Source organism: Balaenoptera borealis (genome assembly GCF_965194805.1).
Source record: "Balaenoptera borealis genome assembly, chromosome: 2".
Classification (NCBI taxonomy): Eukaryota; Metazoa; Chordata; class Mammalia; order Artiodactyla; family Balaenopteridae; genus Balaenoptera; species Balaenoptera borealis.
Window position 1 is genome coordinate 5,958,548 of NC_138867.1, and position 121,896 is coordinate 6,080,443.

Here is a 121,896-nt window from a genome sequence, read left to right on the forward strand (position 1 = left end):
CAGAGCAGATTCTCATTAGAAACTCGCAAATGTGATCTGTTCTCTTCCCCATGTAGTGTGTGTATCATTTATCTTCTTCTGGAAAGGGATACATTGATCTTTGCAGAACTTTGCTTACAAAGAACAGAAAATAGCCCCAAACTCTCCCTCTGCACAGAAAAGGAAACTGGGTTCCTCCCTTCTATGGCAGACTCCCGCAGGATCACCCCCAGGAGGGAAAGAAGGCTGCGTTCGGCGTTCATGGCATCTACTTAGCTTCTTCCCCACGACTCAGCTCCTGGACATTCTTCATCTTAAACAGTGCCTCTCAAACTCCATGACACCTGCAGGACAGGTGTGTAGCTTTTTGGAGTATAGGATGGTTAATTTTAAGTGTCAAGTTGACTTGGCCATGGGGTGCCCAGATATTTGGTCAAAAATTATTCTGTGCATGTCTGTGAGGGTGTTATGGATGATATTTACATTGAAACTGCTAGAATAAATAAAGCAGATTGCCCTCCCTAATGTGGGTGGGACTTATCCAATCAGCTGTAGTCCTGAATAGAACAGAAGTGCTGACCATCCCCGGAGTGAGAGAGAATTCTTCCTGCTTGAGGACCATAGAGCTGGGACATCAATTTTTTCCTGCCTTAGGATTCAACCCCAAACATTGGCTCTTCCTAAGTCTCCAGCCTGATGACTTACCCCGCAGATCATAGGGCTTGCCTGCCTTTATAATCATGCGGCCGATTCCCTGTAATAAATCTATCTCTCTGTCCATATCCTAGTGGTTCTGTTTCTCTGGAGAACTCGGACTAGTAGAGAACATTAACAATTTCTTTGTTTCCTGGCTTCAGGAAAGATCAGGTGAGTTCACATCGGCCTCTGAGAGCACCAGGAATGGGGTAAGGACAGCTGCACCACCTCCTACTTCTTGATGGTCACCTTTCTGGACCTCAGGGCATACATCACTAACAGGAAGAGGTGAGAATAATAATCTTTTGTCTCTTCATTTCTAACTTTTTCTCTTAATGTCATGAAGGTTGGGCTCTGGTCTGTGTGTCCACTGCTCATTACCAAGTGTCTGGCAGAATATCTGGGGCATATAGGTGGTGCTTCGGGAGGAGTTGTTGGATGGATGCATGTGGGGGGGGGGGTGGATGAATAAAGGGATGATGGAGGGATGGAGGGATGGATGGATGGATAAAGGGACGTATGGATGCATGCATGAATGGAAGGGTGGTTGGATGGGTGGATGGATGGCGTGACAGTTAATTTTATGTGTCAGCCTAACTGCCTTACCAGTATCTGGTTGAACATTATTTCTTGATGTGTCTGTGAGAGATTCCAGAAGAGATTAGCATTTGAATCTGGAGCGTTTGTGGTATAGTAGATTGCCCCTCCCAATATTAATGTGCATCATCTAATCCTTTGAAAGCCTGAATAAAACAAAAAAAGTGGCTCGAGGAAGGATTCACTGGCTCTCAGCCTGGCTGAGTTGGGACATCGACCTTCTCCTGCCCTGGGCGCTCCTGGTTCGCAGGCCCTCAGACTCAGACTGGAGTCTACACTATCAGCTCTCTGGCTCTCAGGGTTTTGAACTACGCCACTGGCTTTCCTGGGTCTCCAGCTTGCAGAGGGCAGATCACGAAACTTCTCCACCTCCATAATCATGTTAACCAACACCTTATAATAAATCTCTCCCCAGATAGATAGATACATAGATAGATACATAGATGATGGATAGATGTGTGGGTGGCTCGTGAATCCAGTCACTCTGGACCCTTTTTCTTTTCTCCATACTCATACTCTGGTCATCCAAATCAGTGCCGGAATCTTCAGTAGATCTTGCTGGGACCTGCCAAGCACGGCAGAGATTGGCATGCGTCTGTGCTGCTGTGCACCTGTGCAAGTGTACGGCTCTGTAACACAGGCAGGGAACAGGGAGACAGGGGAACAGAGACTGGACATGGGCTATGTTCTGGTGTAGACGCAGTCCTAACCCAGTAAACACCGAATTCAGGACCCATTGATGTAGATCTTCTGAGTCAGTCTGACTGAGAAAAGCGATTGCCAGCAGCTGAGTTTTCCTGGGACAATGCTGGCCCACCTGCCCCTCAGGGGGTCATGAGGGAATCCAGTCTTCGGCTCCTCTGGTAACAGGAACACTGGCCAGGCCAACCTTAGACTTATCCTGCTACACCAGCCCTTGAGCTCACCTGCCATGACCCTTTATTTTCCAGCATCATTGCAGGTTGAGCTGAGACACAGAAGTGGTTTCCCAGGCCAAAAAAAAAAAAAATCTTAAATAATGTTTAGACAGAACTCTAAGGGATTTAGACGTGCCTGATGTAAGCACTAATACATGGGTACTCACAGCCACACCCTTGAAGGGAGATTTCTGACCCTGGTTACACATGGTGGTGATTGAGCGTGAGCTCTAGGAAGGCCGGTTGCCCTGACACCAGCCACATCCCACCGTCCAGTGAGGTGGTGGTGTGCAGGGCAGTTGCCCTGGGAACACAGGTGGCCGCAACTTTTTGAGTTCTTGGTCTGCTTCGGATGATTTGGGGATCTCGTGTCGTATCGCAGCTTTGGGTCTGAATCCACCTCCTCTGCCCCATTCTTATTTTCTGCATCCAGCCTGTGGCAGCCTGGAAAAGCAGCTTGCAACATTAATTGGAAATTTACCAAAAGTGAAAGTCACAAACAGGCTCTGAGTAAAAGCTGCGTGGACTCTTCCACGTTAAAAATACACATACGCGTAAATACGCAGCAGCAGGCAACCATCGTTAGCGGCGGCAGCATCCACAAGATCAATGTTACCGTCGTCGTCAATATCAGCAGCATCATCAACATCAGCATCATCATCAACATCAGCAGCATCATCAACATCAGCATCATCATCAACATCAGCAGCAGCATCAACATCAGCATCACAGCATCATCGTCAGCATCAGCCTAAACAGCATCAGCATCCACACAATATCATCAGCATCGTCATTATCAACAGCAGCAGCATCATCAACATCAGCAGCATCATCAACATCAGCAGCAGCATCAACATCAGCAGCAGCATCAACATCAGCATCACAGTATCATCGTCAGCATCAGCCTGAACAGCATCAGTATCCACACAATATCATCAGCATCGTCATTATCAACAGCAGCAGCAACAGTGTTCTTAACTAGCTCAGGGCCAGGCATCCCTGGTCGTGCCTCTGCCCACCCGCATCGGAGAGTGGAAAGAGATTACTCTTCCTATAACAGAACGAGTTGTTTTGTGTGTCTTCCTGCGATCCTGGGCATGTTTGTTCACCTCTGAGGCCCTGCCCCACTGCTGAGCCATGAGACCTTCCTGCTCCAGGCCTGTTTCATCCCTGGCACATTCCTGCTGCCATGTCTGTTCTGCTCTTTTCTCTTCCTGAAACTCCTCTCCTTCCTGCCTCACCCATACAGGTCTGCCCACCTTCTCCCAGAAGCCTTGTGCTCCCCTTGCCTTCGCTCACCCCAATTCTCCACCTTGGCCTGTACCTCCCACCTTGGGAATTAGTTGCTACTGTGGCCTCCCAGCTGGTGATTCCCACTGTGTAAAGCTGGCAGGTCTTTCTTTGTGGCCTCCACGTACTGCCTCCGCCTCAGGTCTGGAGCCACAGGGGTTCAGCTGGGGGCCCGAGACAGGGAGCAGGGTTAGGGTGGCCGTATCGCAGCTGCCAGCCTTGATATGACCCCTTTTCCCAGGGGTCTTGCCTTTTCCCTCACCCATATCCCTTTTCCCAGGAATTATTTAATTTAGTCAAGTTAAATTAGTTACTGAGTTACCTGGTGCTGTTATTCACTATAGGTAGTTTATCATGTATTATTGACTCAGTTTTATTTGTATTTCCTTTTCGTGGCTGTAATCGAATTGTTCAGAAAGTGTGCCCGTGACCAAGCTCTCCAATTTACTCTCAGGGACGGGGAGGGTGACGGGTGTCTGATCTTGCATGCCCCCCCGAGGCCTTGGGCAGCCGTCTGGGGAACTGAGTTGTACAACTAACTTACAGACCCTAAGGTCTGCCACAGAATGCCGGCGCAGGGGTGTGGTGCCCGGTCCAGGTGGTCCCTGAATAGATGGTGGTTCACTGAGCAGGTGAAGGTGAGAAGATGCTCTTTAACGGAGCGGAAGCCTCCAGGATCTCAGCGAGTCTCAACCCTGCCCTTGCAGGTGGGCAACGGGCCTGGCAGGTTCACCCCTACCTCCTAGGCAGTTTCCTCATCCTCTTGTGTCCCGGGAGGATTGGCAGGATTGGTGGTGCTGGTGGTGTAGACAGAAACCCGAGGAATGTCACTGAGCTGCAGAGACGGCTCAGGACCCGAGACGGCCATTGTTTTCATTTTTTAACATTTACTGAGATATACTTCTCATATCACACGATCCACCCACTTGCAGTCTACAACTTGATGGTCTCTGGTGTATTCACGGGTATATGCAATCATCAGTGCAGTCCATTCTGGAGCATTTTCATCATCTCAGAAGAAAAGCTTGTGCTCTTTTTCTCCAGCCCCTCAGACCCGACCCCGATTCCCACTAAACTACCCTCCGCCTCCATAGACCTGCCCGTTCTAGGTGTGTCACGTAGAAGGAATCATTCCATACATAACCCTTTGTGTCTGACTTCCCTCGTGGGGCACAATGCTTTCAAGGTTCTTCCACGTTGTATCAGGATTTCTGCCCTTTTTATAGCTGAATGATATTCCATTGTGCGGATAGACCACGTTTTATTCGTCCGTTTGCCCACTGATGGTCCGTGGACACTTGGGTGGCTCCCACCTTCAGGCTGTTATGAACAATGGTGCTGCGAACATTGTGTATTGCTTCTTGTTTCGGCTGCTTTGTTGCTTTCTAGAAGAAAGTGAAATACGAAACAGTTTTTCCCATGGCTCCAGGCCCGTACCCCCGGAGCACATGCTCAGAAGCACCCCTGCCAGGCATGGGCTGATTCAGGGCCCAGCGACAAAGCGAACCCTCAGCTGTGGGAGGGAACCACTTGGCCCCCAAGCTGGGGGAAAGGGGCGTAGTTTAAGGACAGTGTCCTGTGGGGACCAGCGTGGCCCGTCTTCCCCGGCAGACCCCTGAGCACCCCCAGCCTCCTGGATCAAAAGCGGTGCCGAGCTCTCCCCAGGTGCCTCAGGGTTAGCCAGGGGAGGGGCCCTGGCCTGGTCCTGGGAGAGAGGCTCAGGATTTGGATGGGAAAAGCATCGTGTACCTTTTGGGCATCAGTAAGTGAAGCAGAACTTATGGACTCCTAAGGTCGGAGCGGAGGAGGGCCCGGGGGAAGGCCATGTGGCAGGACAGTCTCTGCTTCGTTCACAGCCCTGAGCTTCCAAAGCTGGGGGAGGAGGGCAGGGGACTGGGGCACTGGGTGCTGGGGGCAGGGCGGGGTTTGGCTGGAGTCCTGCTGGGCTGCCTGGAGTTTTGCAGATCCAGCTGGGAGTGCCACTCTGCCCCTTGAAGGGGGCAGCTGTTCAGAGCGAGACCCACTCCCCTCTGCTCCTGTTCCTGCTGTTTGAGGGGCTGGCTTTCGCCACAGTGACCCTGCCAGGCCTGCTCAAGTTACCATCCCTCCCTCCTTCCCTCCCATGGCCCTTCCTGCAGAATGAGTCACTGAGCCCAGAAGGGCTGGAGGGTTCCGTCTCTCTCCCCTCAGATTTTTGGTGAGTCTTCTGGAATAACTGTTTTCTTTCTCCTAAGCTGTCAGCGCTTGGTGGGGGAAGAGCAGACCTGCTGGGGTCTCTGGGCCGCTGACACAGGGGTTACACCCGTGGCCCCCTCAGGGCTGGCCCTGTAACTCTGCAGGGTTTCCTCCTTTCTGGCAGGGATGAGTTTCCCGGGGAGGTGATAATCGGGCTCAGGGCTGTGGCAGGGGATGAACTGACACCCTGCTGGGCCCTCGGAGGCCCTGTGTGTCACGTTCGCCTTCCCAGCCCTGGCCCCAGCAAGGGGCTCCGCTCGAAAGAGACAGCTGACCAATATTTGTTGAATAAACAAGTTTATTGATGTTTCTCCCTTGCCAAACAAGATCAGCTATTCGGGGAACCCTTTTATTTTTCCAGATAGAAAATTTAGAATAGGGACTTCTCTGGCGGTCCAGTGGTTAAGACTTCACCTTCCAGCACAGGGGTTGCGGGTTCGATCCCTGGTTGGGGAGCTAAGATCCCACATGCCTCAGGGCCAAAAAACCAAAAAACATAAAATAGAAGCAAAATTGTAACAAATTTAATAAACACTTTAAAAATGGTCCACATCAAACAATCTTTAGAAAAGAAAAAAAGAGAAAATTTAGAACAGCGTCCAACTGTGGCACTGGAGGAGCCCTAGGGCTCATCTGGCCCATGGTTCCAGACCCCGGCTGATATGCTGATGCCCAGGCCTTTGCCAGGCCATGAAGTAAGGTGCTCTGGGGGCGGGGGGATGCTTTAAAGGCTCCTCGGTGGCTCTAACATGCGGTGCGAACACCAGCCTTTGCACAGATGGAGAAAGCAAGGCTCAGGCAGGGTGAGAACTTGATGGGCGGCTGGGACCAGGTCCCTGGTCCTGACTCCCGGTCCACGGCTCCTCCTGGCATGGTTTGCACACCCTGACCTTGCAGGGACAAGGGGACTTTCTAGACACCACCCCACGGGGCAGCGACCACGATCTGCCTTCCCAGTCAACCTCCATGGCTTCTGCACTCAGGATGCCCGTGTGCCCAGGAGGCAGGTACCAACACGCTGAAACCTTGGTCCCCATAGCCACAGCGCCTCTGCAAAGAGCCACCACGCAGCCATGAAAGGTAAAACCCCGTGGACCTCAGCATCAGAGCCTCGGGTGGACACAGCCCTCGGCAGTGCTGGACAGGACAGGTCTGGGCATTTACAGAGCTTCTGTCTCCTGTCTTACCTGCAGCCTGGGGACAGGGGCCAGCGTGTACAGGGGCATCGCTCTTGCAGGACAGCAAGGCAAGAGTGTCAGACAGTAAAGGTGTCTGCCAGCCTCACCTGCAGAATGTCTGTTTGTAACCAATGACTAAAGGAAAAAGCATCGCAGATGCAGAGCTGGAAACTGACCCAAGCGCCTAATGCACAGCCGCATGACGCCGTCTGAGACCAACATGAGGACCAGGTAGCTTCCGGAGTCTTTGCTACTTTTTATGCTTTGATCAAGGAGTTCATGAACAAGGACAGGTGGCAGAAGTGAAGTGGGGAGGAGGGAGCAGAGCAAGACGCGCCCACTGTCTCCTTGCTGTGTGACCTGCTCAAGTGTCTGCGCCTCTCTGTGCCTCAGTTCCCTTATTTGTAAGAACCAGCTGAGATGAGCACTACCTAGGGCCACCACGTATGTTACATAAGTTAATCCGTGTAAGCTCTGGCATAAAGCAGTGCCACGTGCCTGGTGTCCAGCAGGTATGAGCTGCGGCTGTGAGCGCCCTGGCCTTTCTCAGCCCTTACCTGCTCCACCCACTCTTCCTTCAAGGAGTCAAATCACTGCAGCTGTTGGTGCAGTGAGGGGTGGGTGTCCTTCACAGAATCATTCATTGTCCCACGAGCACGGACTTGACTCTGCCCTGTGCAAGTGCAGGAGATGCTGTGGGTCCGAGGGTGGGCAGGACACATGGATGGACCGGCCCGGCTCCCAGGGGAGAGTTAGCACGTGTCCTGAGCTCCTGCAGGGCATAGACAGTGAGCTGCGATTCCTCACCGTGTGACCCGAGCTAAGCCTGAGGTCACGCCGGGCCTCAGCCCCACAGGAAATACAAGAGGGTCAAACTTGGATCTGAGCCCCTGCCACCCCACCCCACTATTGGAGGGTCTTTCAAATCAGCTACTGGTTGTTTTACTAGCTTCTGACGTGTGCTATCTGGGGCTCTTCCATATGACATTTAGTTCATTTGGGTGTAATTTGGTGAAATCCAACTCAGTAAATATGAATTACGTACAGACTTACCATATTCACTTTGCATCACCATGACAGGAGGAAAGTTTCCACAAGACACAGTCTTTACTGCAAGAGGGTTATTATGGGATACAGGAGACCAAAAACTATTTCAGCGCCAACAGGCATGATGTGGGGAGTGTGAGGATGGGCTAGAGGTGAAGGTTGGGGCTGGGGAAGAGGAAAGTTGGGGAGGGAAGCTTTGGGGGTGAACTTGGCCTAGATTCTAGAGACTCATGATTGGCTGGCTGGTCACCATTTTACCCAATGGGGTCAAATGCTGGAGCGTGCAGAGGCAGGAGAAGCTCTGCTGGGAGAAGACCCCTGCAGAGCCTGGACCACAGGGGGACGCTGAACCCAGGACAGCAGAGCCCTAGAACAATCCTCAGGTCATGAGGTTGGAGGACTGTGACTCAGATATTGGCAAAGAGAATGAGTATTTGGTGTGATTAAGAGTCACTTCATGGAGAAAGCGGAGCCCCCGGACAGTGCTGGGCAAAATGGAAAATGGTGCACCCACTTTGGAAAACCATCTGGTAGCTGTTTAAATGATTGAACATAGAGCTACCCTACAACCCAGCAATTCCGCTCCTAAGTATATGCCCAAGAGAAATGAAAACGTGTCCATGCAAATACATGTACATGAATATTCACTGCAGCACTCTTCACAATAGCCAAGACGGGGAAACAACCCAAATGTCTACCAGCTGATGAATGTACAAACAAAATGTGTTCTGTCCATACAATGGCAGACTATCTGGCCATAAAAAGGAAGGAAGTACTGATACAGGCTACAACATGGAGGAACCTTGAAAACATTATGCCAAGTGCAATAAGCTCTTACCAGAGGACAAATATTGTATAACTCTATTTATATGAAATGTCCAGAATAGGGACATCTATAGAGACAAAAGCCAATTAGTGGTTGCTCAGGGCAGGGGGGATGGAGGGGCAGGAAGTTGAGAGCTGAAGGGTATGGGGCTCCTTTCTGAGGCTGTGAAATGAGGTAACCGTGATTGTGGTGGCATACATCTGGATACGCGAAAACTATTGAATTTTACGCTTTCAGGGCTGAATTGTGTAGTATGTGAATTCTATCTCAATAAAGCTGTTTTAAAAAGTCGTTTCAATGGAAGCATTGGCAGACTCATATGAAAGACCGGATATGGGAGATAAAAAAGAGGGAAGGGGAGTCCCACTGGTCACAGGAGTTGCCCTGTTCATGTCTCAACTCTTGCCTCTTCCCAGGGGGTTCTGTAGGCCCCCTGGGCTCCTCAGTAAATAACAGGGGAGAAGAGAGAGAGCAAGGAACAGCCCGGGCCCAGGCAGCATTAGTGAGTCCACAGTGCACGCACATAATGACGCACCGCTGTCGGTAACAGGGAGACTAAGGCTCTGAAAGCAGAATTCAAGCATCTTGAAAGCTAGAGGGAGAAGAAATTCCCTGTGGCCTCTGAGTGTTCAGTGCATGCATCTCAAGACCTCCCCATTAGTCTGAGGTGTTTTCCAGATTCAGCAGAAAAGCACTTTGAAAGCTGCAGGTGGATTAAGAGCCCAGGAGGGACAGAGCCCCAGTGCCACTGTCACCGCTCATTCTGCAACGTGGGACAAGCCGCCCCATCCTCCACCCCAGCCTTCTCAGCTGTGCATCACAGGTCACAGACCCAGATTTTCAGAAACATGTTTGCACTAAGAATGCGATAAAAAAAGATATTGTAAACCATTTGTATCTGTCAAGACTTTGAAAAATGTTAATAAAATGGCCGTGTCCAAGTTACGCTGGGCCCGCTCCAATTTTCAGAGCAGCAGAAGAGGAAAGGAGAGAAAACTTTTATTAAAAACTGAACAATTGGAACAGGTAGGAAATTTTTCCTCAGCATCTTCCAAATTGCATATTTTTCCTTTTCTGTTGGAGCTATGAACACAGCTTAGTTAGTCAAGTGAAGAACATTTCTTCCTGGGGAGACGGCTGTCTTTAGATGTTATCTTATTATTTCTGTAATGCCCCACTTTGACATGGGTGGAGGGGAAGGGCCCAGCAGTAATCAATATCTTCAGAACCCCCTCTATGGAGAGAAACACCGCAGGAAACAGAAAAGCGGATGCTTTCATCTTTCTACCTTGTTTTCTCCTCACGTATCTAGGAAAAGGGACCCACTAGTCTGGGGCACATCGACAGCGTCTGCTCTACGCCATGCCTGAAGGCCAGCTCCCCATCTACGTCCTATGGGACAGAGGAGAACAGAGAGAGAGAAGCAAGATGCAAGAAAGGATGCAGGTGAGGGTGTGGAGTAAAAGGTGTGTGCCCTGGGGTCTGCAGGGAGATGTGTGCGGATCAGCCGGGGCCTTGCAAACTGCAGGGCTGGGGTGGTCTCCTGACAGCGGGCGTTTCTAACAGGTCTCAGGTGAGGCCGACACTGCTGGGGCAGGGACCCCACTTCAGCAGCGGGGGTGGAGGGCTACAGCGGAGATGCGGTGAGCAGCGCTGACACGAGCTTCCCAGGGACTGAGAGGAGAGGGGAAGGGGAGCAGGGGTCTGCAGGGTCCTCACGGTGCCCCCGCCTCCCTGCCATCCTGCACCAGTGCAACGGGGAGGGGGGAGAGCAGAGGAGCCCAGGCGAGGCGATGCCCTCAAGGGTTTTAGGTGGAGAAAGAAGGGGAGCGGGAGCTTCAGAGCACAGGTGGGGGAGACAGAAGGTCTTGCTGGTGGCCCGTGAGGGCCTGGGCTCAGGGAGGGGCTTGGAAAAGCCAGGAGAATGAGGAGCCAGCAGCGCTCGGGCAGGTGACCAGCCTCTCCGGACTCGGATGCTTGTCTGTACAGAGCCGACCGGCACTGGTGCAGGGATATCCAACCCAGTGCCCTGAACACCCCAGACCGGCAGCAGCGGGAACAGGGCAGCAGGTGCCTCGGGGTACGGGAGTGAGAACCAGTCAGACAGGACTTGTGCTGGCCGGGGACCTGCACAGACGCTTATGGCTGGTGTGACCGTCCCCGTGGGCGCCAAAGGCTCCACGTCCCCCAAGGTTTTCCCAATTCTCGTGTTACTTGTCCTTCTGATGAAGGCTGTTGAAGATGGTAATTAAAACTGCAATGACATCTCAGAGTGTGTGCTCCTTTCCTGGGGAGGTTGAAACAAATTCACACCCATTGTGTGGCTTGAAAACAACCAAGATTTATTGTCTCAGAGTTCTGGAGACCAGGAGACTGAACTCAGATGTCTGCAGTCCCTGTGAAGGCTCTGGAGGAGGGAACTTCCTGCCTCTTCCAGCTTCTGGTGTTGCTGGCAGTCATGGGCGGTCCTTGGCTTGTGGCTGCATCACTCCCATCTCTGCTCTGTCTTCACGTGGCTTCCCCCCTGGGTATCTGTGCCCAGATGGCTCTCTCCTGACAAAGACACCAGTCATTGGATTAGGGCCACCCTAATCATCCAGCGTGACACCTTCACTTGAGGACCTCTGCAAAGACCCTATTTCCAAATAAGGTCACCGGCACAGGTGGGAGGGGTTAGGACTTCTCCACATCTTTGTGGGGACTCAGTGAAACCCACACCAGAGGAGGAAGCGCATGAAATAACCGCTAGTCATTAACGCTTTTGTTCACCTTTGTTTCTGCCCCCATTAGCCTGCTGGTCACTGAGAGACCAGAAGTGGAGGCCCACGCTGATGTGCTGCACAGCTGGTGGCCCAGGCGGCTCGGCTGTGTCTGGGGCAAGAGGGGCCAGGGAAGGAGAAGCAGTGGGGTGGGTGCTGGGGTCAGGGTTGGGGTCAGGGACTAAATGAGGGGAAATTTCATGGCCCAGGAAGGGGGCAATGGTTCTAAATGCCCCCCTGCACACTCCATCCTGGACGGCCTTTGGCCCTAGTAGTGTCTCTGGATCCAAGATCTCCAGGGTCGCTCAGAACACACCACCCTTTTAGGTTCTGAGGGGCAGCGAGTGGACACACCTCAGAATTGAGAAGATAATTCCCAGGGCTTGAAGCCTGAGAACTGCTACTTCATAGATTTACGGGAGCTCAGATTTGAGCCATTATAAAGGTCACTGAAATCTTCTCTCCCGTCCAAACGGAATCCCTGGTTTTCATAAAACACTGACGAGGTTGTCCTGCAGGGAGGGGAGGATCACCCAGCTTAGCGTCACCTGCCCTAGAAAAAAGCTCAAACCCTTTGCAAGCTTGGAACTTTTCTTCATTGTGGAAGAAACTTAAGTTCATTGGGAAGAAATATTTTGTACAAAAGACGCATAAGGAGAGAAAGTATACCTCTCCCGACCCTCGCCTCCACTCCAGGAAGGTACCTGCCCTTAAATGTCTGATGTGTGTCCTCCTTTCATCCACGTGCGAATGCACATCACCTTAGAGTAAGAACGTGGTCCCGTGGGTGTCACGGGCCCCCCAGGCACTCTGTGCTACACGGGCTCCTGTCACACAGCCACACACGCCCCTCCTCTTACAGGGGCTTACAGCCTGATGAGAGGGCCAGGCATCCTAGGGTCTCTGGTCAGGACCCCCCTGTCCCGCTGGCCACTCCAGCGCCCCTCTGTCCTTCCTCATCTGCGTCTGCAACATCGCTGCTGTCTCTGTCGGCTTTGTGCCAACAAGCAGTCTGCTCCCCGCCCCCCGAGACTCCACGGCCATCTGGACCTGGCTCTCTGCTCAGCGGCCTCCGAGTGGGACATTGTCTGTCTCCTTTACACATCCAGCCACCTGGACATTTGGCCTCTTGTCACTTGGAGATTAACATGGACACCCGTGGGGTTCATGGGGTAAAATTTAAACACGTCATTGGATTGGTTATATGCTTCCCCCACCTTTCTTTTTCATTTTTAGATTATTTTGATGTTTGTGTTTCTGGCAGTTTTGTTCCAGGTAAATGTAACAAATGATCGAATTAGCTCAATGCAGATAAGGGTGTTTTGTGATTGAAATGATGCCTTTTTGGCCCAAATCTAGACCCCTGTGCCTGCAGGAAGTGCAAGACGGGGTGATGGGTCCCCCTTTGAAATCAGGGGGTGCAGCAGGTCAGGGAGAGGTCAGACAGAGCTGGAGCAGGGCAGGAGCATGTGTGCATGGACACATAGAAGTTTCTAAACCGGGACCAGGGTCACAGCTGAGCCTCTCCGACCGGCTGGCTGCACACCCTGTTGTCAAGGCTCTAAAACCCTTCCCTTCACCTGGAGCTGCCCCAGGGCTGCTTATAGCCCAGCAGTGGGTATAGTTAGAGCTTCTGCGTTCAACTAATTCGGTTACCTTGGGTATAAAGAAGAAGGGTCAGCGTCCCTGGTTTCCTCGGGCTGGTTTTCGGGGCTGCTATAATAAATACCACACTTAATGGTGGCTTAATAAAGGAGAAATTTATTCTCTCAATGCTCTAGAGGCCAAAAGTCCAAAGTCAAGGTGTCAGCAGGGCTGGGCTCCCCCTGACTCTGGGTAGAATTCTTCCTCGCCTCTTCCAGCCTCCGGTGGTGCCCACATCCCCATGCCCCTAATCTCTGCTCCAGTCTCTGCCCCATCTCACACGTTGTCCTGTGCACGTCTGCGTCTCTTGTCCTCTTGTTATAACCACACCAGGTACATCGGATGAGGGGCCACTCACGGTGGTGTCGCTCACCATAACTTATAATTACAACCGCCATGACCTTATTTCCAAATCTGTTCACATTCTGAGCTTCCAGGGGTGAGGATTTCAATGTACCTTTTTGGGGAACATGATTCAGTCCATAACACCCCTCTCTTCTCTCAGTGACAAGATGGCAGCATTGCCAACCACGACCTGCTTATACGTCGACAATACCTCCCAGAACCCCTTGACGTGGCGGACGTTATCAGCGGGCTCTTCCGCGGAGCAAATTTAAGTCACATAATTATGTGTAACACTGTGACCGTTCCCATCTCTTTTGGAACGAAAAAGTCAATTTTTTCAGCCTGTAGCTCAGGGCAAAAAGGTAGTTGTGCCCCTCGATGCGCCCTCTGACTGATTTCTGTGCTTGCAGCGTGAAGAGAGGATTTCCAATTTGGAAGTGAGAACCTGAATGGAGAGAGAGGCTCCCCCCATTGCTGGCCGAAGTGCTGCCCTGCTGGGACATGGGAGCCTCCCCCACCTCCCCCCAGGGACCTCCCCAGATCCGCAGGCTCCAGGCCACTGGCATAGAAGTGGTGGGGCTGGTGCTGAGGGGCAGGGCGCCTCCTATGGGTCACTATGAGAGAAGCATCCCTCGCGTGGACTGAATGTGTCCCCCCAAATTCCTACATTGAAGCCCTAATCACCAATGTGATTGTATTTGACAACGGAGACTTTAGGGAGGTAATTAGGCTAAATGAGGTCGTAAAGGTGGGACCCTAATCCTACAGAACTAGTGCCACCATAAGAAGAGGAGACTAGGACACAGGCATGCACAGAGGGAAGGCCATGGGAGGACACAGCAAGAACGTGGCCATCTACACCGCAAGGAGAGAGGCCTGAGGAGGAACCAGCCCTGCCAACACCTTGATCTCGGACTTCCAGCCTCCAGAGCTGCAAGAAATGAAAGTCTGTTGTTGAAGCCGTCCGGGCCGTGGTCCAGTGTCACAGCGGCCCGAGCTGCTCATGGCCGTCCCCATCCAGATGCGAGGTCCGGAGCAGGGCTGGGAGGGGTTCAGGTGTGTGGCTCTGGCAGTGGGGGGACAAGGCTGTGGCTGAAGGGACTAAGAGGCCAGGTGCCTTCGGTGTTAGCTCAGGCCGCCGTAACGGAACGCCTCGGACGGGGCAGCTTAAACAAGGGAGTTTTACTGCGCACGGTTCTGGAAGCTGGAAGTTTGACACCAAGGTACCAGTACAGGCAGGACCCGGTGAGGGCCCTGTCCCTGACTTGCAGACGGCCGGCTTCTGTCCTCACCTGGCTGAGGGAGGAAGCTCTGCGCTCTCTTTCTCTGCTGATAAGGATCCTAATCCCATCGTGGAGGCCCCGTCCTCAGGACCTCATCGAAACCTGGCCACCTTCCAAAGGTCCCAGCTCCCAATACCCATCCCACTGGGGCCGGGGCTTTAGCCTTTAAATGTTGATGGCGCACAAACATTGAGTCCACAGCACCAAGCCAGGCGTGAATGGGAAGGAGGCTGCGGAGGGTGAAGCCGTGTGGATGGCTCAGGGGTACAGGGAGGGACCTGCTTGCATGCGGGGCAGGGGGTGCCACACTTTCTGGGGCGGGGCGTCGCTGACACGGCAGCGGGAGCTGGAAGGTGGTGACATCGGCCTCAGGCAGGGCTTCCATCCAGGGAGAGAGTGAGGGAAGAGCCAGGCCCCCTGCTGAAGTGAGACCCAGGGAGAGCCAGGGAGAAGAGGCCCAAGGGCCCTCCTGCTTGTCACCGAGGATGCTGACTCCCATTTGGGGCCTTCCTCTCCCCCAGGACCCCTGCCCTCCCGGCCCCTCGGAGGTGAGGTCCCTCCACCTGTGCCTCTCCCGGCTGCGCTCCTCCGATGGCACCGGGATGTCCTTGTGGCTCTGCACGACCTCTTGCCCGTCTGCCCCGGCTCCACCAGGCCGCTGAACTCCCGGGAGATGACACCCCGTTGCTCCCATTCCCGGGCCTGCCTCTTCCACAACTCACCTCCCGCACCCAGCAGGGGCCCGTCACGGGGGCCACCCTTCCTCACCCTCCCCAGCAGAGCCGGGCGCCCCCTCCTCACCCATGCCCAGTTGGTCTCTCCTCCGGCCACCCAGACCCTCAGGCAGTAACAGAACTCGGGGTCTCCTCCATTCCCCGCAAACCATCCCCACCAGGGTAAATGCCGCAACAGCTGTGCTCGTTTACAACCATCACTCTGCTTCTCCCCCTCCCCTCCCCCAAGACCCTGGACTCCTGGGGGCAGAGGTCAGGCCTGGACCACTTTGAACCCCGGCAGTCGGGGCATCTAGCAAGCCGTCTGGTACGTGAGAGAGGCTTGCCAGTTAGTTTTTAGGAAATAATGAATAAATCCCTGAGAGAAGCTACAGTTCATTACTTCTAGACAAGTCTGAAAACTGTACGTTAGCATTACGTTTAATACTAACATTTTAATGGTTACGTAAATAAAATATTTAATGCTTTGTGTCTGGGACACTTTCACATTGTTCAAGAAAACTCATTTCTAAGTGAGCCTTTTCACATTTCATGGCGTCCCTACTCAACTCTGTGTTCTGTGACAGGAGGAATATAAGAAAGGATGAACAAGACTGACTCTCCTTCCTGTTCTAGAACTTTCCAGCCGCTCCTGCAGCCCCTCCCAGCTCAGTCTGGAGGCCGAGGACCGTGGTGGCCACCTCTCCTGGGAGCACACCAGAGGCTGGGGGTGGAAGGGGCCACTGCTCAGGGGAGCCTGCCTGGACCACACGCGCCTCCCCGCAGTTCTGCAGGCAGCTGACCACGGGCGCAAGGCCATGCGGCGGAGACCTGTCCCAGCTGCGAGTCGGCCTTCCACCCACAGGTGGCCCTCTGCCCACGGGTGGCCCTCGGACAACAAGAGTGGGGCCTCTTGTCCCAACCCTGCAAACAGCCTCACTGAGGTAGCTCTGCGTCTTGCTTGGGACATTGTGGAAGGCCTCAGGAATGGGTCAGCCCCAGAAAGAGGGAATGGGGTCTTGTGGGCAAAGCTCCTTCCCCACTTCCCCGCAGGCCAAAGCGAAGCAGCCTCCCACTGGGGCCTTCCTTGTAGGGTCACGGAGTGACCTCAGCTGAGTGCAGCACAGGGCAGCAGACCCCAGGACCCACTCCCGCCTTCTCGGCTGTCTGTCTCCCAGCCCCACAGAATGACCGCTTCCTACTCGTGCCCCTTCCTTGAGGAGCCAGCCTCCAGACCCTGGGGGCTCCTGGAAATGCCGGTTCTGGCTGAACCCAAAATAAGCCTCCGTGTCCAGAAGCTTCCCATTAACGTCGGGGGTCAGACCTCTCCCCTGCTGAGCCAGCGTCCGGCAGAGATGGATGCGGGACACCACCTCCCTGGAGAAGAGGCGGCCCACCAGGACGCCCTTCCCGCCTGGGAGGGTTCGGGGTGAATCAGCACCGAGGGCAGCTCCCTGACCCAAAGCTCTCTGCCACCGCCTTGGTTCTGTTTGATGCAGGTCCTGCGTCTTGGCAACCCAAGAGTCTAGATGCCAGGGCTTGGCCAGGAAGAGCTGTTTTTCTAAAAGAGCTTGTGACATTCTTGGCAGAGATGAAAGAGAACGGCCTTCCTGCCGCCCAGCCTGGCTGGTAACGCTCTGAAGGGCGATGGGTGCTGAAACTCGCTTGCAAGGTCTCCCTCCAGCAAAGCCTATGGATGCGCGGTTTCCCTGGGACTCACGCCTTGGCTCACAGCCCAAGACGGCAACAATACGAGGAGGTGAAACCCGACCAGATGCCAGACTCCCGCAGGGACCCCGTCGCCTCCCTCCACGAATGGTGGATGCGAATATTGGCAGAGGGGCCGCTGCCTCGGCCCTGGGCTGAAACCCGTGCCAGCTGAGAGCTCAGGCTCGACACCTGGTGGCACTTGGTGAAGGAACCCAGGGGTCCTCGCTTCTTCTCCCCGGGGCTGTGCATGGGGTGGTCACATCCCTCCCACCTTAGCTGAAAGGGGCTCTGGAAACTGATTTTTTTCAAAGGATGTAATGTTGTCTTGGATGACATGGGGTTTCCCTTGGTAAGGAAGGCAGAGGTGAACACGGGACGGGCAAACAGCAGCTCTGCCCCAAACACAGAGAAGGCCCTTCAGAAGGAAATGGGGGCCCAGCGACCCTGCTGCAGGGATGGGGCAGTGGATCCCGGGAAGGGTGGGCAGTGGGTCAGGCCATGTCCTCAGGTCGCAGAGAATAGGACAGAAAGAGCAGTACCTCGAGGGCCAGGAAGGGCTGTTTGCCTTCTTGGGACAGTAAGAGTGAGGGTCACACTGAGCTGGGGGAGGAGCTTGCTGGGGAAGGGGCCCCGTAAGCCAGACATGCTCTTGCACAGGCATGAATTCCCCACCCAGGCACCCCGCTCAGAGGCCTCTCACTGGGGACCTTATCTAGGGCTCTGGTCTCCCCTGCGACTCAACACCGCTCCATTCCTGGCCCTTCCGCCCTCCCTCCCACGGCCCCCCAGCCCTCTAGGTTTGGAGTTCTTGGCAGTGGGATGATGTTACCAGGCTGGGCTGATCTTCCTGACCCCCACGTGGTGCCATCTGTCCAGGGAGCACGTGAAACATGAGAGCCGATGCCTTTCCCCTGCCCCTCACACTCCTCATGAGTCAATAACCAGACCTCGGTTGTCACTTTCAGGTTGGCACGTTGATCTAACTGACCACCTGGACACCCGATTGTTCAACAGTCTCTAGTTTCTAGCGTGGATCTGGGGCCCCAGCCTCCTAACAGGGGTGGAGATGCCAGGAGACCAGCTGAGGAGGAGCCAGCCTCAGAAGGCAGCACCGGGACCTCAGCTGATGACCCTGCAGGCTGAGCCCCGGTCAAGGTCCCCCTGGAAATGTTGGCCCCTGCCGCCAACCCCGGAGCCCCCTGCACACTTCTCCCAGCAAGGATACGGGGATGCAGAAGTGTCCTCTCACTCACTGGCCACTGAGGGCCACAGGCCCAGCTCCCCGCTCCATCACCGCTGCTTTCTGCCCCCGGCACAGGGCCTGGTGGACACGTTCACCAAATATTCCCCGAGGTGGGGAGGGAGGGAGCGAGGGAGTGAATGAATAATGAAAAAATGGCGCCCTAAACTCGCTGAAGAGCTGAAGCCAGAACCACTTGCTGCAGGGCTCCTGTTTCCCCTCCCCAAGCACCAGGCCAGCATTCAAGTTACTCAGCAGGCAGAAGCAGGGTCTCCCTTTTACTGCTGATTTTGGAGCCCTTGGGCATCCCAGCCTCAGTGGACCTGTCTCCATGGACCACACCTGTCTCCTCACTCCTGAGTTCACATCCTGTCCACAGAGCTGGTGTGACCCTAGTGCCTGTCTCCAAGGCCAGGCCTCAAGGGAGAGGAAGCTTCCACATCCTGTACCTTGGGGCTTGATGTCGCCCAGCCATCATGCTGGGAGGAAACCCAGGCCACATGGGCATGTCCTGGCCGACAGCCTCACTGAGGTCCCAGCTGACAACCAGCAATGGCCACCGGACATGTATGAGGATGGTTTTGAGATGACGGCTGGATGCAATCCTGCAAGAGACTCTGGTCAGCTCCTTAAAGGAGGAGCCGGAGGAGCAATAATATGAATTTAAAAGTAATAAAATTATTGTCTTTGCTTTAAGCCACTACATTTTAGGCTGATTGGAGATTCAGCAGTAAAAACTGGAAGAAATGGTCAACTAATAAGTGTTGCTAAAATTGAAGTAATAGCTCCTTCCCTGCCCATCTTAGAATCAGCCTTCTGAGCTGTTAAATTCCATACAAATGAGTCATAACTCTTCTTAGGAAAACTGCAGAACGCTCTTTTTATCACTTTGAATCTCTTTTGAGAAATATCACCTGCATTGTGTGCCAGATCTTTAAATTTTAAAATGTCGATTTGCAACGTGGGCCCTAAAGGCTACTCATAAAAAAGGCCTCAGAGAAGCAACTCCTTTTGTTCATTAAGAAAGTATTTTCTGCCTGGCTCTGTCTCTGAGCAGCATAAAACTCTTTGCTCAAGGAGCCAATATTTGAGCAGGAACAGGTTGCTTTAATAATTGATAATTAGATAACTTTAATATAGAATATAAGGTAGAATGAAACACAAGGTAAATGCATGCATAAAAGTGAATGGGGTTCCCAGCGCTCCCAGCACAGCGGCAGCGGTGGTGGAGATGACGGCCCAGGCAGACAACGATCTTGCGAGCACACGGAGCCAAGGTGTTACCGTCCTCCTCTGAGCGTCTGCAGTTCTACCCTATTGAACTTGACCTTGAACCTATCCTACTTTATACCATGTTCTTTCTAGTTTTCCTGGGTGTGGTCCACTCATCCAGGCCCAGCGAGCCTCTCAAGGGTGAGGAGCTGTCTGGGGGCCCACTCAGTCATGAGAGACTGCCATTTGTTGAATTAATGCATCAAAAGCCATCTTGTCTGGAGATTGGTTCAAGATGGTGGAGTAGAAGGACATGCGCTCACTTCCTCTTGCGAGAACACCAGAATCACAACTAACAATCATCGACAGGAAGACACTGGAACTCACCAAAAAAGATACCCTACATTCAAAGACAAAGGAGAAGCCCCATTGAGATGGTAGGAGGGGCACAATCACAATAAAATAATATCCCATAACCACTGGTTGGGTGACTCACAAACTGGAGAACAGTTATACCACAGAAGTCCACCCACAGGAGTGAAGATTTTGACCCCCATGTCAGGCTTCCCAACCTGGGGGTCCGGCAATGGGAGGAGGAATTCCCAGAGACTCAGACTTTGAAGGCTATCAGGATTTAATTGCAGGACTTCGACAGGACTGGGAGAAACAGAGACTCCACTCTTGGAGGGTACACACAAAGTAGTGTGTGCATCAAGACCCAAGGGTAAGGAGCAGTGACCCCATAGGAGATTGAACCAGACCTACCTGCCAGTGTTGGAGGGTCTCCTGCAGAGGTGGGGGTGGCTGTGGCTCACCGCAGGGACAAGGACACTGGCAGCAGAAGTTCTGGAAAGTACTCCTTGGCGTGAGTCCTCCCAGAGTCCACCATTAGCCCCACCAAAGAGCCCGGGTAGGCTCCAGTGTTGGGTCACGTCAGGCCAAACAACCAACAGGGAGGGAACCCGACCCCACCCATCAGCAGACAAGCGGATTAAAGTTTTACTGAGCTCTGCCCACCAGAGCAACACCCAGTTCTACCCACCACCAGTCCCTCCCCTCAGGAAGCTTGCACAAGCCTCTTAGATAGCCTCATCCACCAGAGGGCAGACAGCAGAAGCAAGAAAAACTACAATCCTGCAGCCTCTGGAATGAAAACCACATTCACAGAAAGAGAGACAAAATGAAAAGGCAGAGGACTATGTACCAGATGAAGGAACAAGATAAAACCCCAGAAAAACAACTAAATGAAGGGGAGATAGGCAACCTTCCCGAAAAAGAATTCAGAATAATGATAGTGAAGATGATCCCAGACCTCGGAAAAAGAATGGAGGCAAAGATCGTGAAGATGCAAGAAATGTTTAACAAAGACCTAGAAGAATTAAAGAACAAACACCTAGAAGAATTAAAGATCGAACAGAGATGAACAGTACAATAACTGAAATGAAAAATACACTAGAAGGAATCAATAACAGAATAACTGAAGCAGAAGAACGGATAAATGACCTGGAAGACAGAATGGTGGAATTCACTGCTGTGGAACAGAATAAAGAAAAAAGAATGAAAAGAAATGAAGACAGCCTAAGAGACCTCTGGGACAACATTAAACACACCAACATTCGCATAATAGGGGTCCCAGAAGGAGAAGAGAGAGAGAATGGACCCGAGAAAATATTTGAAGAGATTATAGTCAAAAACTTCCCTAACATGGGAAAGGAAATAGCCACCCAAGTCCAGGAAGCGGAGAGAGTCCCATGCAGGATAAACCCAAGGAGAAACACGCTGAGACACATAGTAATCACATTGACAAAACTGAAAGACAAAGAAAAATTATTAAAAGCAACAAAGGAAAAACGACAAATAACATACAAGGGAAGTCCCATAAGGTTAACAGCTGATTTCTCAGCAGAAACTCTACAAGCAAGAAGGGAGTGGCACGATATATTTAAAGTGATGAAGGGAAGAACCTACAACCAAGATTACTCTACCTGGCAAGAATCTCATTCAGATTCGATGGAGAAATCAAAAGCTTTACAGACAAGCAAAAGCTAGGAGAATTCAGCACCACAAAACCAGCTCTACAACAAATGCTAAAGGAACTTCTCTAAGTGGGAAACACAAGAGAAGAAAAGGATCTACAAAAACAAACCCAAAACAATTAAGAAAATGGTAATAGGAACATACATGTTGATAATTACCTTAAATGTGGATAGATTAAATACTCCAACCAAAAGACACAGGCTTGCTGAATGGATACAAAAGCAAGACCCATATATATGCTGTCTACAAGATACCCACTTCAGACCTAGGGACACACACAGACTGAAAGTGAGGGGATGGAAAAAGATATCCCATGCAAATGGAAATCAAAAGAAAGCTGGAGTAGCAATACTCATATCAGATAAAATAGATTTTAAAATAAAGAATGTTACAAGAGACAAGGAAGGACACTACATAATGATCAAGGGATCAATCCAAGAAGAAGATATAACAATTATAAACATATATGCACCTAACATAAGAGCACCTCAATACATAAGGCAAATGCTAACATCTGTAAGAGAGGAAATTGACAGTAACACAGTAATAGAGGGGGACTTTAACACCTTACTTACACAAATGGACAGATCATCCAGACAGAAAATTAATAAGGAAATACAAGCTTTAAATGACACTATAGACCAGATAGATTTAATTGATATTTATAAGACATTCCATCTGAAAACAGCAGATAACACTTTCTTCTCAAGTGCACACAGAACATTCTCCAGGATAGATCACATCTTGGTCACAAATCAAGCCTCGGTAAATTTAAGAAAATTGAAATCATATCAAGCATTTTTTCCAAGCACAATGCTATGAGATTAGAAATAAATTACAGGAAAAAATCTGTAAAAAATACAGACACATGGAGGCTAAACAATACGTTACTAAATAACCAAGAGATCACTGAAGAAATCAAAGAGGAAATCAGAAAATACCTAGAGACAAATGACAATGAAAACACGATGGTCCAAAACCTATGGGATGCAGCAAAAGCAGTTCTAAGAGAGAAGTTTATAACAATACAATCCTACCTCAAGAAATAAGAAAAATCTCAAATAAACAATCTAAACTTTCACCTAAAGGAACTAGAGAAGGAAGAACAAACAAAAACCAAAGTTAGCAGAAGGAAAGAAATCATAAAGATCAGAGCAGAAATAAATGAAACAGAAACAAAGAAAACAATAGCAAAGACCAACAAAACTAAAAGCTGGGTCTTTGAGAAGATAAACAAAATTGATAAAGCTTTAGGCAGACTCATCAAAAAAAAGAGGGAGAGGACTCAAATCAATAAAATTAGAAATGAAAAAGGAGAAGTTACAACGGGCACTGCAGAAATACAAAGCATTATAAGAGACTACTACAAGAAATTCTATGCCAATAAAGTGGACAAACTAGAAGAAATGGACAAATTCTTAGAAAGGTATAACCTTCCAAGACTGAACCAGGAAGAAATAGAAAATATGAACAGACCAATCACAAGTAATGAAATTGAAACTATGATTAAAAATCTTCCAACAAACAAAGGTCAAGGACCAGATGGCTTCACAGGTGAATTTTATCAAACACTTAGAGAAGAGCTAACACCTATCCTTCTCAAACTCTTCTAAAAAATTGCAGAGGAAGGAACAATCCCAAACTCATTCTACGAGGCCACAATCCTCCTGATACCAAAAACAAAGATACTACAAAAAAAGAAAATTACAGACCAATATCACTGATGAATATAGATGTAAAAATCCTCAACAAAATACTAGCAAACAGAATCCAACAACATATTAAAAGGATCATACACCATGATCAAGTGGGATTTATCCCAGGGATGCAAGGATTCTTCAATATACGCAAATCAATCAAGGTGATACACCATATTAACAAACTGAAGAATAAAAACCATATGATCATCTCAGCAGATGCAGAAAAAGCTTCTGACAAAATTCAACAGCAATTTACGATAAAATCTCTCCAGAAAGTGGGCATAGAGGGAACCTACCTCAACATAATAAAGGCCATATACAACAAACCCACAGCAAACATCATTCTCAATGGTGAAAAACTGAAAGCATTTCCTCTAAGATCAGGAACAAGACAAGGATGTCCACTCTCGCCACTATTATTCAACATAGTTTTGGAAGTCCTAGCCACAGCAATCAGAGAAGAAAAAGAAATAAAAGGAATATAAATTGGAAAAGAAGTAAAACTGTCACTGTTTACAGATGACATGATATTATACATAGAGAATCGTAAAGATGCCACCAGAAAACTACTAGAGCTAATCAATGAATTTGGTAAAGTTGCAGGATACAAAATTAATGCACAGAAATCTCTTGCATTCCTATACACTAACAGCGACAGGTCAGAAAGAGAAATTAAGGAAACAATCCCATTCACCATTGCAACAAAAAGAATAAAATACCTAGGAATAAACCTACCTAAGGAGGTAAAAGACCTGTACTCAGAAAACTAAAAGACACTGATGAAAGAAATCAAAGATGACACAAACAGATGGAGAGATATACCATGTTCTTGGATTTGAAGAATCAATATTGTGAAAATGACTATACTACCCAAAGCAATCTACAGATTCAATGTAATCCCTATCAAATTACCAGTGGCATTTTTTACAGAACTAGAACAAAAAATCTTAAAATTTGTATGGAGACACAAAAGACCCCAAATAGCCAAAGCAATCTTGAGGGAGAAAAGCAGACCTGGAGGAACCAGACTCCATGACTTCATACTATACTACAAAGCTACAGTAATCAAGACAATATGGTACTGGCACAAAAGCAGAAATACAGATCAATGGAACAGGATAGAAAGCCCAGAGATAAACCCATGCACCTATGGTCAACTAGTCTATGACAAAGGAGGCAAGAATATACAATGGAGAAACGACAGTCTCTTCAATAAGTGGTGCTCGGAAAACTGAACAGCTACATGTAAAAGAATGAAATTAAAACACTCCCTAACACCATACACAAAAATAAACTCAAAATGGATTAAAGACCTAAATGTGAGACTGGACACTATAGAACTCTTAGAGGAAAACATAGGAAGAACACTCTTCGACATAAATCACAGCAAGATCTTTTTTGACCCACCTCCTAGAGTAATGGAAATAAAAACAAAAATAAACAAGTGAGACCTAATGAAACATAAAAGCTTTTGCACAGCAAAGGAATTATAAACAAGACGAAAAGACAACCCTCAGAGTGGGAGAAAATATTTGCAAATGAATCAATGGACAAAGGATTAATCTCCAAAATATATAAATAGCTCATGCAGCTCAATATTAAAAAAACAAACGATCCAATTAAAAAATGGGCAGAAGACTTAAATAGACATTTCTCCAAAGATACAGATGGCCAAGATGCACATGAAAACCTGCTCAACATCACTAATTATTAGAGAAATGCAAATCAAAACTACAATGAGGCATCACCTCACACCAGTTAGAATGGGCCTACAAACAACAAATGCTGGAGAGAATGTGGAGAAAAGGGAACCTCTTGCACTGTTGGTGGGAATGTAAATTGATACAGCCACTATGGAGAACAGTATAGAGGTTCCTTTAAAAACTAAAAATAGAATTACCATATGACCCAGCAATCCCACTACCGGGCATATACCCAGAGAAAACCATAATTCAAAAAGAGTCATGTACCCCAATGTTCATTGCAGCTCTATTTACAATAGCCAGGACATGGAAGCAACCTAAGTGTCCATCAACAGATGAATGGATAAGGAAGATGTGGCACATATATACAATGGAATATTACTCAGCCATAAAAAAGAATGAAATTGTGTCATTTGTAGAGACGTGGTTGGACCTATAGTCTGTCATACATAGTGAAGTAAGTCAGAAAGAGAAAAACAAATATCATGTATTAACGAATATGTGTGGAATCTAGAAAAATGGTACAGATGAACCAGTTTGCAAGGCAGAAATAAAGACACAGATGTAGAGAACAAACATATGGACACCAAAGGGGGAAAGCGAGAGGGGTCGGGGTGATGGTGGTGGGGTGAATTGGGAGATTGGGATTGACATATATACACTAATATGTATAAAATAGATAACTAATAAGAACCTGCTGTATAAAAAATAAATTTGAAAAAAAAACATGTAAAGCGCAGGGAACACTACTCAATACTCTGTAATGACCTACATGGGAAAAGAATCTAAAAAAGAGTGGATATATGTATATGTATAACTGATTCACTTTACTGTACAGCAGAAACTAACACAACATTGCAAATCAACTAGACTCCAATAAAATTTAATTTAAAAAATAAAAGTGAGTGAGATTAATAGCGTCATTGTAGAAAATGCCTCCTACTGCCCAGCAGGTCAGTGTTTGCTTGACAAGAAAAATCAGTCACCTCAGACTCCTTCAAGAGGGTCAGAGAGTGTCAGCCAAGAGCAGGGAAGATTCAAGGGCAGTTTACTGCCTGGGAAGGAAGTTCTTTGCATGTCATCAGGGACTTGTTCAAACGGTGAGTCTTTACAGAGCACAGGCTTTGGCTTCATCTACAAGAAGCCTTGGGGACACAATGCTACTTTTGGTGCTAGAAGGACCAAACCAAGACAGTTTCAAGGCAGTTGTTGACAGGCGCGTGATGTCTCCATGCAGACTCTACACCTGGGTTCTAGAGCAGCACGGAACAGAAGGTGCATTTGCTTGGGGTGGAGGTAATCAGGACCAACGGGAAGACTTTTGCAGCCTTACAGCCCCTTTCAATCTTTCCCAATACACCCCTGAGCCGAGAGTGTCTGTCAGTCTTGGAAGATGGATTTGGAAATTGAAGCCAAACCACAAGATTTATAAACAGTTCACTTGTTCCTGGTCTTCTTGACATGTGGTAGCTCAACTAAAGTAAGGTTTCTGTTTCCTCTTTTTTTAAAAAAAAAATTGGACCTCAGAGGTGCAGAATTGGGGTCTGTGCATAATCCTAGATTCAGGTTATAATACAACCATTGGTCCATGTATGGCTGTCTTTGTTAGGTACGCATGTCTATCTGTCTGTATATGATAAACACCCTGAACTCACCAGCCAGCTCAAGCATGAGAACACTGCAGATAACTAATACCTTCATATGTGCTCTTTTCCCATCATCACTTTGCTTCTTTCCTCAGAGGCAACTACTGTCTTGAATTTGGGATTCATCATTACTTTGCTTTAAAGAAAACTATTATGACATACACATGTAGGCCTACATATTTTGTGTAGCTGTGCATTTTTAAAACTATATTAAAAGGCTCTCATACTATATGAAGTCTTCTGGGACTTGCTTTTTCATGCAACCTTATGATGCTAGGAAGCATTGTGTTTTTAATCTGGCTGTAGTTCGCTCACTATCACCCATGTATAGTAGTCTATGTGTGCGTGGACTCCGTTTATATAGGAAGCTGGGATTCTTCCAGTTTTTTCCAGTGCTATTGGAAACAGCACTGCTATGTGCATTCTTATTCGAGATTTCTTTTTTTAATTTTTGAATTTTATTTTATTTATTTCTTATACAGCAGGTTCTTATTAGTTATCCATTTTATACATATTAGTGTATATATGTCAATCCCAACCTCACAATTCATCCCACCATCACCACCCCACCCCACTTTCCCCCCTTGGTGTCCATACGTTTGTTCTCTACATCTGTGTCTTGTTCGAGACTTCTTATACACGACTGTAAGCATCTCTCTTCATGGTTTCTAGGACTGGAATTGCCAGATTGTTGGGTAGGCTAATGTTCTAATTTACAATGTTCAAAGATTGATTTCCAGAGTAGTTTTAACAACTTACGCTCCCACAGCAATGTGTAAAGTATACTCTTGATCTGCTTCCTCTCCAGTACTTGGTACTGCCGGGCTTCATAATTTTGCCAAACATAGGTGTGCAATGGTATTCATTATGTCATGGGCATGTCCCTGATTTCTAATGAAGTTTATTATAGTTTACTGGGCCCCTGTATTTCCTCTTCTCTGAAAGGCCTGTTCATATCTTTCACCCATTTTTCACATCAATTGTCTTTTTCTTATTAATTTCTAGAAGTTTGTTTTATAGTCTGTGTCAGTTACATGTGCTGCTAATACTATCTTTATTCTAGCTTGCCAAATTCATCAGTTTCATAGTGCGGGCTTTTGGTGTATTGTTTAAGAAAGCTTTTTCTACCCCAAGGTCAGAAAAATAATTAATCACCTATATTTTCTCATTAAAAATTTTAAAGTTTTGTTTTGATGTTCCTACATGTAAAGTTGACCTTTGTGTCTGATGTGAGGCAGGGATTCCATTTTACTTTCTTCTGTATGGACGAAGAAAAACCACTTTTCTAGTTCCATTTACTGAACAATCTCCTTTCAACCAGCAATGTCCCATCATCACCTCAGTCGTGTATCAAGTGGTTCTGCTTGTGGGTTCTCTGTTGTGCCCCACTGGCTCATTTGTTATCCTTAGCCCAACACCACACTGTCTTAATTGCTATAACTTCATGATAATACTTGACATCTGCTAGGCAAATCCTCCTCCTCCTTATTTTTGTTTAGAATACACATGGCTCTTTCTCAGTCCTTTGATCTTCACTACACGTGTTAGAAATCAGGTGTCAAGTTCATGAAAACCCTGTTGTGATTCTGAATGGAGCTGCCTTAAATCTAGAGATCTATTTAGAGAGAATTTGTATTTTTGAGCCGTTTTGTTTTCCTATTCACGAACATAGGATATCCAGCCATGTCTCTGGTCCTTCTTTAATGTCATAGTCTGTACAGATTTCCTGTGTAAGGGTTTTACAAATAATTTCTCAGATTTGTTCTAAGAAACTTGCAGATTTTTTTCTGCTACAATGTTTTTTGATATTCACTTTTCTTTTTCTTTTTTTTTTTTTTTTTTGGCTGCATTGGGTCATCGTTGCTGCGTGCCGGCTTTCTCTAGTTGCAACAAGCGGGGGCTACTCTTCGTTGAGGTGCACGAGCTTCTCATTGCGGCGGCTTCTCTCGTTGTGGAGCACAGGCTATAGGCACGCAGCCTTCAGTAGTTGTGGCATGTGAGCTCAGTAGTTGTGGCTCATGGGCTCTAGAGTGCAGGCTCAGTAGCTGTGGTGCACAGGCTCAGTTGTTCCATGGCATGTGGGATCTTCCCGGACCAGGGATCGAACCCATGTCCCCTGCACTGGCAGGTGGATTCTTAACCACTGCGCCACCAGGGGAGTCCACTATTCACTTTTGAAAATCAATGTTTCATCTAGCCACCTTGCTGAACACCCAATTTTTCTAATAATTTATAGACTTTTGTGTTATCACTGTAGATAATCATATCTACAAATAATGATTTGTAGATATTAATATTTGCACATCTGCAAATAATGACAAGTGTTTCTCTTTTTCATCCTATGCTATTAATTCCTTTTTATATGTAATGTCAAGAAGAAGCATAGAGATATGGGACAGCTTTGCCCTGTTGTTGATTTTAAAGTGGATGCTTCCATGTTTCATCATTAGAATGATTCATTGTGTATATTTTAGGTACCCTTTATTAGGTGAAGAACATGTACTATTACTCCTAGTTTAATAAGAAATTTTTATTTTTCATCATGAATGGTTAATTTTATGAGGCTTTTTCAACTTCTACTGAGATGATTTTCTCTCTCAATACAATGACATTTTCAGATTTTCTAACATTAAATCTTCCTTGAACTTGTAGGCAATTCTTAGGTATTGGTTATTGTCATTTTCATACACTCTGGGATTCAGTTTGCTAATATTTTGTTAGGGATATGTCTTCGTAAGTGAGATGGGCCAACAATTTGGCTTTCTTATACTATCCTTGGTTTCAAGGTCATACCTCGCTTATAAAATGAGCAAAAGCCAGTTCTCTCAAATAAATTAATTTTCTGTCTCTCCTTGTTGACATTTTCAAGTTAACGGGGCCAGCTCAGTAAGCAAGATGGGAAGGAGTTCAAAAAGAGACAAGAGGGGCATTTTAACAAGTTATTAGGATACGAACAAGAACATGCTTTATAAAGACAGCCTATTTCAGTGTTTCTCAACCCTGGCTGCAAAATAGGATCACCTGGAGAGCTTTTAAAAAACATGCCTATGACAGGCACACCCAGGCCAATTAGACTAGACTTTCTGGGGTCGGGACCAGACATTGCATTTTTTAAAAGCCCTCTTGAGTGGATCTAACCTGTAGCCAGGATTGGAAATGCTGGCACATAAGAATCTGGATTTTCCTTTCCGTGAAGCAGTATCACAGATCTTCATCTTATTAATAGAGTGTTTGCTGGCATATTTCTGAGTGGTAACAATGGTGCTGATCACAGCACAAACAACAGAGACACTCATACTTGACAACTCGTGATTGAATAAACTATGGTTCTTTTATTCAATGAAATCTATGTAGCCACCCAAAGAAAGTTCTACAGAGACGTTAGTGATCTAGAGTTCATGCAGATTATAAACCAGTAGGTACTGACCATGACATTTCATAAAACATTTAGAGAGAGGAAAAATCGCATGGATAAGCAACAAATAACCTCGTTAATCGCTCTGTGTTGCGAGTAGGAATTGTTTTAGCTTGCTTTTATGGGGTTTTTTTCCCGTAGCCTGTTTGAAATGCATAGGAAGTTCTTAGGCAAAAGATAAAATAAAATGAGACAGTTACATAATATCTTACTTTATTTAAGACAGTTTTGTTACAAGGACAAATCCACTCATGTCAGCTCCAGCTTCCGTATGCAGCACACACACACTCAAGATGACGTCAAGCTGGCGTAGAACCAGGACCCGAAAGTTCAGGTGCAGCCTCTTCTCCGAACTCCTGTCTCTCTCCCTCTCTGAGAACCTGCTCCTGCTTCCGTCTCCCCGGACGTCCCGTTTGCCCAAGTCTGTAGCTTGCCGTGGAGGGCCTCGGACTTAGTCATAACCACACAATCTTTGAATCCAGTGCCATCCCTTTGGGCAAGTTGCTAAACCTCCTCAAGGCTTAGTTGGTCATTTATAAACAGAGACATAATGGGACAACCTCACATATTTCTAGCAAAGTACCTGTTGCCTTAAAAACATTCAGCCCATGTTCACTATAAAACATCAAGGGTGATTATTACTTGTTGAAGATGTGCAATTAAACCTCAGCATTGGGGCTTCCCTGGTGGCGCAGTGGTTGAGAGTCTGCCTGCCAATGCAGGGGACACGGGTTCAAGCCCTGGTCTGGGAAGATCCCACATGCCGCGGAGCAACTGGGCCCGTGAGCCACAATTACTGAGCCTGCGCGTCTGGAGCCTGTGCTCCGCAACGGGAGAGGCCGCGACAGTGAGAGGCCCGCACACCACGATGAAGAGTGGCCCCCACTTGCCACAGCTAGAGAAAGCCCTCGCACAGAAACGAAGACCCAACACAGCCATAAATAAATAAATAAATAAATAAAAACACAAAGTTAAAAAAAAAACCTCAGCATTGCCCAGGGGGACAGAGGGCAACAAGGACATTCTGGGGCTTGGGGGAACAACAGCATGGACCAACCTCAGCATCCAGCAGAGCCAGGAGGAGGGAGGCTGATGTGTGAAGGGGAGACGGTGCCCGGAAGGATGGGCTCCTGGCAAGTCAGATGGATGGCCTGCTCTGGAAGGACCAGGACCCAGAGCCCTTCCTGCTTCCGGAGACTGAGGCTGGAAGGGGGGCAGCCTCCCCTGACCTTTGCCATCACCATGAGCCTGGACCTAACTGTCCCAGCCAGCACGGCCCGAGGAGACAGAGAGGCTGGACACGTCGACATAAACAAGGATGGGCGCCCACAGGAGAGACAAGATTTTCTCCAACTTTCTGCGGACTCTAATCCCACTATTCTGTGCAGGCTGTTCACTGAGCGCTCGCCGGAGCCCAGGCACCAGGGCCGTGGCACTTGCTGACCTGCTAAGTTCTCTGACCCACCCAGGCCACTGCTGTGGCCTCAGATGCGGGGCATGAGGCACAGAGGTTGGAGGCACCTATCAGCCCCCTCCCCAGGGCACAGCCCAGCCTCTCCCCTCAAGCCCGTGCTCCCCGGGATCCACGAGGGGTGTCACTACCCCCACTCCACTGCCTGCACCCCTTTCGATCTGTCCCCCTCCGAAGCCACCGCCCAGGTCTCTTCTGAATGACGGTGCTGACCTCTGAGATGCCGGGACTGCCTCAGGCCCACGTCATCCGTACGACCGTGGAGACCTTTCCCAACCGCCCACCTGACAGTGTGGGCCCTGCTCAGAGCCCCTCCCCTTGCTCCCCATCACCAGCCACCAGGTGTCCCAGGGTCGTAGAACGTTATCCTAGGAGATGCTCTTTGCCAAGTGCCTTGGGGGAAATGCATTTGGAGAGGGCAGCGCCCCGTCTGCCCTTCCTGGGATCCACGGACACAGGAGCAGGTTCAAGGCTCTGAACTGAGCCCAGAAAGAGGCAGAATTTACTGTCCTAGAGATAGAAAGTGGAGCAAAGGTAACTGCGCAGGGGGAGGGAGGAGTGGGGAGTTAGTGTTTAATGGGCACAGAGTTTCAGTGTGGGATGGCAAAAAATTTCTGGAAGTAGTGGTGATGGTTGCACAGCATTGGGAATGTACCCTATGCCACTGAACTGTATACTTAAAGATGATTAAAATGGTAATTTTTATATGATGTATATTTTACAATAAATAAACCTAAACAAACAAACAAAACCCCTAAGTTTATCTCATGGTTTCCATGGCGCTCGAGCACATGTCAGCTGGGTCCTCGATTTCCAGGCTGAAATCAAGCTGTCAGCCAACTGTGTCCTTATCTGGAGGCTCAGGTGAGAAATAATCACCTTCCATGGCCCTCAGGTTGGTGGTGGAACGTATTTCCTTGCAGTCGTAGGAGAACTGGGGTTCCCATTGTCCTGCTAGCTGTTAGCCGGGGATGACCCTCAGCTTCTAGAGGTCACCCTCAGCCCCTTGCCATGTGGCCTCCTCCATGGGCCCCTCAAACTTCCAACCTCTTGCTCCAGGAAGGGCTCAGTTCCTTGAAGGGCTCACCTGATTAGGCCAGGCCCCCCGGGATCCTCTGCCTTTTGATTAACTCAAGGTCGACTGATGAGTAACCTGCTTACAGGCATGATATCCCATCAGAGTCACAGCCTCTGCCTGCAATCCAGGGGGCAGATTATAAAGGGCATGCCCACCAGGAGATGGGCATCTTAGGGTCATCTTAGAGTTCTGCTACCACACCTGCCCATGTATATTAGAAGTCCCACTAAATCGGATTTAACCTACAATAACCAGCTGGTTCACTGAGGTTCTCCGCTTGGCTTGTAGAGCCTGCTGGGAAAGAAGGTTTAACTGTGAGACATAGAAGGAATGAAAAATTAGTCTTTACCCTTCCGCAGGGCCAGCCCGCTTTGAAGACCTCAGGAGCAGCATTTGCAAGACACAGGCAGCTGGAACGGTTAGTGTGAGTCGCTCCGTCTCTCTGCAAAAGAGAACCCCTTGTGGGTTGTCAATTAGCTGTGCTTGCTGGCTTAACAGTCTGTTGCCCGGACTTGAAGGTAAAAAAACTGGGTCAAACGAAATGATTTCGGGCCTGCGAAAGAGTTATGTCTGCTGACCACCCTGTCTGTGCTCTGGACACTGTCAGTGCTTGGAGGGGCGTGGACAATGGTCTCCAGCCAGGCTGCCCATGAGAGCCCCTGGGGACCCTTAAGAAACGGGTGCCTGGGTCCTACCCACCCAGACTGATCACATCACGTTCTCCTGTGTATTCGCAGCTCTGCTCAGGTGGCGCTAACGGGAGGCCCAGGCAGAGAACCACTAGATTGGATAATCATTTGGGGAACAAGTCCTAATATGATAACAATTAGAAACCAAGCTGATTTCGTTGAAAGCGTATCCAGCTTATTAGAGCAAGAACTGGAGCCCTGTAGGGAGTGGGGATACAGCTTAGAAAGAACTTGGTTTCGTGCAATGGGGGAGGGATGGCTTGTTTCCAGGATGTCCAGAGTCAGAGGAGGATTCACGGGGCCAGAGACGCAGCCCACTGTGCACAAGTTCAGCACGGCCCTCATGGAGCTGTGGTCTCCTGGGCACGTACAGCAGCAACACGATGTGTCCCAAAAGCTGCCCAGATCCTGGCTGGTTTTGTGTGTGTGTGTGTGTGTGTGTGTGTGTGTGTTTAACTGGAGCACAACAGGATTCAACTCTGTGATCTTGCACTTTTTAGGTGAGATAATTGTATCATGGTGTGCTAAGACAAGGCACATCTTCTTCTGGAAATTTATGAATGAGATCATAGACTGTCTTGGATTTGCTTTAAAATCATCTAGGGCAGGTGTGTGTGTGTGTGTGTGTGTGTGTGCATGTGTGTGTGTCAGGGGGCGGGGTCTGTAGACATAACAATATAAGCCCCAATGTGACTTGTCAGAGTTGAGCGATGGTTGCATAGGGAGGGTTCATTGTACCATTCTCCCCACTTCTGTGCATTTGAAATTTTCCATAATAAAAAGTTAACAAAATTAATCTGATGAACCAAGAGACAAAAGAATAACACATCAATTAAAACTTTAAAAGTTACCTTAAGAAGAAACAGCTGAGTTCAAAGCGGCACGGAGCTCTGCTGCTGCACGAGAAGATCCTCACAGCCCTGAACCTGGAAACCACGTGCATTATGACCTGACACAAACGTGAGATCCGGCGTTGGGCTGGGACCTGCCCCTGCCTTGGCCGTGGGCTCCTGACAGAGAGAGAGAGACAGCGCTCTGGCTAGGACCCCCTCCACCAAGATCTCCGGGACAGCAGGGCCAGGTCTGCATCTCTTTGCACCCTCAGAGCCTGGAACAGCCTGTGGTGCAGAGAAGTGCCTGAAAAATCGCTGGGCGTTTACAGAACCAAAATAAACCAACTGATTTCTTCTTCTCCTTCCAGGTCTGGTCAGGCCCTTGCAGAAGATGCTTCCATCTGGGGATCCCCGTTTCCCAAGGATGTAAACAATGGAGAGGGTGGAGATGTTGAGACAGAAGGGCCTTAGCAGGGGGAGCAAAGGCAAACAGCAGACGTGCAAGGTCTGGACCAGGATGGGACTGGCCGTTTCTCCATGTGGCACCCAAAGGAGACGAGAGGTTTCTATTCTGGATCAGGGGTGAGCCGCGTGAGAGACGCTGAAGAGCTTGCTGAGCCGTCATCCCACGGGGCAGAGGTCATGGCTATTCTCTCACCAGCCATCCTGAGCACACGTCATGGCGCTGGGCACGTAAGGGTGCACTGTTGAAGGAAGGAAGGAAGGAGGGGGAAGGAGGGAGGGAGGGAGAGGGGGATAGAGGGGAGGGGAGGAGGAGGGCAGGAGGGAGAAGCTCATTATATCAATAGGAAGTTACGGCATATTCCACACTGGAGACCTTTTAAAGGAGAAAGAAACCATTTGGGGATTTGGACTGCTGAATTGCAATACTGAAAATGCAGGGCTCAAACCAGTCCAGGAGAACTGAACCTTGAAGGGGGAGGTGGAAGAAACACACAGGACTTATAAAAATGGAACTCTGGCCCACGGTCTGCAGTAACCAGCACGGGAAGCAGCCTCTTATCTGCAGTAACCAGCCCAGGACGCTGCCTGCAGTATTTAGTGACAATCCAGGAAGCAAAACAATAATCCCAGCCTCACGTGGACAGCACTTGATTAATAACTGATGACTTCCCTGATTTTTTTTTTTTTTTGCCCCTCCCTACTTATGAGCAGCCAGAGAAAGCGGATGTGGTCCCCTAATCAGTCACATAGGTTACCGGCCTCCAGCCCCCAGGCCCACAGCCTCCGTCGGGGCCACCTGAGCCGTCCCTTTTCTCCACCAGGAAGCTCTCCCACTCCTAATCTCTGCCAGAATGCCTCGCCACAGCCGGATCTGAGCAAACAGCCTCTGCTTTCCTCATGTGGTGGGTCTTCTTTTATTTCTACAGCCTTCACCCCGAGACCGTTTTCCTCCCGCTTCTGCCCCCGGCTGCCCGTGCTCCCTCCTGCTCCTCCTTCATTGCAGCTCTGCAGGTCACACTGTCAGTTGACCTTCTGCCCCTCACTCCTACCCCTGGGGCATCCCCTCAAAGCACCTCTGCCCTCCCTCCCTCCCTGCCCTGCTCCCTCCATGGTCCTGTTCCCCTTTCTGCCTTTGCTGGTCTCTGGACTGGGGTTACTGGATAAAATACAAGATGGGAGTCAAATTTGAATTTCAGAGAAACAACAAATAAGTTTTTAGTATAAGTATATCCCAAATATTGCATGGGACATACTTATGCTTAAAAATATACAGTCATACCTTGTTTTATTGCACTCCTCAGATATTGCATTTTTTGCAAATTGAAGGTTTGTAACCCTGTGTTGAGCAAGTTTATTGGCACCATTTTTCCAACAGCATTATTTTTTAACTAAGGCATGTATATTTTTTAGACATAACTGCTACTGCACACTTAATAGACTACAGTGTAATGTAAATAGAAATTTATATGCACTGGGAAACCAAAACATTCCTGTGACTCACGTTATTGCCATATTCGCCTTATCGTGGTGGTCTGGAACCGAACCCAGGATATCTCTGAGGTCAGCTTGTACACATGTTGTTTATCTGCTAGTCAGATTTGACGCGTGTCCCGTGTTCTTATTTTCGAAGGCTGATGACCCCACCCTGCGTTTCCCCAGGTGGCCATTTACCCCCCCTCCCCCAGCCCAGTGATGACTTGGGACAAGAAAGAATGGCCTCTGGCAGCAGGACCTCTACGGCCCCAAGACTTCAAAGAAGGCAGCGGAGACTCAGGATGCTGATGTGCACACAGGGAGGTGTGAGAGCTGCACTACCTCTGCGCTCCCCCGAAGCTGGGGAGGGGGCCCTGCCGGCTGCCTGAGTCACACAGTCACATGCGTGTCACAAATGATCCTCTAATCGACACCGTGCGGTCGTGATTCCACCTATTTCAGATGGGGAAGCCGAGGTCACAGCAGGGCTGGACCCGCACTCTGGCCTCATCGTGTGGTGGGGTGCCCACCTCATCCAGGTGACCACAGGCAGCAAACACAGCTCCCCTTCTGCCCCCTGAGGCATCCAGGCTGTGAGCTGGGAAGAGGGCAAGGCGGGGGGACCCCCCTGAGAAGAGACTCTCCGAGCCTGGAAATGCAAGAGCATCATTCAACTCTCCTGCCAGCGATTACCTCTGCGCCTGGAACGCATGTGCTTGTGTCTTGATTACAGCCACACTCGGAGATGCTGGCTGTTAACTTGATAAACCTCAAGCGACATCTGTCGGGTAGAAAGGATGACCCCAGATGTTATGCCACAGCTGCCCCGTGGCCTAGTGCCCAATGTTGCATCTCTTATCAAGCTTATTCCAGCATCTCCTTTCCAGCTGACTGTACCTATCTCCGTTCCTCAAATGCTCATTAAACCAGCGTCACCTTCCTGCCGCTCCCCTCGTTGCCTTCTGAATCATCAATGAATCGTTGATCCACGGTCACTACACACTTGTCTCAGAATTGGGTTTTGAAATTTTCGAAATTATACCTGGACCCCATGACGGCACACTTGTGCTTACCGGTTTTTTTTTTACATGCAGCAAATCAAGCCGTGCTTCCAAAAAACCATATACAGTAAAAGTCTGACGTTACGATTAGCTACAGGCTAATATTTATCTTGTCCTCAAATACCAGCATTATTTTTAAAAGAAAAGAAAAGGCTTGCTGGGCTGTGGGGTCCATGGCAGCAGCCGGGACCTGAGAACTAGCCCTGACGGGAAGATCGTCACCCGCTTTGGTTTCCACTTCGGACTGTCACCTCCAGGATGGGGGGGAGGGGCACGTGCTTTCGTATCTTGACGTCTGGTGATGGTGTTGTGTCCTTGTCTACAAAGCCCTAAGGAGCCAGAGCTACTCTGAACAGCAGTAATCATAAAAGGCCCTTCAGGTGAGTTAATTTGATGGGGCAAGCACGCAGCCCACAGGTATGTATCTGGCGAGACCCCCTATCGAGATGGGAAAGTGAGGCAGTTATCTGATGCGACACGGATTGTGGAGGGGTCAGGAGACGAGGGCTCAGGCCCTAGCTGGACCCCGTGCGGTCCGCTCCCTCGCCCAACATCCAGGGGGTGGACAGGGGCCCTCAGTCCCAGCTGCAGGGAGAGGCGATTTCGGGCTTCCTGCTCTGGAGGAGGAGGCCTGCCAGTCTTGGGGCTCCTGTGCCTCCAGTTCTGTGACTTTGGGTGACGCCCTTCTCCATCCCGAACGCCATTTCCTCACCGATAAGCAAGCCGGGAGGGCTGAGTAAGCTCTGAAATTCTGCATCTTGGTGGGTGATGATATTCCCGCCCCTGATTATGGAAGTTTGTAGTAATCATATTTTTGTTTGCATGACAACTTTTTTGGTCTTAGCGCTGACTTATTTGATGACAAGTCCTTGTTACGACAGCCAGCTCGCCACCATTTTATACCGTCTCTTATCCTCATTGTTCCCTTGGGGAAATACTGCCTGCCTTCTAACTGTTTCTAGAAATGCACTCCGGCAAAACACCTGTGGTGCTTGTGCCGGGCCCTCCCAATCACGGGGTGAGAGAGCTTCTGCTACAGTCGGGGGTTCCCTGCTGCAAGTTCCCTGCTATGGCTGACCCACAGTGATGGTCCTGAAGGGGCAGAGCAACGGGGGCTGGGGGAGAAAGGCCGCAGGCACCTCGTGACGCCCTGTATGCCATGATGGGGAAGCAGGGCACTGAGGGGGTTCTCCAAAGGCCTGCAAGTACTTCTTAGAGCCACCGCGCTCTCTTCCGAAGAGATTGATCCCCGCGGGACATTCACACGTGTCTGGGAAGCTACTGAAACCTCAGCATGTATTCATCTTCGGAAGATGAATGATGCATCTTCAAAACAGAGGAGGATCTCCCTGATTCATAGCGGCTTCCAATCCTGGGACGAGGGAGGACCACACACGAGAGCCAGTGTCCGTCTTCGGTGTGAGGTTGATGGGCATTGCCGATTCAGCTGATGCAGAGGTGACGTGGCAGCGGGTCAGCAGGGAGGGTAGGGCCCCGGCTCAGGGATTCTGATGACTCTTCCATGGCTTCCAGACACACTTTTCTTTGAGTCATTGCCGGGCTGTCTGGTGCCGGCCTGCAGCCTCAGAGGGCAGGGCCACCACCAGCTGGGCTGTGCTGGCCACAGACGAGCCTGATGCCTGAGTGGTCCAAGCAGCCCGTCCTGGGCCAGGATGTTGGAGAGGCACAGGGGTGGGGTGGCAGGCCACAGTTCCACCCACCGTGAGCTCACGAGCAGGCACCCAGCCCGAGCGCAGGGGAGGTGAGAAGGAGTCTAAATCCCCACGTGGGCATCAAACAGCCTGGGAGGTTATCCCAGGGTTTGAGGACGTGTTTTCTTAGTCCCAGATCATCTCCTTACCTGAGGCTCAGGTGAAGAAGGAGTGATCTGCTCCAGCAGGGGGACAAAAGCTTTGTCTACCTCCTACACGGCACCATGCATCACTTTGGTCACACGAAGTGGTTAACTCTTGTCTTGGTAACTCAAATGGCTTACACAGCAGAAATTTATTACTCACAGCTCTGGAGCCTGGAAGCCCAAGATCAGGTGCCAGCGAGGTCGGGTTCTGGTGAGGACTCTCTTCCTGGTTTGCAGATGCTGCTTTCTTGCTGTGTCCTCACGTGGCAGAGAGCAGAGAGATGGCAACTCTTCTGTCTCTTCTCATCAGGACACTAATGCCATCCTAGGAGCCCCACCCTCATGACCTAATCACCTCCCAAAGGCCCCACCTCCAAATACCATCACATTAGGGATTTGGGTTTCAACATGTAAATTCTGGGAGGACGTAAACATTCAGTCCAAAGCAACTGTATTACTTTTGTGTACCATTTATTTTTAACAAGTAATATATAAACACAGGACAAAATTTTAAAGTATACAAAGCATTCCCCTCTGATTCCCATTGCCCCAGATACCCGGTCTCCTCTCTGGAGACAAGCGCAGTGACAAGTTCCATGGGCATCCTCCAGAGATAGCCATATAAATAGTGCAAAAGCTGGCAGGCCATATGGGCCATTCCGCACCTTGCTTTTCTGCACTTACCGATGTATGTTAGAGATACACATCAGGAAATATAGAGCTGCCTTATTCCTTGAGCAAGTCTTATTCCATTGTGGACATACAGCAATCCATTTCACTGATCCCCTATTAGCAGCTGGTTTCCAATCCTTTGTTCTGACCATGCCACGGTAATTAACCTGAATACACACCCTTTTCCCACTTACCAAAATATTTGTTGTATAAGTTCCTGGGAGTATAACTCCCAAGTCAAAACTTATAGAAATTTTAAATTTGACAGAGATTGTCCAACTGCCATCCAGAGAGGCTTAATCCGTGTGCACCCCACCAGCAATGTGCCAGGGCACCTTGCTCATAGTGTTACAGGGGAAAGACAAACTATCCCATTGCTTAAATTTGCATCCTCTCATAAGACTGGGCATATTCCAGATGTTTACTGGCTATTAGTATCTATAGATTTTGCCTGTTTCTCTGGGTGTTGATCTTTTACTTTTTGATTTGGAGGCACTCTATTTATTAAAGAAATTAGCCCTTTGATTTGGCATGCTTTTCAATTTATCTTTCGTCTTGACTATTTTATAGTTCTTTCTTCCATACAGGGGATTTTTATGTAGTTGAATTTTTGAATCTTTTCTTTCATGTTTCTGGGTTTGGGGTCATATGTTTTAAAACCTTCCCCACCCCAAGGTTGTAAAAACCAGTTGAACTTTAGACGCCCCCTACACACACACACACACACATACTCACACACACACTCACACTCACACACACATTCACACACACACTGTATTAAATGTAAGTCTATGGCAGTCGCACTGCTAAATGTCCACCCATAGAATCGCTGATCTTCTAAGCTGGAGGGAGATCAAAGGTCAACAGGTCTAGGGCTTCCCTAGTGGCACAGTGGTTAAGAATCTGCCTGCCAATGCAGGGGACATGGGTTCGAGCTCTGGTCCGGGAAGATCCCACATGCCGCGGAGCAACTAAGCCCGTGCGCCGCAACTACTGAGCCTGAGCTCCAGAGCCCGCAAGCCACAACTCCTGAAGCCCGCGTGCCACAACTATTGAAGCCCGCGTGGCACAACTACTGAAGCCCACGCGCCTAGAGCCCGTGCTCCTCAACAAGAGAAGCCACCGTAATGAGAAGCCCGCACACTGAAACAAAGAGTAGCCCCAGCTCACTGCAACTAGAGAAAGCCCACACACAGCCAAAAATAAATAAATAAATTTATTTATTAAAAATAAATAAATAAATAAAAAAGGTCAACAGGTCTGGCCCCCTTGTTTCAGCAGTGAGGGAACTGAGACCCGCTTGTGGTGACCATCACCACCTGCAGTCCCGCTGGCAACTGGCCGTGTGGCTGTGTGAGCACTGGCCACAGGGAACCCACCCTCGGTCTCCCCTGGATTCTGCCCAGCCCTACCCCACCTCCAGGCCCAGTCTCTCCAGGGAACCAGGAGAAGAGCGGAGGCGTGGCTTCCTGTTATAAAATTCACAGTGTTTCTGGTTGAAATTCCATTGATATTTAAATCATGCAATGCCTTAGGCTGGGGGCTTTGGCAGGAATTTCAAGACACAGGTAGAATTCCAGGGAGCAAAGAGAAGAAATTCTTCTTCCTGCCAATCCTTTTTCTGGGGGGACAGAAAAACACGTTCCTGAAAATGCCCATCCTGACCGTGGCTTTCCCTGGAGAATGACACACCGAACAGTACAGGATGAGGAGCTCAGAAGGGGGACCACTCTGCCCATCCACGCGCAGCCCTTGGGGAGAACCCGGTGGAAGATGCCCGGGCACCTGACCAGAGGGCGGGGATGGAGGGAGAGTGGCCGTCAAAGCCCTTTTGGACACTGAGGGTTAACTGTTGCTGCTCGGTGGGACCCAGCCCACGGGTCACCTAAGAGAAGCTCCCCCACTGGGATTGGAAGTGGCTGATTTGCTTTTCTTCCTCGTCTATAAAATGAGTCATTTCTTACCCATCCCACGGGGACGATTCCCTTCCCAATGGCTCTAAATCTAAGCAATTCTCTCTAACCATCTAATACATGATCTCAAATAGATGCCTGGTCTCCTGCTCCACTGTAACTCCTGGGCGCCCAGGGCTCAGACGGGGGGCACAGCACCCCAACTCTAGTGAAGGGAGCGCAGAGCCACCCCCAGAGAGAGCTGGGCTCTGTGAGCAGGTCGGGGAGCTCAGGGCTTTAGTGACTCCCCCTGGCGAGTCTGACATGCAAAGACCCACTGCCTCACCCCGCAGGTGAGCATGCCTGTGCAGCTGTAACTGGTGCATCTGCAAACCCCGGATCTCCGGGGACAAACGACGCACTGGCCCCAGGAGCTGCAGAGGCTGCCCACTCCGGTCCCGCATGGCTTGGCTTTCCCAGGCTCTCAGCCAAGGGGACAGCAGGGGGCAGCTCTGAGTCAAGGGGCCAGCAGGGGGCAGCAAAGGCGAAAATGCGATGGGAGGCTGGCGGGGCAGTGTGGCCCGGCAGGGGGAGGGCAGGGTTGTTCAGAGGCCGACATCCACCACTGGCCTGATCTTTATTATTCACGGATATCGGGGTGCCCCGTGGCCTGTGGCTGGCCCTACTCCGCAGGAGTTAGCCCCTATAAGAACTCGTGGAAAGCACACCTGTGTGCCCCCCTAGACGAGGGCTGTGCCGTCCCCGCCAGCCCTGCGGATCCCAGGCACCGGATGCTCACCCTCGTCCATCATCGCAGGAGCCTCGAATGCACCCACCCACCCCTCCCCAGGCAAAGGGAACCAACATGCTCCTGGCGCATCCCTCTGTCCCCAGGAACAGCCCGAGGTATCTGGGCGCCCGGGTCCCTCCTCCAATCCAGCCCATCCACAGCGACTCAGAGCTGCCCCCTGCTGTCCCCTTGGCTGAGAGCCTGGGAAAGCCAAGCCATGCGGACCGGAGTGGGCAGCCTCTGCAGCTCCTGGGGCCAGTGCGTCGTTTGTCCCCGGAGATCCGGGGTTTGCAGATGCACCAGTTACAGCTGCACAGGCATGCTCACCCGCGGGGTGAGGCAGTGGGTCTTTGCACGTCAGTTACAGGAAGGACCCCCTCCCCCGCCCCCCGCCAGGGCAGCACGTTTCACAGAAACGTGGAAGCGTTTGCCCTCCATGTATGCACCCCCGTCTGCCCCTTCCTGATGGCAAAGAGGGAGAGGAGAACAAGGGCTCAGGGACGTCTGAGACCTACCCGGCCTTCTGGTCCTGCAGCTCCAGGGGGAGCTTTTAAAATCCTGTGGCTGAAACTTGGCATCTCTCCTCTCACTCCCCCTCCTGGAGATTCTTGATACTGTGCCTGCATGGGGGGGAGGTGCTGGGAGGGCCCCAGGCTGGGGAGGGGTCTTCTACATAGCTCCACCTGCCAAGATTCAGATGAGCTTAATTTTCTGCAATTAATGATTTTTTAATGTTCCTAGTGTCATGTTCCAAGTGTAAAATTCATATCCATAATGCTGAATAGATATGCTTTTTAAGCTACATCCGCACAAGACTGCACGAGGAGTCTCTCCTCCCTCCGCAGGCTGCCCTTGCGAGGCAGGAGAGAAACCCCAGCTCTGCCCTCTGAGAGCTTCCTCCCATTTCCTCGTCCTGAAACGTGCCAGGCAACGATGCCCACCAGGCAGCGTGTCTCCACGTGGGAACGAGGCACAAGCATTCAGCAGGTGTTGGCTTAGGAGATGAATCGGAGATCACGTGGGAGTCGCCCGCCAGGTAGACGCTTCCCAAGGGCCGGCTGGTTCAGGTTCGGCTCCTGGAATCTCACAATAGACTGGTGTCCCAGGGGTGGGGGGCTGGGGGCTTGTTTAGCCCCTTCCCTGAGTCCTGTGACCAGCTGGGCAAAGCAGACACACACACACACACACACACACAGAGGTGACCAGAGAGCCAATCTCACTTCTTTCCAAACTGTAAGCCTGAGGGAGGGACAGAAAAGCCAGTGTCCCCTCGAGAGGCTGGCATCCGTCACGCAGGACGCCTGCCACTGGGATTTGCTCACCAACACCAGGCCCTGCGGAGAGAGGCAAACCTCCCCATCCTGGTGGAGTTTGCTGTCTAGAGGGAGGGAAGCAGACAGAGAGCGAAGCACATAGCTGCTAGAGGGCATGTGGAAGCGAAGGTGCAAATGCGACCGTGAGGGTTTATGACAACAGGTGAGTACCTGGGCGGGGCCCCGTGGCTTCAGCTGGTGAGAGAGAGGGCTTGGGAGACATCTCAGCTCCCAGACTCTGGGTGACACCTGACACCACCGTTGTGGCTTTTATTTTGATTCCTTATGCACATCATGCTAGTGAAGACCTCTACTGGGACTGTCACCCCTAGAGGGTCACAGCCAGCCAGGCAGAGGCTAAACACCCCTACAAACAGACCTGGCCACCGTTCAGCCCTGTGAGAGGATAGGGAAGAGCCTCATCCGTCCGACTCCTGGGACCCAAGTCCTAGAGCAACGGAGATCCACGGAGATCCCCGCACCTAACCCAGAGGTCACGTCAGAGGTGCCAGAAACACAGCGTCTCCTGAAATCTAACCGGAAGCACAGGGAAAGCCCACCTCCCAGGATGATGGCGCTAACCTGAAGGCACCCATGTGCCCGCCACCTTCACGCCTTCAACTTTGGTCCCTTTGATGAGCGAATAATCAAAACTCCTTGATACTATCATTTCTCATTCTTAAGTCTGCGTGGGGCTGTCTAGTGGTCACTTGCACACCTTTTTCTGCAAATTACCTGTGTCTCTCCTTTGCCTACTTTTCTCTCAAATTGTTCATCTTTTTCTTAGTGATTGGAAGAAGCTATTTACATAGCATGGAGGTGATGTGTTATCTGTTATACCTATGGCAAATATTTTCTCTCAATGTGTCACTTTGTAAAAATCTTTATGATGTCTTTTATCTTTATCAAATCACTGAACTATTTAAATAAAGGTTTTTTATATACCTTTCCAGTTCATTCTCTTGGATTTTCATACATAGATAATTATCTGACCTGCAAATAATGGCAGTGTTGCTCCCTTCTTTCCCTCATTTCTTCTCTTGGTCTCACTGTACTGACCAGGTGGTCGATGTGGACTGAGACAATAGTGAACAACATCTGTTAGTCGGTTCTGGTTTCTAATATTTTTACCATTAAGTATGATGTTTGATACAGGATTTCTGATAAATACCCTTCATGAAGTTAAAAAAGTTCTCTTCTATTCTTAGCTTATTTTTACTTTTAAGGTAAGGAATGAGTCTTGAATTTCATTAAGTCAATATTTTAATTTTTCTCCTTTAACCACTGAATATTCCTTATGATTCCTTATGTAGCTGTATTCAATGTATACGTTCATATATAGTTTATTTTATAATGTAAATATATAATAAATAATATCTACAGTATATATAATAGAATATACAATTATATAGAGAATGTAATTCCTTATGCCCCGTGAATACATCATAGCGCATCCCTTGTTTTAATTCCCGGCTTGTCTTGTCTCACTAATGTTTTACTCAGATCTTTTCACATCCGTGGTAGTGGTGTGTCAGCAGCAGGACTTCCTTCTTCGTATGTGTCCTTGGCCACTTGGGGCCTCCTGGGTACGCCAACATAGAATGATGGGGGAAATGTCCTAACTTTTTCTATAAAGTGAATTTAACATAGGAAAGAGGTGTTCCCTGAAAATTTGGCAAAGCTCACCTGGAAACCCCCCTGGGCCTCGTGCCTGTTTGGGGCGAGGAGGTGGGTGCATCTCCAGCCGCCCTTGCCCTTTGTTTCTCTCCGTTTCTTGGAACAAATCTGGTGATTTCCTGTATGTTTTCATTTCACCTATGCCTTCAAGCCCATTGGCACGACGGCGGATGGGTGTGTCCTTGCACACTTACAAGTCTCTCCGGTAGTGCAATTGCCTTCTCTCACTGCCTCTTTCTTCCTTAAGCGGTTTACCAGAGATGTGCCCACTTTACTGGTCTTTCCAAAAGCTTTTGAATGATCGGTCGCCCCTCATGAGTATGTGTTCTGTTTCATTACTTTGTGTTTGCTCAGGCTTGTTAATTGATACTCAAATCCCTATATTCTACTTTGCTTGTCAATTTCTGATAGATGTTATTATTAAAATGTCTTAATATAACTGTGGATTTGTCAATTTCTTCTTCTATCGGTAATATTTTTTGCTTTTTTAGTATTTTGTTGTAAGGTGTTTTAAGGTTAAAGGCTGTTATATATTCTTGGTAGATGATTTCTTTTATAAATATAAAATATATTAAATATTCCTGTCTTTCCCATTTAATGTGCCTTACAATGAACTGTTTTATTTGATATTAATATCAACACACCTGATATCTGTCCTAGTTTAAAATGCACATATTCCCTGACCAATAAATGTCACTGCTAGGAATTTATTCTAACCCACATGCCATGTGCAGTGTTTGAAATGAAAGGTACAAGGTTATTCTTGCAGGCTTTTGGGGTAGTAACAAAGGACCGGAAACAACCCAAGTGCCTATTCACAAGGGTTTGGCTAAATGGGGGATCCTCTGCCCCCTAAGAAAGAACGAAGCTCCTGATGTACTGATATGAAATCATTTCCAAGCTGCATTATTAAATAAAAACAAACGCTAGGAGTAGAACATTCTGTATAGAAGTCATGTTTGTGTAAAAGGGAGAAAATGCCTGCATGGAATATCTCTGGAAGGATATTCAGGAAATTACTGATGCTCGTGGCTGCCATGGAGGAGAAAGGGGGCTGGGCGAAGGTGGGGAGAGGCATCTTGCTGATCTGAACCTCTCAAATACTGAACGCTGTGAATGTTGGACTCTTCCAAATAATATTAAAGTAAAACACCCACACCTCCATCTTTCGTTAGTGTTTGCCTGTGTCCGTCTCGTTTCAATTGTTTGAGCTGTTTTGTGTTTCTTGTGTTTTCTTGTTATTTCTATCCTTTTTCCCCATTCTTTGCTCCCCTTAGACTGATAAAATTTTGTTACCTTTTTCCTCTAGTGGATGGGAAGTCATAATTCCTATTTTTATGTCTCTACCATGTTGACAAACACGTGTCAATTGTGTAGGGGATACACCATGCTTGGGCACACAGCCCAGCCCTGCTTCCTTCCCTGGGCCTAGCGTTCCGATCCAAACTTCCTGCCTGCACATCTCCAGCCCGGGGCTGTTTCCCAGGGAACCTAACTAAAACATGCATTGCTGAATCAGCCTTAGAGAACCATCACCTCCCTCCCAAGCAGGACAGGCCCTCAGCACACCTCGACCTTCCCTCACCCACCGGAGTTGACTTGCTGATTATCACTGAAAAGCAGAGCCCTGCCCACTTCTATATTTATATGTACTTTATGTCTCTGCCTTTCCAAAGATTGGGCCACGCAAACCATCCAACGCTAATAATGAGAGATCAGTTATTAAAAGGCAAATCTGAACGTTGGCGCTGGTTGCATCCCATTTAGTGCATGCTCTGGACCCTTTATACTGTTTGTACTTGTCATTGTTTAAAACTGGCTTAAATATTTAGACATTTTGTTACTGGGAAATGCTATCTGTTGCAACCGAAATCCACCTGGAAAAACAAACCACAGATACTTATTTTTATTTTAAAAAGTGTAGCCATTCTCCTGATACCAATGACAATCTTATAAATAATCTAATTAGAACACAAATTTGCATAATTTCCCAGGTGCTTGGATACTTTTAATGCAAGGCCGATGTTTTCCAGGTTTTATGAGTTTCTCATTCGCTACTTTAAAACTATCTTCAATACTGAAGTTTGACTTTAAGGATGGAAGGAGCTGGTGATGGAAACTGGTGCTTGAAAATCAAAGAATGGGGTCCATTACACAGTTCCGTATTTCCTGCCGAGACCAGTTCCTGAGCTGCTACCGCTGGCATGAAACACCCTCTCCCCGAGCCCATGAAAAGAAGTGAGAGGAGGAGCATATGACCCAGGCGGTGCTGTGCGGTTCCCGGGCTTCCCCTCCGTGTCTGCCTGCCTTAGTCACCCCTGAGACTGAGGACCTTTGAAGCAACAGAGCCTGTGAGCAAGACCACAGTTTAAGCTGCATGCACTTCACCCAGCTGATCTCTGTCTGCCTGATCAAAAGGTTCTATCCAAGAGGGAAAAGAAACAAGGGCTATGGACTTCCCTGGTGGTGCAGTGGATAAGAATCCGCCTGCCAGTGCAGGGGACATGGGTTCCATCCCTGGTCCGGGAAGATCCCACGTGCCGCAGAGCGACTAAGCCCGTGCGCCACAACTACTGAGCCTGCGCTTTAGAGCTCGCGCACCACAGCTACTGAAGCCCACATGTCACAACTACTGAAGCCCACACGCCTAGAGCCCGTGCTCTGCAACAAGAGAAGCCACTGCAAGAAGCCTGCACACCACAGCAAAGAGTAGCCCCCGCTCGCCACAACTAGGGAAAGCCTGCGCACAGCAACGAAGAACCAATGCAGCCAAAAATAAATAAAATTAAATCTTAAAAAAAAAAAAAGAAAGAAACAAGGGCTTAGCAGTGAATGCCTTGTCCTAGCAGCCTAAAAAAATCAGCCTCCACCTTGAAACACTTGCTGTCAAGTGCTGTCCCCAGTGTGTCCCACTCTGTCACAACTTCAGCCCTATCAGGAGGGTGCCGTCATGATGCCCATTTCACAGATGAGGAAATGGAGGCCCAGAGATGTTAAGAAACTTGCCCGGGCTCACACAGGCAGTCAATCAGTCAGTAAGTGACTATATCAGTTATCTATGGCTGCGTAACAAATCACCCCAGGATTTAGTGGCTTGAAACATGTATTGTCTTGTGGTTTCTGTGGATGAGGAATTTGGGTCTTTTCTGGGTCTCCGTCTTCAAGGTGTCTCAAGAGGCCCAGTCATCGCAAGGCTTGACTAAGGACAGACCCGCTTCCAGGCCCACCTGCACAGCTGTTGGCAGGATTCAGTGCCATGTGAGTTGCTGCCCGAGGGCCCTCAGCTCTTTGCTCCTTCCACACAGCACTCATGTCACCAAAGTGAGTGAGCCAGGGCAGAGGTGTGCCGGCAAGAGCTAACACAGCAGGGCTGAGACCACTGTCCTCAGAAAGGCCTGAATGCAAGGCTGGCCTCTGGGAACTTGGATTTTGGGAGTGTTCCTCCCACCCTAACTGATTGGGAGGGTTTCTGTGCCTCGACTGTTTATGCAATGTCCTGAACACCTGCTTTCCTCGTGGAAGGCTGGGATTTTGAATGTGCCAGGCAGCGGGTGCCTACATGACCAGCCCCAGTACAAACCTTGGGCTCTGAGTTTCTGATGAGCTTCCTGGTGGACAGCACTTCACACGTACGTCGCAACTTGCTGGATGGTTCTCCCAGCCCACTGGGAGAGGACTCTTGGTTTCCTCCCACCTTTTTGATGGCGGGAGTGTTCCTCTGCATGGTTAGGCATCATTAATTTCACCAGTGCCCTTGCCGTGGGCTTCGCAGGTCTTTCCAGTTTTCTGTTACCATGAACGACGTTGCATTTCATGATGTAGACACATCATTTTGCTCACTTGCAAGTGCAGGAAGTGGACTTGCTGGGTCTGAGTTATGTATATTTGTCATTCTTTTTTAGGCACTTTATTTTATCATCTTCTCTAAGGTGGTATTCTAAAGCTCAAAGGAAACAGAGGCTTTTAAGTGAAAAATTTGTCTCCCAGGTTGACCCACCTGCAACCAACCCACCGCTATTTCTGGACGCGTGGGTCTCCTTCAGAGACGCCCTCTAGACAAATACGGGCGTATCTGTGTCCTGGCGAGGAAACGTTCGTTCTTCAGCCAGATCGGTCTTCTCTCCTGCAACGCCGTCTTTTCAGAGCAGAAACCCCTCACCAAAATGTTGATTAGAACTGGAGAGAAACCTTCAGTATAAGTGTTCATGTTAAGAACATCCTTGTCAATTTTTATTTTTGGTTTTTAAACGGTCTCATGAGGCTTAGCCATATGCCATCATCCTCTAGCTTATTTTTTAATAAAAGGGATTTTTTTTTAAGAAGCTTTCTTCTCCCTGTAGCGTCTGTGCTTCTTCTTAGCTGCTTTGTCCTGTTTGCTTTGATCCCTACATTCAATGACAGAGGCTGTTTCCAGACGTCTGGGGAATCCTTGGTTGTCTACTCCTGACTACGCGAGGGCTCCAAGGCGTCTCAGCTGCACTGCTGGGGAGAATGCCACCTGAGGGTGACTCTAGGGGGCCAGCTCTGGGAACCCTGAGGCCACGCCTTAGATCTTTCCCCTGGAGCTGGACAGGTTCCAGAGAAGTGTCTTCCAATAATCTCCCACGGGGAGACTGGCCGCCCCAAACATCCGGGAGCCCAGGGAAGGGCCGCCTGTGGACGGTTGCACAGCGGACTGCTTCTCAGCTGTGCTCACCACTGACTTAGGGGTTCACTCTCTCGGTTCTCTTATTACTACCTCTGTTTGCTTTCCAGCTTCTGAAATTGTGTTGCTTCTGTACTGCCCTCTCTTTGTTTTTGTTTGTTAAAATGTGGTTACTGTAGTTTTACTAGGGCTTGGGGGGCAGTGAAATTAGATGCCTGGATTCAATCCATGTCTCAAGCCAGACAATCCCTCCTAATTATCCTCTGCTTCGAGACTAGTTCATAAATTTACATTTGACAAAAAAGCTTAGAGGTTTAAAATAGCCTTAATTTTAAAAGAAGCAAGAAAACATACACTCACATATCACATTTGTTCCTCTGGAGGTTCACTCCTTACTGGCAATTTTGAAAAGCCGCTGAAACCATGAAAATGTGATCACTAAAAAGCAGCCGTTGCAATGCAACTGTCCCTTTAAAAGGAAGGTGTCCTGCGATAGAGGCCCCACTCACAACTGAACTGCCGGCTCTGCTCCTGTAGGTCAAGACTTTTTAAAAAATTGGAATCCTGTTAATTCAGGGAAGGAGCAGGAGGTCTCAAGAAAAAAATTTGAATTTATTTTTTCAAAAGGTAATGAAGGCTTGGTTATGTTAATAATAATAATAATAATAATAATAATAACAATAATAATAATAATAATAAATGTTATATACCAATTGTTGTACCCCTAATTAGGGAATCAGGGGAAATCATTTACATTTAAATTTGAATTATTTTCATTATGTTTTGGTAACTAAAGTTCCCGTATTTATCAATATCAAAACAGCCTACCTGCAGGCTGCTCATAATGTGATAAAAAAATAAACTACTGTGTTTTAAAGAAAAAACAAACATACAAAAACAAAAAAATTGGAATCCTGGCTTTGTCACTTACTCTGTGTGATGTCTGGTATTACTTATTTTTGCTTCAATTTCCTTATCTGTGAGTAGGGGTGATACCCCCCCTCCATTAGGTTGCTGTATAGTGAGTCACAAATCAGTTGTCAATTTACTGTCTCATGGCTCCAAGTTCATCCATCATTGCCCTCTCTGCCAAAACGGATCTGGGTCCTTGAAATAGTTCTGCCAGCTCTGTCAGTAGAGGGCACTAGAGCGACACTGCAGGAAGAAGGGGTTTTGCCTCAAGATTCTGGTGTCCTTGCTCCCCAGCTGCCCCACTGTGTGCAGCTGCCCCGTGTCCAGCTCCTGCAGGGTGCAATGGCCAGCAGCGCCCAGCGGCCAGCAGCCTTCCCCGGCACCCTAGAGGGCAGACTTCCAGCAAGTTCCACCAATGCAGAGCCATAGCAATGTCCCTGCGGTCACACCCTCCTCAACAAATCCTGGGGTGAGGAGTGATGGGTTCTTCCTGAGGTGCTCTCGCTCAGGGCTAGCTGCTCCTTCTGTCATTCCCATACCCTTCACCATTCTCTTTACTTTTTACCAGCCAAGCCCTCATTACCCCGACCCCACTACCGTAAGCCATCCTTCCTATTAAATTTCCCGTTCCCACAAATTACTATGTGGTTTCTCCTGGTCACACCTGACTGATATGAGTCAGTGTAAGTAAATCACTTAAATATCACTGGCAAAGGCCCGACATTGTCCTGTTAAATGACTGTTATTACCTAGGCCTTGGTTTGCTTACATGTTAAATTGGGATGAGATCTAAATACTCAAGGGTGTTTTATCGACTGCGTGGGCCCACAGTAACTGTGATGCAGTGTGGACAGACCTGGGTTTGAATTATGGCTCTGTCATTTAATATTGGTCGTGACAACCTAACCATGCCTATATAGACTACAGCTATACAAAATGTTTGTAAAGTACCTCAACTGAACAAATGTTAGCCATCTTTACTGCAAAGAAAACAGCAAGCGTTCTAATTTGCCTTTACAGTATCACAGTCTTAGATGAGCTAAGGTTATATAAACCAACGGTCCTCAACCTGACCACAAGTTAGGCCATATTGGGTTTAGACTCCACTCCGGTCATAAGAAATAAGAGTCTCCAATAATAGGGCCAGAAATCTGCATTTTAAAGAAGCTCTGGAGAAACTTGAACAGAACTAAGAGCTCCCCCTTCCCTTTGGTTGGTGAAGTTGGCCCTGGCACAGCCGGTGGGCATTGGAAGGGCCAGAGTCTGAGGCTTTCAGCTCCAGTGAAAGAGGGGATTAGTACCTTCAAATGTTGAACAAATAGAAATAGGAAAATCAGGGCTACGCTGCTTACGTGGGGAAAAAGGGAAGATAAATAGGGAAGGGGGACTACAATAGAACCCGGTGTTGGGTTGGAATCAGAGGTATTGATGTGACATGGTTTGAAACAATGTATAAGTAACACATACAGATGTACAAATGTAAGGTGTGCACACACACACACACACATTCATTTCCTAGCTCTCTCTGCTGAGAGGGTCTGTAAGAAACAACACCTCAGTAGCCGTGAGCACACCTAATACCAAATGTTGGTTTCTACCTACCAGGTTCCACTAAAAGGATCCGGGGATCCGGGGTGGCTCCAGGACTGGACCATCATTGTACCAGAAAGAAGCATGATGGGGACATGTGGAAGGATGTTAGAACCAACTAGAAGCAGCTCCCATCAGCAAATCCTGGGACAATGACAGTAACATATACCTTACTGAATAAAACAGGAATCCTTGAGTCCACATGATATAAATGAATCAAGTAGGGGAGAGGGGAAAAGTGTTTAGTGTAGAATGCAAACTAATAATGTAGAGGAGTGATAAAACTGCAAATTATCATTTTGCAGATCTCATGGTAAAAACTGGTTCAGGAAAAATTACCAAGAAATGCTAAAGCTGGTAAAGTTTGAGAACAAAGAGGTACATAGTCAAAGTATCTCCCCGCAAAATACCTGTTAAGGTTTTAAGTGAAGAAATGTGGAGGCAGTTTTACTCAAGTAAAACTTAACTAGGAAGCGACAAATCCACATCACGAGCCTCTTGATATGCTCCTGGTGCCTTTGTTTTTAGCAAAGACATGCTGAAGTATTAAGGGATAATGAAACATGTCTGCAACTAACTCAATTGGTTCAGAAGAAAAATTAGTTACACACACACAGACACAGGAATTTAGGTGAAGGGTAAATAGGAACTCTTCACACTACTGAGCTGGAAAGTATTTCAAAATCAAGAGACTTAGGAGACAAATCAACCAAACACAGTGTGTGGTCTATTTGTCCAAACCAATTTAAAAAACAAACTGAGAGTAAGCAAATGTGAACATTAACTAAGCTATTTGTGGGGTTTTTTGGTCTTTATTTCTTCCCCATCTCCCAGCAACCACTTTTCTACTGCTTTTTTCTGAGTTCAACTTTTCTTTTTTAGATTCCACACATAAACGACACCATGTCGTATTTGTCTTTCTGTCTGCCTTATTTCACTCAGCACAACACCCGAGGTCCATCCATGTTGTCACAATGGCACGACTGCCTTCTTTTTTACGGCTGAATAATATCCCGTTGTATATATATGCCCCACATCTTCTTTACCCATTCATCTGTTGATAAACACTTAGGTTTACCCGTTTCCGTACCTTGGCTATTGTAAATAACATATGACTAACATGGGGGTGCAGATATCTCTTGGAGATAAGTTTCATCCCCTTTGGATAAATACCCAGAAGACTGCTGAATCATCTGGTAGCTCTATTTTTAATTTCTTGAAGAACCTCCAGACTGTTTTCCACTCCCACCATCAGTGTACCAGGGTTCTCTCTTCCCCATGTCCTCACCAGCCTTTCTCCTTTTAGGTAATAGTCATCCTAACAAATTGTGAGGTGACATCTCATTGTGGTTTTGATTTGCATTTCCCTGATGACTGCTGGTGTTGAGCACTTTTTCATTTATCTGTGGCCATTTGTCTTCTTTGGGAAAATGCCTACTTAAGTCCTTTGCCCCTTTTTCTAATTGGATTTTTTTTGAATTCAGTTGTATGGGTTCCCTGTATTTTTAGTATTAACAGGTTAAATTTTAGTATTAACCCCTTATCAGACATATGGTTTGCAAACGTTTTCTTCCATCCCATAGACCACCTTTTCGTTTTGTGGGTTTCCTTTGTAGTCCCACCTGTTTATTTTTGCTTTTGTTGTCATACCCAAAAGAATCATTGCCAGGAGCCATGTCATGGAGCTTACCCCTTATGTTTTCTTCTAGGAATTTCACAGTTTCAGTCTACATTTAAGTCTTTAATCCACTTTGAGCTGACTTTTGTCTATGTGTAAGATAGGGGTCCAGTTTCATGCTTTGTGCATGTGGCAATCCTCTTTTCCCAGCACTATTTATTGAAGAGACTGTCCTGTTCTCATTGTATAGTCTCAGTTCCTTTGCCAAAAATTGACCATATATGCATGAGTTTATTCCTGGGCTTTCTATTCTGATCTACATGCCTGTTTTTCTACCAATAGCATACTGTTTTGCTATAGCTTTTTAATACAGTTTGAAATCAGGAATATGATGCCTATAGCTTTATCCTTTTTCTCAAGATTGCCTTGGCTATTCAGGGTCTCTTGTAGTTCCACACAAATCTTAGGATTCTTTTTTCTGTGAAGAATGCCGTTGGAATTTTTTAGGGCTTGCATCAAATCTGTAAGATCACTTTGGGCAGTATGGACATTTCAACAATATTAATTCTTCCAATCCATGAGCATGGAGTATCTTACCATTTATTTGTGCCTTCAATTTTTTCATCCATGTCTTAATAGTTTTCGGTGTACAGAATTTTCATGTAAGTTATCTGACGTTAAGGAATTGTTACTGCTTTTGGTGTGAAGTTATTGAGGTTATTTTTTATTTTTTAAAAGATTTTTTTGATGTGGGCCATTTTTAAAGTCTCTATTGAATTTGTTACAATGTTGCTTCTGTTTTATGTTTTGTTTTTTTGTCCATGAGGCATGTGGAATCTTAGTTCCCAGACCAGGGATTGAACCCACGCCCCCTGCACTGGAAAGCGAAGTCTTAACCACTGGACCGCCAGGGAAGTCCCGAGGTTATTTTTTAAAAAGAAAAAGGGTCCTTATCTTTTGAAATGTTAGACACGATTTACTTTAAAATAATACAGAAAGGTGGGTATTAATGAGACTGTATTCACTGTGAAAGCCAGGTGACAGGGACGTGAAGGTTCACCACACCATACTCTTCTTTCCTGAAATTCTGAGGGTCTTGATAGGATGTGTCTCCCAGAACCCCGCCTGACACAGAGCAGGGACCTGGTAAGCGAGTGACTGAAACGGCCGCGCAGCTCCTGCCTGGTCAGCACAGTGCCCGAGGGAGCCCGTTCAGCGCCGGAGACGGTTCCCGAACTGCTAAGCAACCCTCTGCCCACCCACATCGGGCTCACTGTAGCCGCAGCGTCAGTACCGCCCTCTGGAAGATAAAAGGTTAACCCACAAGAAAGTCCGTCAAGCGCTTTCAGGCCTAACTACTGACTTTATTCAAGAGCTGCCTTCACATTAAAATTCCTTCCACCAGCTAAGAAGGCTTTAATCCCAATGTTTCCATTTACCCCAAAATAAGTTAGTTCCTTCTGCCTCATGAACTGGAGTAAACACTAGAGTCGTACACATACCCATTTTCATTAATGACTCTTTATTTAAACTTTCCAAGGATCCCAAACCCCATTTAAAAATTAAAATTGCAGGGTACTCCAATAAAAGCACATAAAACCCTCAAGACTAGTATCACAATTCACGATACAGCTCTTACTGTGAGAAAGTTTATTTTACCTTTTATTACAAAGGCACAGAAGTCATCTGAGACCTCAGATGTTAACCCCACTGCGTATTAATGTCACACTAATGGGCCACTTAATACAATTATTAAAGCTGATAGTACAGTTTTCCAACAATCCACACGTAGTTACAGATTCTCTCTAAAAAAAATGCCTAAAAGAAGCACTAGGCCTTAAGACCAATACAGGCATAACAGAAGGGACCTGAAATTTTCTGCCAGGGCAGTTATAACTCTTGGTAGAATAAGACTTTAACAATGAAAGTCTATTACCGGCAACAGGCACACTGGACCCAACTTTGCCAAAGAAATGAGGAAATTCTAACAAGCTGAAAAACTACCTTCGATGCGCTCCACGTGACAGGCGTCGGGGGTCCCTCACAGGCCTGCCCGCCGTCCCCTCCCAGTCCTGACAGGCGTGCGCCTCGCCGCTCACCAGCGGCCCTGGGTGTCGCCTCCGCGGCGGCGCCGAGGCGCAGGCCCCTGCAGACAGCGCACCGGGGCGGGCCGGCCGCCGGGTCACTGCCTGCGGCGGCCTCCGGCCGGCCGGCTACCCTGCCCCTTGCTCGGCAGACAGCTGGTCCTCCGGGGCCCCAGGGCTGGCCGCACTCTCGCTCGTCGCAACAGCCCTCTCTTTCTTCTTCTCTGCCGACACCTCCAGCCCCATCATCCTGAGATAGTGAAGCCGTTCATTCTTTGGCACAAAAGTTCGAATTGAGGCCTTTCCCCGCCATCCACACAGCACGATGGGGCACTGGAGCGTGTCCGGTTTCCTGTGAACACAACGGCTCCGGGTAAGCATTAAGCATCCTCCTAACTGCACCGTAGGCAGTGCTAACACACAACCGCTCCCCTAAAGTACCCCGGAGCCACGGGGAAGGCACTGTAGTCTGTGATTCTACGGAGGCTTCTCTCAAAGGAAAACCAGCTTCCTTCCTCCTGTCCTGAAGAGTACCAACGCCCTCAGGTTGGCCAGGTTTTCCTTCTAAAAACTCACAGTGGAATAACCCCCAACTCTGCAGATTTCAAACACTTTCAGCGTTAGAATTTCCAAATACTTGCACCTTCGCCAATGTGAAGACCCATCTGTATGCCCCACCCTACCAACCACCAGGAACTTGTCCTGTCCCTCGTGGCTCCTCGCAGCTCGCGGCCCACGTCTACAGATGAGCAAACTGAGGCCCCGCAGAGGCCGGATAACTGGGCCCAGGGTAACAGCGCCAGCCGGACGGGGCACCAGGACCGGGAGCCAGGACCCCATGCTTTCCGTACTCAATGCTTCCCGGAACTGGGTCTGGTCACCCACCCCCGTAACGGTACGATGCCCGGCACACCGAGCCTGCCTGTGTCCAGCAAGCAGTGCCATCCGGCTCCAAACACCCTGCCTGCCCAACCGGCTCCCCAGGCGGCATCAACTCCCCTGTCCTAACTGGGAGGGCGGCCACTGTCTGTATTTCGCATGTGCCCCTGACCAAGCACTGTGCGTATCAGCCTGTACCATGCATACTGTTATTTACTTTCTTTCAAACGTGACTCTGGTCTAGTTTTTAGGCTCCTAAAGCCCTCATTTAAGTAAACATGTGTCCCAAGCCTACCTGATGCCAGGCATCAGTGACACAGGCTGTGCAAGGAACAAACAAGCGTTTCAGTCATATTTCTCAAAAAACAAACAGAAAAAGAGAAGAGAAAGGCCTGAACCAGGAAGAGAGAAACCACTAAGAAAAGGAGATGGAAACACATCGGACCTTTCCATTTTTCTAGGACAGTGAGTTGATAAAAATCGATGACAGGAAAATACCAGAAAATTCCCATACTCCCATTTTCTTCCTCTTTAAAAAATCTAATTCCTGAAGCTGTCTTTTCACCTGTGTACTTCAACCAGTAGACACCAGCATTATGTGGAAAAGCAGACCCGCATCTTTAAAACAGCCTACAGTTTTCTACGTGGGCCACACGAGCACTGTTACCTTACAACCCACCTGCCGTCTTACTCCTGGTCCCGCCCCCCCCTAGGCTGCACCCCACAGACCATACTGGGTGCCAGGACCTGGCCTCCCGTGCGAACTCCACCCAGGCTGCTGCCCAGCTGGTCCTGCCTTCCAGAGAAGCTGCCCAAACCCCTCTCCAGCCCAGACTCTGCTCTATCTCCTCCTTTGGAAATGGTGCTTCATTTGACAGAGGCAGCTGTTAAATGTAAACCAGTCTGGGGACGCGAATGCTGACTCTGCCACCCCCTTGCTGAGGACCCCTGGGCCCGACACCCAAGTCCTCTGTCTTGTTTCTGACAAGCGCTGACCACGTGGGACCTGCTCCCCCTGCGAGGGGTGTCGCAGAGCAGTGGTCCCGTGGTCCCGAGGTGGCTGTCAGTCTAGCTACGGGGGCCGGCCCCCCATGCCCCGGCCCAGAGCAACACTGCCTGGTACCTAACAGGTGATCCACAAACACCAGCCGAACCAACAGCCGAGGTGGAAGAACTCAACCTCTCTTGACTGTCCTATCTGTACACTTTCTCTGTTTAAGGTAAAAATCAGAATTAGATTTCTAGGGCACAGAGAATAGGACTCTGCATTTTATCTTCTAAATAAAAATACACGTGGCTTGAAAGGAATGTTTTATCAAGAGTATCTTCATGACATACGAGAATATTCCAGTTCTAAAATTTGCACAGTACTATTTGAGAGGAACATCATAAAAGGCTTCTAAGACCACCCACCACCCCCCCCACGGACAAGAACACGGAGGCTCCGAGGGCAGGAGCGTCTCACTTACGCGGGGTCCGGTTCGTACTTCAGGACGACGCTGCCCTTGGCTGGAAGAGAAACAGACACACACTGGTCGAGCTCTGCCAGCAGGGACACCTCTGCTGTGCACGTTTGTGTGCCCAGAGAACAGTAATCTAGACTCTTGGTCTCAGGGGTCTGGAGGCAGAAAAGAGGCCTTTCCGTCTAACTTCACAATGCCATCTGCAAGCCAGGCACCAAGTGGGGTCACGGGGACAGTGGGGAAGAGGCTCACATCAGACCACTGAGAGACTGAAACACTCAGCAAGCCTCTCTCAGGAGCAGGGAGGTGGGGATTAACTACTGCTTGATTCTCAAAATTCAAGACTGAATAAGTAACTGCCCCCACTCCCCGAAAGAGCATGGGACAACACATTGCAACCTGCCAGAAGCTGTGCTGCAGCCGTCCAGATGCAGGGCTAACAGAGAAAGAGAGCACACGCCCCTCCCCCTTTAGAACAATCCCGACTTCGAACGCAGCCCTGCCTGGGGAGGCGAGGAGGCCTCGGCCCGGCAAGCTCTTACTCCTCAGGCTTCAGGCCTGAACGTCAGGCACGAGACCACGTTAACTTCAATGACTGATTTGTGCCCTTTTCAGCCAATGGAGCCGGAAATAAAGAATAAGTTATAAAAAAGTAAGCAAGAAAGAAAAGAAAAACAGAACTAGAGTCCAAGTGGGATTATTTGTATTCTTAGGAGGAAACGTCACTCAGTGATTCGAGGTGGAAGTTTACGAAACAGAAAAGCACGGATGTGACCGCCACCCGCAGAGCAGCAGGAACCTTGGGCAAGGACGCACATTCTACCGCAGGGCGCTGGTCAAGGTGCCAAACCAAGCCGACAGCCTGTGCTCGTCGGTCCCCTGGGCCTCGAGACGCAGACACACCCGAGCGCTGGGACCTGCCCTCTGCGTCCACGCGGGGCCCGGCCCTGGCTGCCCGAGTGACAGTGGGCAGCCTGGGGCTCTGGCAGGCGGGCTGGCCGGGCCCCGACACCTGCACAGGTAACCGTGGAAGGCTGGCTCGGGGAAGGAGAGCAACCCCAGCAATGCCCTTGACCCTCAATGAAAGGGATTATCAGGTATGTCTCCAGAAATCCCTCCGAAAATCGACGCAAGCACTAAGAACCAAGTCACAACGTCCTGAAACATAGAAGTGAAAAAGCTCCATCAGGCAGGAACACCTACATCTTCACTATGTGTACGAGGACAAGCTGCGTCTCTACACCAGCCAATACTGCTTACCCATGTCCTTGACTTGGCTGTATGCCTCACTGCTGAGTTTTCTAAAAAACGGATTTTCCTGGGTTAACAGAATTTTAACATCTTCCGTGGAGACGATGATAATTCTTGAATTAATAAATGGATACAACGTATATATTCCCTGTGGGAATAAAGAGAGGTGGCCATTACGAATGGCAGCAATCACCACCCAGGCACGTGAGGTGAGCCGCCGGCGTCCGCGGGGCCTGGCCGGCCCTCCCCTCACGGCAGCCCCTGGCAGGCGGGACGCCAGTGACACGCGGGACACACGCCAGCAAGCACAGCCCCACCCTAGCGCCCCGGGAGAGCTCAGTGTCCTCGAGAGCCCCCGTGGCAGAAGCCAGCCCGGCGCTCAGTGGTCCTGACCCGCCGGGCCGGCTCAGAAACACCCATCCACGCCTCCGCGGCCCCCACCGGCCGCGCTTACCTCCTGCGCCAACCGGAAAGCACAGTCGAACTCTTCACCGCTGTTGTTTCGACACCAGACTTTAACCCCAGTGTTAATAACCTGGGATGGAAAATATCAGATGAAACGCACGTAAGTGAAAGTCAGGATAATCGACTAAAATACTCCTTTCTACCACAAGGAGACAGAGCTCTAAGTAGCTGCTGAAAGAAGGAAAAAAGGAGTGGAAAATACTTCAAGAGTCATCTGACTAAAACAGACGTTCTCTTGGCCCAACCGATACTCTCACGCGGCTTCGGTTTCTGTGGCTTATACGGACTGACAATTACAACAGACGTTAAAACCAAGAAACTCCGAGAACACAAGAATAGGTCAGCACACGTTCCGCGGGCCGTCAGGAGCAAGGATGCCGTCAGCCTGGAAACCCCAGCGGACACCCAGGAGAGGAAGGAAAGACGGCACCTAATGGCCCAGCCCTGTCCTGAGAACACTCTGACCTCGGGGGCCTCCAGACCACACAGAGGTGAGCAGCGTTAAACACGCAGGCGAGAGGGAGACGGGCTGGGAAAACTGAAAAGCAAATGAGAAGAGGGCCCAGCAGTGGAAAACTCCTAAGGAAAACGGAAACAAACAGAGCCAAGCGCCCACAGGAGCAGCAGGCAGACGTCGCCCCCCGCGACACAGACAGCGTGAGCCCAGCGGGGCCGACAGGACGCGGCCGAGCAGCCTGTGCGTGGCAGCGGCTGAGACCCCCGGGCAGCTCGGCTCCCCTCTGCCCACGACGCGCAGACTGGCAGGGCCGCGTCAGGACCGGCCCCTCCCGCCCGAGTCCCAGCAGACGCGAAAGCACAGCGCCGAGCGCACGCGGGCCCGGGGCTGCGTGAGCGGTACCTTCACCCTCTCGCTGTTGTTCAGCAGCACGTTTCTCAGCTCCTTGGACACCATGTAGAGCTGCCTTCTCTTCCCCTCCACGGTTCGAGTTAACAGATTCATCTTTGGGAAGGCAGGGCCCAAAGCATAAAACCTCCTGCGAAGAAGAAAGGGCGGCTGACAAGGGCTCCGTTCAGGGCGTGACGAATGTCTCTTGGCAGCCTGCTCGCCCCGACAGGTCCCGCCCCTCAGAGCTGCTGTGGGTGCGGGCGCCGGCACTCTGCCGTGGACGCCCACCTTCACCCGCGTCACCTGGGCCTCCGGGAGCTTCGCCCGAGCGCAGCTAGATCTGGGACCTGCGTTAACAGGTGCGACCTCCCCCCTCAGCTGCTGCTCCAACACCACACCTGAGGGCACCCACCTGCTGCGTGGGCATTTGAGGAGGGATTTTTACAAACACAGGCAAAGGACCCGCTATCTACAAGACAATGAATGTAAGTGACCACTCTGGTTTAAAGATACCAAGTTCAACAAACAAGGAAGAGATGAACCCAAGACTGTTATCCTGAGCACCTCTCCCCTCTGTTCTACCTGGAAATCCCACCCAGACCCACTACTCTTCACTTCCTAACAGGGAACAAGGCGGGGAGCCCTGGCCGCAGCCCAGAGTTTTCCATCTCTCTATCATCTATACCTTTGGGCGGTTTAGGTTCTCTGATTACTGCTCACCTTAAATTGAAGGGTTCAGTAAACACCCTCTAAACTTTCATCCAGCTCCGACATGCGTTAAAAAGGGGCTAAATGAAAAACTACAGTTAAATGTGACTACGTGTGCATTTAACCCTACGGTAAATTTAAAAGAAGAATTTAAAACGTTGAATTCATCCTTACTGGATAGGTGGAAATAATGGGTCGTCTTCAGGAATAAATACAAATGGATCTTCTTTAAATCCAAATAACTTCATTTTCTTAGATGGAGGAGGACTGAGAAGGGAATGGAGACGAGACGATCTGGCATCTGAGAAATGCCGCTAAATCCCAATAGCACACGCCTCCGCCCGCCCAGCCCGCATCCCAGCTCCGTGCAGCGCGGGCTGTGTGGGGAAGTAGGTCTCTTCCCTCCAGAGGACAGCCCGCGGCATCCACCCTGGGGGTTCCTCAGCACTGAACCGTGTCCTATACAGCAAGGACCTTCTCACCCCTGCCAAACCACCCCCGAGACAGCTCTGGGTTCCTGTTTAATCTACGAGGGCTGGGGAGACACGAGAACGTGAGCAACAAGACACACCGTTTCTTACCCACACACACCATCTTTCTTATTTCCATTATTCTCTAAATTCTCAGCTCTTTCAGTTGCTTCTGTGTCGCTAATCCCAGCGGCCGGTTTACTCTCCAGCTCCAAGGGGTGGGAGACGCTCTTTCCCATGGGGTCTGCTGGGCCCGGCTGCACAGGCCCCCGTGGCTCTGCAGACTCACCCTGCAGCTGCAACAGGGGGTAAGCTTGTTTAAACTCAGCCAACAACCTCCTCTGCCCTGACACAGGAAAAGACGGAACTCAAAACGTCGCAAAATCCATCCAAATGAACACAGCATCTCATGTACAAAAGAGAGACAACAGAATTTTTTTAAAACAAGTGTTTTAAATCTATCTGCTATTATAAGCAGAATTCATGGGCACTGATTCTAGTTTTAACTTCCCGTTTCCTGGCAAAGGCCAACAACGCCAGCTTGTCCTCACTCAGAAATGCTGCCGTGCGTCTGCTCTGCGAGACGAGTCGCACGCTGCCCCAGACACACTAGCCGGGGCCGAGAAGACAAGGACATACATAAAGGACGGTGGAAACTCTCCCAGGACCCCTGGATAAACCGCTGTGGAGATTAGAAGAAAGATAGTAGAAAGATAAAGTGCACCTCCAGGGACCGAGAAACTGCCTGTAGAAAAACGAACTTCTGATCCGGGGTAACAGTATAAATTCGGCTTTAAGAATGTGCAAAACGTTTCACTTACATTAATTTTTTATGTATGTTTTATATACGATCTTACATAAAAAAACTATTACATGACACACAGCACAGCGACTACAGGTAATAACACTGTTGCATATCTCAAACTTCCTAAGAGAGCAGATCTCAAAAGTTCTCACCATGAGGAAAAACATTCTGTAACTATGTATATACAAACAGAATCATTATGTCGTCCACCTGAACTAATATAATGTTGTATGTCAATTACACCTCAACTTAATAAAATTCTTTAAAGCTACATGTCCTTTCTAACAGGTCACGAGATTGGTAAAAGTGATAATTCTCAATCCCTATGAAGTGAGTTTACGAATTAGGACACTTGAACACAGAAAAGTTCAACGTGTCCCTCAGTTCACAAAGCTATTAAGTGGACAAGTTGCTAAGGTCCTAAAGCTATTAACACTAGGCAACACCACCTCCCAGAAAATGTACTCTACTTAATTGTTGAAAAAAAAAAAAAAAAAGGCAAAACAGAACAAACCCCCAAACCCTTTGACAAGGCTAGCGATGGTACGCATCCTTCCTATGCCCACCTGTGCCTGCCGTTCGGAGCCCGTCTCCCACGCCCCTCTGTGCAGGAGGCTTTTTCTGTTCCATCGCAATGGCCCAGATCTAATCCTGCCCCCTCACAAGGATACCAACAGCACTTCGTCAGCTTGGCTCTCCCTGGCTCCAATCCTGACTGTATTTACAAGCTCCATCACTTCAACTAGACAACGGCGTCCTGAAGACTGAGAATCTGAGTTATCAATGTGGCCCCAGCAGAGTCACGCTGGGCGAGCTCACGGGGCAGGCCGCCAAAACAGGTTTTCTCAGCTAAATGAATGAGGAACTGACACACTCAAAGGAGACAGAAGAAGTAGTAAGATTTAAATGAGCAAATGATACCAAGTTGTTCTAAAAAGTAAGATGCCACATCAGAGGTGGCACACTGAAGAAAAAACTCAAAACCACTTATGTGACAAAAATGTCAGCACAGCCCCAAGTGCAAGGGAATCTGAAGTACACATATGCGACAGGCTCTGGCCAGTAACCATGTAGTACAGCACCAGTCGTGCGCTTTGACCATGTCAGATGTGACCGGTGCCACGTAAGATGCTTCTTCGAGTGAAAGTTCACACTGTTTTTAAATCTCGGAACGAAAGCATGAAAAATATTTCACTAATAACTTACTTTAACTGCATGAAAATCACATTTTATTATACTGCGATAAATAAAATGTCATTAATCTCACTTTTCCGTTTACTTTTTAAAACGTGGCTGCAAGAAAATTTAAGTTACCGTGTGGCCAGCGTTCATGTGTTAGGGAGCACTGCTCCGAGCTCCGTGGCCCCATTCCTGACCGGGAGTGAAGGGCTGTGAGAGTCAGGGGCTCCGCCTCTGGAAAACCTCTCCAACTCACAAGCACCGTGCTGACGGCCCGCAAATGCCACGTCGCTTCAGTGTGAGGCTGTGCCCCAAGCATTCGTCGGGATTAGCCATACCCCAGAGAATGGTTTCCTTTCTGTTTCTCCAAAGGCCAAGCATTACTTGTCCTCGTTTTCCAGCACGCACTGTGACCCCAGGCCATGTTCCACGGTCACGGAAGGAAGGCTGACGGACACGCTAACAAAGTTCCCCACGTTGATACACTGATAAAGGGGAGGAGAGCGCATCACATGGCAACCCTGTGTCAAGACTCAAGGCTGCCCTCTCCGAACCCCTCGGCTTCATGGCCTCCCTTACATAACCCAGGGGGCGGCTGAGGTTCGCTCAACAGGTCAGGCCCTATCTATGTCCACGTCAGCCAGGCCTGGACAGCTTGTCATGACCTCTCATGGCCAAGGCAAAGACGGGCTGGCCTGAGGTTGGCAGAGTTGTTCCGACTGAAAACTACCCACAGGAAGGCAGACACAGACACCGGCCTGCAGGGGTTCTTTCTGATCCTAGACCACAGAGCAGTCGTCTTTACGACTTTCCAATTTTTATTAAAGAACTGGATTTAAGATATAGAAGAAATGCATTTCCCAACTCTGCCTTTTCCACCTCCCTTGTAAGACACTGCTGCTTTCTGGAAAACTCAAAATTTAAATTTAAGAACACCACCAGCACCGCCTCACACACAAAAACGCTCCACTGACCTCAGCCAGCTTCTGCCTCAACTGCACAAAAAGACCGCACGGTATGTTACGTTGTTTTGGAAGGTGTTTACCTTTGGGGGACGTTTATTCCATGGCATTGAAGACTTTTTCACTAATACTGCCACGAAGAACCCTCCAGTGTTTTGATGATGTGGTAATATCCTAAGACTGAAACAAACAAACAAAAAAAAACACCCCACACAATTTACCGTTTTTAACTGATCCTAAGTACACTCTTTTGCTGTAAATATTCACCCAGCCCTCACTGACAGAATCGTCGATGTGTAATGTGTAAAAAGTTAACGTACTGGCCAAACTATTACCTAATTAAGTTCAAGCCATTTATTTTTGTTATTTATAAATGCTCAACGCCTGCAGCTCAGGCCCTGGGAACCTTACTTGCTGAAAAGCTCACACACGAGGGGTCGGCCACAGGCGCAGCCCAGACCACGCAGGACACGCCAGAGGTCCCACCTCCCCACGAGCTCACCACCGCTCTAGGTGCATCGCCTGTGACTTCTCGGGGTCCTTTGGGGGGAACATGGTAGGCCGAATTTGGGTGTGTCTGCTGTGGGGAACATCATCCCACGTTGCAAACCACTGCCCATCCTTCGTCATCACCTGCAGGACGAGAGGGTGGGATTCTAGATTACCCGCCCCACCTAATAATAGGAAAAGTCAGAGTGGGCGATTCTCATTTCTCTCCAAAGCGAGGACTGTTTGCAAAGATAAAAATGAGACAACCTTTTATTCCATGAAACAGGAGAATCGTCCTATAAAGCAGCATTTTCATTTTCCATGTGGGTTTTTATTTCTTTTTTAAAACAAGCCTCAGATTGTTCCTCGTTTAAAACTGAAAAGTGAATTGTTTCATATTGGAAACAAGGCTTGAATTCCAGCCAGTTAAAAGAAAAAAAGCAAAACTATACTTATGCGGATGAGAATAAACAAGGCTGACTTCTAATTGCAGAATAAAGACAGGAAAACTTTTCCAGGGCCAGAGAGAAATATTTGTGTAATCATACCATTTGTCATTACACATAATTCAGAAATCGATTCTAAGCTGCATAACCAAATGTACTATTTCTTCAAGTCACCCAACCGTGGGTGCTTTGCAACGCCCGCAGGTCTCACGGGTCTACCGAGCGGGTCTGCCCGTCTGCGCCGGAGGCCGCGCAGACACACTACCTTCCACTGCGCGAGTCCAGGCATCCACTTCAGTCCTGGCAGCTCAGAAGACACGTCAGCAAGCTCCACGGCACCTACGTATCAAACAAAAAACAAACACAAAAATTCACATTATGCCAGTGAAAGAGACTGATTATAAAAGATCACATATTGTATGATCCCATTTACAGGAAATGCCCAGGGAGGGCAGATCCACACAGGCAGAGAGCAGATTAGTGGTTCCTGGGGCGGGCGGGGGTGGGAACAGGGAGTGACTGCAAATGAGCTCTTCTCAAAAATGCAGTGAAGTCACTACAGATCACCGAACTGCACACTTAGAACAAGTGAATGTTACGTGCATAAATGACAACACAGTAAAGCTGCTGCAATAGGGAGCTGCAGAGTCCACACCGCGTCCGAGACAAACTCCACAGCAACAAGAGAAGCCACCGCAATGAGAAGCCTGCACACCACAACAGAGAGTAGCCCCCATTCGCCACAACTAGAGAAAGCCCGCGTGCAGCAACACAGACCCAACGCAGCCAAAAATAAATAAATTTATAAAAAGAAAAAAACAAAACAAAACACTGTGTCTACAGTAGCACTACTAAAAGAAGCTGTAAGTTGGGGCCATTACAGGAAACCTCTCAAATCAACTACCATCCACAGACCACAGACAGATCAGACAGTCTCAGGAAGAGGATATTCCAACATAAGCTCCATGGAAGCTATGAAAAATGCAGGCAATCATGAAAACAGAGCGAAAGAATCCCCAAGGTGGAGGCCCAACAGTAAGAAACCTTTGACAAAAGCATCACACTGACCTCCACTAGTACATCCAAATATTCTGGCTTTTAAAAGCAAACACTAGATAATAGTGCAAGTGTACGAAAACTGGTTTTCTCAATCAAACACTGCCCTGGGCTCAGCAGTGACTTCCTGCCAGCATTTGGGTCAGAAGCTCCCAACGCCGGCCCAGCGCGTGTAGACTGAAAGCCTATCAGCCACCCTTCCCCCAGCTGAGTCTGAGGACTTCCAGGTGGGGACCACAGCCTCTCCAGTCGAAATCCCCAGCAACTGCAGAGCACAAGGCCCAGCCAAGGCCTACTGTCTGATGAAGCCACGTCCACACATGACGCCTCTACATGACATCTACACATGACGGAGGACGGAGATGAGACATCTACAATGTGGTCTGGAGCAACCACGTGCAGAGATGGCTGTGAGAGCAAACCCGAGACTGGAAACCCACCTGCCTGGTAAGAAAGTAATTACAGAATAGGACACTAAGAGTTAAATGTACTGTCAAATTACATGGCCCACAGCCGTCCTCTTCACATGCCTTTCGAAATAAAGTACCATCAAAAATGTAGAGCTCATAACCATGCAAGGAACACTGTTCAGAAATCACGTCTTTATGTAAGGATAGCAAAACAAAGTAAACACAACATAGTAAATTCAGGTCGAAAGGACCCCAAAGGTGCGAACAATCAGAGGGCTGACCACACAGCACAGAGATCACTAGGCCACTAAGAATGGAACAGAAGCCTAGACGGTCTCGGATACCGCCTCAGGAAATGCACACCTGTTTCAACATCTGCATTTCAACTTGCTTCATACATAAGTAGAAAACTCGGTAGCATTCTATTCTGGAAATGTAGTTAGTTTGAAATTTCCAATTATTTCTGTTAAGGAGAAACTGACGGAAAGGTTAACATTTCAGCAAAAACATGAAAACATTATGAAATGTTCTTACCACCTGTCTGTCCCCTCAGTATAAAACAGTGTGATAAGACCTCACACCCATTAGGATGGTTACTATCAAAAAACAAAACAAAAAAACAACCACAACAACAAAAAAAACCCAGAAAATAAAAAGTGCTGGCGAGGATGTGGAGCAATTGGAACCCTCGTGCACTGTTGGTGGGAATATAAAATGGTGCAGCTGCTGTGGAAAACAGTATGGTGGGTCCTTAAAAATAAACACAGAATTACCATCTGGTGCAGCAATTCCACTTGTGTGCACGCACAAAAGAACTGAAGGCAGGGTCTAAAAGAGTTATTGGTACAGCCATGTTCAAAGCAGCGTTTATTCACAACAGCTAAAATGCAGAAGCAAAACCAAGTGTCCATCAACAGATTAATGGATAAACAAAATATGGTCTAAACATACAATGGAATATTTTCAGCCTTAAAAAGGAAGGAAATTCTGATATACTATATAACATGGGTAAACTTTGAGCACATTATCCGAAAAGAAGTAAGCCAGTCAGTCACAAAACAACAATACTGTAATGATTTCACTCAAAGGAGATACCTAGAGTGGTCAAAGTCACAGAGACAGAAAAATAATAGGGGGGTGGGCAGAGGGGATACTGGGGAGTCGTTTAATGGGTCCAGAATTTCAAGGTGAAGAGCTCTGGAAATTGGCTACACAACAATGTGAATGTAGTTAACACCATCGAACTATATATTTTTAAATAGTTAAGATGGTACATTTTTAAGTTATGTAAGTTTTACCACAATTTTTTAAAAACTGCAACAGTGTGGTAAGGATCTGACATAACCTTTCAAACTTAGAGAAACAAAATGGGCAAACTGCATAATTCACGAAATACAACAAACCCATTATATAAGCATGTTTTTAATCAGGGATACCTCATTTTAGGGTTTATGGGCTAATCACACAAACGAACGTAGAAATACAGAAAAATACACTATAGCAATAAAGGTTTTGAAAAGTACATACATACTCTTATTGAAAGATCATCATGCACTTACCTTCACTCTTTTCCAGTAAAGATGCTATGACTGCTTCATCTTCAATGGGGTTTAGTGAACACGTAGAATACACCATCCTGCCGCCTTCCACTAGCTGTTCAGCGCCCCGAGTTGCAATCCGCAGCTGTAAACTAAGGGCCGGAGACTAGGTTACCCTAGGTTACCCTATGTGCCGAGCACATCCGCACGGCACATACGTCATAGGCACTGACTATAGCACATATTCATTACAAATTTTATGACAGACATAATAAAATATAAAATACTCTATGCAAGGTGAACAACTCCCATATAAAGAAAAAAATAACAACAAAAATTTTAAGATTTTAAGCGAAGTTAGAGTAACCCTATATAAGATGTTCCCTGTTTATCTAAAAAGCACCTATTTATAGATGTTGTTACTATATGTTGTTGTTACTGTTCTGTTAACCTTTCCCAACATGCCAACAAGCAAAGCATAAAGCTGATTAACAACTGAATTCAATACAGTAGCTAAATTTCACTATTAAAAAGTCTCCATACTTATAGAAATATTTGCTTTTTCTTTCCATGAGCAGTTTGCATCTCTTAGTACATTATAATCCCAATTGCCTGTTTCACAAAAACAGTAGTAAGTTTTTAACAGAGAAACAAAATTTCCTGAAGTTATTTATGGTAAATATTCATTAGTACCCTCTAGATCACCCATAGTTCTATATTTGTATAATTTTAATGTTAAGTGAAAAAAAGAAAGCAAAGCTCTGTAGACAGTACAATCAAAACAGCTATTTTAAAAATCCCTCTGCACGGAAAAACACTGTAATACACCAGGCATGACAGAAATTATCTCTGAGTTATAAGAGTTTCTTTTTCCTTTCACTTCTAAGAACTTCCCAAATTTTCTTTAAAGACAACCAAAACATATTTCTGAGAGGTCAAAATGTTAAGCAAAATAATTCAACACAAAAGAACTGAAAACAGAGAGGAGAAATATTAGTAAGAAATGGTCATTTCATGGAAAACACGTGTTTGAAATGTTACAGGAAACTTTTATAAAAGGCATTCTCAATAAACGTGTACCTGAAATGTATACAATCTTCGGTTCCCTACTCTTGAGAGGTTTTAAAAACAACTACTTCTGACAAATAAGCAAACTGGCATGAAGGGGGCCATTAACATTCTGAGGCTTACAGCCCGTCAGCTGAAGCTCTGGATGCCCAGGTAATTCAACCACAAACCTTCACTAACCTCTTAGTCACGCACGGCTACCAATTACACAGTTTATTTACCCATGCAGCTGCAAGCTGTTTAAGGTGCTCCACTTTTTCCAGACGTCAATGTTTTTTCTCATAGTGCCATCTCCACTGCAAAGAAAGATATTTAAGAACTTAAAACTCTGAACCGGTAAGATGATCACAGCTTAACAAATATGTCATATTCCAGTTAAATTACAAAACAGGTATCATTATTATTATTATAAACACCAATTAGCAAACAATCTAAATTCTCACAAGCTACAATAAACTTTCTATTTTTGTTTTGGGGACACTCTAGTACAATAAACTAATTGCACTTCAATTTCAATGCAATAAGGAAATAAAGATTTGAAAAGAACACCTCTCTCAACAAAGAGATAGTAATTTGTTTCCATTTGAGAAAAAATACTAGCAAAACTAATCTTCAGACCTAGGACACAGAACCTTTTGATCCTGCTACTTAGAAAAGAAACTTGGCTAATCAACAGTAACATTTTAATCAGAATTACAAGAATAATGATAAACTTACACTCATAAAGGATTCCCACAGCAAATTCAATTAAGCCAATTTAATTTCTTTACCAAGATTTTTCTATATATCACACTTAAACATTTTTTAATTTCTGCTTTTACTTAATGGAAATCATTTACATGTAAATTCCATAATACAGAGTTGATCAATTAATCTTTCTGTCCACATCTAATTTTATCTACTCAGAATTTGAGTAATTCCTGTGTCTGCTGGCTTTCTCTGTAAAATTTAATTTTCCCTGATGGTCTAGTCACATGTCCTTGAGGTGAAGGGTCTGCAGGATGGAAACGTCCTATACGATATAATTGCTTTCAAATAACATCCCTTGCTTGTATGGTGGTGGCTTAAATTCTAATTCCCTCAACTTACAACTCAGAGCTCATGAGGTCACGTCTTTCTCACAGTATGACATCTGTGATCGAAAGAACACAGGGGTGGGAAAAATCAGTTTTTCTGACCCAAAGGAAAACTAAAAAGCTGCCATCTAAAAAGAAAGGAATGTAGCTCATGACCTATTTCAATTTTTTGAAGGAGAATTCTTTCCGTATTTGACAGGCAGTCACACTCAGTGCTAATGAGTTCTGCCACCAGCAGTAATCTGCCCCTTGTTTAAATAAGACAGGATTTAATTCCGATGTGTCATATTTAAACACTGTGTTTAGTGCTAACAAAGTTCTGTGGCAGCATTTGTACTATGGTCTCAACAAAGTCATGTGTTCAGAAGGTATTAAACATGTGTGACACCAGTGCCTATGTCACTGCCTCCAGGAAATTAACAGACATTTTAAGTTTTATTCTCTTCTTTTTGGAAAAACTCAGTTATTCAGCTATGCCATGAAATTCTTTTATAGGTAAACCCAAAAAATCTACAATTTATTTGTAAAATTTCAAGAAAGCTATGTGTACAAATACAGATGAGTTTCCCAAAGGTTGGAACCCCTGAGTTGCTCTGTGCTACATAAGATTCACCATAGAAGCCCAATGTGATCACGTATTATCCTATGACAAGTATCCTACATACTCACCGGAAGTAAGCACAAGCAAATCGCTCCCGGCACTAACATCCTGAAATGCCTGTTAACGAGGCTTTATGATGACGCTGCTTGCCTCTCAGGTATCTTCTTCGTGTCCCTTTTTAATACGATCAAAACCACCCCCTTGGGCTTCCCTGGTGGCGCAGTGGTTGAGAATCTGCCTGCTAATGCAGGTGACACGGGTTCGAGGCCTGGTCTGGGAAGATCCCACATGCCGCGGAGCAACTAGGCCCGTGAGCCACAACTACTGAGCCTGCGCGTCTGGAGCCTGTGCTCCGCAACAAGAGACGCCGCGATAGTGAGAGGCCCGCGCACCGCGATGAAGAGTGGCCCCCGCCTGCCACAACTAGAGAAGGCCCTCGCACAGAAACGAAGACCCAACACAGCCAAAAATAAATAAATAAATAAATAAAATTTAAAAAAACAAAAAACAAAAAAAACCACCCCGTCTGATCTCTTCGTTCTGTTTATCACTAAAATTGAGTTTCTGTCTTCTGATTTACGCTCACAGTGTCTCTCTCTTCAAACCAGATGCCACAAGCTTCATACCTGCAACTGCATGCGCGCCGTGTGCAGATTCACTTTAGACTATATGTGATCTGGTTTCGAGTGGACGCTGGGCTTTCTGGCCTCTGAATCGTACCTGCAAGGGACGTCACATAAGATGCGGTCGTAGAAGAGCGCCTCCTTCTTCCCGTTCACGTCCACCTGGAGCCGAGGGAGGCAGGAGGCGTCGTGGTTGACCACCATGACACAGGGGCTGCCCAGCCGCTTGGCCTGGTGCACGAGCAGGTAACAGCGCCTGTTGTCCACGTCGTTCGCGATGACAAACCCCTCTGGGAACGCAAAGCTCTGCGTCAGGTGAAGGGTGACCTAAGTGGAGCAGTTTCCTGAAATGCGCAACCTCTAGGTGGGCAGGTGAGACGGGCAACTGAGCAAACTTAAGACCGAGCTTCAGATTTGCTAGAACTAGGGACGTGGTCCAGAAAAAGGAACCAGGTGGCTCGGCATGGATTTTACAGTCACTTAAAATGTCAAAACTTCAAAATTCATCTGTTCAACAATTATTCACTTTGTACCAATTACTGTGGCAAAAGTAACGTTTCCATTATTAACTATTAACTAAAAAGAAGGGTGAGGGGAGAAAGATGTAGAAAACAACGAAATCCCCCAACAAGTGTTTAAAATAGTGCACATGTGCTGGGCCTCCATTCTAGACTCTGCGAATCCACTTCCTGGGGAGGGGCCGAGGCTCCTGAGGGTCAACCCGCTCCCTGGGAGGCTCTGACCTTTGCAATCTTACATAATGTCCTCCAAGTTCAAGACAGATGTCCCATTTCGTATGTGATGTCTGGTAATGTCACAGAACTTACCTATTAAATGGCGGTGGGATTTGAACCTGGGGAGTCTGACAGCAGCTCTGAACAACTACACTCTCCTGCCTCTCACATAGGTAGTAAACAGTCAAAAGGAAACAAAAACCCCAATGTGAGACTGTTACTACTGAAAACTCAGAGGGCAATCTACCTACTGTGGCTTTAAAAAAAAACACCACTTGCTTTTATAGAAAATACACGGAATCCTAAAGTAAAGGCCCTCCCCACAGTGCCCGTGTGGGTCTGAGGACACGTGACAGGTGTGCACAGCGTCCAGCTCTACTTTCAGAGACACAAAACCCATCTGCCTGATGCCTCCTGTGTTATGCTCTTTTCCTTGGCTACAACCCACCAAAGTAGCACCCCTACCCTTCAAACACCAGCCCAGTGCATACCTGGGAAAGGCACGCTTATGTCGGCATGCAGCATCTCGATGAGCTGTGTGGTCTTTGATCCAGGTGCTGCGCACATATCTAAAATCTACTGAAAAGCAAGAAAGTGTCTGATGTTCTTCTTTTGATAAATCAATCATCCTACATTTAATTTAGAATGACTTAAAATTAGTTTTTCATTTCTATTTCACAACCCAAACACATATATTTATAGAATGAATCTGTAGCATATTATATTGAACTTCCAGGAGTCTAATATTATATAATGTCCCCAAACCAAGAAGGATAAAGATACTTACTCCACAGGGGATAGGAACAAAATGGCACTAGACACCAGCGAAAGCAATACATTTAGGGATGCTGAGTAAAGATGCTAAGTGCGAGAAGCAGTAAAACAAGATGCTACGAGGCAGGGCTAGCGGGGTTCAAGCCTCAGCTCAGTCACTGGTGACTAGTTTGTGACTTCAGGCTCCACTTTTCTTTGCCTCCTTCCCCTCATCTGGAAAGATGGGGACAGCGAGAGCAGCTACCCTCACAGGGATATGTGGATAATAAAGTGAATCAATCCACAAAAAGAATTAGAGCAATGCTCAGCATTCAACAAGTCCTCAATACACGTTCACTGTGACTTTCAACCGACTCAGGCAATCAGGAACACTGAAGATCATCTGAGTAGTGAGTAAAGAAACCGAGTTGTAAAAATCGCAAAAAGAGCCTAAAATAAAATATATGTCATTCTCCACTTTACCCAAAGTGAAAAGGAAAACAGAAATGACTGACTATATAAAGAAAAGAAGGTCTCAACAAAACAGAGAGACACAAACACTGATAGTAGCCTACCCACCCGAATTTTCTATTCAATGCACGATACCTTATGGTGAGGGTGAGCATTAAGCAACAGTGGTGGAATCATGCTAACGGCTTCTTGACGACTGATGTTTCCCTTAGAAAATAAAATTTTTTAAAAATCAGCAATGGCGTTAAGAAAGGCAGAAAAAAATTAATGTTGGGCATTATTTCCAATGCAATAAGAAAATACCATATAATTATACACAGAACACAAAAGTTAGTACTATCACATAGACAGTAAGTAAGACAGATTTTTATACTAGTGGATAAATGGTTGATACCAAAAGACTAAGTAAGGATGACCGTTAGTATCAAAACAACATTAGAATATTAGAAATTCAAGTATAACACGAGCACAGGACAGGACAGAAAGTCCCCGTCAGAAGTTTCATAGCTGAAACTGTAAGTTCTATTTCTTAGTTCTCCTGTTTCCAGAACAGCCCACGCCTGCTTTGTATTCCTGAGAACTGTCCCCATCAACCACTGCCCCCATGTTTCCTGTGGAAGAGAGAGAATAATTAAAACTCCTCACTAAACCAACCATCCTCCAGATCTTCACTCGTGGGTCAGGACATCTGTTAAAATGTGCAGCTGTTCAGATTCGGACAAAGTTTCTCAGTGAAATCCAGCACTTGTGTCAATCACAACTCTATTTTAACAGCTTAGGACTAAACACTTAACAAAAAGCCAAAAGAGCATCAGCTGCCAGGAGGCTTCTGCTTCTTTACAACCTGGGGCCCCTGCCCTGGAAAGGTCGCCCAAGCAGCCATCACTCATCTTACACCTGCGCCCCTGACTGTCAGAACCTAAACACAGGCCTCCACTCACACCTGTTCCTTTCACCTCATGGGTTTCCGGCAAGCACTGCACCTGAGAGGACTGAACCAGGACTGCCGCGCCAGGGGCACGGACCCCAAATTCTGCGTTACACCTGTGATTCTGATGAGGCGGCCTTCTGTTTTCACCCGAGCTGTCAGAGCATTCACGTAGGACGACGTAGGACGAGGATGTCAGGCCCTTGGCTGGACACCCCAGCAGGTGGTCCCTGGATTCACGGACACTCTTCGCAGCCAACTTCGAACAACCCAGGGAGTATTGCACCCTGCTGACTCCTGATCAAAAATCTGGACTGGTTCCCGACAATACACGCCACCAACACTAACTCCAGTGTCCTCTACCTTTCAAAGCTGCCCAAACCCAGCTCTTCATGACCTACCGGACTGTGTATCCCTCCATTCCCCACAAACCCTCTGCTCTGTTGAAGTTCGAGCCTAGATTGCTCTCTAACACATCCACGCAGATTAAAAGCCGAGCCAGAGAACCCCTCCTTGTATGAGCCCGAGCACAGAGCCGGGCCCGTGGTGGTGCTCAGCTCTGTTTACTTCTTACCAGGGTGGGGATGGGGGTGGGAAACCACAAGCGGAGCCCAGGTTGCCAGGTTACCAAGATGGACACAGAGCCCCAAGGGGGGACAGCTCTACCCTGGACTGAGTAGCTACTAGAACGGAGCGAGGTGAAAGGTTTCTAAATTGGTTATGGCTTCAAGGCAAGAAACATGGGAAGCACGATAGTCCTGTCAGCTGGATACAGAAGCTCAGAGGTGACACACAGAGGTTTCCTTGGCTAGAAAAAGGAGATTGGAAAATAGGAAGGGGCAGCTTCTGATTTTAAATGTGAGACTATTAAGAATGTCAAAAAAACTGAAAGTAAACTGCAAAGCTTACAACATCCAAATTTTATGGGCATTCACTCAATCATGCGTTACACGCGGGAACAGCTATTTTGTTGGGGAAGACGTGATGCTAAAGGTTAGAAGTTCAGTGACGGAACCGCAATCAGGGAACCTGGGATGGCTGCGGAACCGAGAGGGCGAAGGCGAGGTCGCCTTACGAGAACCAAAGCTGTCGTATTTAGGTCTTGTTTGTCCGTCCGGCAAAGGTGGGGTAAAACACTTTAATAAAATACACACGGCCGTGAGAACATATGACTTTCTCCACGGGAAAGACACGTGGCACGCACACCTCGGAAGGACGTGAGAGCAGACAGGGCAGCTGCTCCGGAGCGGGGCCCATGGAGCAGGGCGCTGTGCCAACCCCGGGGCTGCGGCCGCCCCAACCCGGAGTGGCCAGAAACAAGGAGCCGCGCCGGCATCTGTGGCGGTGCCCGCCGGACGTTTCCCGGTCAGAGGAGCCACACAAGAGAGCAGCTGCGTAAGTTACCAGAAATTCAGGGGGCGACACACACTTCAGCGGGTCTTCTCCAGGCCTCGGCCACCTCACCACTCCCAGTGGCACGTATGGTTAAAATAAAACTACAGGACTGATACTGAGGCCCATTTAAAGTTTCAAGGGAACCAGCAAACGTAGAGGTATCTACTCACAGATTCAGTTTCGCTAACCAGAAACTGGTGAAACTTTTCCAATTGTGGAGACTTTCTCAAGATTTTTCGACTTAAGTTTGTGTGCCAGGCAAGTTCTTCAGGATACCTGACCGAAAAGAAAGCAAAACATTTATGGGTTATGTTAAAGCAGCCTCTTCACACTTCTTGCTTATACAGGTCATAAGCCAAACGAGACACACAGCTGTGTTCCGGCCGCTCAGGCCCGTGCTCGCGTGACGGCCGGCAGCACCGTGACAGCTCTGGGACACAGGGCGCACTCTCGCTGCCCCGTGGCCCCGGCACAGGCGGCCTGGGCGCTCTGAGAGACACACGCACACGACGCCACTGAGAAGTTATGGTGACGCACGTCCACGATCTGATGAAATGGGAGACTCCCACCCCGCTGCTCTCCACTGTGGTGAGCTAATGTAACGGCACGGAGGCCAGCAGAGGACATAAGGTGACGAATTACTTATAAAGTGCAGATCACACAGAATCAAAGTAATGCCGTAGGGCAGGTATTAGAATGTTTGACAAACGTTTGATTACCATCTTTTTAACTATATTTTTCACTATTTCCAAAACAAACCAGTCCAATAACGTACTGAAATGTTTTACATACCAAAAACCCTTGGACATCACCAAAGCATTAACTTGAGCTCCTAGGCTGCTACTTATACAGACCTAAGAATGAAGCTTCTCCTGCCATTTCTGGGAATATATTTGAACCGTCTACAAATCATGCCATCACTGATTAGGAAGTGTGTGCTTTCTCATCGCAGCTTGCACCTGCCCACCCACTGAGCTCCAGCTGCACAGGTCAGTACACGGATAGGACACATGGGGCCACGCTCAGCATAACGTGGCACTCGGTGACAAATCAAACCGAACTCACTGTTAACTCTGAGGTGCAATAATGAGCTCAACTTAACAATGCAGGGTCACAATGTTTCCACGTGTCAAACTGCAGCTAAGGTGACAGCCATGAAAATGAAGCCGGGACACCTGTAAAACAACACATCTGACTGCTTTGAAACTGATTATTTGACAGACGCAAACTCAGGCTTAAGATCTGAAGACACTGCTCAACTGTCATGTTATCATGAGATACATCTGAAAAATACTTTCCACCAAATAATGAAGATTAAACTGGCTGAATCTGTTCACAGCCACCCTCCAAATGTCCCGGTGCTTTGTTTCTATCTCATATACCTGTTTCTCTCTTCAATATTTAACCTGTTTCAAATACACAGAACCAAAATGCAATCATACTTATCGGATAATTTCAAAAAGTTTAGCTTTAAATACTCCCTTTGGCCTCACTAGAGGTGAATGGCAGCGATTCACTCAGGTTGGCCCCAGCTGTAGAACTGAAGAAAACCTGCTGCCCCACTGCTACCTTTGCTGATACCCAAACGTCTACTGGCAACCCTAAATTGTCTGTGACTGATGACGGCACACATGCCAGTTACTACTTTACCAAGCCACCAAACACCACTAATTTGAATGCTGCCTGCCACTATTTACTGTACATTGCTGAAGTTTCATTTTCAAATAGAGACAGCAGTCTCTAGATATAACTTGAGGGAACATTTCCTTATGTGCCTTACAGGTTGAATTTCTAGTAGTTAAAATGTAAATTTATTATTATAAGAATAAAATTCGATTGTAAGTTATTATGATTGTGAAAGCTCTTACTCTTATGAGAAAAATATTTAAGAACTTTTAGACAATTAAATACAAAGACAGACAATTAAAATGAAAAAGTATGTTTCTTATATAGCTTTAGGAACAACTCTTTTGAGCTAACAAATGTTTATGAAAATCTTCACAGATTTCAACATCAATCTTAAAAAACTGTATTTAATTTATAGTTATGTAATCCAGATTTAGCTCCTGAGTCTTTAAAATCCTATTTGCAAACTTGTTGTATCTTTTAAGGATAAATTAAAAGCACCACTGTCCCCTTTGTCCCTAAAAAATTCTTAAGAGAAACAGTCTCTAAATATATACAACACCTATGATAAATCATCTTCAACCCAGACATTTAAAAAGAACACAAACAGCATGACAATAAGGTGTGTTCTCAACAACTATCAAAACAAGGTCTCTTAAAAAATGCTTTAGGATAATTCCTTACAGCTCCTAGTCTATGAAAAGTAAGGATAAAAATGAAATCTGCCCAAACTATAAGTCCTATACATAACATTCCTTCTAGAAAACCTGGTTCCCAAAAACATTTCTCCTATATTATATCCCACTATGTACCAAAAGGTTAAAAGAATACATGATCTATTTCTGCATTTTGAACAATACAGAAAACCACCAGAAGTATTTTAAGTTTCTGCTTGACTTGCTTACTGATTTATGGGTTTCCCACACTTGACAAGTGAATTTGATTGATTAAATGTTTATACAATAAAACTATCACACAACTGTCACTGATAATGGGAAAAGGTTGAATATCAGGAACCCAAATCTTACAACATGCTGCTCCCACCCTTCAGCCACGTTCAGAAAATCAAAGCAAACAGTAACGTGTGGAGAAAGCCTGGCCGCTACTGGGGTGACTGTCTTCTTCAGCCACAGAGCACCTGCAGAGCCTTTCCTACAAGTCTGGGAACTCACTGGTCCTGTACCCATACCCAAAATTCAAAAATCGAGAGCGAAAAATAGCTGTTAAATGTTCAATGAGCTGATTAAACAAAAGTATGACCACAGTCTGCAGAGAACAATAAAAATAGCGAGACTAATTCCCGTATTTGTTGGAACTGTGGAGGAAAATTCCACAAGGACAGGCCCAGATAAAAGGCACCTCTTTCCCACAGGAGCATACTGAATTTTCAGCTCCTCTTACTGCCCAGACACAGAGGACGGTCAGAGACCGCCGCATCTGAAAAGCCGCACCTCTGAACATAAGGTTGAAGGAATAAATGTTTTCAGGTGATTGCGAGAGGCAGCAAACGCAGGCAAGATTACTAGAAATAGAAACGTGCACAAAGACAACCTTAAACCTGCTTCTGGAAACATCAGATGACCCCTACTTAAGTGCCAGGACATCAGTCACATCTCCAAACCTCGGCACGGAAAGGTTAAGTCTGTAACCCAGGGCCTCTGAGAGGAGCAGCGGCTCACTGCGCGAAGGCTGCCTCACTCGGCAACGCTGCAGGCACAGCAACTGGAAAACATCTTCCTTGTCCGCTGGCCTCAGGACAGCAGACGTGCAGTGAGTGACCACCAACAGCCACCTAGCACCTGAGTCCTTTCCCTGTCCTCTAACAGTCAAGCTTTTAAACTCTGACTAATATCGTTTAACAAAAAAACCATCATGAAATTTTCTGGCTTAATACTGAAGGTTTAGTCCTGTGTCCCAGAAATGCATTCTATAATGGTGACATCTGGTTTTGATCTGATTTTAGCATCTGGCCATGCAGCATTCATTCTAAAGGTGGATGATGTGCACATCTGTGATACAGACACTGAAAATCCAAACGGCCAACAAAAGAATGGAAAGCAAGCAAATCCACAGCCCAGGATTGAGAACCTGACCTTGGTTTGTGATCACTAAAGGATATCACAAGGGCAAAAACGAAAGATAACATCAAATACTCGAAGAGTCAAAGTTTCAAAAGTTGCCAGGAAATGCTGGTTAAATTCAGCTTTTTATGGCAATCATTTAAAATGTGGTGTTGTTGTTTTGTGAGAACTCTCAATACCTCAAAGTTGATCATCTGAAATGTGGAACTACAGCAATTTAACGACTTTTCTGTTTATAAATTAGTCCAGGGCTTGGCATTGCTATGGTTTGTGCTCAAGTACTCCAGACATTTTACGAGACAGAAGGGTCTGCCTTCACACATCTGAGCCCTGAACTGGACCCTGAGAAACAAGTAAGCCACAGGACACCTACAGGACAGTAAGATAAAAGGGCGGTGAGCAGAGAGGGCAGGAGTGTGCTTGGGCCCTGGAGACAGCAGACACACAGGACGGCTGAAGCGGTCTTTCTGAGCCCTTGCCAGGTAAAGGGCTATGATGTGATTTCTAGTCATGTGATTCCTACTCTTTCATTTTTTTAAAATAAATTTATTTATTTTATTTATTTTATTTTTGGCTGCGTTGGGTCTTCGTTGCTGCGCGCGGGCTTTCTCTAGTTGTGGCGAGCAGGGGCTACTCTTCGATGCGGTGTGCAGGTTTCTCCTTGCGGTGGCTTCTCTTGTTGCGGAGCACGGGCTCTAGGCACGCGGACTTCAGTAGTTGTGGCTCACGGGCTCAGTAGCTATGGCTCACTGGCTCTAGAGCATAGGCTCAGTAGTTGTGGCACGTGGGCTCAGCAGTTGTGGCTCGCGGGCTCTAGAGCGCAGGCTCAGTAGTTGTGCACACGGGCTTAGCTGCTCCACGGCATGTGGGATCTTCCCGGACCAGGGCTCGAACCCGTGTCCCCTGCGCTGGCAGGCAGATTCTTAACCACTGCGCCACCAGGGAAGCCCCGATTCCTACTCTCTTGTATGACTTTTGGCAGCGTTGAGTAGTCCGAAATGAAGTCACAGGGACCAGTGTGAATCTCCGTGGTGACTGTTCAGAAACGTCCGGTGTTTGGTAACGTCCTCAGAAAGACGGCATGGGAACAGAAGGGGCGACAGATAGAGAAGAGAACCCCGGGTACGTAACTCTTTAAAACACTGAGACAGTGGCTGGAAGGCTCATCGTCCCGGGCCCTGATGCTCCGAGGCCGAGGAGCTGCTTCAGAAGGACAGAGACGCTGCTGGAGGCGCCATCACAGCAGACGGGGACTTCCCGCTCGCTCACACCCCAGGAAAGGGGACCAACACCCATGCTGAGACGCCTCCTTCGTCACCCCCTTCCTTCCCTCAGGTGCATGACTACCTTCTCTTGCGTAGTGTGGTGTGTACAATAAACCGAGTGATTCACAAACTGAATATCGGCTACCCTCCGTGTTATCTCCCACGCCGTGATTCTTACCTGGCCTAACCGCTGGGCCCTGCAACAAAACATTAAGTCTGCAACGCTTCTGACATGAAGACAAGGGGTGTAAATGGAAATGGTGGAAATGGTAACGTCAAGGAAGGAAAAAGGCTGGACTGACTTGGAAAAATTAACTGAAATCAAGACGTCAATACACTACGCTGCAAATCACATAGGAAAACTTGCACACCAGCGTGAAGTAACAGCGATAAAAAAAAGCACTGGGAAGAAGAACTGGAGAATGCCCGGAAAGTATATTCAGGTTCTTTCACACCAACAGCAAACGCACTACCAAGAAATACATTCAAGTGAGAAAGATTAAAACCCCAGAAAAATACCCAACAGGATGAAGCCTCATTATACCTACCAACTCAGGGGCTGTGGAACTTCAACTTTCTGCCCGTCCACCTCCAGGTCCTCCAGTTCCTTGAAATACTTGTTCTTTAAGCAATGGAGAATCTCTTTTGCGTGGCTATTAAAAAGTAAGCAAGTTTCAAATCCATCTGGAAAGCTAATTTTATAAATTTTATCTCTTTGCAAATTCAAGATTATGTTTTAAAGCTAAAACTATCGCTGTGTGGAGAGAACACATTCTTTAATTACTGCCTTTTTACTCTATTCTTTCAAAGCTTAAACAATCCTCATTGTCTGACCACTAAAAGATGATAAACTAAACACAATACTACTGCACTCCTTCCCTCCTAAATATTCCTCGAGTTCCATTTTCACTTGCAGGTCATCTTCAAAAGGTATAACTGAAACCATACCCTGTAACTTACACACTCAAGGCCCATAAGGCAAAACACAGTGATTAACTGAGACCTCTAAGCTTGTTTTGCAAAACACCAGGGATGTGCAGACATGGAAACAACGTGCTAAAGGCCCCTTCACATGGCACAGGCGCGTTTAGGGACTGAAATAACCCACGGTAAACTTTAGACATCACAGGCTGAAAATCCACCACATGTAACAGACGGAACGCCCCACCCTGAATTTGCACATGTGACCCGTAAACAGGCAGGAAGGACACAGAACCTGTAGGGAACTCTTGAAACTCACCCCAACTTTCCACCCATCATTTCCGAGCGCCCTCCTCCTCTTACTGCCCTCCTCCAAGATAAATACCCCACTCAGCAGCTGACGGGGAGAGCCGAGCACTGCCTCCTGTCTCCTTGCTTTGCTGCCCTGCAATAAAGCCTTTTCACTTTCTGCAAAAGCCCCTTGCCTCGATATTTGGTCTCTGTGCAGCGGGCAATGGGCGCGCACTCGTTCACCTACACGACTACAAACAAAAATTTTTTTTTTTAAGAAAGAGAACACTGTACGTTTCACTTAAAACTCGGTAATGTCACCAATTCTCATGTGTTCCAAAGGGTGGGCATCCTCAACTCACGAATTCCCAGGAGTCAGCCCTTTGTCAGGCTGCATTTTCCTTTCTCATTCTGGCCTCCCAACTTGCAATCCCTCCTTTCCCTATGACGTAGGACACTTAGGCTCCCTCCTCTTAAGGCCTCCGGGGTCTCGAATCCGCTCCGTTGACGTGCGCTTCTTGGGGGAAAAAAATAACACCCGCGTTTTCAACCTTGGGCATGCTAACCCCAACTTTCCAGGAAATACGAAAAGCCTGACCCCCTACCTTTTGTAACCCGTAATTCTTAACGTGGCCGGGAGAGGCTCCCTGAGCGCGTCCATGAACTGGTCCCACTCGCCTTCGGGCACGATCTTGAGCTCCTGATAGTAGTGCTCGAACAGCTTGTTCTCCTTGACGATCTCGGGGTAGCCGCCTTCCCAGCCCTGAGAAATAAGAAGGACGTATGCCCGGGGCCGGGGAGCCCCCTCTTCGCCGCCTCGCAGGCCTTGGGATCGGGGAGGCCCCCGCGGTGCCCCGGCTCCTACCGCCCCACTGCGCTTCCCGCCGTCCTCGGCGCCGTCCTCCGCGCTCCCGGGTCGCTGCTGCTGCTGCTGCTGCTGCTGGAGCCGCCGGACCCGCGACCGCCGCCCCATGGCCCACGCGGCAGCGCACGCCGCCCGCACACAGCGAGCCGCCACCCTCAACCGCGAGCACTTCCGGGCTGCAGCTCGAGGACCCCGCGGGTCCGCGCCTGCGCCTCTCCCGGACCTGCAGGACCCTTCAGGAAACAAGCCAGAGCGCCGCGACCCGTGTTCCAGGAAAACGACGAGCAGGAGGAGCCGGGGGCAGCCCTGAGTGGGAGAGTGGCTCTAGAGAGCAGGCCGAGAGACGCCTGCTGGCCGAGGGCCTGGGTTTCCGCGCGGGCTCAGGCGGCGATGCGGACAGCCCGAGGTCACGCGTGCGCACCACGGCGACGGGGGGGGGGGGCGGAGCGGGCCCGGAGTGGGCGGGGCTCTAGCTTGTGGGCGGGGCGGGCGGCAGACCCGCCTCCCGCCCAGTCCGCGGCGCGCCCCCTGGACTGGTGAAACAGGCGGGGTTAGCGTATCCACTGCTTCCTGGCCGCCAGGGCGGCGTGGATCCCGGCCCCGGGTTTTGACAGCGGGCCCCGACCTCAGGTAACCGCGCCTCCCGCCGCCCCCGCCGCCGCCCTATATGTGGCGCGTCGCGGCTGCCGGGCCATGGAGCACGCCTGCCGTCCCCCACAATGGAGCTGGCCGAGCGGTTCCTGCTGGACGCGCTCGCGTACCTGGAGTGCGCCCTGGGCTTCCTGTGCTACGTGCTGCTGAAGCTGGTGGGCTCGCCCTACGGGCGCTACGCGTCGCCGCGCTCCGCATTTCGGCTGCCGGCGCGGGCCGCCTGGGCGGTGCAGGAGCTGCCCTCGCTGGCGGTGCCGCTCCTCGCATGCGCAGGCGCGCCCGCCGAGCGCCTCAACCGCTGGCCCAACTGCATCCTCCTGACCATGTTCCTCGTCCACTACGCGCAAAGGTGAGGGCGGGCGGCCCCGCGCCTCTCCCTGCCACCCCTGGTGCGCTGCTTTCTCCTTGCCACCCCTGGTGCGCTCCCTTCTCCCTGCCACCCCCGGTGCGCTGCCCCCTCCCTGCCACCCCTGGTGCGCTGCCCCCTCCCTGCCACCCCCGGTGCCCTGTCCCCTCCCTGCCACCCCAGGCTGGCTCCCTCCGCCTGTGCAGCAGGGCCTGGTGCCCTCTCCTTGCGCCTCTGCTCCCTCTCCCAGCATCCTCTTTCTACTTTTCTAGTTCCACTTCGGGCTCTTTGCTGTGGGTGGAGGAGCTCTTTTCCCCCAGCCAAATGGTCACCTGCAACTTGGGAGCCTGGTTTTCTCAAACTCCTTGTGACTTCCCCTTTACAATGCACGGACTGTATGGGCTTGAATGGATCACGTTCAGAGACTTTCACCTCCACATTACGCAAGGGCCCCCGCGACTGTGGAAGTGGCTTTCCAAGAAATAACCTTAAACACACATAAGGTCTTTACACTGACTTCCAAATGTTTCGTTTTTGTGAAGAATGCTCAGTGGCTGTGTCTGAACTGTTCAGGTCTCGTAATAAGTTGGGACTTTCTCCAGCTCTTAGGTTTTGGCTTTTACACAGCTAAACCAAATGGCTGGACAAAAGTTTAAAATCAGAATTTGAAAATGTGTATTCCGACTTCAAAAGGCTGCCGAGTTAAAAAGGGCGTTCCCTGCATGCTAGAGACCTGGGCTGACCTGCTCTGTGAACGTGGGCAGGTTACTTGACCTCTGTAATCTTGGGTCCCACCCCACTATGCCCATTTCATAAAGTGGGACGGGAAGGAAGTGTGGGTGTCTCTAAGCCTCTCTTGAGTCCCTGGCACAGCTGTGTCCCCATCTGCTTTTAAGCAGGCACTGGAAGTGGGCAGACTCAGTGTTCCACAAGGCTTTCTGGGTGCCCTGTTTCTGACACTCCTAGAGAATTCCAGTAAGCAAAGTTGTTACCAGACCCATGGAGGTTCTGTAATGTGATTGAGCATTACTGCAATTTGCATATCAATAGAATTCTCATGACTACATACATTTCTCCATAAATATGCCAGAATCTGTGTCTGTTTTTGTCACAACTAAAAGCAAGCTCTGGAGTCAGACTGCTAGGTGTTACCCCAGCCACGTCCCTGGTGACTGGTGAGGTAAGTTATTAAGATGCTCTGCAGCAGATTGCCCCATCAATGAAACTGGCGCAGCCATGGTACCAGCTACCCATCAGTGGGATTGGCATGCCTTAAATACTAAAGGCAACTCCATAAAATGCTTGTGAGGTTCTGGGAAATCTGAATGCTAAGTGGTGACAAATAACACCACTTTATATCACCATGCAAATGGGCGTATCCACATACACACTCTGCGTGACATTTGTGCATGCTGCTGCCGGCTTCAAGTGCCAAGTAAAAAATCTTCTGAAGACATTGAAGGCATTGGAAAGATGTGAAGGGAGCACTTTACAGAGCTTTGTCTGAAAGCCTGGAGTTGAAGTTTTTTGATGTAAGGTGTCATGTGTAATTGGATCGGGGCTCTCTCTAGTGGGAGACTGGATGCAGCCTCCCAGAGGGCTGAAGTCACTTCTACAGATAGAACTGGAATAGATCCTTTCGTGCAGATGAGGGCACGGAGCCACAGAGTTCAGGTGTTTTACCCAAGGTTGTTGGATGAGCGATTGCCGGGACTAACACCCCGCTCCCCTCCTCGGTTTCTAGACCAGTGGCTTCAAAAACTCGGCTCCAAAAGATTTGCCGGGTCACGTGTAGTTTTTTAAACTGCTGGGCTATTTTTTTTTCCCCCAAGTCGTTCATGTTACTATATACGTAGCCCATGTGGTTTGAGGGCATTTAAGTTTTTCCAAATAGAAAAGATAAACATCTTCCATTCTACCCAAGCAACTAATTTATTCAACGGTCATTTGACCTAAGTCGGTGAGCCCTTGGACGAGAACAGAAGCGCAAACCACATTGAGCGCTTGTTCCAAACCACTGAACTCCTTGACCCAGAAGCTGTTTCCTCAGCCCCTCATTTGTCAGGGCTCTGTAGACCAGACCAGACAGTAAGAAGGGAGACAGGTGAATCCAAGCCTGAGTCAGGCTGGTGGCGGGAGAAACACGAACCACGGGACATGCGTGGGAGACACGAGGCCGAGTGGGCAGCGACTTCCAGAACTTGGCGGATGTGTGCCGAGGCCCTGTGCTAGGACGTGGGCTGACACAGGAGGGAGGCGGGGCCCCGCCCTAGGGGAGCTTGAGCCTCTTGAGGACTGAAGCCAGAAGGGGGCTTCGCATGGTCTGTGGGAAGGGCTGTTTCCCTGTGTGTTTTTAGGTCTTCATTCGGCACACGTTGACTACGGATTGTTTGACATATTTGGCATTCTACTCATCGTTGGGCGTACAGAGTTGAGAGGTTCTCTTGAGTCAGTGAGTACAGGACAAACTCTGGAGAATCAACAGGATCTTTGGGGCCCAAGAGCCAGGGATGGGAGGGAAGGCCTGCCTAGGAGGGCAAGAGGGGACAACTGTGGGCCAGAACACACCAGGGCCCTGACCAGCTCCCCCAAGGATGGTGAAGCATGTTTGTAGTAACTTTTTTTTTTTTTTAACTTTTTGGCTGCACCGCGTGGCATGTGGGATCTTAGTTCCCTGACCAGGGATCGAACCCATGCGCCCTGCAGTGGAAGCACAGAGTCTTAACCGCTGGACCACCAGGGAAGTCCCCGTAGGAAGGTTTTTTTAATCTATGGCAAACCACATGGTTGTCCCGCCGGCGGCCTTTGCATCCTGTCTGCACTGAGGTCGCCTCCTGTTGGTCACGGGCTTCTGAGTTGCCAAGGGCACCACCGCATCTTCTCACACCGCCCTTGGTTTCGTGTGTGTGGAGCATGTCCGACCTCTCGCCCGCTCACCTGAGGCAAGTGTATGCCGGAGATGGGCAGTTGCCTATTCTCACGTCCGCTCAGAGCTGCTGTGCATTTGTCAGAAGCCCAGGTGTGGCTCCCTCAACCCCGTCTCACCTCGTGTTCTGCTGCTTTCTGTCTAGACAAGCGGGGATTCAGTATGACCCGAACCCAGGGTACCTGTGTCACAGATTTTCCCTTTCCATTCAGCAGGGAGTGAGTGAGTCACTGATTATTTCTTCACCGGCTCCTCTGTTTAACAATAGTTACAAACCAAAGTCCCACTTGAGCGCTGAGATGTTTATTTACCACTGGGGCCCCAGTCACCCCGAGGCCACAGAGGAAGGGTGCCAAACACCCCCCTCCCAAGTGTGCAGACTTTGAAACACCCACCCCGAGGTCTGTGCTCAGCCAGCTCTGTGACCTTGTGGGATCTTGATTCTGTTGTCATCCTTGATTGCAAGGCCTCAAAGCACCTCACCTACTTCAGGTTCATCGTTCCTCCTGCTGGGGCCTGTTAATGGTCTGGGGAGAGCCTGGCCCAGCCTCTCTTTTAACTGTGTCATAAAGCATGTATAAGATTAAAACACAGCAGAGGACTGGAGAGGGTGAAGGGCACACCAAATCCTTGGCCCTTGCCTTGTGGATTCAAATAATTTGAGAAGGAAAACTTTTATGTCAAAGTATAGAATGACAGAAAGTAAAGTATTCATTGTGTCTGTAACCTTGCCTTGAAAGAGCAAAGTGCTTATTTAAGTATGTAGCTTTACTGCAGTTTAATCACTACAGGGAAAGAGTCTTTTACAGAAGGAAAGAAAAGCAAAGGGAACTGATCCAAATCTAGGAAGTGCTATAGATTTCAATGATGTCAAATTGTTGAGAAAAAAGTAATACAGTCAAATATTAAAATCAATAACCACTCTCAGTTTTAAACATTTAAAAATGGTTAAATCTACCATTACCTAAATTACTGCCAGATCGCCAAGTTGGTTACTTACTGTTCCCAAACTTGGGTGGGCGACATTATAGGCTGTCCTAGGAGATGATGGCCAACTGCTTCCATTTCCAGAGTCAAATCATTTGCTGAATGATTGCGTTATTTCTCGTTGCAAGAAAACTGCAGTGTTGTTATTGCAGTTTATTGGGAAAACATTTTAAGAGAGAATTCTTATGCTTCACTATGTGAATTAAGCAGTCGTGGAGCTTGTGTCTGGGAGCCCCAAAATTGAAATCTTAACTTTCAACGATTAAAGAATTGTCATTCCACGTGGTTGCTGGCATGTCGACCTTTGAAAGGAATGCTTTCACTTGAGTCTTTCCAGCAGATGGGCGCAGTGGTTATTTGCCGGTTACTTGGGTTTCGTGTAGGCATTAACCCTACTGGCTTGAGTGGTTCAGGAAACCACATGAGAGCTGCTTGGGAGGATGAGAAGCTTGGGTCTCTGGGCGCTACTTTGCAGTGAGAGTAGAAATGTGGGCTAGCTCTGGGGACTTTGTTCTTTTCTGTAATCCATTTTCCTTCATGGGTGCTAATAGGACACTTTCTTCCTTCCTTAAAATTCAGGACAAAACTTAAGGAAAAATTTGTGGTTTGCTTTATTAATTTTGCCTGATTCTCTCTGAGCCTTTTCCAATAAGCAATTGCAGGTCTTCAGCCCAAGAAATCAGATTTCTCCCTCTCACTCATCAGGTCTGTTCTGAATGTATTAGCTTCCAGGATTTAAAATACATGTGTGCGTATTGCATGCAAACCTACAACTGAGGTGCGTGCTCCTGTAGAAAACTTAGAAAATGTGGAGGAATTCAAGGAAGAAAATAAAAACCACCTATAGTTCCATCACCCAGAGATAACACTGACGATATTTTGGCATATCTCTTTCCCATCTCCTTCACTGTCTTTAATAAGTTTTTGATACTTTTTTTTCTAAGCAGTAAAGATAACACATATAAACACGCATAAAACCTTATATCCCACTTTTGTCACTTCACATAAGTATTATACTGGCTTAGTAGACATGCTTACTAAAGACGACTTCTAAACACTAATGTGCCACAGAGTGAATAGACAGAGCCAGCCCTGCCTGGTCCTGCTTCTTGCCGCCACCTTGCGATGTGTTGGATGGCACACCTGGGACGTTGCCTTGGAGCCTGCCTCTTCCTAGCCTACTGTCTCTCTCCATCACCCAGGGCACCATATTCCTCTGAGCCTCTGGGTCCTGATCTGTTAAACAGGGTAAATAGTTCTGAAGTATAAAAAAAAAAATGTTGTATAGGATTAGGAATTATTGGGAACATTTTTATCAGGAACTACGAGAAGCACTTTTATGCTTTCTAAGCATGTAAACTCACCCAAAAAGTATAAACAGATGGCAGACTGCCCTGAGCATCAAAGCCCCGCGGAGTTTCCGGCATCTCAGGGCTTTTGGTTCAAGCAGTCATCAAACATTCCCTCCATTCCTGATTGTCCTACAAACACAAACTTTTGTAAGTTTCCCTGGGTAATAAAAACAATTTGATGGAAAGTACATATTCTTTCTTTACATGGAACAGAAAGAAAATAAAATAAGGAAACTGTAACACAATGAAGAACAAAGTGTCAAATTCAATCCCACATCCACTTCTGATGATGTAGGACAGAATTCCTTCCTAGCTCCTTGGGACCTGGCTACTGTGTATCCAGAAGAGGAAATGGCTTTATAACCCAGTACCTAAATAAAATGCTTTTAAGTCCAAGTGCTTCATAGTTTCTCAAAAGATTATTTCTATTTTAAGGAATTTTCAACCTCTGACTTAATACCATTATTTTAAAGAGGGGTGGTATTCATTTCCCATAGGTGATTGTGAGGGTGAGGCAATGTCTGAGAAGAGCTTTGGAAGACGAGTGTCTGTTGTAACCAAGGTGGCCTGGGTCCCAGACCCTGACGCGTGACTGGTGCTGTGTCCATCCAGCAGGTGTGCCTGCCTTTCTTACTGTCTGAGCCTGGATCCTTCACCCTGATAAACGGCTGGGGTCCACCGCACTCCTTGATATGCTGTTGTCCCTCCAAAGTCTAGATGAAGGCTCACATGAAAGCCGTGCCCAAAAGCCACCGCTCCTCGGTCCCGTTCTGGTTCCTAATTGGCCCAAGTCAAAGGAAAACACTGGTGACAACAGCTGCATGGATTTCCAAGGAAAAGATGTAAAGCTAAAGGGAATAACCCAAAACAGAGAAAAATAATCGAAAAGGTGCCCAGAGGGAGCAGAGCACCCCCCTCTGGAAGGCCTGTTGCACTTGGACATCTGACTCCTGGAGACCCTAGCCGGCATGTCCTCAGAGCCAGTCCTGGAGGTCTGCAGGCATAGGTGGCATTGCTCAGGATAGCTTGTTCTGACTTCGATGGTTTTATGGCCAGGCCCGTGGTCATCAGGGTCACTGCTGTCCCCTCCAAGGGCAGAGAGCAGAGAGCAACAGAAGAGGCCTGTGTCAACCTATTATAAGGCCCTGTTTCCAGTCCTTGCCCCTTTACTGGCATTCACCAGAGACCAAAGAGAGGTAAATCCTCTCCCCAGGTCCTTTATGACTGTCTTCCCCACTTTCCCCCCAGGGCATGCAAAGGAGCAGAAGTCAGTGCACCTCTCCTGCCTGGTCAGGTAACAGGACACAGGTGTGCAGGCCCCGCCGGCCACCAAGCCACAGTGAGCCCCGGAACGCAGCAGCTGCCCGGAATCCAAATGCCGGGGCCACAGGCAGGAGCGTTTTCTAAGAAACTCAAAGTGATGGTTCTAGGTTAGATCTCCTGTTTTAATCTAGACCAAGGGCTGTGAACTTTTTGGGAAAGGGCCAGGTAGTGCATATGTTACACTTGCTGGGCCAAAGGCCAAAATAAGGTACGTGGTGTAGGAATTTGTAACAAAAGAGAAAACAAGATTTCACAAAAGTTGTATTGACAAAATTTGAAATATGATACCTTAGTGCAATTTTGGTAATGCAGGTGTAATGAGAAGAATGGGGTTCTTTTTTTTGTTGTTGGGGAATAACATTTAACTTAATTGGACATCAGGGTTAGGGCACCGTCTTATCAAAATCTCTCGTAAGTGTCTACCTCCTACCGCGATGACATTTTATCTTTGAAAATGTCCTTTCGTGCATGTATGTCCTGCCAAATATTCATATCAGTCCACAAGTTTATGATTTTAATTTAGCACAACCCTAGCTTGAAAGCCTTTTATGAAATTTTTTTTAAACTTTATTCTATAAATTTATTTATTTATTTATTTATTTATTTATGGCTGCGTTGGGTCTTCATTGCTGTGTGCGGCTTTCGCTAGTTGCGGCGAGCGGGGGCTACTCTTCGTTGTGGTGCACGGGCTTCTCATTGCGGTGGCTTATCTTGTTGTGGAGCACAGGCTCTAGGCATATGGGCTTCAGTAGTTGTGGCACGCAGGCTCAGTAGTTGTGGCTCGTGGGCTCTAGAGCGCAGGCTCAATAGTTGTGGCGCACGGGCTTAGTTGCTCCGCGGCATGTGGGATCCTCCCGGACCAGGGCTTGAACCCGTGTCCCCTGCATTGGCAGGCGGATTCTTAACCACTGAGCCACCAAGGAAGTCCCATGAAACTCTATTGCATTCTTCTCTCTTGATATCTGCCTTTTAGTGGGTCATGACATTGTAGATTAATATCTTCTGATTGAGTATCAGGTGGCAGCTCCTCGATTACACAGCTAAGTGGATTTTGAAGTATGGAAACCAAGGTTCTAGAAACACTGGTAGAACTAGTCTGGGCTTAGAAATTGTGTCCACTGCACATTGATGTGAGAAAGTAGATCTTGCTGCTGCTTTTAATTTTTAACAGCATGGAAAGTATTAATATATAAAGCAGTCTGACATGACATGTTATTCAAACAGTGTCAGTTGTCGTTGAAATAACTAACACAGTGTAAATTTTGCACCTAAGTGATTTTTGTCCTACAGTTTTAGGTGGATTCACTAAGAAGGTGAATCGAGCCTGTAGCAAAAGCTAATTTCCAAACCCTTTAAAACTCAGTAAGAGTGGGCTTCCCCTGTGGCACAGTGGTTAAGAATCTACCTGCCAATGCAGGGGACACGGGTTTGAGCCCTGGTCCGGGAGGATCCCACGTGCCGTGGAGCAAATAAGCCCCTGCGCCACAACTACTGAGCCTGCGCTCCAGAGCCCGCGCTCTGCAACAAGAGATGCCACCGCAATGAGAAGCCCGTGCGCAGCAACAAAGACCCAACGCAGCCAAAAATAAATACATAAATAAATTTACTAAAAAAAAAAAAAAACCTCAATAGTAGTGGTTGAGAGCAATTTTTCTCAATGAGAAAATTTGTCTTGAGCTCAAAATAGTGGTCAAGTCCATGGAGGGACTGTCACATGCACTGTTGACACTATTGATTCAGTCACACACAATAGATTTTGTTTGTTTGTTTTGCCGAGTACCTGATGGTATAGGAGATAGCTTTAAACACCTTACTTTTTTTTTTTTTAATTTATTTATTTATTTATTTATTTTTGGCTGTGTTGGGCCTTCGTTTCTGTGCGAGGGCTTTCTCTAGTTGCAGCAAGCGGGGGCCACTCTTCATCGCGGTGCGCGGGCCTCTCGCTGTCGCGGCCTCTCTTGTTGCGGAGCACAGGCTCCAGATGCACAGGCTCAGTAGTTGTGGCTCACGGGCCTAGTTGCTCCGCGGCATGTGGGATCTTCCCAGACCAGGGCTCGAACCCGTGTCCCCTGCATTGGCAGGCGGATTCTCAACTACTGCACCACCAGGGAAGCCCTAAACACCTTACGTTTTCACAAGCTTTGTAAATTTGTAATTCATCTGTGTGTCTGTCCCACACATTTTTACCACCATGAGAAATAACATCCTAGCTGATTCCATGTTAGGCTGTACTGAACTAGTGTTTCCTCAACCTCTTTGGAAGTATCCTCACCTTTAGTTGTTCCACGCAGACTGTTTAGAGAGCCTGGGCCTGCAGTCACTCCAGCCTCGGCAGTGAGCCCTAGAATAAACAGCTAAGCAATAGCAGCCGCTTCCGTGGACACACCAAGAGCCACGGATGCTCACAGGCTGCATCTTCTGCCTCGCTTTTTAACTACTGACGTCGCTCCTGGTGTCCTAACTCCTCCAGCGCTGTTCTCCCGAAAAGGCTAATAATAATGTACAGCAAGTTTATATTCCCCGGACATGTTTCTGTGGCTGCTGCAATTAACTGCCTCACCATTGGCGTATGGTTTCCCTTGCTTGGCTAACAAAATGAACTGCTTGGTAGCTTCCTGGGGGGGCCGTAGCCTCATTTTCATTTCTTTTGTAAAGACATTCTGTCATGGGGTGCTGTTTTAAATTCTCTGATTTTTTTGATCGTTGCTTTCCTGGGAGTTGGGGACATTGTGATGACGGCTCAGCCTGGTAGTGGGGACCTCTGTTATATTCTCCTGGCACAGCTATAGTGGCATTGCATCCCAAAGAATGCTTTGCCATCTGATGCAGTAACAAAATAGCCCACACTCCACTGTACCTTCAAAGCACGAAGAGGCCATCAGCTTTTCTTGTTCTGACAGGATGGGTATGCACTGGTCATACACAGCCCAGTGGTGTGCTTGGTACTTGGGTCACTGCATCACGGTGATGGGCAGCGAGCACACCAAACAGCGGTGCAAAGTGATGAGATGGCCACGTACAGGTTCTGTCACAGCTACTGAACTCTGCGCAGACAACGTGTAAACAGAGGGCCATGGTCACGTTCCAGTACTGCTTTATTTATGGACCCTGAGATTTGAATTTCATATAATTTTCACACGTCATGAAATATTCTTTTGATTCCCCCATCCCCGATATTTAAAAATGTAAAATGAATTCTTAGCTCACAGGCTGTAAAACACAGGTGGTAGACAGGATTTGTCCCAGGGGCTGTGTTTGCTGACACCTGATCCAGACTCACGTTGATATCACAGGCATAGAGCATTAGTGACAGATGAGGAACATGTGTGAAGGCAAAACAAAAGAGAGGTTGGGGTTTCACCTTTACAGTGTGCCAGCCAATGTTTGCCAGTTCAGAATTCAGCCCTGAACTTGAAACCGGATTGGGAGAAATCCATCAGAAGTTTGCTGTACAGAAACGTCTACCACCTTTGCAGAATGTTTCCTCAGAGTTGCTTCTTCAACACTTCGTACATCTATAATCTAGAAGTTTGTGACATTTAGCCTAGAAGTTTGCCTCCCACCATTTTTTAGTACCTGTTTTTCCTATTCCAAGCTTACTGTTTTTCCCTCCACTCTCTGACCCTGCGTTGCTATTAGCCTGTGTTGAACTCAGCATGTTCCATTCAGGTCAACGGTCCATCTTTCAGTCTTTTTTATCAATGAATGTAATGTACATTTTCAAGTTGTACATTTTAACAGGCATCTTTCTAAACCAAGTCCAACCCCTGTGTCCCCCACAAGTCTTATATCCTGCTCTCTCTTCTTTTTTTTCACTATTTCTCCAAACTTGGAATTCTAACACTTTCTCAGTTCAGTCCTGCAATTTGCCTCCTGGAAATTTCCTTGAGACCGTAACTCCCCGAGAAGCTTTCTCCTAACTTTCTCACCATACTGTCCCCTTTCTACTTTCCCACGGCTAGAGAATCCCCTACGCTGACTGTGGAAATGAGGCTGCTCGCTCCTGGTACTTCTGAAGTCTGGGCACTCAGGGACAGGGTGAGAAGCATTTTGTATTCTGCCATCGACCGTTTCCTCTGGGTCTCACACAAGGGCCCCTACCCTGGCTGAGAAACAGGGAGAGGCAGAAAGGCACCTTGACAACAGTGCCCAATCACAACATGTCAGATTCCCCGCCTGTTTTTAAGGGAGGCTATGCTGGTCCAAGACACGCACACTTACCCCCAATCAAGACCAAGTCCTGGTCTTGCAGTGTGAGTGTTTGCAGTTAACCTGCGTCCCCAGTGCCAGCCCACTGTACCAACTGTCTGCCAGATAGGAATCATGTTTTCCCGAGGCGGAGAGAAATGGCTGAGATTCCCTGTTCTTTTTGAGGGGATGTCAACACTGTAGTTTCCAGGCAAATCTCTACTTCATTGATGATGTCATAACCAAATGGATGCTTTGCCCTAAATTTGAGTAAGGTCTTCTTTGGGGGAAGTGGCGTGAACAAGATGAGAACCATGAAGGCTGCTTGTGATTCATGTGAAAGTTCTCCCAAGATGCTGAGTGAGACTGCTGGGGAGAGAATCCCTTGAGGATGCATAGCCAACATTATAGTACTATTCTCATGCTATTACTATTACTATTAACAATCAATTACGTTTTTACTCTGGAGTAGATGGCCAAAATGGAAACAATAAGTGTTTACATTTTTCCTTGTTTTAGGCTATAATTTGCATAAATAAAATTCACTCATTTTAAGTCTATAGTTTGATCAGTTGTGGTGATTGGATTAAGTTGTGTAGTCGTTGCCACAATCTGGATACAGAACTGTTGTACAACAATTCCTTTCACTGACAGAGGGATTCAAGTTGTCACTTTCTTCTTGGGTCAGTTTTGGTCACCTTTGTCTTTTAAGAATTTTGTCTGTTTCATCCACGTTGTCAAATGTATTGACATAAAGTTGTTGCAAATAGTTTCTTATTATCCTCTTAAGGGCTGTAGGTTACGTAGTGATGCCCCTTCTTTAAATGTATTGCACACTGATTTTAAAGAAAAAATTCAAACAGAATAAAATTTTGCATCCTGTTTTCTTCATACGTTTCAAGTTTCTTGTCCTTGTATTTTCCCTCTTTAAATTTTTAGTAATGTGCCCCTACACCAGCGTGATATAACCGAAGAACGTGATCTTCAAATTGCCCAGGTTTACACTGAAACTCAGCCACTCTCTAGCCCTGTGGCCTTGAGCAGGTTACTTAACCACTCTGAGTCTTAATCTTGTCCTCTGTCAAATGTGCGTAACACTATCTCCTGTGCAGGTAGCTGGGAGACCTTGCTGTGGTGGGCACTCAGGGAACGAGAGCCATTGTGATGGTGATGGACAACGTGATGGTGGTCCCCAACTCGTAGTGCTCAGACTAAAACGAGTTACTGGTTTTAGGATGGTGGGAATTTTGAGAGCCTCTTGAAGCCTTCGGTCTCTCTCATTCAGTGTGTCTGTTTCACATTCTGTACAGTTGGAATCCTGAGTTTGTGCACAGTGGTGTCCATTATTGAAACACAGTTCATTCTTTAACTAGAAATGCTGCTTTTAACAGATGTAGTACTCTGGGCAAGTATTACTAAGAATGACTTTTGTACAAAAAGCAGGATTAAAAACCCAAGACACTTAAAGTAGAATTGCAGAAATTAGATTCTTTATCGTTGTTGCTTTTTTTAAAAAAAAAATACATATATGTATATGTTTCTTTTTTCCGAAGGGCCTTGATTTTCCCATTTCTCATCCGAGGAGGAAAGCCCATGCCATTGTACACCTTTATGCTGGCATTCATGTTCTGCACCTATAATGGCTACTTGCAGAGCAGATACCTGAGCCAGTATGCGGTATATGCTGACAGCTGGCTCACTGACCCCCGATTTCTAACAGGTGAGTGTCCTTAGTGATGCGCTCCATCCTCCTAATCATAACTTCGGTGCTCACCTTCCAGCAGTGTCCAGTTAGAAAGCGCACACTTCTTGAGAGAACAGAGAGTCTGCGTAGGTCCATGGCCTAGCAGGGGGCCAAGCACTGGCGGAAGGGAGGGTCAGGCTGTCCCAGCGCCGCATCAGTAGCTGCAGATGACGCAGGTGCCCGTCACCCTTGCCCACTCAAGCACTGAAAGCACAAATACCTGTTCTCAAGGTGAGCCTAAAAATAGCAACCAGCTCCGGCAGAGTGAGCAGTGGATGGGAGTGAGTTCATTTGGGCACTAATTGACTGTGTAATCCAAGACAGTCGTTAAATAGTCGTTAAACAGTCGTTAAACCTCCTACAGTTTCTTCCGGAAAGCGAGAGAAAGTCAGACTGGGTCATCTTCCAACAAGGCAATTAGACTTTTATGGTTATACTGACTTTAAACTTTGAGGTTTGTGAAGTTTTTGAAATTTTTTAAATTTTTATCAATGAATGTAATGTACATTTTCAAGTTCTAATTATAACCTTACAAGTTCTGAACAAAAATGATGATAGAACATTAGCCATCAGAAATATTTGCAAGGATGTTAAAACTACATAATTGGGGAGCTCTTGTCTGTAAGGAAGTTTCTTCTATATGTTTACCCTCCTAACGTTTAGACATTCTAGCACATTCAGGTATAGCTTACCCCCAAGGTAGCATGTTAAGAATCTTGAGTTGGTCCATCAAATTCTCAAACTGCCCCAGAGCCCTTCACCCTAAAGTAAATAAAGTGACCTTACGTTTCATCTGGCTTTTTCTCCATGTGTATGAATTTGTCATAATAGAGGAAACGAACATTTGAGTAGTACTTTGTTGTCGACGAAGCAGTTTCACATTTCTCGGTCATATTTTTTCTGTGAATTAAAATTTTGCTCCCAGGGCAGAGTCCTCATCAAACCTGAGAACTGTGACAGCAAGGGATCTGCTTCCTCATCTATCAAAGCGGGGACGAATGCGAAAATTTTCAAGAGCCTTTTCTAGCTCCACAAGTCTGTGCCTCCATGAAACACCAGACTAAGTTGTTTTGTTCGCACCCTGCCCCCAAATGTCGTCTTGATTTATCTGCTCCCTGACTGTCTGATTTTCTTCTGCCCCAACTCTCAGAAGGAGACAGAACAGGCTTGGCCATCTGCCAGGAGCTGTACCCACGCCTCTGCCTCTCCGAGGTTCAGAAAAGGGCAAAAGTTAGGTCCTTTTCACGGGAGAAAGAAACGTCATATGGTTAAGCAGCTGGCCTCAGATCTAAATCGAGTAATAGCAGAGTGGTGGTTTAAACCAGACATCACCCTGGCCCACAAAAGGCAATGAGGGACAGAGAAAGGGGATTGTTTTTTAAACTCAAAGATAAAGGTTTTAAATGTTTATTTGAGATTCTCATGGGAATCATTTTTTATGATGAATTGTTTGAACTTTTGATGAACAACAAAACAAAAGAATTCTTTGGTCTGTGAATTTCAATGTCATTTAAAGGAGCTCTATAGATAGACCACGTTACCTGCAGGTGCCTTTGAAATTGGTCTAAAATTTAAGACATCAATAAATTGTATACAGACTTCTTGACTTCTCTATGATTGAACAGAAGTAATTGAAAATGAGGAAATATGCCAACTGAGAAACAAACTGGGTTACTTTTTTGCTATTATATTCATTTCATAAAGTTTATAGCTTTTGTAATTACATGGATAATTTTAGAAATCACATAATTAATTATACTTACAATAGTTATTATGAAAAGGTTAAGCAAGTATCAATAGTAATAAAATCCTAACAAAAAGTTTCCCAGAGTGGTTAAGCTAAAAGAATTTATACAAAGATTTTAAGATCCCTAACGATGAAATTAAATGTTTAGTTCAGATAAGCACAAATATTAGTTTTCCTACGAATCTAGGCAATAGAGGGAGCTTGTCTCTTAGAAGACAAATAAAGGAAGCATGGAATTTTGAGAACGTGATGCTTTCTGGAACATCAAATTGGGGGCCAAATCATCTAGAAGTGACATACTGAAATTCAAAGAAGGTAGCGAGTCAGCCATAAATTGATGGATCCAATAAGTGACTTACAAAACGTATTAGACAATTTGGTACAAACTGTTTAGAAAGGAAGCTGCCTAGTGAAGTCAATAGGAAGAAATCTTGAAAGCCTTGCTGTAGACCTGAACATGGTTTGTATGTCCCTGTTCTAACTGTGGAAAGCTATCTAATGCCACTGGGATAACTGATGAATAACTCATAATGTTACTCCAAGTGTACGTTTCTTTGAAATTGACTTGAATGCCACCATTAAGCACCATCTGCCTTTCACATTTTTTAAAATATCTCAGAATAATCAAATTAACTCTTTTTGTGAAATCAAGTTATTCCTTTTATCAAACACTATTTTGACATTTTGCCTTTTCTTGTTGGAATTGATTGATACGATACTGATAAGTCTCCTTTAAGTGACAAGAAACCTCCGAAGGCTTTGAAGAATTGGAGAGAAAATGTTCACATGCTGTGGAATATCTACTCAGAGCCGGGCGGCTGGCAGTTGAAGATTTAGTTGGGAGATGCGGTGGACGAACAGACCCAGGAACACTGACTGATGAATGAGCAGGAAATCAGGGGTGGGAGAGGCCATGGATGTGCATTAAATTGTTCAGATGAGGTTATAGAGAAAGAAGAGAAGAGGACCAGCAATTAGCTCCTTGGAACCGCCCCCTCAAGGGGCCTGAACGCAGCCAGTCGTGGTAAAGCCCGCGCTGGGATTTCCCGTCTCCTCTTCTGCCAAACAGAGGGGCCAGAGGGGGCGTCGTGCATCAGACAGTGTTTGAGAGGACAAATAAACTTTGTGGGCTGACCCACTGACGATGATAATACCTCTTCCTAGGAAAGAGCCTTGTGCCTTAGTGATAAGTCAAATTTCTAATCATACCCGTCATCCTAAAAACATAGATTGTGGCCATCAGGTCAAGCTATTTTAAATAGATTAGATAATTGAATAGTATTATTAGAAAAGCAAAGCCCTTATCTAGCAGGCCTAGAGCAGTGCTTATAAGTCATCTTTCTAAATAAAGCACAATATTTATTATAACAATGATTTTTGCTATCAGTCATGGCTAATATGTTATACCAATAATGATAATATGAAGGACTACAATAATACCCTTCATTCAGGTTTGGGTTTGTAAACTTTGTAGTTTATTAACCGTAATACTCTTGAATATTTTATTTTCTTTATATCTTATTTTCTTTAGGTTTTGTCTTGTGGTTGTTAGGCATGCTGATAAACATCCACTCAGATCATGTCCTAAGGAACCTCAGGAAGCCAGGGGAGACTGGATATAAAATACCAAAGGGTATGTACCGAAAATGGGGAATTTATTCTAAAATTTTATTGAATGATGCTTTGCTGTTTTAGTTTTGCCAGATCTCGTAACTAAAGTGCAGTATTTGTTAGCTGCAGGTTTTCAGTGTGAGTCACCATTATTGTTCGTAACAGTGACTGATTACTGTTTTGTTAAAATGATAGAGGAAGCAATTCTGACTAACTGAACGCTTATTAAGCAAAAAGGAAGCTCTAGTTATATCTGTGTTTGGAAAGAGAGATTAGTAGGAATTTGTGGTCTACAAGGGGTGTCCAATACTTCATTTCTAGCCACAGAATAGAATCGATAACCTTGATTGACCCTCCCTCCGAAAACAATTTAAAATGTTGGGTGAAAAGTTTAAATGCATCAGTGTGGTATCAAGAAAGCAAGTCATCATCAGAGGGCAAAATCTAAGTGAGTGCTAGAGTCCAGAGTGCATCTTGTTTTAATCTGTGACCACTAGCTGACCGTCATGCTGGTTTTGTGGCGCAAATTCGTGCCGCTTGCCTGGTCTGAGAAACGTCCAGCTGTGAATTAGGGTCCGTGTATTCCTGGGCACGGTGCGCTCATGCCTGTGGCCAACGCAAGCCCAGATCCCCAAGGAACCTGCCTTCAACTCGGGCCTCCGAGAGCCCAGCAGACCACACACCACCGAATAAGGGCCACAGTCAAAAGTTGCAGAGCCCATGAGGAACAGGGCACCACGAACAAGAGCTTCATGAACGTGAGCGATCTCAGATCTTAGAATTCATAGACACAAGTTGTAAAGTGAATACTTAAATATTTAAAAAATAAAAAAGGGATTGAAACTATGAGCAAAGGAGCAATATACTCTAAAAAGGACAAAACGGATACAAGCTGGAAAACAATAGAGCTTCTGAAACTTTTCTTTAAAAATCAGTAGGTAGGGCTTCCCTGGTGGCACAGTGGTTGAGAATCCGCCTGCCGATGCAGGGGACACGGGTTCGAGCCCCGGTCTGGGAAGATCCCACATGCCGCGGAGCGACTGGGCCCGTGGGCCACAATTGCTGAGCCACAGTTGCTGAGCCTGCGCGTCTGGAGCCTGTGCTCCGCAACAAGAGAGGCCGCGATAGTGGGAGGCCCGTGCACCGCGATGAAGAGTGGCCCCCACTTGCCGCAACTAGAGAAGGCCCTCGCACAGAAACGAGGACCCAGCACAGCCATAAATAAATAAATAAATAAATAAAATAAAAAATTTTTAAAAATAAATAAAATCAGTAGGTAAAACTAAAACTATAGCGAAAGTGAGAAGCACACAGCAGCACTTAGTTTGGTGTCCTTCACCTTATCTTCCTGGAAACCATATAGGAATAACAGCAGAACAAATGACCAAAAAACCCTGTAAACCTCAAATGACTTAAACTGTGGCCCTGGGGTTACCCTTGGAGTGTGCCGCTCTGCTCTCCGGCCCGATGACTCCCAGGCCCCCTCGCCCTGCTCTGCCCCTTGGGTTCCCCCCCACCTCCCTGGGGTGTAGTGGCCCAGATGTTGGGGGAGGGGTCTGGTCCACACAACACCCCATGTGCTTCGAGAAATGTCTGGCCTGTCATGTAGACTTGATGAATCTGTGAAGATTTGAGGAGTGAATGAATGAGTCTGTCCTTGAAAATTTGTATTTTCTTCAACCCTTTGTCTAGGGGTCCCTATAGGTCCATTTTATCAAGTTGGTTCATTAACTGTTAGTCTGTGTTCCCCATCCTTGTTTAAGTTTTGTCAGCTTGATTCATTAACCAGTGAAGTGATATATTGAAGTGCGTTAAAACCGTAGCATTTTATAGTCAGACAAACAGATAGGTATTGATACAGGTATGTACTTACTACCAGAAGCTGTGATATGAAACAGTAAAACTGGTCATGTTACATGCGTCTCACTGATGAAAATTCTGTAAAGGTTGTATTTCCCCAGAGTTGATTTGTATGTTCTCCGAGGAAGTATCCACTGGTATCTCTCAAGTCCGGATTTCATTAGGCACTGTTTCATAGTGAACCCACTGCTGGGTCTCTGTTTTCTTCTAGGGGGCTTGTTTGAATACATCACTGCAGCCAACTACTTCGGAGAGGTCGTCGAGTGGTGCGGCTACGCCCTCGCCAGCTGGTCCATCCAAGGCTGGGCTTTTGCTGTGTTCACCTTCTGTGTCCTGCTCACCAGGGCTCAGCAGCACCACCAGTACGTTTGAAAACACTTTTGGCGTTTCTAATTTGTCCTCCGACCTTGGTAGAGCAACCTGCAGGTTAGATTTTTCAAATGTTCATATCAATTTGCCAAACCCCAGTTTAGACCAGGCTTTAGCTAAACGAGCACAGAACCACGCAGACGTCTGAAGAATAGCCCAGCTGTAATCGTCAGATACGCGTCGGCCACGTCATTTGCTCCGCCCTGCGCTGAGCCTCTTTGAATGTCTGCTGCTGGGCTCGGTGGTCAAGTGGAATGTCAGGCAGGGGGATTCAGGGTCTGACGTGGACTCGCCGATGACCGCAGGGGACGCTGGCTGGGCAGCAGGCCCTCGGGCGGCTGCAGTTGGAGGCATCAGCGTCTGGCCCTTGCAGAGCCCCTTCCCACGAGGGCACCCCACTGTGCAGGGTCCCCGATGGACTCCTGGGATACCGCACCCCGAAGTCACATTGTTTTCCAGAGTGTGGGGCCTTTATCGGATCCCCAAAAGGGTCTGTGATCCACTTGACCAACAACGTAGAAAACAAAGTATGTTAACGCTGAAGCGAGCTCAGGGGGCATCTTCCCCATCTAACAGGTGGGGAAACTGAGGCTCAGGCTCAGACAGGGTGGAAGTCACGTCTCGCTGAGACTGGAGAGCTCGCAGACCATCTGAGCATGGGGACAGTGCCCTGACACCGCAGCAGTGCTGGAAGTTTGGCGTGGCTGGTTCCCCAGTGCCCACGTGGACAGCCCGTGTCCTCTGAGCTCGAGAGGACGCTGCTCCGCTTCCCTGGCCTCATTCACTCGGAAACAGTCCACCCTAATCTCCAGGGCTGCTGACACAGAGGCATCCAAAAATGTATGTCATTGTCCTGCTTCACGGACTTTGCCATCTCTTTGGGGAACAGGACAGAGCTGGAAGGCCAGCAGAAGAATAGATGGTATCACGGTGCAGTGGGAAACACAGACCTCTTAGAGTCAGAAGTCCTGGGTTTATCTCCCAGGCTCACCATGTATTTAAAGACACAGAGGATTATTATTGGAGGTAATGAGGAAGAGCTAAAAATATCTGTGTAGCTAATAGTTAAGGACATTACAGCAAAAGTGTGAGAGTTATTGAGTTCCTGAGAGCAGCACCTCTGTTCTTTGAAGTGCCCCCTGCGCTGGTGAGCTGGTGATCTTCCCTCCTGCCAGTGAGGGGAGCAGGGCCCCAGGGCCAGGACCCGTGTATATCCCGGAGCTGCTGCGAAGACAGGGGTGGGAAGGAAGCCCATACCAGCGAGGGCTCAGGAAAGGGGTTACAGCGTCAAAAGTGGCACAAACGTTCAGGAATGATTCGCCGTCTAGGGTTGGATTGAGTCCTAACCCCAGGAACAGAGTCCGTGTAGACGGGCTTAGTTCAGATGAGGTCGCCCTGGAGTCAGGCCCTAGTCCAGTAGGACTGGTGTCCTTATGAAGAGGAGACACTTGGACACAGACATGCACACAAAAGAAGCGACGGCTGCGTTCAGGCAGACACAGAGGGAAGCTGAAGGCCGAGAGTGTGGCAGTGATGGAGCCACAAACCAAGGAACCCCAGAGGCTGCCGGAAGCTGGGAAAGGCTGGAAGTGAAACCGTGCACCCCAGACTGGGACTTAAACCCACGTGCCGGGACTCAAACCCAGCCGAAACCCAGATTAGGACTTGAACCCGGCCAAAGCCCACAGTCTTCCAACTGAGGTCACACACCTGCTTTCAGGACTTAAATGAAGCTCAGATTCTTGATGTCTCATCGCAGAAAGAATTCAGTGAGAGACAAAGTGATAGGTAAGAAGTGGATTTATTTAGAGAGAAACACACTCCGTAGAGAGAGTGTGGGCCATCTCAGAAGGTGAGAAAGGCACCAGGGTATGGGGGGTTGTCAGTTTTTATAGGAGCGGGTAATTTCACAGGCTAATGAGTGGGAGGAGTATTCCAGCTATTTTAGGAAGGGGCGGGGATTTCCAGGAATTGGGCCACCGCCCACTTTTTGATCCTTATGGTCGGTCTTGGAACTGTCATGGCGCCTGTGGGTGTGTCATTTAGCGTGCTAACGTGAGCTTGCTGATACTGAGGCTCAAGGTCTAGTGGAAAAAGTCGACTTGTCCGCCAGCTTGGATCCATTTGGTTCTAATCAGTTTATGTCATGTCCTCGGGCTGTGTCATTCTTTCAAGGGCTGTGCCCTGTCCCCTTCCCTCGTGTTTCAGAAGGACCCTCCCCTGGAGCCTGGCAGGGAGCAGCGGCCCTACCTCACCCGGACGGCAGGCTTCTGGCCGCCAGGCATAAATGCTGTTGTTTCAAGCCGCGGGTTTGTGGCTCTTTGTTATAGCAGCCCTGAGAAACCAACACCCCAGCCCTTCCGGGATTTACAGTCCTTGGGGCCGTAAGCAAAGGCAGTGAGTCTGAGCTCCTCAGTTTTCTCCTCTGCTAGATGATTTCCCCAGATCTCATGCCTATGAAGCACTTTTCTCAGAACCAGAAAGAGTCATACTCTCACCAGGCCTGGCTGAAATAATATGTTATTATCACTTTAGACTAAAAGTATCTAACAACGTCCTAGAAAGTGAATAAAGCAAAACTAGATTCATGTAACAGCAGTGACAACAACTGCCAGCTATCTTCCCCCCCGCCCCGCCCCCCCCCGCATCCCTTCTCCTCCCCCGCATCCCTTCCCCTCCCCCTCCTTCCCTCCCTCCCCCTCCTCCACCTTCCTCTCCTCCGCCTCTTCCTTCCCCTCCCCCTCCCCTTCGTGTCCCCATCTCCCTCCCCTCCCCCTTCTCCCCTTCTCCTCTCCCACTCTCCTTCCCTCCCCCCTTCCCTCTCTCCTTCCCTCCCCCCTTCCCTCTCTCCTTCCCTCCCCCTTCCCTCTCTCCCTCCCCCTTTCTCCTCCCCCTCCCTCTTCCCCTCCCCCTCCCTTTTCTCCTCCCCCTCCTCCTCCTCCCCCTCCCTCTTCCCCTCCCCCTCCTCCTCGTCCCCCTCCCTCTTCCCCTCCCCTCCCCCTCCCTCTTCCCCTCCCCTTCCCCCTTCCCCTCCCCCTCCTCCTCCTCCCCCACCTCAGCACCAGCACCTACCCCACACAGCCCAGTGCAGGGGCCTAAGACCACTTTCTCATGGCCATGGGGGAGATGCTATTCCTGTCCATTTGTTATATTAGATATTAAAAAGTGAATATTGGTTGGTTTCTAATAATAAAACCGAAAGAGATAATCCTGACATTTTAAGAGCGTGGAACAGAGGAAGATTGAACAAGAGCACACTAGGTCAGTCATAAAGATGTTTTCTTAAATGAAAACAGGGCACAGGAAAATCCCTCTCAACTCTGCAGTGTGACACAGATAGAAATAGACAGTAATCCTATTTTCCAAATGAAAGTCTCTGTAAAGAAAACCCAAAGGTGTTCTTTGCAGATTCACGGGTTGAAAGGGCTCTTTTTCATTCATTTGCTGTTTAAATTGATGTCAGTGTGAAAGCAACTTTAATTGCTGAACAATTAATTCGGTTTAGTGGAAGTATGTTCAGAAATGTTAGATTTACAAGCTGAGGACAAAATAAAGCCTATCTTTTTTTTTTTTTTTTTTTTTTAAATCCAGTCAACCCAACTAATGAAACCATCAGATAAATTGCTTCCAAAGGGAAACAATCCCTAGGACTAGTCCTTGCACTATATTTGACTCACTGACAATGTTCTTAAAGCAATATTTTATTACAATGAACTGCTTTCTGTAACAACTAGACGTGAAGTATTTAAATCCATAAATGATTGTTATATTGATAATTAGATCTGTAGATCAGAAGCTTAGGGTCACCTGTTCCGAGTAGCTAACAGATACTCAGGTCTGAGGGCCAAATTTCAAGGAATGGTTAAGGGGGGCACATTTTCTCACCATTTTCTTCCCTGCCAGCCTCCAGCCGCCATGCTTGTTGGATGGAGCCGAAGCGTGGCGGCACATGATTTCACAGCTGTGCGAGAATGAACTCAGACGTGTGCTTGTTCACACTCGGGCACTGGAGGTTGGGGCCGGCCTCAAGGGCAGTCTTTGAGGGCAGACTCCGTGGAAATAAATTATTGCATGCTTATCTATTTGTTAACTTTAATGTCATTTTTAAAAATGAACTCAATGTGTCTTCAAGACACTGGTTGATGACACAATGATTTTTTTAAAAAGACCCACACGAATATGACATGCTGCCATCTTGTCACAGCCTATTTCATGAGACTTGGGTGCATAACCGTGATTTGTGAATGCTTGGAAAGTGTTTACTCAACTCTCAGTGACCCATCCCTGTGTTCACAAACACAAAGCTGTTTCTGAGCCAGAAACACACAAACGGTTAGGGGTTATTTTGCATTCAACAGAAAGGCAATGAGATGTTAGTTCAGTCTCCACAGTAATAAAATCAAGACAAAAAATTGGTATCCAGCCCTGGTCAGTGTCACATAAGCTTTGATTCTAGGGGTAGAAAAATGAATGAGAAAAGGAATAGAAATATGCTGCTTGTCCTTTTAAAAGTATCTATACATACACACATACTTATAAACCTTAAAGTACTTTTTGCTTTTTGGCCGCGTGGCATGTGGGATCTTATTAGTTCCCTGACCAGGGATCAAACCCGTGCCCCCTGCAGTGGAAGCACAGAGTCCTAACCACTGGACCACCGGGGAAGTCCTTTAGAGTATATTTTCTTGAGGTGGGTTTGTGGTCTCAGTGATCACACAAATGAGAAGTTTCCTGGGTGGTGGCACAGCGCCTGGAGCCGTCCCGAGGGCGCGGGCGGGAGCGCCTGTCCTGTTCTCGCTGTCTTCCGGCCGCCGCCTTCGCTGTCGCCCATCTGAGGCCGGTGTCCCGGGTCCCCGGGCAGTTTCAGGATGGGGGCTCGCCTCCTGCCCTCCTAGCGTGCTGTCCACACTGCTGCCCCGTGGGAGGCTCTTAGGAACTGGCTGCTGGTCCGTGTCCTGGATCCCGCGCGGGCTGTCTTAGTCTGTTCAGGCTGCTGTCACAAACATGCCATAACCCAGGGCCTTATAAACAACAAACGTTTATTTCTCACGGTTCTGGAGGCTGGAAATCGGAGACCTGGGTGCCAGTACTGGCAGTTCTGGGAAAGGCCCTTTTCTGGGTTGCTTTCTCGCTGTAACCTCAAGGACAGAAAGAGCCGGGGGACCTCTTGAATCAGGGCACTAATTCCATCCTGGAGGCTCCACCCTCATGACCTCATCGCCTCCCAAAGGCCTCACCTCCTAATACTATCATCGCCTCGGGCGTTAGGTCTTTCACATGACTTCTGCGGGGGTCACATTCAGACCATAGCACAGGCTGACGTGGGTAAATATGCGGCCTGTGCACATTCTTGGCGCCTCTGCTGCCCGTAGCCCTTCTTGTCTCCACACACATCACTGATCTGGAAAAGTCCGTTGTTACCGTGGCCTCATGTCAGGGGAGGTGCTGCTTGATCTGAGGTCCAGTGACCAGCTTCTGTGGGTGGTTCTCGTCACGTGTCTTTTGGGGAATACAGAACAGCGCATGAGAGCACCATGGCATCTGCTAGGTTGTAATTCTGTATTTGTGGATGGCAGTGTTGAGTTGATCTAAAATCGACAGGATTTTGTGGACTCACTTTCAGGTGGTGGTTTTCATATGTTTCTGCCATCTTAACAAATAAGCTAATTTATTTTTTTTAATTTTTGAATTTTATTTTATTTATTTTTTTATACAGCAGGTTCTTATTAGTTATCCATTTTATACATATTAGCGTATATATGTTGATCCCAATCTGCCAATTCATCCCACCCCCACACCCCCGCCATTTTACCCCCTTGGTGTCCATGCGTTTGTTCTCTACAATAGCTAATTATTTTCCATCATTGTTTTCAGTCTGTTTAGCACTCTTTTGTACTTATGGAAAGTCTTTTTCTGCCTATTTCTCCATTTTGTCAAATTATTTTTAATCTTTTACTCCTTCCACTTAGCTGCCACCCTTCCCAACGGGCTATTACCCCACAACGAATGAGTGTGCCTTTGTTGATTTAATTTATATCAAAACTGAAAATACCTGTTTGAGTGCAGGGCCAAATTATGAATGACCCGTGTCACGTGTTCCTAGGTTTGTTTGAGAGTCACCTGGCACGTAGCTGCGTGCCCCTGCCACAGACCCTGGGGCTGGAGCAGAGAAAACTCTTGGGGTAACTAAAAGATACTCAGGATACACCTACTCGGTTCCTCTCCCCTCCCCCAGTCAGCCTGCTTCCCAGGATCTGCAAAGATAGCGCCCCAGTATCCTGATGTGCGTGTTTATCACATGCCTGTAATTTTCCCTGCCAATATAAAGGTGAATTATATGAGTCACATCTTCGTGAGTCGTGCTGTACAGTCTGATATGTTTATTCATGATACAGACCAAGTCAAGCTATATGTCTGAGATGCCAGAATTTTTATTACTACTTTTAAAAAGCTCAGTATCCCTTTATGATGAGAAATATTGTCCATTTTGTTAGCAACTGTTAAATGTTTCAACGAGAAAATTAACTTTTTTTTAATGTATTTTTTTGTCTTATTTCAGGTGGTACCATGAGAAATTTGAAGACTATCCAAAATTCAGAAAAATTATGATTCCATTTTTGTTTTAAGTTTGTTGTCAATGGGGTTACCTTCAGCTTGAAGCTTTTCGATCATGTTTCTCTCAGGATGATATAAATGAATTTATGTCTCTGTAATTTTTCTGCTACGTCACCTTTTTCAAGATTTGCTCTAGGATTGTGTAAATGAGTAAACTATCTAATAACAGTAGCAAATGTGTAAGCTACCTAATCACAGTCTAATCAAACTGAAATGGCAGGTGGAAGTATGACGCTGCATACCAGGTCACGGATCTGGAACTCTGTAATTGCAGCTTGACCCTCCTCTGATTTGTTTGCCTCTATGGACCAAAACATTCTCTACCCCTTGCACAACTCCCTACAGCAATGGGTTTAAGGTCAAAGGTGATGTTGTCCCCTCCCCCTATGGAGGCGTGTTCTGTCTTCATGTCCCTCGCATCCCCCTAGGTCGGAGAGGCCTGGGTCCCCACAGAGTACCCACCACAGCCTCTCACTGTTGGGTGCTGGGCAGGCGGAGAAGTTGGGCGTAGGGAGAGGAGAGGCCCAGCGGAGGCCGGTGCAAAAGGCCTCTGGCACCTGCTCCAGCCTGGACCACCAGGTGACTTCACTGGCAGGACAGGGCACTGGGGGCATTCTTAAGGAGCAAGCTGCTGTGTCCCCCATGAAAGGGACTTACTTCCTGGAGGCCCTGAGCTGGGAGCACGAAGGTGCTGTGGGACAGCCTTCCCATCTCGGGTCACTCGCCATGAGCCATTAGGAGTCTCTGGCTTGGGATGATTTTTCTTCCTCCTTCTAGGTAGAATTAGAATTTTTTAAAGGCACTTTTTCTTTTTAAGTACCTCTCAATATTGCAAAACTATAATTTGAAGCAGAATTTCTTATTTTAGATGCACTCAAAACCTCCACGGAGATGAATGACAGTAATAAAATGTACTACTTATTGCCAGATATGTAAAAGAAGTCTCCCCACTGGAAGGCTACCTACTGAGTCTCTTGGTCCCTCTGTGAAAATCCAATGAACACATGGTACAGACCCCTCCTCACCTGGGACAGCACTACCTCTATTGTTCCCACATTTGTAGGGGTGGGAACCGAGCAAGGTGTAAGTGGAGAGAGTCCGTGTGCACTTATGATCGCTAACGATGCTGGGTGGCAGAGGCCTCCGGGACACGCCTGACGTTGCGTCCTGTATGTTCTCCGACCGACTGCCACCTTTGGGCAGGGAGCAGGCCCTCCTGCCCCTGCACCCCGGGCCCCTGGGCACCCCATCGGCTCCCTCCCGCTTCTCCTGGCTCACCTTCCCAACCAGGGGCTCCCTCCCCATGAGGTTTCATGTAGAAACTGTGTTCTTGGTGTTAGTGGTTTTTAGAGTCCCTTAGGGTTTTAGAATTACACGGAAAACTTTTCCTGATGTGGTTGGGCTTCATTTTTAACTAAAAATTGAATGCTTTTGTGGGGAAATTTTATGATCAAATAAGCTTTGGCCCTTTTTCTGACTGAATAATTACTTGAAACCATAAAACAATAAATATTTAGGATCTCCTCCAGAAAACTCAAAAATCTGAGCGAGTCTTGACTGATTTGGGCCTCTGGGCTCTGGAAGGTGTACCTGGCCAGAAAGATGCCTGTCTGAGAGCTAGAGATGCTCACTGTGATTTTTACTTCTGTTGGTGCTTCTTTTTTATTTGAGTGACCAAAAGTTTGGGTTAAGTGGGGATTTGAGGCATGGTGCTACTTCACTGTCATGCGCTGGGTGGATGATTGACAGCACAAAATCTTGTTCTATCTTGTCTGCCTGTCTTCCCTTTGCTAAAAACCGTAACTGGCAAATTATGACAATTTGTTATTGTGTTAGTTAACAATAATTAAGGAGATTAATAAAATTACTGGTAAAAGTTTGGTTGTTTTGTTACCCTTCTGTGTGGACAATTCTTCACGCTAGAAGTTCAGACAGCCCTGAAATCTCTTTCCCACCCATATTAATATTTCATAGTGCTAAATATTCTCTTCTATCTCTCGGTAGAGCTGTGTGACATTCTTCATATAAATCTTGTGCATTTCTGCTAAGGTTATTTTTATTTATTTTATTTTTTTAACATCTTTATCGGAGTATAATTGCTTTACAATGGTGTGTTAGTTTCTGTGAATCAGCTATACGTGTACATATATCCCCATATCCCCTCCCTCTTGCGTTTCCCTCCCACCCTCCCTATCCCACCCCTCTAGGTGGTCACAAAGCACCGAGCTGATCTCCCTGTGCCATGTGGCTGCTTCCCACTAGCTATCTGTTTTACATTTGGTAGTGTATATATGTCCATGCCACTCTCTCACTTCGTCCCAGCTTAAGGTTATTTTTAGATATATGTGAATGAGAATATGTCCCCAAATACATTTTATAACCAGGATAAATCAAACCTATTGATGTTTGTATATTTGTCACATCCAGCCATGCTACTAAGATTATTTTATGAATTCCAGCCTTTTGTTGCTGTTATTCTTAGGTTCTCTAGCTTTACAGTCACACCATTCTCAATAAGTAGTTCTTATTTTGCAGTATTTGAAGCTGTTGCTATTGTCGTTTGCTGCTTATATTAGCAAGAAATTCAAAAGCAATATTAAATAATAGAGGTGATTGCTAGGATTCTTAGATAATTTTAACAGGAATGCCTAATTTGAAATTATTATTTTGAGCACTCATTTTCTTGTGTAGTTATTGTTCTGTTTAAGCTTTAACCATTTGGATCTTGTCTTTGCTTTTTTTGTTAGTCTTCTTTTTATTGAGAATTTCAAATGCACTTCATACAGATCAGAAATGAAGGCAAGGGTTGGCCAGCAGGCGTAGAGGAGTTGGCAAACTAAGAACAGGCCCACTTGGACATTCTGATCTTGTAGGTTATTCATTAGATATTCTCAAAGTTTATCTTTTTCTGTTTTACTCTATGTTTTTTATGGTAATTTCCTCTGTATTGCCTAATTTGTTAATATTCACTTTGATCTTATTTTCACTCTTCTAATTTGGGGGAGATTTTTCCATTGTGTTCATAACTGCTGAGAAGGAGTGCTTCATTTCTTTTCTTCTGAGCATGTGTATTTTTGGCTTTTATTAAGGCTCTATGTTTCTGCTAAGTAATATTGACCACATTTCCTTAAGTTTAACCAAGTTCCTATCATTATGAACCTGAATAGTCCCAGCTATACTTCTTAGATTTGCTTTGATCCAAATATTTTTAGGAAACTAGTTTTTTGTTTGAAATCGTGCTTTTTACTTTTCAACCATTTGGGGGGATTTTATTTAAACCTTTTTTGTTCTTTTCAGATGTGTGGGTATAATAGAGACCATTTTCTGTGAGATTTCTCCTTTGTGGATTTTGAGTTTTCCTTTGCAGCCTCAAACCTTTTTTATAAAATAACAACACCATTTTTAAAGTTGGTGCTGTTTGTTCTATAGTTAGTTCAAACATATTAGTTATATTGTTAAAATTCCCTTTTTTTTTTTTTTTTAGCACCTTAGGAATGATTTTATGTTTTTAGGAGTTCACTTAGAAGCTCCCAGTTAAATACGATGAGCTGAACGTATGCTTTGACTTCCTCCTCCCCATCCTGACCCCATTACAATCGCTGTGAAAGGATTTAAGGGTTAAGGAGGGATGGCCCCATGAGGAGAATGAGAGCGGGTCACGGCAGCGTACCCACAGCACGTGTGGGAGTGGAGACAGGTAAAGCTGGGCAGAGGTGACGTGAGGACGCACGGAGCCCGCAGTGTGCCTGCCGAGATGGTCCTTCCTAGACGCCAGGGCTGATGGGAGGGTGGGAGGGAAACGTGCACCTTAATATAAGGGCCGACGGCCCAGAGCAGGCGGCGGTGCCCCCTCCCCCACCCCGTTCCTGCTCCCCACAAACAGCACGCAAAGCCCAGAAGTCAGCTGTACACTCATTCGCAGGGAAAAGCGTGGTGGGAACAGGGGTGGGAGGCCTGCCGTGAATAAAAATTAGCTCTCTGGGGAGAGCCCGAGCAACTAGATGTTGGCATCCCAGCACAAAATGTGTCCACGTTTTGGTCTTTAGGGACCCTCCAGTGTAGCGTGGTAGTTGGTCACCTTCTGCCTGAGGCTGCCCGGGAGCGTGGGGAGGCATCGTCCCCTTCGCGATAAGCTCCTACTCTGCTCTTCTGGTGCTTTTTAAAAATGTGAACTGATGACCAAGAATCACCGGATACTTAGAGAAGTCTCTGTCGTGAAAATTAAAACAGATGCCTCTGGAGAAAACATCATTCCAGGAGCAAAAAGGAAATGTTTTTTAAAAATTGTAACATCTGGGCGATTCGGCATCCACAGACGAGTGGACAGCTGTGGGACTTCGTGCGCTGGAGTACGAACCAGCGATGTGAAGGGGTGGCCTGCTGACAGAGGTTTACAGACCACACCTGATAGAGATTTTGTATCCAAATATGTCAAGACCTCTCAAACTTCAGTAATAGATATTTTAAATATATTTTAATGGGCAGAAGATTTGAACAGACACTCATCAAAGAATACATTCGAATGGCAAGTAAGCGCATGCAAAGGTGCTTACCATCTTGAGTCACTAGGGAAACACCCATCAAACCACAACGAGACACCACTGCCCATCTCTTCGAATATCTAAAATTAAAAAGAATGACCAACCAAGGTTTGGCAAGGATGTGGAGACCCTGGAACCCTCACATACTGCTAGAGGAAATGGGGAATGATCTAACCACTTTGGAAAACACTTTAACAGTTTCTTAAAAACTTAAACATACATTTAATATATGACCCAAACATTTCACTCCTATGTATTTACCCAAGAGAAATAAAAGCACATATCTATACAAAAACTTTTACACGAATGTTCATAGCAGTTTTATTTATAATAGCCAAAAACTGGAAACAATCCAGTTGTCCACCAAGGGGGGAATGACTTAAATATATTGTTGTGTATCCGTGCAATGGAATACTACCCTGCATAAAAAGGAATAAACTATGGATCTCAGCAACAACATGAATGTGTCTCAAAATCATTATGCTGGCTGAAAGAAGCCAGATAAAAAAAGAGTGCCTGCTGCTTTGTGTGGAGATAAGCATTTGCCTGGGAATGAGGGCAAGGGGCAGGGGTCTTACGAAAGGGCATGAGGAAACCTTTGGGGTTGATGTTTGTTATCTTGGTTATGTGAAGCTGTGTGCATCAAATTATACACTTTAAATATATGCAGTTTATTGTATGTCCCTTACATCTCAAGCTTTTTTTTAAAAAAAATCATGTTATTACACTTGCAAAACAATAGGATGCTATGAAAACGAAATTATCTAAGAACAATGAATCTAGGAACTTAGAAAATGAGAATTTGATAGAAGAGGTAGAAGGCAAAATCAAGGCTGTCCTAGAAAATATAACAAAAGACCAAGAACAAGGAAACACAGCACCATGTAGACGGTCCCACATTTGACTCATAGGCATAACAGGAAAGCCTTCTCCCCAATTCTTCCCTAACTGGGATGATGTCAAGAACCTCTGTCCACATAAGCTAATCTGAGGATGGCTTCAAGGTGACCTGTGAAACAAGGCGGACTCAGACTAGACCGGAAGCCCTGGGTGGCCTTCAGGTGAAGGAAGGACGCAAGTGGCAGAACAATCACTGGAGAATGATACAGTGTTTGCGAGTTGAGAGGGAAACAAAACACTGTATCTGTGGAGAATGTGCGTGCACATGTAGTAAAAGTATAAAAACAGGGATTGGATACACAGAAGTCCTTGATCGTGGTTGTCTTTGAAGAGGGTGTTTCAGCAAAAATAGAAATGAAGTCTTCCCTCCCCTGAGAGCAAGGAAAACAAAGGGGCAGCGAACAGGCTAGAGAAGAAACATAACCTGGCCTGAAAGAGTTAATCACGCCTTGGTTTACTTTAACTGTCACTGATTTGGAGTAACTAGATTTGTACTTTACAAAGCTAACCTCACTCCCTGACACTATGTAATTTACACTGGGTACCTATCACCCCTAACTCTGTGTGAGTTACATCCCGGGGCACTTACATTCTATACGCCCCTTGTAACAAATCACCCCCTATAGGTTTTGCATTTCAGAAACAAGGTCACCAGGTCGATAAACCAGAGGCAAACGGATGCAATTACCAGACTGCCGGACCCCAATTACGGGGCGGCCTGACGCCAGCTATGACTGTCTTGAAATAATGCAAAGGAAAGGAAGAATGCAAGACCTTCACTACTTTGATCCTTATCCTATACCCCGGACTGCTAGCCCCACATATAAAATCTTCCCTGATTCCCGAGGAGAGCACAGCTCCGGAGGCGCTAGCCTGCTGTGTCTTCCCTTCTGCCTGGCAGAAAAATAAAGCCATTTCTCTCTCCCTCCAAAATCCCTGCTCCGTATTTCTGTTCGGCCTCAGTGCACAGGGAAGCCAACATTTCGGCAGCAAGGAGAGGAGCCTGGAATTGAGGAGGGGAATCTGGGCTACTTCAGGCTTCCAGTCGTGTTTGTTTTAAAGATCTAAAGCAAATATATCAAATCTATGTTTCAAATATTAATATTTATGCTGGGGGGCTATGTTATACTTCGCAGTTCTATGTGTTTTTATTTTTTAATTAAAAAAAGAAAAGAATACGGAAGTGGACAGTGGAGTCTGGATGGTGAGGAAAGTGAAGCCAGGATGCTGTTCCTGTTCTTAGGGCAGAGGGTCTCACACCTTCCTTTGCTGTCGTTGTTGTTGTTGCGGAGATCAGAAGCAGCTCAAAGAGTTCATGAACACCGTTGAGATTTGATGACAGTTCCCACACACGGAATGAGGAAGTTTAACAGACGACAGATACTGTATCCCCGTATCCCAAAAGAAAAATGCACGGTGAGGTTACTCAGTACATTTCTGGAGAAACCTGTGGTCCACCGTGGCCAGGCACGGAATTAGACAAGGGGGCTAAAAGGCACTATGCAGTTGTGTCCCCAGTAGATCTGGGGTCTAGTGTAGAAGGAAAATACAATGGGATGTTTGCATTATGGGAAATGAAAAGGACAGAGGGCCCTCAATCTGCCCAGAGGCTACAGTATGTTTACAATTTGGGGAAAACAGTCTGGGCAGAGGCCATACCTGTAGAGGCCAGAGGAGTGGAAGGCCAGGAGGCTTCTGGGGCCGAATGTAGTCCAATGTTGGTGAAAATAAGTGAGAAAGGGGGAATGGGAGGGGCTAAGATAAAACAGGTGAGGCACGTGTGAGGAAGACACCGTGTGGCAGGCAAAGGACAGAAAGTGCCGTCGTTCAGAGCCCACAGAGATGTCTGAGAGGGGCTATGACATCAGACCTGGGGGCTCCAGAGGTTTCTCTGGCAGCCGTGAGTATGATGCAGAGGAGCGGGCAGGACAGGGAGACTGGTGAGGGGTCAGGAGAAGAGCAGGTGCGGACCTGCCCCAGACAGGTGCTGGGGGAGGGGTGGGCATGATCAATACCGAGGAGTAGAACTTGAAAGGCTGTGTTTTTTTTTTTTTTTTTTTTTTTTGGCCTCACCGCACAGCCTGTAGGATCTTAGTTCCCCAACCAGGGATCGAACCCCGACCCCCTGTAGTGGAAGCACTGAGCCCTAACCACTGGACTGCCAGGGAAGTCCCATGAAAGGCTGTATTTTTCAATGAGCCAAAGATCTGAAATTCACTAAGGAAAATACACCTGTGGCAAATAAGCACATGAAAAGATGTTCAACATTTTTAGTCATTAGGAAAATGCAAATTGATACCGCAGACATACTACCACACATGTGATAGAATGGCTCAAATGAAAAGCCTGAACATACTAAGTGTCGGTGAGGATGTGAAGCAACTCAAAGTCTCACACACCTGGCTGGTGGACATGGAAAATAGCAAGACCGATTTGGCAAACCAGAAATTTCCTTCCTCTCTTTTTTCTCTCTTTCTCTCTCTCTCTCTCCCCCCCCGTCTTTTCTTCCTTATTTTCTTCTTTTCATTCTTATGTTCTTTCTCTCTCTCTCCCTTCCTTATTTTCCTTTTTGTTTTTTTGAATTGTCAAATATTTAATGCTAATTAAAGACCCAATGGTCTTACATTTTTATCACTATTTGATCATGAACAGCAAACATTGTTGGTCTACAACATACCATCTATCTATATACAAAAACACTGTAACATATTCTTAGGCTCTTAATTCTGAGTCTCAAAGTTAAGCTGAATTTCTATTGAATTTTAGGAAATATTAACTGTAAAAGTGATAGAACTTTTTAAATGTATTGCTTGTTCTTTGAAGACCATTGACAGTGTGAATTTAATAAGCACACCGCTGGAAGCTTTAGGAGCTACGTTCCTAATATTTATCTTGCCTGGACTTAAAATTACTGAAAGCTTTCCTTCATTGTCAAAGCTCAGAAGTATTTGTTCCACGGTATACTGAACTGGAAATGTGCCATTAGAGGATTTGGAAACGGTTTATCACATACGAAGTAAAGACCATACTACCATAAGAGACTCCAGTTCAAGTTGGCAGGCAAAATATAATTTAGACTTAAAATGCTGTATTTAAAGAGAAAATAAACTTTCAATTTGGATAAATAAAAATACTTTCATTTTCAAAGGCTTGGCACCACAAAGGATGGCGTGCACAGGAAGAACTCTTACTTCACAGTGTCCTCTGCTCTTTCTAGAGACTTGAAGCTGGTCAAGTAGTGAATAAGAATGAACATTTTCCTCAGTAAGATTCATAGGTCATAACTTATTTACTTCCCCCCATTAAATACTGCTACATTTACTTCAGATCATTTAATACATTTATTTATTTATTTATTTTATTTATGGCTGTGTTGGGTCTTCGTTTCTGTGCGAGGGCTTTCTCCAGTTGCGGAGAGCGGGGGCCACTCTTCATCGCGGTGCGCGGGCCTCTCACTATCGCGGCCTCTCTTGTTGCGGGGCACAGGCTGCAGACGCGCAGGCTCAGTAAATGTGGCTCACGGGCCCAGTTGCTCCGCGGCATGTGGGATCTTCCCAGACCAGGGCTCGAACCCGTGTCCCCTGCATTGGCAGGCAGACTCTCAACCACTGCGCCACCAGGGAAGCCCTACTTCAGATCATTTAAAAACTAGGTCTGTTCAAAGTGGAGGTTCTCCAAGTACAATGCAAATTTGTTTGACCAGAGAAAAGCAAACCTTATTAAGAATATAATCTTTATTGACAACATTTTAACCCTCTTTTTTAAAATTTAATTTAAAAAGCTAGTCCAAAAATGGCCTCTTCCTGTAAAGATGCATCTCTTCCAAACCACAGTGAAAGAGATGTAAGTAATTTTCTATTTTATCTTCTACCACATGCCTCAGAATTCCTCGTGAAATCGCTCTCGGACACACCAGAAGAGCATTTGCAGAATGAGTTATGGGAATGACAGTGTATGAGGCTGTTGGACGTGTACACAACAAAACCAGGAGGCTGATTGTTAACCTGTTAAAATTATTCAGACGTCAAATGGTTGGTTATGTGCTAATTATTTACATAGAACATGGATTCACCAACATAAAAAATAAGTAACAGCTGCCAGGAGACTACTTCTTTTAATGTGCAGAGGGTTAAAACTCTTCTTCCCACTTTCTGCAGGCAAATCCTCCTCTGATAGACATCTTATGCCTTCCTATGATAGAAATCTCTGGAATTTTCCCAAGTGATTGTCTGAACAGCAGGCTAGCAGCCATCATAAACAGAGACGTCAGCCTCAAGTGTGCCGTTCACCCAGACTGATCAGTGCCCAGGAGGCTGGGTTCCAAGGATTAGATATGAGCACAGCGTGGTCTCCGCAGCTTACGTTTTATCCCCCCACTGGACAGCACTGTCCCAGGGCCCGTCCATCGAGGTCCACCTGAAGACCTGGTAGGGAACCTGGGGCATAGTCGGGGCTCAAAACACACTTGTTAAATGAAACAATGACTCCCACACTGCTTCTCACTCAACAAGAAAACCAAGGTAGAAAAGCTCCATGCTTTAGGACGGGACAACCTGGGCTGAGGGTCTGGATCCTGAAATAAGTGTCCCGTAGGGAGTTGGTGGCTTTCACACAGACAGTCTGGACAAGTGTGCCTGTCGCTGCCTCTGGCTGGAGGTCATTCAAGCCTACTGCCAAACACAGCTGGCCTGTGTATTTTTAGACCTGTAATCGTCTTGGAATCCTGTATGCTTGGACACGAGTGAGTGGGTGCACATGATTGATGGCTCTTGGGGGTGTCCTCTGGAGACCCCTCTTGCACAGAAGCAAGTTCCAGAAGCTAAAACCCCTCCCTGGGCCAGCTTGGGGCCCTCACGTCTGCCTCTTTGCTCTGTTATTGGATCTTGTTCTCAAAGCGCAGACTCAGCCTTGACTAGCATCACTAAGGATGAGATTTGGGCTATCCTTGCGCTGTGATGAAGTCCAAGATTGCCAAATAAGTCGCAACTTAACAGCCTGTAGCTGCAGCGTGATTCAGGGGCCCCTGGTTCCTCCAGCCTTCTGCTATGCCCCTGGGGAGGACCCTCTGTCTTTGTTTTTCCCATTGGAACATGTGACCCCACCCCCACTGGGACCAACTCTTAGCTGAGATTCAACGTGGGACCCCGGCACTGTCCACCCATCCCAGGCAGGAGGCTGGTCTGCTACTGCTGAGGCTGTAGCCTCTCCTCGGGGACCAGCGTCCCAGCCTCTCTCTAGCGGCCAGGGCAGTCTTCCCTCATCGTTCAGGATCCTTGGGGAACCGGGTGCATCCAGGGGTCCAACCCACAGCTCTTCATTCAGCATGGAAAGGCACTGGCCACCCTGCCCACGGACCTGCTGCCTTCTGAGCTGCCTCTCAGCATCTGCAGTCTCCTATGAGCCACCTGCTTTCCCATACCTGGCCTCCCTCTGCCAAAATCACTCTGCTGTGGCAGCCCTGGGGCTGGAGCAGGGACCCAAGCCCTTTCCCACAGCTTGTCCACCCCTCTCCCCCGGGGGGCAGTTTCAGAGAGCTCCTCTTTCCTCCCCTCACTCTGCCCAGGGCTGGAAGGGGCAGGCTTCCCATGCTGTCCTCGCTTGCCTAACTGGGCTTTCTTTCTGCCCTTCAACTTTGTGGCTAAGCCTTGCTGTTGCACAAGGTGCAGGACAGAACGTGGGACTTGTTTAGCACGAAGGGGCTGAAGTCAAGTGGTATTGCAGAAGCTGTTATCTTTTACAATTGCCAGCTGCCTTATTTGTTTTAACCCCATGTGATTTTTCCCTCAGCCCCAAAAGACAGTCCCTTTCCTTCACTGACTCAGAATCCCTCCAGCAACCCCCAGGGCTCAGTGCCAAGCTTCTCCTCACTTGACCTGGCAGCAGTTGGCACTCTGCCTGGCAGGGACTTCTCTCTCTACCTTTTACCTGCTTCTCATCCAAACCACCTGAGTCCCAGTCTCCTCCCTCCCATGACTGTGCAAAGCCTCAGTCATCCGCTATCTGCTACCCACTCAGTCTGCTGCTATTTATGGGAAAACCATCCACTGGCTGTCTTGGCTAAATCTGAAATCCAACAAGGCAGAGAGCTTACTATACCTGCCCTCCTCAGAGGATGCTTCTCAAGGGCCAGGCTTCCTCCTGTGACTTCCATTTCTGCTGGATCCAGGAGGGAATGTCTGCCCCGGGTTCCACAGCACAGCAGTTTGAATCACCCTGCCCACTGATTCCATTTCTAGAAACCTCTGTTTTATTGGGTAGGACCCTCTTGATATTACATCTCGGTGAGAAGAGAAATGCCAAAGGGGATGAATACCCAATGGGTCAGCTCATGGAGAAGCCATCTCCAGCAGGCTACCTCACCTTCCCCTGGTAAGCCCAGCATCGGGGACAGTGCCTGCAGATCAAGCCCACTTCTGATACATACTTTCAGCTCTAAAAAACTCATTCGAATCAAGCTTCCACAAAATTTAGAGTCGAATCCATAGTTTTATGTCAATACCATAATTACTCTAGCTTTGTAATATAGTTTAAAATCAGGGAGAATGATGCCTCCAACTTTGTTCTTTCTCAAGGCTTCTTTGGCTATTTGGGGTGCCATACAAATTTTAAGATTATTTGTCCAATTTCTGTGAAAATGCCATTGAAATTTTCATAAGGATTGCATTTATTTGTAGATTGCTTTGGGTAGTATGGACATTTTAATATTGATTCTTCCAATCCATGAGCACAAAATATCTTTCCATTTATTTGCGTTCTTCCTCAATTTCTTTCACTGAT

At 47.3% G+C, this 121,896-nt stretch overlaps 2 protein-coding genes across 4 annotated transcripts; one reads left to right on the plus strand and one right to left on the minus strand.

Moving 5' to 3' along the window:
- Positions 1–55,714: 55,714 nt before the first annotated feature.
- Positions 55,715–84,126, minus strand: NSUN2 (NOP2/Sun RNA methyltransferase 2). Of its 2 annotated transcripts, XM_082380320.1 has the most exons (19): positions 83,960–84,124; positions 83,700–83,857; positions 82,431–82,535; positions 77,081–77,186; positions 74,723–74,794; positions 73,855–73,939; positions 72,727–72,919; positions 70,551–70,625; positions 69,283–69,413; positions 66,523–66,596; positions 65,825–65,955; positions 65,406–65,502; positions 62,488–62,672; positions 62,081–62,173; positions 61,211–61,346; positions 60,341–60,421; positions 59,896–60,034; positions 58,642–58,681; positions 55,715–56,645 (listed from the first exon to the last, which is right to left on the minus strand). In XM_082380320.1, exons 1-19 carry the CDS (start codon positions 84,065–84,067, stop codon positions 56,423–56,425), a joined length of 2,232 nt encoding a protein of 743 aa, XP_082236446.1. In that variant the 5' UTR covers positions 84,068–84,124; the 3' UTR covers positions 55,715–56,422. The 2 variants fall into 2 exon arrangements, with proteins under 2 accessions (XP_082236446.1, XP_082236445.1); XM_082380319.1 differs by having other exon boundaries at positions 83,700–84,126.
- Positions 84,127–84,538: 412 nt separating this feature from the next.
- Positions 84,539–111,557, plus strand: SRD5A1 (steroid 5 alpha-reductase 1). Of its 2 annotated transcripts, none has more exons than XR_014241363.1 (5): positions 84,539–84,959; positions 97,286–97,452; positions 100,755–100,856; positions 102,906–103,120; positions 109,623–111,557. XR_014241363.1 is itself a non-coding variant. In XM_082380344.1 (5 exons), the coding sequence occupies exons 1-5, from the start codon at positions 84,679–84,681 to the stop codon at positions 109,687–109,689; spliced, it is 768 nt and encodes a 255-aa protein (XP_082236470.1). In that variant the 5' UTR covers positions 84,543–84,678; the 3' UTR covers positions 109,690–111,557. The 2 variants fall into 2 exon arrangements, 1 of the variants encoding a protein (XP_082236470.1); XM_082380344.1 differs by having other exon boundaries at positions 84,543–84,959; positions 102,906–103,056.
- The last annotated feature ends 10,339 nt before the right edge of the window (positions 111,558–121,896 follow it).

What these genes read in the sequence shown, in the direction of transcription:
- NSUN2 (XM_082380319.1), bottom strand. Translation starts at nt 84,067, where the DNA reads ATGGGGCGGCGGTCGCGGGTCCGGCGGCTCCAGCAGCAGCAGCAGCAG. An exon ending in CATAAGCGTGCCTTTCCCAG is followed by an intron (nt 72,920 to 73,854) that starts GTATGCACTGGG and finishes TTGCGTTCCCAG; the next exon opens with AGGGGTTTGTCATCGCGAAC. An exon ending in CTTTCCGGTTGGCGCAGGAG is followed by an intron (nt 60,035 to 60,340) that starts GTAAGCGCGGCC and finishes TTATTCCCACAG; the next exon opens with GGAATATATACGTTGTATCC.
- SRD5A1 (XM_082380344.1), top strand. Translation starts at nt 84,679, where the DNA reads ATGGAGCTGGCCGAGCGGTTCCTGCTGGACGCGCTCGCGTACCTGGAG. An exon ending in TGACCCCCGATTTCTAACAG is followed by an intron (nt 97,453 to 100,754) that starts GTGAGTGTCCTT and finishes TATTTTCTTTAG; the next exon opens with GTTTTGTCTTGTGGTTGTTA. An exon ending in AGGGCTCAGCAGCACCACCA is followed by an intron (nt 103,057 to 109,622) that starts GTACGTTTGAAA and finishes GTCTTATTTCAG; the next exon opens with GTGGTACCATGAGAAATTTG.